The 143,602-nt window shown below is 48.3% G+C and overlaps 4 protein-coding genes and 1 pseudogene across 9 annotated transcripts in view; 2 read left to right on the forward strand and 3 right to left on the reverse strand.

The window, feature by feature from the left end:
• Positions 1–14,804: 14,804 nt before the first annotated feature.
• Positions 14,805–98,246, reverse strand: LOC116885544 (S-adenosyl-L-methionine-dependent tRNA 4-demethylwyosine synthase TYW1). The gene is made up of 16 exons (XM_032886838.1): positions 98,106–98,246; positions 96,899–97,029; positions 93,111–93,233; positions 88,849–88,950; positions 87,472–87,666; positions 85,477–85,758; positions 80,173–80,295; positions 77,655–77,772; positions 73,629–73,681; positions 67,614–67,732; positions 65,883–65,992; positions 57,990–58,167; positions 54,532–54,667; positions 29,562–29,672; positions 21,094–21,261; positions 14,805–15,356 (listed from the first exon to the last, which is right to left on the reverse strand). The coding sequence occupies exons 1-16, from the start codon at positions 98,107–98,109 to the stop codon at positions 15,135–15,137; spliced, it is 2,175 nt and encodes a 724-aa protein (XP_032742729.1). The 5' UTR covers positions 98,110–98,246; the 3' UTR covers positions 14,805–15,134.
• Positions 76,218–76,419, forward strand: LOC116885830 (annotated as a pseudogene).
• A 1,773-nt stretch (positions 98,247–100,019) lies between the features above and the next one.
• Positions 100,020–108,090, forward strand: Sbds (SBDS ribosome maturation factor). Its single transcript, XM_032886837.1, has 5 exons — positions 100,020–100,289; positions 101,198–101,327; positions 104,067–104,267; positions 106,179–106,343; positions 107,879–108,090. Exons 1-5 carry the CDS (start codon positions 100,162–100,164, stop codon positions 108,005–108,007), a joined length of 753 nt encoding a protein of 250 aa, XP_032742728.1. The 5' UTR covers positions 100,020–100,161; the 3' UTR covers positions 108,008–108,090.
• Positions 108,091–111,913: 3,823 nt separating this feature from the next.
• Tmem248 (transmembrane protein 248) lies at positions 111,914–135,752 on the reverse strand. Of its 3 annotated transcripts, XM_032886653.1 has the most exons (10): positions 135,545–135,752; positions 133,539–133,603; positions 133,115–133,284; positions 132,806–132,900; positions 122,725–122,902; positions 120,468–120,753; positions 115,479–115,629; positions 114,716–114,899; positions 112,923–113,066; positions 111,914–112,112 (listed from the first exon to the last, which is right to left on the reverse strand). In XM_032886653.1, exons 5-10 carry the CDS (start codon positions 122,881–122,883, stop codon positions 112,092–112,094), a joined length of 945 nt encoding a protein of 314 aa, XP_032742544.1. In that variant the 5' UTR covers positions 122,884–122,902; positions 132,806–132,900; positions 133,115–133,284; positions 133,539–133,603; positions 135,545–135,752; the 3' UTR covers positions 111,914–112,091. The 3 variants fall into 3 exon arrangements, with proteins under 3 accessions (XP_032742544.1, XP_032742543.1, XP_032742542.1); XM_032886652.1 differs by lacking the exons at positions 133,115–133,284; positions 133,539–133,603; positions 135,545–135,752 and having other exon boundaries at positions 132,806–132,967; XM_032886651.1 differs by lacking the exons at positions 132,806–132,900; positions 133,115–133,284; positions 133,539–133,603; positions 135,545–135,752 and adding an exon at positions 130,090–130,334.
• A 3,086-nt stretch (positions 135,753–138,838) lies between these two features.
• Positions 138,839–143,602, reverse strand: part of Rabgef1 (RAB guanine nucleotide exchange factor 1) — a 43,851-nt gene continuing 39,087 nt past the window's right edge. For 2 of the 4 annotated variants that reach the window (XM_032886689.1, XM_032886690.1), the window contains exons 7-9: positions 143,544–143,602; positions 141,274–141,530; positions 139,955–140,353 (exon numbers count right to left, since the gene is read on the reverse strand). The exon at positions 143,544–143,602 is cut by the window's right edge and continues 33 nt beyond it. In XM_032886689.1, the coding sequence (XP_032742580.1) occupies positions 139,955–140,353; positions 141,274–141,530; positions 143,544–143,602 (715 nt within the window). Of the gene's footprint in view, positions 140,354–141,273; positions 141,531–143,543 lie in introns of all 4 variants that reach the window. The other 2 variants (XM_032886687.1, XM_032886688.1) reach the window with 2 other exon arrangements.

Raw genomic sequence — 143,602 nt, forward strand, 5'->3', positions numbered from 1 at the left:
CCTCACTTCCCACCCCACCAGACCTCCCCACTCCCTGGGGCCTCCAGTCTCTTAAGGGTTAGGTGCATCTTCTCTGACTGAATCCTCTGCTGTATATGTGTTGGGGAGCCTCATATCAGTTGATATATGCTTCCTAGTTGGTGGCCCGTGCATGTATTTTTTTAAGTGAATCTTACATCCCCTTTGATGTCCTGGGTGCCTTTTCATTTACATCCAATGAGACAGACATGATGGGGTTCAGAGTCTTCAGAAAATCTCAGGACAGAAACCTGGAATCCTCGTTCCAGGAAGATGGCTCAGTGGGGGAAGGCCCTGGACAACTTGAACTTGATCCTCAAGACCCACAGGGTGGAAGGAGAGAACTGGTTCCCATGGGTACATCGTGCCATTACTCATATACACACAAAATACGAAACAAATGAACAGGTTTTAAATAATGTGATGCACAGAGTGTGATCTCTTAGATAACTGAACACGGATCAATTCATTTGCTTCTTACTTCTGTGGTGTCCGGGGTGGAACCCAGGACCTTGTATATGCCAGGCAAGGGCTCTCGGAACTGAGCCTCAGCCCCAGACAATGCATCTGTCAGACAGTTTCAGACTCTCCAGCTCTACTATGCACATATACGTATATTAGACACATATATAAGCCCATGAATCAGATAGATTATCAGGACTCTACTGACAATTATTCATTTTTTAATTTAAAATCAAAGTACGGTGGCAGTCCAAATCTCTCCCCCAAGGCTTCAGGGAACGCTGTGGAAGAGGGAAAGGAAAGATTTTTAAGAGGCAGAGAGGATGGAGGACACCGAGGACCCAAAGCCTTCCAAACACAACAAAACCAACGCACACAGGAAGTCACAGAGGCCGTAGTGGCATGCACAGGGCCGGCACAGGTCTGCTCCAGATGGAGTCCCGGTGCAGAGAGGAGAAGGGCATACAATCCCCCATCCCTAACCAGACGCTGTCTTCACATGATAACCACCCAAAAAGATAAATCAGTGTTCTCCCATGGAGCCTCGCGGGGATGCAGTCACTCCTCCCGGCACACCCCGCGCCCAGTAGTAGACGGCCAACGCAGACCCGGCGTCTTTGGAGAGTCTTCGTCTCATAATCCTTTATCTGGGCTCTCTCTCTCTCTCTCTCTCTCTCTCTCTCTCTCTCTCTCTCTCTCTCTCTCTCTCTCTCTCTCTCTCTTCTTCTTCTTCTTCTTCTTCTTCTTCTTTTCTTCTTCTTCTTTGGCTCTTTTCCATTGTCCTAGTCAGTTTGTTTTTGCTTTATCTCATTTTATTTTATTTATGATATCCCCTCCCTCATTTCCTCCCAGTCCCCCACATACCCCCAATCTCCTCCCTTCCTACCAGCTCCTCCATTTCCCTGCAGAAAAGGGCAGGCCTCCTAGGGATATCAACCAAACAGGGCAGATATACCAGGTTGCAGTAAGATTAGGCACCGCGAGGGGCAGTGGCGGGGCACACCTTTAATCACATCACCCCACAGGCAGAGGCAGATGGATCTCTGAGTTCGAGGCCAGCCTGGTCTACAGAGCAAATCCCAGGACAACAGGGGCTACACAGAGAAACCCTGTCTCAAAAAAAAAAACAAAACAAAACAAAACAAAACAAAACAAAACAAAACAAAACAAAACTTCCCCTTATATTGAGGCTGGATGAAGCAACCCAGTAGGAAGACAAGAGTTCCCAAACAGACAGCAGCAGCAAAAAAAACAACGGGGTTGGGGGATTTAGCTCAGTGGTAGAGCGCTTGCCTAGCCGAAGGCCCTGGGTTGGGTCCCCAGCTCAAAAAAAAAAAAAAAAAAAACAAAAAAACACACAAACAAACAAAAAAAAACAGCACTCCTTCCGTTAGGAGTCCCACAAAACCAGCCTGTTCATTTGAGAGAATAAAAGAGAGGGTGTGGATCTGGATGGAAGGGATGGGGAGAGAATCTGGGAGGCGTTAGGAGAGAACTGTATGAAAAATCTAATTTAAATAGAAGGGAAAAATGAAAGGGCTGGCAGTGAGATGGCTCAACAGGTAAAGGGACTTGCCACAAACCCCTGCCGGCCTGAGTTCCATCCCGGGAACTCGACATAAGAAGCCGTAAAAACCCAGACACAGCAGTGGGCTTCTGTAAACCGGCCCTGGATGGTGAATGGGGGGTGGAGATGGGAGAGACCCAATGGGTCGTCTGTGATTGGACAGTAGAAAAGGAGGGCGGGCTGAGAGTTTTTGAGAGGCGGGGGAGATAGGAGAGAAGGAGAAGGAAGGAAGATGAAGGAAGAAAAGGACGACCCAGATTCGTGTGGCTTTAAATAGCCACAGATAGCTCCGGATATCATATAAGGGATGGATTATTACAGGACAATTTGTCCAATCTAAGTGGGCCGCTTATATCACTATCAATTGTCTCTGAGTTCTTTGTTCGGACGTTTTGTGGGGTGAGAATTTACTGATATAAATCTGACTGATAAATTACTAGCCTCTAGAGTTTTTATTTTACTGGGTTACAGGGATTTGTGACAGCTAACCATGATCCGCAGCGTGGGGCTAGCCATAGAGGCGGCGAGACCACCGCCGGGGCCAGACAGTAGGGGGCGCTAGTGTGGGATGGTGCTTCTTTTTTATTATTTAACGCAACAGGTCCATTAGCTTGGAGTAGCTGCATGGCAGAAGCGAGCGAGATTCTCCTCATCATGGAAGGAGAGAACTGGCTCCCAAGGGATGTCCTCTGTCCTCCACACATGCACCGCTACATAAGCACCCATTCACTCACGCACACAAACGGCGATAATAAAAGTTTTTAAAATATTAGAAATGTTAAAATCAAATACCCCTATTCCACCAGCTTTCTAGCTATGCGCTTAGACTGTCCACATTATACGATTTCATACTTATTCTTGAGAAAGGGTTTCACGCAGCTCAGGATGGCCTCGAATTCCCTATGTAGCCAAGGATAGCCTGGAGCTCCTGATCCCCCTGCCTCTGCTTCCCAAGCATTGAAACTAAAGGCGTGGGCCACCACCGCCCAGCCACATGCTTGACGTCTCTGATATTAGCTATTGACCAATCAGTGAATCAAATGACAATTTAGCTCTCACACTCTTTCCCTCTTTCTCCTACGTCATCATTTTTTGGCTGAAGCAGCCTTTATTTGGTACCCATGTCAGTATAAATCGTGAGTGCTTGGTGTTATAGGAATGCCGCTCATTTTCTTCACCTTGGGGCCCGTAATTGTCTCTTACTCACTTGCTTGCTTCCTGTACTTAACCATAGTTGTATATAATTATATCGCCTGCTGTGAGCTCTTCTAAATATCAAATAGAAGCAAGAGACTGGGAGTCAGGAATCTTTCAATTTGTCCAATTTTAACAAATTTACTCTTCTCACTGTAGGACCGTGACCTCCAACTGCATCAAAAGTCCCCAGGTCCGGATTCTACTTAGACCAATATTTCCAAAGGTAGCATTGTTCGCATTCTGTTGGGGTGGCCAGTCCTGGCGACTGGAGGGCTGGAGGCAGCCCCACAGGGTTAAGGTCATGGAAAAAGTGAAGAGAGGATGATGCTTACCCCCACATGGAAATGGTCCCCAAAAGACACCGGCAGAAAGACGAAGCAGGAGACTCTGCAAATGAGAGGTAAGTGAGGGTCTTCGGTGTTCTGGGGGACATTGAAAGTCAGTCTTCGGGGGACTGGAGAGATGGCTCAATGGACAGGAGTGCAGTCATGATCACTGGAGTTTGGAGCTCAGCGTCCATATAGAGCTAGTGAGATGGCCCAGGGTGCAAAACACAAGCAAGGTAAACCCAACCTGAGTTGGGAACACGTGTAAAGGCGGGAGGAGAGCCCACACACACTCATGTATGCACACCATGTAAAGTCAGTTTCTGTGCCAAAGATGTCGTTCACCAGCAGGCACGAGGCCCTGGGTTCCGTCTTAGCACCACATCCACCCGGACTTAGGGATGCACTATGATCTTCGCGCTTGGGAGAGGTGGGAAGGAGGATTAAAGGCTCAAGATCACCCTTGACTCCAGAGGGAGTTCAAGGTCAACTTGGATCTCTTGAGACCTTATCTCAAAAGCCAAAAACAGAGCCGGGAAGATGGCTCAGTGGCGAAAGCACCTGCCTTATGCAAATCTAATGAACTGAATTCAGATCCCCAGAACCCAGTAGCCAGGCACCTATAACCCCAATGCCCTGTGGAGACGTGGGAGGCAGAGACAGGAGACTCTGCAGAAGCTCATAGGAGAGCCATCCTGGTGCACATAGTGGTGAACAGCAGGAGAACCTGCTTCAAGGTGGAACACACACACACACACACACACTTGCACACACACGTGCGCACACACTCACACATGTGCATACAAATAAAATTATATACATATGTATATATATGTATATATGTGTGTGTGTATATATACATATATATAATTTTGTTATTGTTGTTTGGGGGAACAATGTTTCTCTGTAAAGCCTTGACTGTCCTGGATCTTGTGCTGTAAACCAGGCTGGCCTTGAACTCAGGGAGAGCCATCTGCCTCTGCCTCTGCCTCTGCCTCTGCCTCTGCCTCTGCCTCTGCCTCTGCCTCTGCCTCTGCCTCTGCCTCTGCCTCTGCCTCTGCCTCTGCCTCTGCCTCTGCCTCTGCCTCCCAAGTGCTAGAATTAAAGGTGTGCACTGTCACCCAACAAGACGTAGTAGTTTTTAATAGCTGACTGGAGAATTGGGACTGTAGAGGGGGAAGCTACTTGGGGGAGTGGGTTACTGGGTGTGTGACTTTGACCAGCATATCTTGCTGCCAGTCCACTTCCTGGCTGCTTAGAGGCATCTTTGATGCACCTGTTACCCTGCTAATGAAGGCTGAAGTCTACCATGGCCCTGATAACCTTCTGGGCTCAGTACATAATGGAGGACTTCCTTCATTGACAAGGCTTCCCTGATCTTGCCTGGAGGGTTCAAAAGTCACATGCATACACACACACACACACACACACACACACACACACACACACACACACACACACACACACACCTGTATGTGTCACAAACTTGGTTAAGATTACAGGTTCAACTTTCTCCCATTAAGAACCCATTCAGCTATCACCTCAGATTCCTGAAATGCTTCCCCATGCTAATGAGGCATTTCAGTGCCCTCAGGCCTCAGCCAATGACCTTTGCCCATCCTGGATGTCCTTACCTCCAGTCCCCCAAATACAAGCCTAGAATCACCGGAAGTAAAGTTGGTCTGCAGCTGCAGTATGGTCATTCACCGTAAGTACTCACAGGGCTTCCAAACCCCCTTTCTTGTCTCTGCTCCCTTTGCCCTCATGGACCGACTATCGGTTGATGATCCCCAATGGTAGGGAGTCACAGCACTCTGGTCCACCATGATGCTCTACATTCCCACAAGCCCAGCCCGTCAAAGAGGTTCTATCCTGCCATAGCTCCTTCCTCTGATGACTCTACCCTACCATGCTTCCTTGCTACTAGGAGGCAAAGAGCCTTCCAAACATTCCTAGTGCCGTGAAGTTCCAGCTCACAGGGGTCTCAGCAAAACCACGGCCAAGGACTGTGTACTGACCTCTGAAAACATGCGCTAACACGAACCTGTCCTCCAGTAAGTCCCCTCTCCGTGGATTTGGTCTCAGGAATAAAATGCTAGGTCTCATGGGTACATTAAAGGGCAGTCTTAGAGGCATCTAAAGTCATGGCTCAGTAGTTAAAAGTGTTTGTGTAAATAGTATGTGTGCATTTGCATGTGGGTGCATGCATGCATGTGCACATGCATGTTTTGTGTGTGTGTTAGATAAAGCCTAACAAATGACATCCAAGGTAAATGACACTCAAGGTTGTCTTCTAGACTTCCAGGAGCACTCATATACATGAGAACATGTCCCTGTAGAAACACACACACACACACACACACACACACACACACACACACAGGAATAAGGAGACATGATTCACTAAACCCACATGTCAAAAGAAAAATATCAAAAACACTGAAATATTTTGAATTGACTGGAAGAAAGTGGTGATAGAGTCTTCTGACTCACTCAGAAATGCTTCTCACTGCAAAATTAGTACGTCTTAAAAAAAAATAATAAATTGGTCCTGATCAAACTCAGAAAACCATTTAGAGCCTCTCAAAACCAAGATATACCAAGGCATTTTTGGTAAGAGCCATTAGTAATCGACATGGCAAGTTATCTCTGACTTAAATTTTTTTATAGAGGAATGGTTTTTTTTTTTAATAAATGAATCTGTTACCAAGTGCTCAGATATCAGGGCTCTGATAACTGACTGAACGGGAAGAAAAGGAAGCTAATTAAGACAGCTAGGGATCTGTTACTTTGTGAGCCTGCCAAAGACGTGATCCCTACATTCATCCTTCTGCTCACAGCGTTTCATGCGTCTGCACGAGGCCCAGCCTAAGACTGACTCCAAGAGAAGCTGATGAATATGCTATCCCTGACTCAAGGACTTCGCTCTGGGAATGAAGAGAGAGACATTACAGATCCTCATGTCCTCCATTATGGTTTGAAAGTGGAATATCCCCCACAGGATCAGAGTTTAGCCATTTGTTCACCAGCAGGTGGTGCTGTTTCAAGAGGCAGGGAATCCTTCAAGAAGTGAGCCCAACTGGGGGAAGGGAGATCACTGGGCTGGGAGAGAAGGCATCTCGGAAAGTTATATGAAGTCCCTGGTTCCCAACTCTCTCTCCTTCCTGGTCCATCGTGACGTGAACAGTTCCTACCACGTGCTTCTACCACTGTAAGTCGAGTTGCTTTGACATGACTTCCCTGCCATTGATGGACTGATATCCTTGGAACCATGAGCCTTCGTTTGTTTCTGTGTTTCATTCACAATAGTACAAAAATATTAATGTGGCCCCTAAGTGTAATCTTTAACATGGCACTATTGGAAAGTGGTAGAAACTTAAAGAGATGGGACCTAGAGCAGTGATCAACCTGTGGGTCATGACCCCTTTCAGGGGTGCAAATAATCCTTTCACAGGGGTCACCTAAGACCATAAGAAAACATATTTACATCATGATTCATAACAGTAGCAAGATTACAGTAATGACATAGCAATAAAAAATAATTTTATGATTGAGGTCACCACAACACAATGAACACATCACTAGGAAGGTTGAGAACCACTGAACTAAAGAAAAGTCATTGGAGATTGTAGTCTTACAGGGGGTAATGGCACCCCATTTCCTCCTCTTTCTTTCTTTGCTGCCTGGCTCAACACTGAGGTCTGGTTTTGCTATATGCTGCCCTTCTGCCATAATGTTCTGCTTCATCATGGCCCTACACACATAGGGCTACAGTTAAATGATCGTGGACTGAGACCTCCAAAACTGTGAGTCCAAATGAACCTTTCCTCTTTATAAACTATTTGTATCTGGGTATTTGTTATAGTAACAGGACGCTGACTCATGCAGCAGGCAAATATTTTAAAGCAACAGACTGCAACACCATGTTATGTCTACTGCACAAGGCTCTGGGTTCTGACCCCAGGACCCCAAAATACAAAGTCAAATGAGTTTCCTTTAGTTAAGAGAGACATTTCCAGTTACTATGGAAGCCATCTAAGTATGTGAGACATGATGTCAGGGCTCATGGAGAATCTGAAATTTTTTTTTCGTGGAGGGTGGTGATGGAACCGGTGACCATGGAGAAGCAGACATTTGCCTCGGTCCCCAGCTGTTGGTTACTAGGATATCCACACCCTCCTCACCACACCAGAGCTCACAGTCTGGCTGTTGGGATGCCATTAGATTGAGAAAGTGGTTCTTCAATGAGATACAGTGTTTAAGAGCTGTAAACACATCCTTTATTTTACGTCTAGATGTGTTTGAATGATGTGGTAATAGGAAAGATATATCCTGATTTTCCTGTCAAATTAAATAAACACATTAGCTCAGGTAAACAGAGCCCACAGAAATGAGCACACTGCGATGTGGAGTTGCTTTAAAGAAGGTTCAACTCTTCTCTTCATTTCCCTCCCCAGGCCTGCAGACAACCTTGGCACCCCAACTACCAAGGCACTATCAGTAATAGAAGCCATTACATCAGCATTTCCTGTCCCCTGGGAACAACGGACTGAGTCTTTTGGAGGGGACATGGAGCAGAGTGGGACAGGATGTGGTGGCCAAAGGAATGGTCAGTTTGTGACTCTGAGTCATAAATTGTCATAATGAGAAGGCAGACAGAGCGTGAGGTTGTAGCTGCTGTTCTACCTCCCCTAAAAGGTTTGGAAATTAAAATAATAGGCTTTTTAAAAAAGAGCCACGAAGGACTCCGTCTAATGGCCTATACTCTGCATTAGCCACAGACAGACCCAGACAGGCCAGTGACAAGAACAGAATGTCACCTGCATCCTCTCCCCCCAGGACAAAAGACTGAGAAGTGGGAAATAGGGTTCAGTTACTGGGTTAAGCTGAGAAAGGGATCCCAAGAGAGCTGGTCTGTAAGAGAACACTTGCCTAGAATCCCCCAGTGAGGGGCTGGGGGCGTGGCTCAGTGGTAGAGCACCTGCCTAGAATCCCCCAGTGAGGGGCTGGGGGCGTGGCTCAGTGGTAGAGCCCCTGCCTAGAATCCCCCAGGGAGGGGCTGGGGGCGTGGCTCAGTGGTAGAGCACCTGCCTAGAATCCCCCAGTGAGGGGCTGGGGCTGTGGCTCAGTGGTAGAGCCCCTGCCTAGAATCCCCCAGTGAGGGGCTGGGGGCGTGGCTCAGTGGTAGAGCCCCTGCCTAGAATCCCCCAGTGAGGGGCTGAGGGTGTGGCTCAGTGTAGAGTAGCTGTCTGGAATTCTCCAGCTGAGGGTTGTGAGTGTGGCTCAGTGAAAAAGCACTTAAGAAACAGTGGCTGAGGTTGTCCCCTAGTCTCCATATGCTCACACACGAGTGTCCTTGTGGTACTTCACATAGACAGACACCCTCCTTGCTGAGCTTCAGCGGCTACAGGGTGTGTCTGTCTGTCCTCATTTCCTATAACCCCAATTCCTACACTGCTCTGCTCCTCATCAGGGCCTGGTATCAATGCTCTCACACTCTGCTTGGGGGACGTCAACCTTCCTTTTTTGTGTCTTAATATTTATTTATATTATGTGTTGGGGTTGGGGATTTGGCTCAGTGGTAGAGCGCTTGCCTAGGAAGCGCAAGGTCCTGGGTTCGATCCCCAGCCCCGGAAAAAAGAAAAAAAAAATATTTATTTATATTATGTGTTTGTGTGTCTGAGTGCAGTTGCTCATGGAGTTGAGAACAGGGCCCCGGGTTCTCTAGAGCTTGAGTTGGAGGTGACTGTGAGCTAGCAGAAGTGGGCCCTTTCCAAAACAGTTGGGGCTCTTAACTGCTGAATCCCTTCCCTAGGTTCCAATGGTGACTCCCACCATGATTGATACATTTCCGTCTCCCTAGAGACTCTCTCCCCAGACCACTCTGAGGGGTCCTCTGGACCTTCACCCTGGAGAGCCTTCGATGTGCTACCACCATCTATTCTATGCCCAGGCCAGGGCATGGTGGGCCCGTACTGACCTTTGAACTCCCCCACCCCAATCTGACCAGTCTGCAGGCGTATCCATTAAGAATTACCTCATGGATAGCTCTACTGAATTTACCCACAGCTATACAACCCACGTGTGCAAACGTCACACTACACACACACACACACACACACACACACACACACACACACACACACACACACACACACACGGGCACATGGTCTTTTCCTCTTGGCCCCTCCAAGCCATTGTAAAACCTGCAGCTCCAATGATCTCATTAAAATGCAAATCAGATCAATTGTTCTTTTGCATAATTGTTCCTAGGGCCCAGGCCTGGCCTCCATCTCCCTGAATCAAACATTAGACTCTCTAGGCTGGGCTGCCCCCACCCCTCCCTTCCCTCTTCTCCTCCCCTTCTTCCCCCCCACCCCCAGTGTGCATGTGTGTGAGGCACCCACATTCACGTGTGCAGAAGCCAAACGAAGACTCTGGGTGTCCTCTATCGCTCCCTGGCGTATCCCCTGAGACCCTGTTCCTCTCTTCATTCAAACATTCCCAGCCGGGATAGCTGTCTGGGAAGGTGTTTGTTTATTTAAGCTTTATGTTTTTACGTTCATGGTGTTTTGCCTGCATGTATGTCTATGCCTTGTGCCATTTGAGGTCTAAGTGGTGTAGCCTCGCTGGAGGGAATCTGTTGCTGAGGACACACTTTGAGATGAAAAGACTTAGGCCGGTTCCAGTTCACTCTATGTGGGGCTCCAGTTGCCAGGCCTGCTTCGCCACCATGACCATAAGGCCAAAGAAGCCCTTCCCTCTCTCAGGTGCCTTGGTCACAGTGTTTTATCAGAACAATAGAATAGTAACAGACATGGCGAGGCGGGCAGCCATCAGGCTCCGGCTAGCCTCTGGTCTCGGCCTCCCACAGCATCGAGGTTGAACAACCACGCCCAACCTTTTATGTGGGTGTTGGGAATTGAACTCGGGTCCAATTAAGGCCAGCTCTCTTACCCACTGAACCATCTCCCCAGCCCCCTTTCCTGCATATTCCACATCATCCAGCTCTAGGTTACATGGTGGACCCGAGCCCTTCCCTCACACATTCTTCCCTCCTTTTCTAGAATCAGGATTCTTCGATTAGATTACAGCTCTATCACGGCACACAGGATTTCCAGGGGCTGCCCTGCCTCCTACCAGGAGGTGTCTCCGGGTACCCACTGACCCTGCCTCCGTGGGAGAACTCATCGGGCACTGTCTGGCGTTCACTATTCACCTCTGGGAGTCTGTCTCCCATAAATGCCATCATCAGGAGTGTGAGGATTGTCCTTTCATGTTACAGAGCTAACAAAGATCCCCAGTAGAGTTAGAACAAAGTCAGCGTTTGGTACAAATGTGTTGGGATGACTATGAGGCACACACACACACACACACACACACACACACACACACACACACACACAGAGTATGCTGTTCTTTCAAGAAATCAATGTCTAGGCTATGTGGGGAGTTGGAGGGTAGCCTGGGCTACTTAACAAGAAGGAAGGGAGAGCAGAGTGCTAAGGATTCAAACTCAGGTCCTCCTGCTTGGCACCGTACCAAAGGAGGCGTCTCCACCCCAAACCTGTTCTTAACAGACTACAGCTTTGCTTCAACAACAAAAGGGAGCTGGGGAGGAAGGGAGGAAGGGAAGAAGGTGAAGGGAAAGAAACTTAGTTCTCCAGCACTTTCTATAATGGACCCTTGGATATATAGTATTCTGAACTGAAGAATGTTTGGGATTTTCCTTCTCACCATTCTCTTAACATTTTTAAAACTCTCTCTCTCTCTCTCTCTCTCTCTCTCTCTCGCTCTCTCTCTCTCTCTCTCCCCCTCTTCCCCGCCCCGTGTGTGTGTGTGTGTGTGTGTGTGTGTGTGTGTGTGCACGCACACACACATGTTCCTACAGAGGTTCCCTGGAGGTGGAGTTACAGGCAGTCGTAAGTGGCCTGCGTGGGTGCTGGGAACTGAACTTGGGTTCCCTCCAAGACCATCACAGACTCTTGGTCACTGAGCCATCTCTCTAGCCCTATTTTATTATTAAGGTTACCTTTATGGGGGGGGGGAGGTGAGCAGAAGACTGAACCCAGACACTCAAAACCACTGAGCTATCTTTCCAATACAGCCTACACTTTTTTAAAGTCTCTGTGAGTGTGTAAAGGTGTCTGTGTCTCTGTGTGACTAACGGGGTTTAAGCCTGAGTGAATTCGAAGTACGGTAGCTCATACCAGAAATCGCAGCCCTCGGGGGCAGAGGCACGAAGACTGCCACAGATGAGGGGCATCCTCCGAGGTGGCTCGGTGGGGAAGAGTACTTGTTACATGGCATGGGGACGTAAGTTTGAATACCAGAAGCCAGGTAAAAAGCTGAGAGTGGACACATGTGCCTGTAACCCCCGCTGCTGGGGATGGGAGTGGAGATAAGGAGTCACTGGGGCTTGCCGGACACCAGCCCTGCTCTGGGTTCAGTAAGGGACAACATCTCAAGGGAATAATGTTGAAAGTAACAGAGCAGATCTCTTCTGGATTCTGTGCTTGTGCATGGGTGAGCACACCTGCATGCCCGTGTGTATACAACACACACACACAATCACACAGCAAATAGTATGCATTAGCGAACTGATGCTGTCTGGAAGCTAGCACATAGATCACACACACACACACACACACGCACACACACAGTTTTCACACACTGAAAATCCTCTTGTGCTCTCTCCAGCCCCTTAATAGCCAATGACCTTAACTTCCATCTCTTACCTAACATTCCCCTGATAGAAAACCTCAAAACATATCCAGGTTAGGGCATGCCTGCCTTGCCCCAAACCGAACACAGAGCACAGTGGGAAGATCTGGGAAGACACGCCCACTCTGCTGTCAGTCTAAGCTGCTGTCCCTTCCAGCGTCACCTTGAATGCACTGACCTATGGCGTCACTTTTGTCCTGTGACTATAAAAACGCACCTGTTCCATGGTGGGACAGATCGCTCGGAGCAACCTAAATGCAAGCCCCCAGCAAGGTCAATTATATCTGCCTCTGAACACGTGATCGATTTTATTTCCTTCAGTTCGTAATTTAGACTTTTGAATTCTGTATTTATCACTTTGTGCGTTTGTGCATGTGTGTGGTTGTGTGTGTGCGCGCACCCACACGTGTGGTTGTGTGACCGAGCATTGCACAGGAAGAACATGCCCAGAGGACAGCTTGCAGGAGTCAGTCGTCTTCTTCTGCCACCTAGAGGATCAGTCTCGGGTCATCAAACTTGGGGACGTCCCCTTAAATAGCTGAACCATCTTTGCCCCTAATAAAAGATTTATCTATGTGTGTCTGCCTGAGTTTATGTTCACCACATGCATGCAGAACTTCCAGGGGCCAGAAGATGGCGCCATGTCCCCAAGAGCTAGAGTGACAGGTGGTCATGAGTTACCTAATACAGGTTTTAGAAACTGAACCCAGGTCTTCTGCAAGAGCAGTAAACGCTCACTGAGCTACCTTCCCAATACACCCTGCTTTTTTAAAAAATCTTTGAGTGTGTGCAAGTGTCCATGTCTAAAGGTGTGCTTGTGACACAGAGCAAGAGTGAGGTCAGAGGCAAACTGTGGTTTCAGTCCTCACCGTCCACCTCAAGACCGGCTTTCTCGTTTGTCACGCACAAACCCAGGCCAGCTGGCCCTGGGCTCCTGAGGAGGAAGAGTCTGACAGGATTTAAAACTCAAAAGAACAGAAGTATCTTTAATCTGAGGACATAAAAGAGTAACTGTGCCCTGGGTCTTTAGGAAAGATTATTAAGTTTTAGATAAAAGAATTTTAAAATAACTTCAATTACTTGAGAAAATAAAACTAAGATGTTTCTGACTAAAAAAAAAAAAAAAAAAATCCTTGAAGCCAGGCACAGCGATGCACACTTGTAATTCCAGCCATCAGGAGTCAGAGGCAGGTGAGTCAGATGTTCAAAGCCATCCTCGGCTACAAAGTGAATTTGGGACCAGTCTGGGATACACAAGACCCTGTCTCAAGAAATGAGAGGGGGAAAAAGAACAGAACAGAAAACGTGAGCCTTAAAGGTCAGAGTGCACAGCAGTGAGGAGACAGAGAGACAGGGAGAGGAGAGGAGACAGAGGCAGGGGTGTGTGGAGTGTGTGTGTGTGTGTGTGTGTGTGTGTGTGTGTGTGTGTGGTGAGTGTGTGTGAATGTGTGTGTGTGTCTGTGTGTGTGGAGTGTGTGTGTCTGTGTGTGTGTGTGTGTGTGAATGAGTGTGTGAGTGTGTGAATGTGTGAATATATTGAGTATGTATGTGACTGTATGAGTGTGTGTGTGTCTGTGTGTGAGAGAGAGTGTGGTGTGTGTGTGTGTATGTGTGTGTGTATGTGTGTGTGTGTGTGTGTATGAGAGTGTGAGAGTGTGAGTGTGTATGTGTGTGGTGTGTGTGTGAGTGTGTGTGTGTGTGAGTGTGTGTGTGTCTCTGTGTGTGTGTGTGTCTGTGTGTGAGAGTCTGTGTGTGTGTGTGTGTGTGTGTGTGTGTGTGTGTGTAGAAACCCTGTTCCCTGCATGTTTGCTGGACCGATGATAACACACTGGACAGCAGCATCTCTTCCGGACAGGACTTGGACTCCGACCTGCCATGGTAACCTGGCTCGGACAGAAGGAAACCCAGGCCAGTTTGAGGTCTCCATCAATTCCCACAGAAGTTCTAAATGTGCAAAGCTTTAAAGGATTGATATAATATCTTAAAATATTGGAAAAATAAATAAAACATTTGGGGCTGGAGAGATGGCTCAGCAGTTAATCGCTGCTGCTCTTCCTGAGAACCGGAGTTTAGTTTCCAGCACCCATGTTGGCCAGCTCAAAACCACTGTAACTCCAGATCCAGGGGATCTGACGCCCTTCTCTGGCCTCCATGGACCAAGCACTTATGTGCACACACGCACACACACACACACACACACACACACACACACACACACACACACACACACACTTACCTTTGAAAACTGAACAATCGTTTCCCGGAGGTGTGACTTTAAACAGAGCTCACACCTTGGAAGGGGTAGGGAGGTTTAGTGCAGGGCACTCTAAGCTAAATACACTAAGTGGTCACTCTACAGAGAGCCAGTAGCTCAGAGAGCCTGCCTGGTGGTAATCCCAGCTCTCAGCAGGCTGAGGCAGGAGCATTGCCATGAGTGGATGCCAGCCTGCACTACCTAAGCAGAGCAGATCTGAGAAGAGAGGAAGGTAGGGAAATAAGCCAGGAGCTCGGGAGGAAGAGGCAGAGATGTTTATTCCCCGTGGAACACTCGGGGACAGCACTTAGGAAAATTACTAAAATAAAATCCAAAACTATTAAAACTCCAGAAGTGACTGTCGCCCTCACTGTCTGAGAAGTCGACTCATTAAAGGGCCTGAGTTCTGGTAAGAAGCATGGAGTCCCCAGCCCTGTGTATGGGTGCTGTGTGGGCAGCACGGCTGCCTGCTGGTGTCAGACTGTAAAATACGGCTGTGAAACTTTGCCCTGTGGGCAGCGATGGCAACGAGGACCTTCTGGGGCCAGGCCGCTTCTGTCTTTGGAGATGCTTAGCTCAGACAAGCTCAACAACCGGAAATGTCCTTCGTCTTGTTCTTCCTCTGGTATCTCGTGTCCTTGGGATCAAAGCCTCTTTCTCTGGCACCAAACAGGGCCCACTGTGGGGTTCTGGCCATGTAATCCTTCGAGCTGAACGTCTTTGAGCCTCCGCTCTCTTCGTACTGCAGGACGAGCTCCTGGAAGCGGCTGTAATCGATCCACGTCCACCACTCTCCGCCGATCTTAAACTGCAAAGAAAAGTTGTCAGGTCAGAAGTGCAACTGTGTAGACGGGATGAAGTTCCAGTTCCATCTGGATCACACCAGCTGCACTGGCTAGTTTTACGGCAACTTGGCACAATCTACAGTCATTTTGGAAGAGAAAAGCTCAACGGAGAAAATGCCACCACCAGACCGGCCTGTGGTACATTTACTTAATTGACGACTGATGGGGGAGGGCCCAGCTCACCGGGGGTGGTGCCATCCCTGGCCTGGTGGTCTGGATGGTGTCAGAGAGCAGGCTGAGTGCGCCATGGGGAGCAAGCCAGTAAGCAGCACCCTGCGTGGCCTCTGCATCAGCTCCTGCCTCCAGGTTCCTGCCCTGCCTTCCTTCAGGGACGGACTGACTACAAACATACGCTGAAGTAAACCCTTCCCTCCCCAAGTGACTTTTGGTTATGGGGTTTCACCACAGCAACAGAAGCCCTGAGTAAAACGCACCACATTAGTTTGGGACTGGGGAGTGGCTCATCAGTCAAGAGCTCGAGCTGCTCTCCCAGAAGGCCAGCATTCCACGCCGGGCAACCTATGTGCCTGTAACTCCAAACAGCCAAATGCCTAACTCCAGCTCCAGGATATTCCAGGCCCTCTTCCAACCAACATGGGCAACCACCTCTCAGCGTACACAAATAAAAATGTGCTTTTTAAAAGATCAAACACCCCCACCCTTCCTCACCCCTCCCCACCCCTCCAGTGAGAGGGTCAAGAACGTGGATCTGCTGCTGGAGGGCTCTCTGAACAAGGATGAAGCTTTGGGTTCTGCTCCCAACACTGCACAAACTGGACACTGTGGTGCACACTGGTAACCCCAGCACTCATGAACTAGAATCAGGACGATCAGAAGTTCAGGGTCAGCCTGGACTACATAGCAAGTCCAAGGCCTGCCTGAGCTACATGTGACCCTTGCACGAGAGAGAGAAACATGTCTTAAATTGCTAATAAACCTGGTTTTCCTATCATGTTAATCTTTCACATGTGTTCAGTGTGCTTGTGGCCCTACAAGGAATAAATACTTCCTGAACTGGGCGGAGAGGCCCAGGCCTGGAGTCTCAGACCCTAGGAGGCGAAGATCCCGGGCCTGAGGTTCTATTTAGGAATAGATACATTTGTATCATGTATGTATGGGCATGTAACTATTAATGAAAAAAAGAGGCCACGAGTTTGAAAGACTGCAGGGAGGGGTATATGGAGGGGAAAAAGGGAAGGGGTAGGTCAATTACATTATAATCTCACAAAGTAAAAGAACAAAAATCAAAGCCCTTAAAAAAAATGGGGGGGGGGCGGTCAGAGGCAACCTGGGCTACATTTCTGGAAAAGGGAAGGAGCTACTCCCTACAATTGTCAGCTGGGCTTTCCTGGAGGGAGGTGGCTGCAGATGCCCGCAGAGCATCGGGTCAAGCTGACTCCACTCCTCCCGCTGTGGTTGCTCTCTCTCTCTGGTGTGTATTCTCGAGGCTCTGCAGAATGGACGCGTCGAGAGCCTTCTATTGCTAAACTCTGCTTGAGTAAAGCCTTAATCAATGGCTTCTAATTCTGCGCTGCTAAATGACTCGAGCTAGCCTTGGCATCCTAACGTGCATACAATATCTCATTAGCAGAAAGCCTCGTTAAGAATTTCAATTCAATAATGGGGAATAATCCAATTTGTATTCTCTTAAGTAAATTGCTTCTCAAAAGTCACTGTGGAATAATGGCTGGGATGAAGAGAAAAGAGAAGCCACTGAGGAGGAGGCGGGGAACTCACTTTGTGGCGAGGGCATTGCATTCAAAGCCTCTAGCTGGCCTTCATTTGTGCAAAGCTAACGTTGACGGGTGACTTGCAAACAGACAAGGGTTTCTGTCCCAGCACTGAGGCAGGAGGAACAAGAGTTCAAGGGCAGCCTGGGCTACAGAGTGAGAGCCTGTCTCAAAATAAAAGCACAGCTGTAAACGCAGCTAAATGGCTAAGACCACCCACGGCTCATACAGAGGACACAGTTTCCGGTCTCCGCACCAATGCTGGATGGCTCACAACCACCTTTATTCTAGCCCTGGGGAATCTAACACCCTCCTCTGACCTCTGTGGGTCTCCAAAACCAGGAGGGAGGGGTGCATCTGGAGAGGTGGCCATGCTATCAGGCACTTAACATGCACACACACAAAAATTTTTTTTAAATTTTAAGTATTTGAGAAAAACAACAACAGAAGTCTAATTCTCTGAACCAACTGAAGCAAGTTTCCAGTTACAGTTAGGAAAAAGTATTAAAAATGCAAAACACAGAGTTTCCTGGAATTAGGATAACACTTGCTGAATTTAAATGGCTTGGATTTATGTCAGTTAAGAGCTTTCTAGTAGAGAGGGCCAAATGTATGTAACAGCTTAGTCTGTGGATGGGGTCCATTCTTTGGGATGCTGCCCCGGGGCTTCCTGCATCATACAGAGACCTAAACTCCCATCCTCACGCCCTTCCAAGACGCACTGTACACAAGGCTTCTCCAGGCCTGCAGCTGACTGCTCCTTCTAGCCAGGCACGATGGTGCACATGGGTAACCCCAGCATTCAAGAGTAGAGGCAGGAAGAGTTCGAGTTCAAAGTCATCCTCGGCACACAGTGAATTCCTATCTGCGGCCTGCCTAGCCTACACGAGACCCTGTCTCCGAAAACAGGAGGGAGGGGTGCGGTTGGAGAGGTGGCCTGGGAGTTTAAAGCACTCGTTCCTCTTGTAGAGGGCCCAAGTTTGGGTCCCAGCACCCATGGGGAGGAGCTCACAACCCCTTGTGACTCCAGCTTCATGGGAACTGAGGTCTCTGTTCTCTACTGACACCTGCACTCACACGCACACACCCACACATATATGCACATAATTAAGAATAAATCTTTTTTTAAAATATAAAAAGCAAGCAAAAATTAAGAAATACAGAATTCCTTGTCGTGGATAGTCTCAGAAAGACAAAAGGATCTATTTAGATTAGAACAACAGTTCTCAACCTGTGGGTCATGACCCCTTTAGGAGTCCAACAACCCTTTCACTGGGGTCACAAATAAGACATCCTGCATACCAGATATGTACATTAAAATCCATAACAGGAGCAAAACAACAGTTCTGAAGTAGCAACAAAAATAACTACGGTTGGGGGTCACCACAACATGAGGAACTGTATTAAAAGGTCACAGTGGTAAGAAGGTTGAAAACCACTGAATTAGAACCATAAACCTAATTTTCAGTCCAGCCTACATTTAAAAAAGAAATACAGTTCAGTTCACACACACACACACACACATACACACACAGAGGCATACACAGACACAGATACAGACACACACACAGATACACACAAATACACACATGCACACACACAAATGTAGACACACACAAATACACACACAGGCATACACAGACACAGATGCAGACACATACACACAGAGGCACAGATACACACACAGGCATACACAGACACAGATGCAGACACACACGCACTCACACTCACACACACACAGGCACACACAGACACAGATGCAGACACACATGCACTCACACTCACACACACACACAGGCATACACAGACACAGATGCAGACACACACGCACTCACACACACAGGCATACACAGACACAGATACAGACACACGCACTCCACTCCACACACACACACAGACACACATGCAGACACACATGCACTCACACACACACAGGCATACACAGACACAGATGCAGACACACACGCACTCACACACACAGGCATACACAGACACAGATACAGACACACACACACTCACGTTCACACACACACACACAGGCACACACAGACACAGATGCAGACACACATGCACTCACACACACTCACAAAGCACAACGACCCATATGCAGTGCATCTCATCTGTGAGTCCCATTTGTGAACCGGGGCACTGGGAGCCGTGCTACCAGATTCTAAAACTGTACCCTAGTCCAGAATGGAAGAAGCACTTGCCCAGACAGGACTACTCGAAGCTAAAGTGACCAATGACAGTTCTGACTCCCAGTCTGCAGCTCGACATGGATGCACGGTGGGCTTGGGTCACTGTGACAAGGCACCTCAGTGTGGGCTCAGGGACAGAAATGAAAGTGGAAGCCCACAGTCAGGTCCCTGCAAGTCTGGTCTCGGGGTGCGCTATCTTCCTTGCTGGCAAAGAATGGCTTCTCAGTGGCTCAGTGCGGGCTTCCTCCCTGTGCTCAGGCTGTTCAGGGTCTCCTAAAGGATGAGAATCCGATCAGGGCCCTGTTACCATGCCTTCATCCAGCCCGTCCTCAATAGACTCACGCTGCAGGGTCAGAAACCCAACACAAATTAACTTGGGATACGTTGGACACAAAATTCCATCCAGAGTACGGGTAACTCTGAAACTAACAGAGCCACCGGGTCTCAAGATCAAGCTAAATTTCTACATGCCTCAGGACAAGCTGAGCTGAAGGCAGCTCGGAAAAGCCAAACTGTTTTCTGCAAAACTCAGAAGCTAAAAGGGCAGCACTTAGCACGTCTGACACGGACTGTTCTGGAAGACAGCTGTGTCAACAGGGAAGCGAAGTCTCAGACCTCAAGACGTGAGGGGAAGTGTCCTGAGACACGGGGCCATCGGACTTCAGGGACTCCTCACACCCCACGGCGGGAAGAGGTAAATCTATGCAGAATTATGAACACACTCAGAAGGTCACGGATGCTCTTACGACACAGTGTGGTGACTAAATAGGAGAGGACTGGCCCCCGAGGCCAGATGCGCAGGCCTGAGCACCTGCCACAAGGGAAATAATCAAACCACCTTACCTTCCACACAGAGAAAACCCCATCAACCAAATGATGGACAGCACGGGTTTATCATTATATACGATCCGAAGATCAACTCACGATGGCACAGTAGCTATGGCCTCAGCTCACAAACCCAAAGCCGACACCTGGGCTAGGAGCGCATTCCCTTTACCTTAATGAATTCTGTAAAACCTTTGTTACACTTGTTCATTTGGGAGGAGAGGGTGCACATGTGTGGAGGTCACAGAATAGCTTGCAGGGGTCAGTCCTCCCCGTCCACCCTGTGGGTCCCAGAGTCAGGTGGTCCAGCCTGGTGATAAGGGCCGTCCCAAACTGAGCCATCTCTCTGGCCCCGGATGATTTTGTGGTTTTTTTTTTTTTTTTCTTTTTTCTTTTTTTCGGAGCTGGGGACCGAACCCAGGGCCTTGCGCTTGCTAGGCAAGTGCTCTACCACTGAGCTAAATCCCCAACCCCATGATTTTGTGTTTGATGTCTAGGGATTCATCTAGTGTAAGCCCAGATGGAGAGTCTCCTGTAACTCCACTCTGGGAGATAATGACGCCCTCTTCAGGCCTCCGAGGGTACTGCACTCATGTGCACATACCATTTGCACCGACATCACACAAACAAGATTAAAAATAAAAGTAATTCTTTAGGGGTTGGGGGTTTAGCTCAGTGGTAGAGCGCTTGCCTAGGAAGCGCAAGGCCCTGGGTTCGGTCCCCAGCTCCAAAAAAAAGAACCAAAAAAAAAAGTAATTCTTTAAACAGGAATCTCTAAACAAAACCTTCAGACTCAAGCAGTGCAATAGTGCTCTCTGTTTTGTTCAGGGTTTTCTTAACACTTGGATTAGGGAAGAGAGTGGACAAACGGGCATCCCCCTAGGATCAAGTAAGGGGCACAAAGAAGAAAAGAAAGGGGCAAGAAGGGGACGCAGCACACATCTCACCTTCTTGTGTCCGATCAGGAGGCAGTTGGAGTGTTCATGTTCACACGCAATTTCATAGTCAGGAAGCAGATCCACCAGCTCACGGACAAACCGGACAACTTCCTCATGCCAAGGGACGTTGGCCATGGTGAGGCTGCTGGCTGCACTCTCACCGCAGTAGGTCACGCCCTGTGGGAAGGACAGCAGTCAGGGATTGTTAGTTACAGACCTGTGTCTGGGGGGACAGCTTGTGGGGGTCACACTTCATGACTGACTTGACTGAACTGAGGTCACCTGGGGGACAAACCACTGGGCACCTCCGTGAGAATGTCTCCAGAAAGGGTTAAGTGAGGCGAGACCCACGCTGAATGTGGGCATACTATCGGGTCTTGGCCTGAACAAAAAGGGGCACCAGCATCCGTCTCTCTCTGCTTCATGACTGGATGCCGTGTGAGTAGCCGCCTCACGCTCCTGCTGCCGTGCCTTCCCCACCGTGATGTGAGCCTTTCCTCCCTGGAGTTGCTTTTGTAGACGTTTTCTCACAGCTATGAGAAGAGTAACTAACAGATCCCGCTGAAATTCTACAAGGAGATGAACTATCTTTTCCAACAGAGTATGTCTATGTGGCTCTTTCTGCTGAGCCATCTCTCTAGCCCCATTGAGTGTGAATTTATAAAGTATTGCATATTATATAGACTGAGCAGGTCATATTTAGGGATGTATTATATTCATGCGACAACAATCAATGAAAAAAAAGGTCGTGAATTTGAAAGTGGGCATGGAAGGGTACACGTGGGAGCTTGTAGGGAGGAAAGAGAAGGGGAAATGATGTATTTATATTCATAATATCAAAAATAAAAGAATTAAAAATAAGTATATAGAATAGCACACCAGAGGAGAAGTATTTGTGGATTTACACGCAAGCCTTAATTATTTTACCAACATGGAAATTCCTACTAAAAACAACCGTAGTTCAGAAAGTTGGCTTCTAATTCTTGCTCCCTACCTGTGAACCCAGACATGTCCCCCCAGTCTCCTTGGCCCTCTACTGGGTAAACTGCAGTGGGAAATGATTCTTTCTCAAATAAGGTATATCTTCAGACCTCTCCAGATCAGCCCTTTGTGCTTTGTTTCTGAGCTGTCTCGTGTATCCCAGGCTGGCCTCAAGTTCAGTCTGTATCCTGACGAGCTCGAGGTCCTCATGCTGACCCCACCTCCTGAGAGCTGGGATTACGGCCATGGCCGCCATGACCAGCTCAGCACTGGACTTCCTCCGCAGCTAGCCTCAAAAGTTTAGACACGGGCAGCAATGGAAACAAAAGGGCAAGCTCGCTGCTCGCAAGCCTCTCCCTGATACAGACACACAGACACATATGCCGCATTCAGACAAATGCCACACACACATATACACACAGAGAGACACCACACACACATACACTCACACACACACACACACACACACACACACACACACACTCACTCACACACACACACACTCACACACACACACACACACTCACACACACACACACACACTCACACTCACACACACCACACAGGTACCACAGACACACAGACACACTACACAGAGACTCTACAGACAGAGACACTGTGTGTGCACAGACACTGCACACTGTGTGAGAGGCAGAACTCCATCATGTTAAACAGAAGAGCCGGCCCTACGAACGAGCCTTAGGTGACCCGCCCCTACAGATGGCAGAGCTGGGACTTGGCCTGAGACTCGGATGAGCTCTACAAACCCTCCATGCAGATGACGGCTCGCTGCAGATGGCCGCCGCCACAGATGGCTGTTCGCAGTACTACGGACACTGCACCCAAATCCCGCCTCTGAATGTTAACCGCCCACAGCCCCACTTCCTTAGAATAAATGGGGAAATGGCCTCTGTTTGCTCAGGGAGTTGAAGAATCCATTAGGCTGAGCTTCGGTGGATTTAAACAGGCGAGCAGTACCACAGCTCAAGACACCATTAGGAAAATCAAGTTGGAAAACTGTGCTAATTACTAACCCAAACGTACAAGAGAAGAAGAGGAAAAGAAGAAGGGGCTTACACACAGGTCATCCAATTTCCATGCGCCCACGACAGCTGAGCTACGCGACTGTGTGGAAAAGCCATCTCGAAGAACTCCTTGTTAATATTTAAAAGTTCCCTGAAGCACAGAGGTCTCAGACAAGATCATATATTCATAACTATGATTGAGGGAGATATTTTAATATTTTATTATTCAGCAATAACAAATCATGAGACGCTAAAGGGGACTCACTGGGAAGATGGACCGTACACTGAAGTTCATTAAAACCTCCTGTTTGCCTTACGTAGCCCAGGCTGGCCTCCATTTTGCCATGTAGCCAAGGATGACCTTAAACACTCAACCCTCCAGCCTCTCCCTCATGCATGGACCACCAATCCTGGCTTATGCAGTGCTGGGGAAGATACCATGGCTTCATGGGGCTAGGCAAGGGCTGCACCAGCCCCTCCCTGAATGTGTACATACTGTGAACTGTTAAACAGGAGTCAGGCGTTACTTCAGCTTGGCTGGCTTTATAACCACCTCCAAGACAGAGCCTGAGGTGTCTGCGAAGGTCTTACTATAAAGAGTTAACCGAGGAGGGACCGTCCCACTGGCTGAAGACCCAAACCAGAAAGGAGAAGGGAAGACTTCAAGATGGCTCAGCAGGTCAGACTACTTTGTCACCATGCCTGATGGCCCAAGTTTGATCCCCAAGTTACACGCAGGAGGAGAAAACTGACTCCCAACACTTGTCCTTACTGTCAGAGCACAGTCCAAGGATGCAGGGACATGAGGGGAATTCTGAGTGCTCTCGAGAAAATGAAAAGAGAACAAGAGCCTTAGCTTCTTTAAAAACACAGAATTGTTCTCGAAACATGTTTTCACGCCCAAGCCAGGTGCGGACAGGAGTGAGTTTACACAGATTACTCATTACAACTGGCTACTGTTATCTGTTCATATGCATGTGTGGAGAAGCAGGCCAAGTGCTGCTTCAACTCCTAAGTATGTACAGCCTGCCCTCAGGTGACCTCTCTTAGCCCTCAGGGTATAAACTGTCTGATGCTCTGAATAAAGCTGGCTACTGTGTCCAACTTTAACCTGCCTCATCTTAGGCTCTGTTCTCCCAGCTCCCAATGCCTTTAGAATGGGAACACTGCCAGATGACTCGCACACTCACACATGTACGTACACACACAGGAACACACACACACACACACACACACACACACACACACAAACACACACACAAAGGAACACACAGGATGTAACAAAGGCTAAGTGTGGCGGCACACACCTTTAATTCAAACACTCTGAAGGCAGGGACAAGTTCTGTAGATCTAGCCTGGTCTACATAGTACCGTCTAGCCTGGACAGGGTTATACAGTAACCTTTCTAAGTAAATAAATAAATATTAAATTAAGGCTCAACTTTAAAGAAAGGAACTAAGGAGAAAGCCATTAGTATGCTAGTATTTATGCTTCCACTTACTGATCCAACTGGATGGAAACGGGTAGTCCCCACTCCCACGATCATGTCTTCCCCTTGACGACGGACTAGAGAATCTCCTCAGACCGTAGCACACACCCCGCAAAATCCCTGCCTTCCTGTAAGTGGCCGCTTCTGGAGTATCCAGAAACACCAGAGGCTCGAGTAACCGCCAACCTCCTGACGCTGACCCTTGCTCTGCAAATGGACAGAGAAGGAGCTCTGCTGTGTGTGCTCAGCCACGTTTGAGCCCTGTAAACAGTTTTAGTGCCAACAGAGGGTGGTTTTAAACAAAGTCACTTGACAACAAGCAGCTACCAGGCACTCCCTGGGCTCAGAAGAGAAGGCAAACGAACACGGGACTTCTTACAATGCGAGTTTTCAATGCGGCAGATGTTGGTAACTCGAAGTGAGTTCTTACCAACAAGCAGGCAGATAATGAGGGCTGAGAGTCTCAGGCTCACAAATGAAGGCCCCATTCAGACCTAATGAGGCTGAAACGCACGTTAATTTACAGGGAATATAAAAGAAAAAAAAATATTTCCCCAGACTGGCAATGGAAGAAAAGAGGAAATCAATATAATGAAGAGATAGGCATCTACTGATTTATTTTCTATAAAGTGCCTAATGGAAGGCAGTCTAAACATTTACTGGACCCAGGCACAGATTAGCCCATTGAATTCTCAAGCAAACCTCTTGGACAATTATTAATTTAAGGCAGATGGGTGGTGTGCACCTACAAGCCCAGCGCTTGGCAGGCTGAGGCAGGAGAGAGAGAGTCCAGACCTGCCTGGGCTGCGTAGCCAGACACCTGCCTCGGAGAATAAAAGCCACTGTCGTTCTAATTTTAGGACAGATAATTTGGTTTGAAAGGCTACACTGATACATGTTGAATATGTATCAATACGCATTTCAAAATAAGAGCAGGACGGAGCGGCAAGCGAGGCCTTGCTGCCAAGTCTGTCCCCCCAGGTTGGCTCCCGGAAGCCACCTGGCGGAGGATGAAACCAAGAGATGCAGGTCACTGGCTGACCTCTGCGTGTACCCCGTGTACCCATGGTTACGATGGGGCACCTCATATACACATAAACATAGACACACGAACATTTGGAAAAAGAAGAAAGTTTTAGGTTTCGAAAACCAAACCTGTGATTCGTGGCCTGATAAGCCTCATAAATAAAATGAAAAGACAAAGGAGGTAGGAAAATAAAGAAAAACAAATTTCTTTTTTTTTTTTCTTTTTTCTTTTTTTCGGAGCTGGGGACTGAACCCAGGGCCTTGCGCTTGCTAGGCAAGCGCTCTACCACTGAGCTAAATCCCCAACCCCGAAAAACAAATTTCTTAATCTGCTTCAGTCAGTAAAACGAGAGAAATCGCTGAAAAGATGTGAATGGGGACCAGGTTTGAAATGCATCCAAAGACATTCACAGTTCTACTGTGTGTATGGTATTCATGCATTTATTTACTGTGTGTGCATATGAGGGGGGTCAGAGGTCAACTTGCTGGCATTGACTCTCTCGGTCCAGCCAGGGGTAGTGCAGGTTGTAAGGCTTAGTGGCAAGAGCCCTTGCTTTTGTTTTGGCTGTTTTGAGACATGTAGTCCAGGCTAGCCCACAACTATGGTAGCTGAGGATGACCCTGAGCTGCTGATCTCCCAGGTGCTGGGGTTACAGCGAGCACTCTCACACCCAGCTTGCTTCTACCTCAGGATCCTGCAAAAGATTCCGCTCGCCTGCAGCTCAGATGACGGGCAGGGCCAGCCCTGGGTGTGCGGGGCTGCACGTGAGCCTGATGGACTATTAACTTTGAACCAACCGCCCGGAGGCTCACAGGAAGACTTCTTTTCGTGGAGTAAGCATGGTCAGGCTCCAGGCTTCTCGGTGCTTATCTCAGCCCTGAGTACTGCCCTGCAGTGAAAGGCTCTGTCTTCTGTCCTTCAGGCTGGGTCCCTCTTGAACCAATGGACTAAGATGAGCACAACCTCTTGTCCTCAGACCCTGAGGGCTCCATTTACAGACCTGACATATCACGCTCACTAAAGGGTTTCGTCTAATAGATAAAACACGCTTTACCTCTAGTGGGGGTGTGGGGGTATAGGGGTTATCTTGCCTAACTATTCGAAACAACCAGCAGGTGGGACCAGCTGAACAGAAGGACAGGTAAGGGGGACCAGCTGGACAGAAGGACAGGTAAGGAAAACCAAGGCTTCAGTGCATCAAGGCAACCGACACCAGGTCTGAGAACCTGACCTGGACCCTGGAGTCCACACGGTGGAAGGAGGGAACTGACTCCTGAAAGCTGTCCTCTATCCTCCCAATGCCTGCAGATTTTCACTCTTGCTAGACCGCACGTTTCCCTAAGAACTTTAAACGATCAGATCCCTCAGGGCGGCTCACTGTGTGTCTGTGTATGGACTTTAACACCATCTGCGTCTCCCATCCCCGCTATCAGTTTCCCCTTGAGTGCTTTAGTGGGGGCTGGTACAAGACTCGCCAGCGATCCTGCCGGGATAAAAGGGCGAAGTGGGAAGTTGTTTGAAAGAGACCATGAGCGGTGACACAGCTTTCTCTATTTCCGAGTCACGTGAACAGGAACCAAATACACAAAAACCCCAGCGGGGAAATTCACTGTCTAACAAGTAGCCATTTTTTTTCTTCCAAAAAAAAAAAAAAAAAGTAGTAATTACTACAACCACCAGAAAATTACCACCACCAGCACTGCGGTGCACAGGGCTATAATCCTAGCACTTGGGAAGTAGAAGCAGGAAGATCCGGGTTTCAGGTTCATCTTCGGCCACATAGTATAATGTCAACGGAAGACGTTGTTTAAAAGAAATTTATAATAACACTTGATGATGTTTTTCCAAATTGCAAAATGTTCACCATAGGAAACAGGACTTCGGAGGAAAGGGCGGGAGGGAGGGAGATTGGGAGGGAGGGAGAGAGGGAGAGGGGGAGAAAGAGGTCGAGAAGGGTGTCTGTGATCCGGCCAAGCACAATAAAAACAGACATTTTACTGCCGTATAATTTGTGGCAACATTTTTAATAGCTAAACCATAAATTAAGACAGCACTAATCTCTGTTGTTGGCGAGCTTCCCCTGAAGAAAGACATATATTTCAGACAGTTTATATCTGTACGTCATTAAAACTTCTGCCAAGAGAAACCTTTTGAACTTAAGAGCAATTTTAAAATCAAAGAGTGTCTTTAGGCTGATCAGAGAAAAAATGGAGGCCTGGAAGCTTACCTCCCGCCCCTCCCGCCCCTCCCGCCCCTCCTGCTCCCCCTGCCCCTCCTGCAGAGCCCTACAGCACCAAACGCTGCTTCCAGAGCTCTTGAGACTCGGGATACTCAGTCTCAAAACTCCACACTGAGAAGGCAAGAGCTGGTTATCAAACATGGGGATTTTCTCCTATCAGGGAGTCAGTCACCTTGTGGATGCTCTTTGACCCCCAGAGGGCCTCTCCATGCTCTACCTCACAGGCAGGGTTCCAAACTGTCACTTCCAGCCCTGGCTTGACCCCGAAGCAGTGGCCTCTTTGAACTTGGTCTTGAATATTTTAAAAGTACCCAAGATTTAATATGGCAACAAGGAACTCAAATATGTCTTCCCCTATTTGCCCTCGGTTTTCTCTATTTCAGTATGCCATTCCCACCTTCACTGTTTAACCAAAGACTTTGCAACAATATGTGTGTGTGTGTGTGTGTGTGTGTGTGTGTGTGTGTGTACATATATATCTGTATGTGTGTATGTAGTATATATGCATGTGTATATGTGTATATATATGTGTGTTTGTGTGTACACATGTATTATATATACATATATGAATGCAGTATATATTTGCATATAATATATGTTACACATGTGTATATAGTATACATACATACATACATACACATACACACATACATGTATTCATGTATTTTTTTCCTCTTTTGGAGACAATGGCTTATGTAGCCCAGACTTACCTTAAACTCATGGAGTGATCAAGGATGAGTTTGAACTTGTGCTCCTGAGTGCTAGGATTACATGCCACTGTGCATAGCCCCTGGGTACTACGTTTTTCAATCTTTTTGTTTGTGTGGTGGAGGGACAGGGAGTGGGGGTGACAGTCCTTGCTTTCCACCTTGCTTAAGAAAGGGTCTCACTGTTTGCCTCTTTGGATGCCAGGCCATCCGGCCTATGAGTCCTGTCTAAACAGTGCGTTCCAGGCTAGCCTGGACCACAGAACAAGACCCTATTCTCAAACACAAACAAAAAGTGAGTATGGGCAGGGCAGAGACAGTGTATAACGGTTGAGCTGGAACCAGACCGGCCCCAGACGGGCCCCAGACCCGTCCACTGAAGGTGGGCGGGGCTCGTCAGGCTTTACCACCCACACCTGGAGGAGGTTTGCCAGGTCTCAGAGAATCTAATTCCTCATCCCGGCACTGCTTTCTCAGTTTAGTGGAGCCACACAGTTTGTCTGTCTGCCTCCTGTCTTAGGAAAAGCTCTTCCAGATTTTTTTTTTTAAATCCCAATATTAAATATTAAGATGTCAGTCTAAACTGACCACGTTGTATGTGGCAGTGATATACTGTAAAAATAAATCAAGGAAATAGTTGATATTTCTAAACTGACCAGTCCCATGATTAAACTTATTTCTGACTCTTAAAAAAAAAAATTAAAAAAAAAAAAAAGATTTTAAAACCCTGTGTGTCTGTCTGTGTGCAGCGCCCTCAGAGCGCCCCTTGAGCTGGGTCCTTTGGGAATGCAGCAACTGCGCTCACACACTGAGCCATCTCTCCGGCCCCACAAAACAGAAGCTTTCGAAGAGCAACAGCTCGGTCTCCTTCAGCGTGGCTGTCCCTGACGCCCAGTAAGAGCCAGCTTCCCAGTGAATCTGTGACCCAAAGACCCAGAGTGTCTGAAAGCTTTCCCCAGCCCTCAGCGGCCTGGGCTGCGGCATGCCCACCGCCAGGCGCAGAGCTCACCTTGACCTCGATGAAGTCGGGGCTCCCCAAAGACACCAGCTCAGCGTAGGCCTGGAGCTCGTCCACGTTCCAACACTTCACAAGCGTCAGTCTGTAGACGGTTCGCTGTTGCTGAAACAGAGGGAAGACAAGCTGGCTTTAACCTAAGCGTAAGTCACAGTTTCACCCGAGAACGCTGACCGATACCCTTGAGCCACAGAGAACCCAGGTTAGGTGAGGCCCCTGTGGACATCTACGAACTCAAGTTACTTTAAAAAAAAAAAGGAGGGGGGCTGCTAAGGTAGCTCAACTGGTAGAGCACAAGACTCTTGAAGAGATTTTCTCTTTCATTACGTGTACATGTGTGTGTCTCTGTGCGTGTCTGCGTATAGGAGCACATTGCCTTGTGAGGCCAGAAGGCATCAGACCCCCTATAACATGGGGCTGAGCACGGAACCCAAAGCCTGCGGGAGAGCACCACTGCTCTCACTGAGAGCCCTTCATCTCCGCAGCCCCTGAAGTGACGATCTGTACACAGTAGAAACACACAGAATCTTCCGTACAAAAGTTGTTAGCACACGTCTTCCCCACGCCCTCACCCCTACCTCCAGGACCTAGAACCCTGTTAGTGACCAAACAGCTGTCTAACACACACACAAACTGAACTGGCTTCAGTGTGAGCGAGGGGCTAGTGAGAGGGCTCCGAGTAAAGGTGCTTGCTGAAAACCCTCACAACCTGAGTTCCAACTCTGGGACTTGCATGGTGACCGGTGAGAACCAATTCCTGCAAATTGTCCCCTTATGTGTGTGTGCATGCACACACAAACACATGTGTGCACACATGCACACAAGTATTCATACATGCAGAGGCCGCAAACATTCACACACACACGTTCACACCACATGCACTAAATAAACAAATAAATAAGTAAAATGCTTCTTAAAGAGAAAGCAAGCTGCCCAGAGGTACTGCCACGGGTCATCTGCCCGTGCTCCCGTGAATAACCCCTTTCCCGTGCTAGAGTAAGAAACCGTAATTAAACTCACTGTGAGATGGAGGGATGGCTCAGCAGTTCAGAGCACTGGCTGCTCTCACCCAGGACCTGACCTCAGTCCCCAGCACCCACACAGCAGCTCACAACCATCTGTGACACTAACTCTTGGAGATCTGACATGGTCTTCAGGTCTCCATGGTCACCTGCACGTGTGTGTGTGTGTGTGTGTGTGTGTGTGTGTGTGTGTGTGTGTGTGTGTGTGTAAAAACTTTCCAGGTCACAAAAAAAGGCATTAAAATAAAAGGGAGACCAGTTAGAAAGAAGAACAGGATTCTGGGAGGAGCAAGACGGAAGAGGGGAGCGAGAGTAAAATGACTGGAAGGCATTGTGGACATGTAGGAGAAAACACCAAAATGAGACCCGGTATCAGTAAACTGATAGGTTCTAATGAAGTAAGTTGATTAAATCACATTAGGCAATGGAAAATGAACTCAAATAACCGTTTCAAGCTCTTCAAGTCCAGACAAGAGTCATGTGGATTGTGAAGAATATGGCTTATCATTCTTTTCTTTCCAGATTTCTTGTCATTTATAATCACTGGCATTTCTCGTTGCCAGGAAAATCGTGCTCACGGGTCTAACCAACATCTACCAAAAGAAAACCCAAATTGGTGCAGGATTTTTCCAGAAAGCATTAAGCTGGCAGTCATTAAAGATGAACAACCCAAGACTCAGCGACCTTCCAGGGCCTGAAATAAACCAGTAAGAGTCAAGGGCGTTCTAGAAACTCTTCAAAGCCCACTACCGATGGCTTAAAATCAAAGGCTGACATTTTGCCCTTGAGGGGAGGCCAGACCTGGGTAACAAATAAATAATCGAGAGAAAAGAGGGGACTCCAAGCTCCCTACTTCTGTGTTTGGGGAAAAGAAAAGATTAATTAATAAAAACAAAACCAAAAAAACCCACAAGAGTAATTTTTTTAAAGCAGGTTTCCTGCAGCCCAGGCTAGCCAAGCACAACCTTGAACTTCTGCCTCTATTTCCTGGGCGCTGAGGTGCACACGTTCCCGAATGCTACAGCACCCTGCACATGTGAGATCTTTCATGGAGCAAGCTTAGAACTCTATAACAAAAAGCATCTGTCAGGCGCATCAAAAGCCCTTCGTTTCTATCCACTTAGTTCTTTAGAAAGACATTTTACCAGGCAAGAAAAGATAGGGCATTTCTAAATTCCCTTTAAATGGCTGTCAGGCTTCCACATCAAATTGAAGGTATACAGATAGGGCTGGGCTGGAAAGATGTTCAGCGGTTAGAGCACATTCTGCTCTTACAGAAGCTTGAATTTGGTTCCCAGCACCTGTGCTGAACAGCTCAGAATCACCTAGAATCACTCAGGGATCCATCTGTCGCCCTCTTCTGGCCTCTATGGGCACCTGCACTCTTGTGTAGACAGACAGACAGACACACACACACACAATTTAAAAGATAAAAAGGATATTCCCAGTTAGACTCAACAGAAGGCCGTCTATCTTGTTTTTAAAGTTTTCCTGAAAGTTCTGATCAAATCAAGGAAGCCAGAGCAAAAAAGACTGAAGTGCTCACAAAAGCAGTAAACTGTGAGTAATATAATTGGGTTCTTGGAATGTTGCCAACTTAAAAAAAAAAAAATCAGATGCAAAGAACGTGGCCAATTACCAGGGAAAATTCACCAGCTCTCCTAGCCTGGAGCAGCAGTGGGTTAAAATAAACCTGAGGCAGGACGGGATCCAAAGCACGCATGTTTCCTCAGTGCGTTCAATTCCTGTCTTTGATGTGTACAGGCCTAGCAAATTAGCCAGCGAGCCCAGCCCGTGAAAGACTGTGGCCAGAATGCAGCAAGCTTACTGCCTGGGCTACACAGCAAACACCGAGCAAGCCAGGCCAAACGAGAGGGCTGGGCTAACTGGGCGACACAGAGCGACCGTTTCCAAACTGGCGACGGTGGTTTCTGTCTGTCTGCCTGTTTTAGCACCTTCGTCCTTCCTTGCATCCTTGCAGAAATGAATCGTGCCGAGTACCAAGATCTGTTTAGACATCTCTATTAGAATTCCAATGACAGAGCTGAGGGGCTCAACGTGGGAGATTGCAAGGGGTGCAAGCATGAGTACGTGAGTTCAGATCCCAGAACTCAAATAAAAAGACAGGCATGGCCTCGCACATCTGGGACCCTAGGAACTGGGTGGGGGTGGAGGATGGGCAGAGATAGGATCACTGAGTCATGGCTGCCACTCCAGGTTCAACCTATCGCAAGGCAATAAGGTCGGGAGCGACAGCAGGACACGCGATGTCCTCCCCTGGCCTCCACATGGCACTTGCCCCCCTCCCACATGCTCCCAAGAATACACCCCACGTACCTACATCATACGCTTACACACCAAAACTAAGCTAAGTCAGTGCTAACAGAGGGACGGTTCTGTGCCAGCAAAGTCCATTTATAGAATGGAAGGAAGAGCATAGTCCATTTAAACATCCCTGTTAAAAACCCAATGATTCCCTAATGAAATTACATGCAAGAGACTAAACTTAAACAAAATGCTTTTCTGAGAGACCTAAGCCCAACTCTGCCCCTCTCTCTACCTCCAAGGAAAGCAGAATCCAAGAGAGATCCACGAGTCCTTTGAACAGATAACCTGATGAGGCCCCTAACAGCAGAGACGAGGGTAACATTAGTCAGTACTTGCTATGTGCCAGAGGCTGTCCCCATGCTTTGTGCCTTCCCAAGACTCTAGTATCTGTATGAACGTCAGAAGGAATCTGACCGGATATGCGTGACTATTATTGACAAACAAGAAATCCAGGCTCAGAGATGGTAAACTGCCGAGAGCCACACAGTAGCAAAGAGGTGATCTGGGATGTGGACCCCAGCAACAGGAACCCTAGCAATTGGGCTTGCATGTACACTTGACCTGTTTCTCTATATGTGTATCTATCTGTATCAGGTAACCTTGGAAAACTGAGATAAACTACACAAAGAAACTAAGACTAAGGACTTGACTTGGAGCCTAGAGTGCTTGCCTTCCCTATAATGAGGTCTTAGTGTCCATCCCCAGGACCACATAAACTAGGCGTGGTGGCACAAATCTATCACCCCAGCACTAGGGAGACTGAGGCAGGAGGATGAGGAGGTCAAGACCATCCTGAGGTACACAGCAGCAAGTGTGAGGCAAGCCTGTAATACATGAGACCCTGACTCCAGTGGGGGGACAGTGGTTTACAACTGTTCTTCCAGAGGATCTGGGTTCTGTGCCCCACACCCCAACTGGTCGGAGTACAGCTGCCAGGAACTCCAGAACCAGGGAATCCTACACCCTCTAAACTTACATGCACAGAAACACACATCATAAAACAATCTTTTTTTTAAAAAGATGTGTGAGTAAATTCATACTCCAAATTGATGTTCCACCGTAATATGAAGTCCACTTCCAACCATACAGTGTTTGTTAACTGTTGCTATGAAATAGTGATGGTCGTTTCCAACCAGAGGCGACTATGGGACCCAGGGGCTATTCTGTTCCAACTTTTAAAATTCTCTCCACGCATCGGGTGACACCTTGAGAAGCCTCTGTGGACACCGTAAGTGGGGGTGCTCCTGACATCTAGTGGACAGAGGCCAGAGCTGCTGTGCTGAGCACAGGACCATAAGAGCTCCCCCAGCCCACACCTCCTTTCCTGCTATCACAATTGATCAGTGAAAACTGCCAATGGAATGGAGGCCAAGAAGTCCTGTTAGAGATGCTCTGCCCATGACCATTAATGGAGTCTTGGCTGTACTTGACCATTTGCTTAATGTCCATGTTTAGGATCCAACTCTCCTCTTCCAGAAATATACAACACCCTTTATGAACGTAAATTTATTCATTCAAGCGTGTGGTGCATGCACATGCCACACATGCAGCAGAGGTCAGAGAACAGCTTAAGGCGACTGAATTCAGGGTGTGAGGCTTGGCAGAACAAGCCTTTGCCCACTGGGCCATCTCACTGGCTCTGACGAGTCCAGGCTGGCTTCGAACTCCCCATCTAGCCAATAATCTTGACGTTCTGATCTTCCTGCCTCTGCTCAGAGCTCTGGGATTACAGGTGTTAGACTAGCACGCCCAGCAAAGTCATCACTACCAAAAGTGACGTCTGAGCAGGAGTGGTCCTGGAGAGGCTGCGGAGAGCTGACCTTGTCCTTCCTGGGGCTTACGCTGAGTCAACCGTGAAGACACCTAGGTCTGGAACTCTCTTTGGGCAGGTTTTGAAATTATAAAGCCAGAAGGCTAGAGAGATGGCTCAGTGTTAGGGGCACCCCCTGTTATTATAGAGGACCTGGCAGATGATCACAACTTCCTGAACCAGTTCCAAGGGGTCTGGTGCGCTCTTCTGGGCTCCCATGTACATACACATACACATGTGTACACACACACACACACACACAATTAAGATAGGCTGGCTGAGGTCGTGCACGCCATTAATCCCAGCACTTCAAAGGAAGACTTTGCTGTGCGTTTGAGGCCAAAATGCTCTACACGGTGAGTTCCAGGCCAGCCAGGGCTACTGAGTGAGACCCTCTCTCAATAAGTAAATAAATAATAAAATCAATTACAAGTCCTATTATAGTTTGCTTTCTGTTGCTGTGATTAAAACGCCATGACCAGAAGCAACCTGGGGAGGAAAGGCCTACTTGGCTTACAGATTACACGTGGACGTTTGGTCTGTTGCTATGCATTGTAATGCTAACCTAAGACCTGGTTGCCCCAGAGACAAGGGAGTCTGCATGCAGACCCAAGTATGTGTGACCTTGCCCCGCGTTATTTCTGACTGGTGAATAAGGAAGCCTACAGTCTATAGCTGGGCAGAACTGAGAGAAGTGGGGCCTGGTGTTCCTGATCTTGGGGTCAGAGGAGACCACAAGCGGGAGGGAAGACGGTGGAGAGAGGAGGAAGACGCCATGGGTTAGGAGTCAAGAAAGCATGGCCCTGAGGACGGGCCAACTGGAGCTAAGAGCAGCCCAGATAAATCATAGTAATAACGTGTGGTTGTGGATAAAAAATAGATCTGAATAACATGGAGGGTAGATACTGCCCAGCAATAGCACTGATAAAGGCTTATTACAAATACAAAGGTTGAACTGAATGATCAACAGAGGGGTAGAAACCCCGGATTGGGAGTTAATATTCTCTACAGTAGTTACAGACCATCACCAAAGGAAACAGGGTAAGAACCCAAGGCAGAAACTGAGGCGAAGATCACGGAGGGATGCTGCTTCCCGGCTTGCTCAGCAGGCTTTCTTATACACCTCAGGACTAGGTGGTACCACTCACAGAGGGCTGGGCCCATCCCCAGCCATTCATTACTCAAGAAAATGCTACACAAGCTTGCCTACTGGCCAATCTAATGGGAGCATTGTCTCAATTCAGGATTCCTCTTCCCATATGACCCTAGCTTGTGTCAAGCTGGAAAAATTCTAACAAGTTTAGACTCACTGCCTTCTGATGTATTTTTGTGCTCACTTCTCCTAGCTTTGATTCCTAAGAATCTGTACATTTTGGCCAGGCAATGATGTGCCTTTAATTGCAGCACCTGGGAGGCAGAGGCAGGTAGACCTCTATGAGTTCGAGGCCAGCCTGGTCTACAGAACAAGTTCTAAAACAATTGGGATTATGTTGCACAGAAAAACCATGTCTCAAAAAAAAAAAAGAATTTGTACATTTCATCTACTTGGCACAAAGTCATTCAAAACATGTTACTTTTCTTTCTTTTCTGGGTATATGTATGATATATGAGTATTCAGCCTTGTGAGCATGTATGCAGGTATCTATACACGTGCCACAGGACAAGTGTGGAGGTCGGAGGACTATCAGGACTGTCCTACTTCTACCTTGACATGGGATTTCCTTCGTTGTTCGCTGTGCCTAACCCAGGCTAGCTGACCCACCTCCACACAGGGGCACTGATATGGCAGATGAGCTAAGCCTGGCTTTGCATGCGTGCTAAGATTAGAACTCAGAGCTGCAGGTGGGCACCTGGCCCACTGTGCCATCGCCCGTATCCCACATTTGGTTTTTCAGCATCTCAAGACGTTCAGTGTGATGGTTTGAGTGAGAATGGCTCCCAAAGGCTCACAGATTTGAAGGCTTGTTCCTAATTTGGCGGAACTGTTCTAGGAAGGATTAGGAAATGCGGCCTTGTCAGAGGAGGTGTGCCACGGGTGTCCGGGGAGAGGCTTTGTGGTTTCCAAAGCCCACATGAGGCCCAATCTCTGGTTCCCTGCCTCGAACCTGCAGAGCAGACGTGAGCTCTCGGCTACTGCTCCAGCGCCATAGCTGCCGGCCCAGCCAGAGTCAAGCTCCCTGACATGATGGTCATGGCCTCGCCCTCTGAAACCGTATGCGAGCCCCAATTACAGTCTTCCTGTCCTAAGGGCCTTGGTCATGGAGTCTCTTCACAGCAAGAGAACGGTGAGCCCAGCCACGCTCTTAGTCATCCCTAATATTCCACATCTGTCTTATCTTGCTTCACTGACTGCAGTCCTCCAGGCTTTGTGTTAAGAGCCAACTTTGTCTTCTGTTTCATTAACTCCTTTATTCCCTCCCAAGTCCTCACTCCGTGGGTAATTCGCAGTTCAGTGCTAACTTCTTAATATGAATTGATCTTTGCTCTTTCTTTATTGAACAGGAACTCGATCTCAGCAAAAACATTCATTTCTTGTCCCGGGGAAGAGAGCTCCAGACTGAGGACCCACGATGGCTTCCATGTGGCCGAAGCCCCCTTCAATCTTGAGTAGCGTCGCTTGCGCTGGAGATGGCTCAGCAGAGAAAAGCACTGGCTGCTGTCACAGAGCAACCGGGTTCGATTGCCAGCACCCACACGGCAGGTAACAACCATCTGAAACCCCAAGGGGTCTGATGTCCTTTTCTGGACCCCATGGCCACTAGGAAATAGTTTGTAGACCCACACTCAGGCAAAACACCCATACACATTAAAAATAATAAAGTAATTTTTTTAAGGGACAAAAAAGAAAAGAATACTGTCTCCATCTTCCCAAGTCTGGCAAAGTCCCAGTAGCCTTGGCCATCTTTTCCTCAAAGACGGAAGAGATAGCAACAGAGGACCCTCACCAGAAGACGCGTGAGTTAACAGAACAGGAAGCAACTTAAAGACAGATTTTTTTTTTTTTTTACTTATTTGTCTTGAGACAGCGTCTCATGTTGTCCACATGCCAGCTTGACAGAATCATGGGGATGGACCTCTGAGCATATGTTTGAGGGACGATCTTCCACATCTTACATTACCCGAGGTGGAAAAGCTGCATCCTCACTGTGAGCAGGACCACTCCCTGGCTGGGATCCTGGGCGGTTGAAGTGTAAAGGATGCTGAGATTCAGACTCTGAATGCCCCGTGACCAGCTGCTTCAGGTGCTCGTGGCCTTGACCTCCCCGTCACCCCACTGCCGCCCTGAGCCTTGACTGTGAGTCAGAGTAAGGCCTTTTCCCTAGAAGCCCAGAAGGGCCTGGGTGAAGGCCCTTACCATGTAATCATGGCGACCTGAATTCTATCTGCAGAGCCCACGTAAAAGCCAGACGTGGAGATTCACATTTGGAATCACAGCGTTCCTCCTACTGAGATGGGAGGCAGGGGCAGGAGGATCGGCTGGGAGCCCAAGGGGCATTGATGCTGGAGTAGGCTACCCAGCGGCAGAAATAAAAGAGACTTCAACAAGTGAAGGGAATCCACTACAGAAAGCTGCCCTCTTTACCACATGTACCATGGCTTGTGCACACGCACACACATGCGCGCGCACACATACACACAGAGACAGAGAATGAGAACACGTGTGGCTTTATAAAACCGAGAACATCTTTAGCAGTAACTGGAGAGAGTAACACAACACTATTGCTGTAAATGGAACGAATGAGGAGAGAACACAGAAACAGGGGGAGCCGGAGGGCGACAGCAGAGCATGATGGGATGATCACCATCAGTTTACAGATGGGCATGGAATGACGGAGTGCTTGCAGTTTTCTCAAACTTGTCAAAGGGACAGAGAGTGGGAACAGTACCACAGGCATTAAGGAGCCCAGCTGTAGGCCTCCACTCCTCCGAAGCACAGGAGGAGCACCTTAGACTTACGGGATCACTGTGGAGCTCAGCCATAGGCCTCCACTCCTCCGAAGCACAGGAGGAGCACCCCAATCACTTATGGGAGCACCGCAATGCTCTTACCAATTACAGGTCAGTTCGCTTGAGCAGCCCTAATTACACTCAGATGCATGGGATGGGGGGCATGAAAATAGTGAGGAGTTCTTGGGAAAGGGGTTCAGTGAGAATGGGAGGGGAGTAAGAGAGGAACTGGGGGATTATACACATGTGTGAAATGGAAAGGAATACATTTTCGGTTTTGCTTTTTCAAGACAGGGCTGTCCTGGAACTCACTCTGTAGACTAGGCTGTCCTGGAACTCACAAAGATCTGCCTGCCTCTGGGATTAAAGACCTGCACCACCAACACCCATCAAAATAATTTTTAATGGGGCTGGAGAAATGGCTCAGCGCTTGGGTGCTAGCTGCTCTTGCAGAGGACCTGGGTTCAATTCCCATGAGACCACTTACAACCATCTAGAACTCCAGCCCCTGGGGAAGACTCCCTCTTCTGGCCACCACAGGCAATTGCATAGCACAGAGAGACAACACATAAATAAAAATAAATCTTTTCAAAGAGATTATAGTTCGGCATGTCTCTGGAACACAGAAACAGCTTTTAAATATTAATACACAGAACAGCTCGGCAACACAAAATAGATACACACTGACTGACTGAGACGGGATGTGGCTTGGTATTGGAAAACCAGTGCCATTCACCATATTAGAGAATTTCCTCAATAGAACGACAATAAGCATGCGAACTCAACAATTATTCCTAACTTAAAAAATCATAGGGCCCTGGGAACAAAAGGAACATTCTCCAGATTAATGATATTTTCGAGAGGTCAACAGCAAAATATTATTCCTGGTGAGACAGCGAGTGTCCCTCCTGACTCCAGAAGACCATGGGACGGCAGTGGCAGGACCTCCCTAGAAACTGCATCACCAGCAAAGCTGGTCCCACATGAGAAACGAAAGAGTGCCCCGGGCCAGTGAGAAGGCTCCACAGGAACAAGTGCTTGCAACCAAGCTCACAACCTTGGTCTGACGCCGGGGACCCACATGCCTCGAGGACAGAACCAGCTCTTGCAAGCCATCTTCCTCCACACCTGTGCTGATTCACACATGCTATGGTACGCATGTGCCAGCACACACACATACACACACACAGACACACACACACACACACACACACACACACACGCTCCTCCATACATGTGCTGTTGCACATACACTACACATTTAAAAGACCTTTTAAAACATACTACATGACTTGATTTAAAGAATTAAGCATTTTAGAATTAATAAAGTGATTCTTATTATAATCGGTTAATATTAATATGGTTAATAAAATAATTTGATACTATAATTAATAAAATTATTAGTAAGTTGATAATCATTTGAGAAGACTCTGTAATATAAGGTAAGTATCCAAAAATTGAATTCCTACATATCTATAATAATTTTTGAAAATCAAAAAAATAAGTTATCATTTACCAGTGACATTCAACACTATATATTTATGAAAAAAATCGCAAAGCCCATGAATGACCTCTGCACAGGAACTGTAAAATATCACCTAAGAAACAGTCCCTGCTTGGAAGCCTGAAGAACGAAGCTCTCAGATCCAAACCTGACCTGTGCTACAGGGCGAGCTCAAGGCCAGCCTGGGCTGTATGAGACCCTGTCACACACACACACACACAATACAAATGTGGGTCAATACTCTAATGCAAGGATCAATACATTCTGGCCCAAAGGTTGAATGGTCCTTCACTTGTTCTCCTTATAGCCTTGAACTAAAAATGGATTTTATGTCTGAACAATTACGGTCTGTCTTGTAACTGAGAACAGAGACCGTGACGTCCAATTAGGCAAAGCACAACACCACCTTCCACAAAAGTCAAGGCCTTCAGCTGAACTCTACCTGGCCCCAGCCTTCACCATTACAGTCGGGGCTGTGTGGCTGGGAATTTATAAGGCTGGGTTTTCTCCTTTCCGAGAGCATCACCTCTGCACGATACCTGCACTGTGCCTCTGGTGCATGCGTGCATGCTTACTTAACTTCTAGAAGACCTTGGACGCCTTGTCTTCCCACCCCGGGTACTGGAACTACGTGGTGGCATCCACACGGGGATGTGCATTCTGCCTACACTCATCACACACGGCACTATCTCAACCCAGAACACAGTTTAGCTTTGGGGATTTTTAAAAAGTGTTTGTCTGTCTGTTTCAGACAGAATCTCATTATATAGCCTTAGCTATCCTGGAGCACATAACGCAGTCCAGGAAACCATCATGATCCAACTGGCCTCTTGAAAGTGTATTTTTGGAATGATAAGAAGTTGAAAGTTACACACAGCAGGCTGACGCACATCTACTCTGGGAAGATTTGGATGACAGAGTACACTGGCATATACACAGCACTGAAACAAAACACTGTCCACATCTGGGTGGGGGGTGTGCACATGAGTGCAGGCACCCAAGGAGGCCAGAAGACAGCACCGGATCCCCTGAGGCTGCAGCTACAGGCAGGACTGCCCAGTGTCCTGCTAGCCATCTTTCCAGTCCCAGAACTCAAGTTTTCAAGCCTTTAGGTGTTATATATAAAATATTCACAGACTTTTAAATTGTTTTAGTCCCGTTGTATGATTTAAAGTATTCCAGTACCAATGAGATGGTTCAGAGGGTAAAAGTGCTTGCTGCCAAGCCTGGGACCCTGAGTTCAAGCCCTTGGAACCCCCGTGACTGAGAGAGAGAACTGACTCTTACGAGTTGTCGTCCGCTCTCCAGAGGCACGTCTTGGCACGCCCACACTCACACACAAATGCACAGAGAGATAAAGTAATGAATGTTAAACAACTTCTTAATAAAAATAAACTGTTTGAGTGTCCCCTCCACTGTCGACGTGAGGAAGCTGATCAAGCAAGAACAACACTGCTGTCTGTCAGGTGCCAGAGCAAAGGCTGAGGCTGTACCCTCTGCTCTCTCTGGCGCCTGAGGTAGTCATAATAAAACGTTAAACCTATACAATTACATGTTGGAATTCTGCTGCTTCTAATTAGGCCACACATTCCAGGTGAGGTTATTACAGCCCAGGCCTACGGCTCTCTTAATTCCAGTGATTTACCTTGACAGTTGCAATTCAAGACAAACTAGTTGAGGTGGTGTCAAAACAAGATAAAAACGGTCTCCTAAAATATGGTGCCGGCTTACCAGTAATCAAAGGGATGCAAATTGAGGCGGTAATGAGGTACCACTTTGGATTATCAAATTGGCACAGGTTGTTTCTTTTAAATAGCAATCCTCAGCGCTTCCTAGACAGGCGCACTCATTCCCTCATGGTGGGACTTTGATTCAGCACAGACATTTTGGAAATTAACACGGCAATGTGATTAAGGATTCCAGAAAATATCAAACTGTTGATCTGGTAATTGCATTCTTAAAAATTTAGCCTATGGGAATGATAAAGCTCACAGACAAATGCTGTGGAGTGAGACTATCTATCCATCCACCCATCCATCCATCCATCCATCCACCCACCCATCCATCCATCCATCCATCCATCCATCTATCCATCCATCCATCCATCCATCCATCCATCGGAGCCCTTCTAGCATGCTGAGATGTCACAGAGTCTCAAGATGTTCAACGTCAAGCAACAGCCCACGGATGTACGATGTGGCCATTGCGCCAACACACCTACAGTGGCATTCAGGTGGTATCTGTGAACCCCAGCACGGCTGAGCCATTCCTATGGAAAGCAGGGCTCAGTGCAGACATGTGGGTTAGTTTCTTATCCTACAGCTGTGAAAAAAAAATATCCTGACAAAAGCAGCCTGAGGGAGGGAGGATTTATCTTGGCTCACAGTTCAAGGGTACAGCCCATCATGGTGGGGAAGGCAGAGCGGCAGGAGCAAGAGGCAGCCAGCCACACTGCATCCAGTCAAAGGGGAGTGAGCAGTGCTCAAGTGCTCGCTCTCCGCCACTCCCTCCCGTCTGTGCACTCCAGGCCAGGCCCGGGGCACAGTGCACCCCTCCTTTGGAGTGGGTCTTCCGACTGCAATTAACCTAATCAAAGAGAATCCCCCACAGGCTTGTCTTCCAGGTCCTGCCAAATTAACCCGCTATCTGAGCTATTGGAGCAGGATTCTAGGGAAGGAGGGTGAGCTAAGGTTGACTCTCTTTCCCACTGAAACCTTGGAAAAACCTGTTCTAGAGGAATGTTTAATGCCAGGCAGTGGTTTTCCTATTCAACTTGTAAGAGGAAGTAGTAACGGGTGGGTGTGGGCTCCCATGACTGGAGAACAGGGCCAGGAGGTGACAGAGTGGGTCCCGAGCACAGAGCACCACATAGAGGTCAGCGGACAGTGTCACCAAAATCAATCATCAGGTGCTCGTGGTGCAGCCCCGCCCAGATGCCGCATCGGCTCCATCACTTCCACTTGTGTGTCTGAAGATATAGACAGAAAAGCCAATTCCCTGGCTGTATTCCCAGAGACACAGCCCATCCATCATTCCTGCGGTAAACTCACGGACAGAAGCAGCGGGACTCGAAGAACGGAGGACACAGGGGTGAGAGCTCGACACTGGACACAGCATCGCAGGTCTCCCCAAACTACCACGACAGGCTCAGTCTGACGGGAATGCCAGGTGACCAGACAACACACGTCCCTCGGACAAACCAATGACCTCGAAAGCAGGGCTACTGTCCAGACCTACTGCTTAAGCCAGGCCCGATGTCGGAGTTCCAAATAGTGAGAAAATGACCCCCTTACTGGGACTTGATTGTTTAATCACAAGATTTTAGAGTTTAGAACTGTTTGGCTTCTTTAACTTAAGTCAAAAAATGTCCCTGTGCTTCAGACTGGATCTCAAAAATAAAAAAGACTAATTAAACACTATGTGTCCTGAGGCGCTCAACTACAAACAATGTAACATTAACAATCAGATAAAGATTTTAAGAGGGGGCTGGACTGCCAGCTCAGCAGTCAAAAGCACCCGTGCTCTGGCGGAGGACCCAACTTTAATTTCAAGCATCCACACCAGGTCGCTCACAACCACATGTAACTCCGGCTTCAAAGGATCTAGCGTCCCCTTCTGGCCTCTGCAGGCATTGCACCCACACATGCACATGTGCACACACAAGTTTAAAACTAACACTTAGTAGAAGTTGACTGTCCTTTAAGTGAGCCTATGAAGTTTATACTGAGCTGTGACTGTGGGGACAGACTGTTGAGCCTGACTTTTCAAGATGAATCAGAAGTGATAGCAAGCCAAGAGGAAAAGCAGAGAGCACTACAGCCAGGGGCCTTCATTCAGATCGCTTTCCTAAGGGGCATTCCTTACGGAACAACACAGAGGACGGACTACTAGCCAAAGGATGCTACAGGTCCATCTCCTAAGCCCCTCCACTCAAACAGATGAGGAAAACAAACCGGAGAGAGGGAGGGATACTAAATAGCATTGATTAAAGACACAATGAGATGGACAGCCTCATGACCAGGAAATGAGCTCAGTGTCTCCAGGAAACACACGGGAACAAAACAGCACTCAGCACTGAGTCAAGATGGACACACACACAATTCCAGGGTGGCAAGTGCCTACGATTTCAGTGTTCAGGTAACAACACAAGGACCCTGAGTTCAAGGCTATACATCTGGAAACCCTTCCTGAAACAAAAGATAAAATTGTCTGCATAATAACAAGAGGTTTTTATAAATTGTTAGAAATGTAGGATAGCTCAGCAGTAGAACCCAGTGAGGGGCTAGGGGATGATTTACGGTTGGCACCTGACTAGAATCCCCCAGTGCGGGGCTGGGGGCGTGGCTCAGTGGTAGAGCCCCTGCCTAGAATCCCCCAGGGAGGGGCTGGGGGCGTGGCTCAGTGGTAGAGCCCCTGCCTAGAATCCCCCAATGAGGGGCTACGGGTGTGGTCAGTGGTAGAGCCCCTGCCTAGAATCCCCCAGGGAGGGGCTGGGGGTGTGGCTCAGTGGTAGAGCACCTGCCTAGAATCCCCCAGGGAGGGGCTGGGGGTGTGACTCAGTGGTAGAGCCCCTGCCTAGAATCCCCCAGGGAGGGGCTGGGGGTGTGGCTCAGTGGTAGAACCCCTGCCTAGAATCCCCCAGTGTGGGCTAGGGTGTGGCTCAGTGGTCCAGCCCCTGCCTAGAATCCCCCAGGGAGGGGCTGGGGGTGTGGCTCAGTGGTAGAGCACTCACCTGACATGCACAAGGCCCTAAGTTCCGAACTCAGCACAAAAATTCAATCATAAATACATAAATATTCCCACATGCACACAAGTACACATATAGAACCTATCGAACTGTGTACAGCATGATCCAACTGTACCTTCTAGAACTGAAATGTAGTCCGTATATGGATGGTTAACTACCACAATAAACACCAAACACTCCTAAAGTGAGGACCAGGTGACGATTCCATAGACTAGCGTTCTTACTAGAGATTACGAGATTATGAGGTTCAGAACAAACAGGTGAACTCCTGTCGCCTCCATTTCTAACCCCAGCCAGCCCTCCCGCCCATCCTCAGAGAATGGGAAACAAAAGCAAACCCAGCCTCATCTCTGGGGGAAGGAGAGGCTCAAAGGAGGCTGCAGAGGCTGTGATTATGTGAGGGCTGTGCTCGGGTGACGTGGAGGAAACAGTGGAGTCTGCCTGGCATGCATGAAGCCCCTGCCTTCCATCCCTAGTACCACATAAACTCCAAAGGTTGCTCTTTATGTGAAACCGAACGTTTGTGATTGGTCCCAGCGACAACCCATTTCTCCCCACTGCGTGGCTGGATTTAGGAACAGAACAAATAACTGGATATAAATGGTATTTATTCCAACCCAGTACCTCAAGGACTAATGGAGTCATTCTTTTATTCCCGGGAAGGCGAATGACTTTTCCCCACACGTGGGGCCTCCTTGCAGGCCCTCAGCAGAGGTGCGAGTTATCTTTAAATCACCATAAATCAAACAGACCCCCAAACGGTCTCTAGGATCTTCATTTCCCGAAAGCGCTAATAGAATGGTTTTTCAAATGTCAATTTGAGAAAGTGCTTCCTTCCTTCTGGCTTCAACCAGCCAAAGAAATTAGCTCCTGATCATTCTTTTTAATTTCCCTTTTCCCTTAAACTCTGCTTTTAATAAATCAAACATGATGATTCTCATAAGGGAGTTCGATTCTAATCTCCGAAATGGGGCTGGCTGGCTGGGCTCAAAGTTTAAAACAGGCCTGGAGATGAGCAGTCTTGAAGGATCGCACTTGCAAAGAAATTAAAGGTTATGAAGAGAGCTCATCAGCAAAGAAAAAAAGCCACCGAGGTCAGCGGGGCAGCCTCTGGGGTAAAAGGCGCTTGCTGCCAAGCCTCACGACTTTCGAGTATATTCTACATGGTGGAAAGAGAGCCAACTCAAAAGTTGTCCTCTGACCTCTGAACAAGTGAGGACACAGATCTGTGCATGTGCACACACTCTCACACAGACACACACATACTCATACTCACACACAGACAATAAATTTATTTTAATGGCCACTGTGAGTGGTGAAGGGCCACAGTTGCCATCATCGCTGAGACCAGGAAAAGCCTGCCTCAAGGTGCAGCCCACGCCCCTTATCCCAGTGTAATTCACTTGATGCCCAGGCAGCACAGAGACCCTCACGGCGCAGACCTCCAACTGTGTAAGTGTTCCTGTGTCTACACACACATTAGGTGCTTTCTCTACCTTTAAGCACACACAGAGGCGATTGCTTTTGTACCGTGAAGGGTAGCAGTAAAACGAGAGCAAAATTCTGGTTCCCTTCTCTCACTACACGGGTAGAATGGCCCTCAAGGCCGGCGGTGCGCTGTCCTCTCCTCTTACCAGGTTGAAGACTTCCTCCTGCTCACTTCCGGGCATAGCTTGGCTAAGCTGAGTCATCCACACCTCTGCCTCCTGCCCCAATCCTGTTCTAGCTCTCGTTCTTTGCTGTGAGGAAATGCCCAGTCCAAAAGCAACATTTGGTCAGAATGGAACAGGAGAGGATTTATTTATTTCCAAGTCACACTCCATCACTGATGAACATCAGGGCATAAACTACTAGAGGAAGGAGGTCATTCGTGGTTACAAACTGAGTTCGAGGCCAGCCTGGGCTACAAAAGCCTTTAAAAAACAACAACAACAACAACAAAACAAAACAAAAAATGAACATGGTTACACGTATCTTTAATCCCAGCACCTGGGAGGTGGAGACAGGGGATCTCTATTAAGTCTGAGGACAGCCTGGTCAATAAAGCCAGTTCCAAGCCAACCAGGACTACACAGTCAGACCACATTTCAGTAAGTGAGTGAATGAATGAATAATGAATGAATGAATGAATGAATGAATGAACAGAGAGGTGTCTTATCAGTTTGCTGCTCTTACAGAGGACCCAGGTTTGATTCCCAGCACCCACTGGGGAGCTCACAACTGTCTGTAATCCCTGTCCCAAACGATCTGACACTTTCGGGTCTCTTTGGGCACTGTATGCACACAGTGCACAGACGTACAGGTAAAAACTCATACGTATAAAATAAAAATTAGTATTTTCAGGAAACAACCTTGTATATTTCCAATATTTAAGCTTATTCTTTTCCCCCTTAAATGAATTGATTCCCTTTTTCGTTTTGATTATTTCTTTGTTGTGTATTGGGGTGGGGGGGTAGAATTGGCATACAGGTGCATATGCAACTTTGTGTGTACACACATGTACATATGTGTGCTCATCTATATGGATGAAAGCAGAGGCTAGAGAGCGTCCTCGGGTGTCATTTCTCAGGTGCTTTCTACCTCGGATTGGAGGAGGAGCCTTGCGTGCATGAGGCCAGCACCCACGAATGACAGAAGAGAGAAGAGGATGCCTGGAGCCATGAGCCAATGCTGTCGGTGCTGTGCTGGGACCTACTGGGTGCTCTGGAAGAGCAGCAAGTGATTAAGTGCTTGGCTACCTCTCCAGCCCTCGCTGTGTTTTGTGAGACAGATCTCTCAATGGATGGCCTGGAGTTCTGCAAGGGAGATAAGATGGCTGGCCACTGGGACCCTGGGATCCACCCATATCCATTTCCCCAGCGCTGGGATTCTAAGAATACGCCACGTGCCTAGCTTTTTATGCCCTCAAACCTGCTCAACAAGTCCCTTAGCCACAGCCATGCCCACCCCTCTCCAGCAACGCTCCTTCCTCATCTCCCTCGTTCTTTGCTCCCCTGCCCTCACGGCTGTTGCTTACCTGTAGACAGCAAAACTGCCCTCAGCCTCCAGGCCAAGCCCCTCCTTCTGAGCAGTCAGCTTGGTGCACGCAGCAAGCCACCCAGCTAAAAGGGCACATTTTCCTGGCTCCCTCACGCAGAGTGCGGCTAAGGAACGGAGTCTGGCCAACAAGATACCAATGGAAGAATTATATAAATCACCCAGGGGCTGGAAAGACGGCTTGGCAGTTGAAAGTGGAGTTACTTTTGCAGGTAACCCAAGTCCAGCTCCCAGCACCCATGTGAGGCGGCTCACCACCCCATGTAACTCCAGTTCCTGGGGCTCTGACACCCTTTTTCCGGCCTCTGCAGACACTGCAGTTGCACACCCATACCGACGTACAGGCAGACTCATAGATAATTAAAAACAATAAATCTTTAAGAGGTGTTGGGCTCAGCAGTGCCAAGGGAGAAGAGAAGGACCTGGAGACCACACACAGGCCCCTGGCTCGCTTACACTCGAGCCTCAGCTCACACATCTTGTCTGTGTGGAATCTGGCCCTGCCGCTAATCTGAATGCCAGTGGCACAGTCCGCTTGGTTCTGGATCTGGCCAGCTATGCGGGTGGCTTATTCTCACTACTTTACAAATATCTATAACAGATTTATCCATGATTAAGATCTCTTGCTTCAGGGGATGGAGAGATGGCTCAGTGGTTAAGAGCACTGAGGTCCTGAGTTCAAATCCCAGCAACCACATGGTGGCTCACAACCATCTGTACTGGGATCTGATGCCCTCTTCTGGTGTCTGAAGATGGCAACAGTGTACTCACATACATAAAATAAATAAATATATCTTAAAAAAAAAAAAAAAAGATCTCTTGCTGCTTTCCCAGAGAACCAGAGTTTGGTTCCCAACACCCACACAGGGCAGCTCCTAACCGCCTGTCACTCTAGCTCCAGGGAACCCGACACACTCTTCTGGCCCCCTCGGACACTCGCGTCTAAGTGGTATACATTCACGCAAAGACACACGCACAAACAATTTTTTAAAATTATTTTTAGGGCTGGGGATTTAGCTCCGTGGTAGAGCGCTTGCCTAGCAAGCGCAAGGCCCTGGGTTTGGTCCCAGCTCCGAGAAAAAGAAAAAAAATTTATTTTTAAGTTGACTTTCTGAAATGCAAGGGCTTGGAACTTGGCTTGTTGGTGCTGTTTTCTGTCTTGCCGATAAGAAGCCATGCTGGATAGTTTACGACCTGCAAATGATCCTCTCTCCCCCTCTCTGTGCTGCCTGAGAACAGGGCCCTCCACTGCCTTGTCTACTGTCGCCCACGTCTAGGATTAGCCTCACCAGGTATCAAGCACCGGACAGTACTTGTCTGTGTGGTTGGGGTGTTAGTGTTTGCTCATGGATGGGTACGCAGAGCCTCAGCCAGCAGGCCAGGGCAGCGAACGGGGCCGGCTGGAGGAGTAGCTTAGTAGCAGAATGTGTGCTCGGCATGTGTGAGGCCCGAGTTCAATCTCTCCCATCAAAAAAAAAACTACAAATGTTAGAAGGCAGCAGCCCAGTTTTACCAGGAACTAATAGGACATGACTCTATCATAAGGAAAACAATTTGGGTAAAAAGCGTTACACACACACACACACACACACACACACACACACACACACACACACACACACACACTGATTACAGCAATATATGCACCCAAAACCCAAGTTTATGTGAGGGTCGGTGTGTCCAAGGCCAGCCTTCATTACGTGAGACCCTGACAATCGATTGGAAACATTAAAATGGGTCATCTATCAACGAAAGTCTTCTGGAGAATTTCTTAAAACTAAGATGGGATTCCTGTACGTGAAATAATCCTGGCACAGCTCTGTACCTGTAAAACAACACTGCCGAACCTAAAATCAAAACGGAAGGTCAGCAGCAGCTGCCTGGGCAGAGGAAGGCAGCCTCTGTGCCAGGACCAACCAGAAAGTCTCTCGTTTGGTGATGCCTAGTAACCTGGCCACACCGAATCCCACTGACTCCGGTGGCCCATCAACCATGTCTGCAATGCCATTCTTTACCGGCACACAGTTTGCAGAAAATAAATATAAATTTTGCCCTTGCAAGCATCCATTTAAAACGCTGTGCTGAAAGATGTGTATGCGAAGTCAGGTCTGGAGCTTAAACTCATGCTCCACTGGAAACCAACACCTCCAGGCAGAGCATCTGCGGGGAGCTGCCTGGATTTGGAAGGCGTTCGGAAGATATAGGGATGCTAATATTCTTTATATGGTCTGTGAGCCAAAAGTCAAAGGAGGTGCATATAGAACTCTATTACCTTTTAGATAGACAGGTCCTGGGAAACATTCCTCATTTTTAGATAGCTGCCAAGCTGCCACTGCTGTTCCAGCCCCAGCCTTCTCCGGGATGACCTCAATATACAACCAGCTTTGAAAAAAGGCAGTTTACAAACCAAAAGAGAAAAGTATTGTTTCCCCGAAAGTCACCCTCTGCTCTGTCTGTGTATTTATAGTCCACTGGCTCGTCGAGATGTAGAAATTTCTGGAATCAATTTTGCAGTGCTACACAAACAACCAGCATAAAACTTCAGCAAACTTTCGGAGACAAAGAACAATTTACGAAATGTGGCTTCCGCTGGGGACTTCAGCAGACGGGCTGCTTTGTTTGGGGACACAGTCCCAGTGAGTAGCCCGGGTGGGAGAGGTGTGAATGGGAGGAGGTGATCTCAAAGCTGGCAGGAAGTCCACACAGAGACAGAAACAGAGACAGAGACACAGACAGACAGACAGACAGACAGACAGACAGACAGAGAGAGAGGAAGAGGGGAATGCGCACACAGAAAAGGCTGAGCAAGAGAACAGTTCCAAGAACACACCCTGTGGCCTAATTCCTCCAGACAGGCCCCGCCTTCTGCTTCTCATAACCACCAACGCTGTCACCAAAAGGAGTCCCTCTGTTAGGTCAGAGTCCTCACTGACCCAGCCAGAGCTGCACTGCATTTTTACCTCACCTTCTTCTCCTGAGAGTCTCTCAATCAATCCTTCAAGCGGACACCCAGGATTACCCATCATGGGGCTGGAGATGTGGCTCCGTGGTTAAGAGCACTTGCGGAGGACCTGAGTTCAGTTCCCAGCACCCGTGTCAGGCAGCTCACAACTGCCTTTAATTCCAGTTACAGCAGATCTGATGTCCTCTCCTGGTCTCTGTGGCTAAACCCATGTGTGTGGCACACGCATGCACACAGACCCACACACACACACACACATTTTTTAAATATCACAGCCAGGCCATGGTAGTGCACACCTTAAATCCCACACTTGGGGGGCAGAAGCAGGCAGATCTCTGAGTTAGAGGCTAGCCTGGTCTACAGTACAAATTCCAGTACAGCTAGAGATTCAAGAAGAAACTCTGTCTCAAATAAATAAATAAATAAATAAATAAATAAATAAATAAAGTATACCATTTCTTTATTTGCTTCTTTATGGTTCTCTTTATTCGCCCCCAATTTCAACATTCAGCCTGTAACACTTTCATAGACAGAGAAGGGAAGGTCAACTATTAAATGTTCCTTAAAGTGTGAATTATGGGCCATGTGCAAACACTGGCTTGTTTAAATAGTAGGCGCAAGGTTGGAAAGATGCCTGAAGTCCTTAAAATGCTTCTACAAGCAGCAAGACCTGTGTGTGATCCCAGAACAAGCACACACAAGCTGGCTTGTAACCCTAGTGTCACAGAGGCAAAGCTAGGCTCACTGGCCAGACAACCTAAACTAATCAGAGTCCCAGGGCCCTGAGACACTGTCTCAAAATAAGGTGGATGGCACCTGAGGAATGACACCTAAGGTCGAGCTCTGACTTGCACACACGTGTATACCTAAATGCACATAAACACAAATATTACCTAGTATAGAGCACCCCATTCATATCACAAGCACCCCCTTAACAAGTGAGTAACCTCCAGGGTATCAGGCCAACGAGCCACGCAGTCTTCTGAGCTAATGTTTGCTTCTGGGTGTGGAGGTTTGGGGTTTTGTTTTGTTTGTTTTGTAGGGACAGGGTCTCACTGTGTTTCCCTGGCTGCCCTGAAGTTCTCAGAGAGATAGAGCTGGGATCTTGAATTCAGTGCAAAGGACCTGCCAAGCGTGTATGTGGTCTCAGCTTCGGTTCCCAAGTACCACAATGAAAACAAGAAAAGGAGTACACACAGGGCCAACTATTTCCAAGAAGACATTAAAACTTTTTTGAAAGATTTGTTTTATTATTTATTTACATGTATTCACACACACACACATGAGTATGCACATACAAATGCAGGTGCCCATAGGAACCAGAAGAGAGACTCAGATCTCCTATAACTAGTTACAGTGGTTGTAAGCCTCCTGACACACGTGCCGGGAACTGAACTCACGTCCTCTGTAAGAGCAAGTACAGGCTTTAACCACTGAACCACCTCCCCAGCCCATGACATTCAGTTCAGATGCTCTGACTTTACACAGTTCTTAGGCATTATTTCCATGCTGACACAATTACCTGTGAGCTCACACTCACTTACTTCTGAGCTCACACACACACACACACACACACACACACACATTCACTTACTTCTGAGCTCACACTGACACTCACTCACTTCTGAGCTCACATGCTCGAGGCTTGAAATGTCTGGAAATTACTTTTACACCTAACCCTCCATTATCTGCTGACATCCCAGGCAGGCAAGCTGCACGCTGCTACCAGCACACTGTATCATGAACTTTGTGGACAGGTTCCTCTCTTTAAATGCATGGCCAGCGATGACACCAAGAAGGACAGAAAGCCTCAAGACAAACCTGGCAAGGCGGAAATGCATGAAAAATGCCCCTTGCTCCTCAAGAATCTGACGAGTTTCTAAGCCTGAAAGTAAGTAACCCAGAAAGCCAGTAAAAAGGCGTCATAGGTAAAAATCACCTGACATGAGTGACCTCAGTCCCAAAACCCAATGACAATGCTGAGTGCAGTGGTAGCATCTATAACCCCAGCACTCCTACAACAAGAGGTGGAGACAGGAGGATCACTGGAAACACGGGAGTGAGCTAGCCTGGACTACCCAACAGCAGAAGCAATAAGAAAAATCCTCAACAAAGTGGAAGGAGAAAACCACTTCCCAAATGCTGTCTTCGTACCATGGTGTGTGCACATGCACATGTACCACACTCCCCCTCCCCCAATCAACAATAAAACGTACATTCTTAAAAATAGAATTTGTCCCTCTGCCTATTCTGGCCTGAGCAAAGCAGGCTCGTGAGCCAGTGACACCCAGAAATTAAGAGTTTTTTGGAACCTGGGAGGTCGCTGGTGGCTACTCTGTGGCTGTCATCATGCCACAAAATGAAGAGATTGAATTGCACTGCAAATGTTTGGACTACCCTGAGAAAAGGAAAAAGAAAGAAGGTGGGGAAAATGGGAGGCCCCTCTACCCAAAGTTCATGGCCAAGGAGAAACAGAAGTATTGAAAGTTATTCGAACAGGGAAAAGAAAAAAGAAGGCATGGAAGAGAATGGTAACAAAAGTCTGCTTTGTTGGTGATGGTTTTACAAGAAAACCACCTAAATATGAAAGGTTCATTAGGCCAATGGGTCTACGTTTTAAAAAACCCCATGTCACACACCCTGAGCTGAAAGCTGCCTTTTGTCTGTCTATACTCGGTGTGAGAAAGAATCCATCATCCCCACTGTCTACCACCCTGGGTGTGATCAAAGGGACAGTCATTGAAGTGAACATGAGGGAACCGGGCCCTGTGACACAGAGGCAAGGTGATTTGGGGAAAGTGTGCCCAAGTTACCAACAATCCTAAAAACAACGGGTACATAAATGCAGTCTTGCTGGTTTGACAGTGACGTCATACAAGTCATTCCATTCCCTACAGAAGACTTCTCACTGTGAGGAAAACACCATTGCTGTGATCCTTCTGAACTACCAAGCAGCTTCACCCCATGCGCAAGAAGGATCTATTAAATTGTAAAGGAAGATAAAACACTGCTCAATTTTAAAAAAAAAAAAAATAGAATTTGTGGCAAGGCAGTGATGGCACAGGCCTTTAATCCCAGCACCCAGGAGACAGAGGTAGGCAGAGCTACGAGTTAAAGGCCAGCCTGGTCTACAGAGTGAGTTCCAGGACAGCCAGGGCTACACAGGGAAACCCTGTCTCAAAACAAGAGAGAGCCTGAAGATGTGGAACAGGGGAGGGCTCGGCAGTTAACAGCACCTGCTGCTTGTGCACGAGACGCAGAAGTATGGTTTCCAGCATCCACACGGGGAGGGAAACAACTGCCTGTTAGTGCCCGCTCCGTGCCCACCTCTGGGCTCCGGAGAGGTGGCTCAGGGATCTGGAGCACCAGGTGCTCTTGCAGAGGACCCAGGCTCAGTTTCTACTGCCCACATAGCCATAGCCTTCTGACCCCGAGGTAGCGGGCATGTACACAGTACGCACGCAGGCAAAACACTCACACACGGAAATCTTTTTTTTTAAAAAGTAATAAATGATATAATCTTCCTGTCTTTAAAGAAAAATGAAGTAAGGAAAGCTCTGTTCATTTCTTATTTAGTTATTTTTTAGGAAAAGGCCACAATTCTTACCTTTGCAGATAAGGCTTGCAAACTGTCTAGGAATCGCTGCCAGAAATCCTTGAAGAGCGGGCGGTCGATCTTCTTCAGGCTGTCTTTGGTGCTGGCGTCCACACTTACGTACAGCTGAGTAACTGGTGTGAGGTTCCTTGGGAATGGGGGAAAAAAATGGAAAAATGGTGCCTACATTAGAAACTCCACCGTATGAAATGGATAGCCTGGAAGAGACGACACAACACTGTACTGGTCTAGACGTGTCCACGTTGCCCACCGTCCAAAGCAACTTTTCTGTTTCCCTTTGGGCAGAGCTGGGAATGGAAGGCGAGGTCACGTGCGGTGAGGACCAGCACTCTTGTCACTCAGCTACACCCCAGCCCACGATGACTTTATAGCACGATAAACAAGAAGTCTCTGGTTATTTTTAAATGCCTAGACATGGAGCCTAACAAACTGCAAGCATTAATTATCGGAGGCTGGCCCACCTTTGAACACTAGGCTTTAATGGAAAGTAGATGACATAAATGAAACCCAGCTTGAGACCTGCAGCCGCGGCACGGCACCGTTAGACAGGCTCTCCTCAGGAGCTCTGCCTCGCAGTCCGATGCAGGTGAACTCGGAACCGGGCAGCGAAGCGGAAATGTAAAGGTTCTTTGGAAGGCCAGTTGTGTTGGATAGTGCTTGCTGGGGCAAACACACAAAGGAGCGTTCTCCTGAAGCGGACACGAATGAAAGGGTGTCTTGCTAGAGCAAGCACACGAAAGGACGCGTGATGAAGATCCCTCCCTGTACTGGTCCACCTTACAGGCGTTGCTGTGCTCCATTTATGACTCCATACAGAGAAACGCACCAGAAAACTTTCTGGTGGCGTGCTGGTGGCTTCTTGCCACTTCCTCACACTCGGGCCAATTGGCAGAGTAATGTCAGCTGAGACAGACTCACATGGAGTCTCTCAGACTCTCATGCTGAGGCAGGACACGTGATGAGGCAAAGACCCGTGGAAGACACGTGACGTTTGGAGGGAGCATGAAGAGGACGCAATGGTCTGTGAGAGGGGCTTGCTTCTAGAGCTAGCTTTGCAACACTTCTTCTTCTTTTTTTTTTTTTTTTTTTTTTTTTTTTTCGGAGCTGGGGACCGAACCCAGGGCCTTTGGCGCCGCAGGCAAGCGCTCTACCCGCTGAGCTAAATCCCCAACCCCAACACTTCTTGATCTCACGTCTTCACTAACCTTCACTTTGTTGAAAGAGGTGCAGAAAAGAACTCCTGGTGTCCCTGCTGGTGCAGGTCCCTCCGCTGACCCCTGCAGATTCAGCTGAGGCCTGGATATTCTGACTAGATTGTGCCACCATTACTGCTATCCCGAAACTACCAAGCTGGACTGCAGTTATATTTGTAAAGTGTTTGCAAGTGGATCGAGCTACCGGTGCTGACCTAGCAACTGAACTGCTAATTTCCTGACAACGCGGAGTCACTCCAAAGAACCACTTCTAAACAGGTCCACTTTCCGCGTATCCTAATAACCTTTCCTTCCCACTACCCCACAGTGGGTGATAGACTAGAAGAGAGGTTAAAGCATTAAAGAACTGTTATTAAAATCAAGGTTGAGAAAAATTAAAAACTACAGTGTAGTGTCTGGGTCAATGGGCCACCTACATCCCCAGGTCACTGGAGGAAACTCTATAAGTCAGGAAACGGGATCCAGCCCGCAAACCTTATTCCAAGAGCACAGAGGTACATCCATGCTTCCCCTGGGTGAAGGATGACTGGCTGAAGAGGTGAGGGTGAGTGTGTGTGTGTGTGTGTGTGTGTACACATGTGTGTACATGTGTATGTTGCTCTTTTGTTTATCTGAGTCCAGCTCTCACCATGTTGCCCAGGTTGATCTAAAACTTGCTATGTAGAAATTGCCTCAAACTCACCATCCTCCTGCCTCAGTCTTCTCAGTGTGGGATTACAGGTATTTACCACCATATCCAACTTCTGGGGTTCTTAGTCAACACCACGGGGTCCTCTAAGATGACTCAGTGGGTAAAAGTACTTGCTACCAAGCCTGATGACCTAAATTTTGTCCCCACAACCCACAAGGGAGAAGAGAAGTGACATGGCAAATGCATACAAAGAAACACTCAAAATGCAATTTAATTTTTTTTAATTCTTTGTAATCCCAGCGCTTGAGAGGTGAAGGAAGGAGGATCAAGAATTCAGTGCCAGCCTGGGCTTGAAAGTGAGACCCTGGTTCCAAAACCAAAGGAAGCAAAAGCCAGCCCTGAAAGCTACTGCACCTAGCATGGCCTCAGATGCCCAGTGCTTGGTCGTAACCCTTGCTGACCACAGCAGACACTGGCCTGACCCTTGTCCTGAGTGTGTAACCAGTTAGGATGACGGACAGCAATTCCCAAAGCTTACATGCGCCATTCAAACATCGACTGCACACGGAAATCAGAAGCTCTGGTGGGTGACACTGTGTTAAGTATCTGAGACACAGGGTCAAGAAGTGTCCAGATCTCACTCTGGAAGCAGACAAAGAAGAAAGAAGGTCCCCAGAGTGACAGAGCTCACTCCAGAGGGCTGGACGGCAGCAAGGGGCCCTGAGGAAATCTTCTCAGACCTAGAGATCAGATTTCTGCCTAGACCTGGCCTCAGTAACAAGACAGGTCACAAGGCTCGCAGCCTGGCCCCTTCCTCTACCTCTGCATATAACATATCAATAAAGAAGGCCATATAGGGACAGGGGAGATGGCTCAGCAGTTAAGAGCACTTGTGCTCTTGCAGAGGACCTGGGGTGGTTCCCAGCACATATATCAAATGGTTCATGACCACCAGAAACCTCTTCCGGCCTCTGAGGATGCTTCAATGTGCATGGTACATATAGAAATAAGCAGGTACACATACTCTTAGAATCAACATCGTTTTAAGGAATGCTATGCCATAACTCCTGTGTCTGAACTCCATCACTATTTAGAATGATGGAAAAGGGGGCTGGAGAGATGGCTCAGTGGTTAAGAGCACTGACTGCTCTAACAGAGGTCCTGAATTCAAATCCCAGCAACCACAGGGTGGCTCGCAATCATCTGTAATCGGATCCAATGCCCTCTCCTGGTGAGTCTGAAGACAGCTACAGTATATATGATAAATAAATCTTTAGGAAAAAATTGTTTAGAAAAAAAAGAATGATGGGAAAAGAGAATATGTTGGACTACAACCTTAAACCCAACCCACACTGTCATAAAGTCCAAGCCTGTGTGGACACATTCTAATTTGACATTTCTGAGTGAGATCACACAGGGCGAGTAAGATCATTCAGCAGGTAAAGGCAAGCCTAGACCAATGACCTGAGGCTAGTCCCCAGGACCCAGGTGGTGGCCAGCCTCAGCTAAACAGTGACCTCTGGCCCAGAGTCAGGCCTGCCTTCCACTGTTCACTGTCCACAAGACAACAGCTGCCCTGGAGGGCGGTCACTCTGCAGCCTTACCTGATTTCCTCAGGGAACTGTGCATTGGTGACAAGGAAGGTGGAGATCCCGTGCTGGTGGAGCAGCTTCAAAAGCCTGTTGATCTCTGGGTACATTATCGGCTCACCCACGAGTGACAGCGCACAGTGCTTGACCTCCATCCCCTCTTCGAAGCGCTCCGCCTTGAGCCCTGGCACTCCTGGGAGACCAGGGAAGAATGTCAGAGTGAGACACAAGCCGGACGGAGAGCACCGCTTCCATGACCACTAACGATGCCTTGGTTTCAGGGAAAAACCCATTTTATTTTACTTTAAACAGGAGCTCACTCTGTGGCCAGTTTTAGCTGGCCTGGAATTCTCAGTAATCCTCCTGTCTCAGCCCCCCCACCGCTGAGATTACAGAGGTGAGCCACCACACCCACCTTAAAACCTAATTCTCTTCTTTTTAAAAAATGTTTTTTATTTTATGGGTATGGGTGTTGTGCCTGCATGGACCACATTCGTGCAGTGCCCAAGGAGACCAGGAGAGGTCATAGATTGACTGGAGCTGGAGTTAACAGACAGTGAGCTGCCCTGGGGGTGCTGGGAACAGATCCCAGGTCCTCTCTAAGAACAGCAAGTGCTCTTAACCACGAAGCCATCTCTTTGGCCCTGAAACTTGATTGTGGAGCTGGAGGGATGGTGTAGTGGGCAAAAGGTCTTGCTTTCACAAGCTTTAAGGACCTGAGTTCAGATCTCAGCACCCAGATATGAAGCTGGGCTTGGCCATGCAAACCTCTATAACCCTAAGCACCAATGGGAGTAGACACAGGAGGATTGGTAGGGACTGTGAGAGACCCTGTCTAAAAGAACGGGGGAGGGGCAATTACAGGGCAGGACATCCAGCATCCCGCTTTGACCTTTTTGCACATGCGCACGCATGCACACACACACACACACACACACACACACACACACACACACACACAGTGAATAGTATCTACCTCAAAGAATTTTTGTTAGGTTTAAACTCAAAAATAAATGTAAAGATTCCCATGACACTCAGGAGGCAGCAGCAGGTAGGTCTCTATGAGTTCAAAGCTAGCCTGGTCTAACTAGTAAGACCCAGTCTCAAAAAAAAATGTTCTTTTCCTATGAGAGTCTTTCACTAAGAACTAGCTATTATAATAACACCTTGATCCTAGCTTACTGAACATCACAATCAGCTAAGTATGAGATAGGGAAGTGGCTCGGTCAATAAAATGCTCCTCAGGATCCCTGTTTTTAAAAAGCCAGGGAAATTGTCCAAGCCTTTAATCCCAGTACTCTGGAAGCAGAGGCAGGTAGATTTCTGTGAGTTCGAGGCCAGCCCGGTCAACATGGTGCATCCAAGAGCAGCCAGGGCTACACAGTGAGACCCTGTCTCAAACAACAACAACAGGGTGTGGGGTGGCAGCTCCTCAGGTAGCGATGGGAAGGTAGAGACGGTCAAGTAAGTGCCTAGGACTCTGTCAGGTGGCCTACTTACTAAGTTCCAGGCCTCGGAAAAACCCTGTCTCAAAACAAAGAAACTCACTCAGGGTGGGCAGGGCCTGAGGAGAAACAACCCAGCCTGCCCGTGAGTGTCCAAGCTTGGACAGGCAGTGGGAGTGAGCAGTCAGGCGTGAGTGGGCAGGTGCTGCTGGGAGAGCCGCACACCCCGCCCCGCCCCGCCCCGCCCCACATGCTCCTGAAACCCCCTCAACCTCCTTCCAACAAACAAACACAGTTGTCGCCTGGGCTTCACACACACGCACACGCACACGCGCACACACACACACAATCAGTGAGTAATGACACTATCACGCAGCAAGAACAACTTAAAATGTACTTGGAAATATAAACATGCAAGTCAACCACAGCCGCTCCCTCCACCCCCCACCTAACGACCAGGAAGCAGTGAAAAGTCTAAGAGTGACGGATGACATCTTTTGTGTGCCTGACACACGGCATGTGCATTTCCCATCAGTAGTCCTGAGTTTTTCCTTGCGTTATCGAAATCTAAGATTTAACTCAAAGTCCAAGTTTTAAATAAAACTTGATCCTTAAACTCAGTCTGTGTTGCCAAGACAACCTAGCACTCTGCCTAACAGTCCTGGTTAGCTTTAAATTCCCCATGAGCGGCAGAAGAGAGGGGTGGGTTTACCCTGAACTGCAAAATCAGCCTCCAACTCTGAATGTGGGACGAGAGTACAATGGCTAGACCTGGGGGGTAGGGACAGAGCACAAGGCTCAACTGCTAACTCTACCGCGGGGTCAGGCTGGCATCCTAGGGCAGGGCTCCTGCCTTCTCCTCCCCTAGGGTTTAACATGATGAGCAGAGAAGGCGAACATGAACAAGGACTAAATTAGGGACGGGAGATGCGGCTCAGTTGGCCGTGCTTGCCTAGCAGACCTGGGGTCCGTTCCTGTAACCTTAGCACCCAGGAGGAGGAGGGAGAAGAAACACAAGTTTAAGGTTATCCTCAGCTACAGGCTGAGTGGGGGGCCGCTTGGACCACATAAGACTTTGATGCGATCCCCTCCCCCTCCCCCTGTGCCCACGCACAGATAAATAAGCAAAAATGAAGGCTTGCTGGTGACAGAGCAAGATGGTGACTGTGGAGGGGCTGGGGATGCAGCTAGTGTGAGGCGGGCTCCAGCTGAGGCCTTCTGGAAGGAGTCGCCAGCAGGGCTTTCTGCTGATTGGATATGTGCATGGGAGAATACGGTGTTCCAGGGAGACGTTCTGAGTGTGCGGCCTGAACAACAGAGACAAAACAAGCAATGAACCCAACAAAATAACCAACGGACACCCCTGGGAGAGGACTGCAGAAGGAAAAGTACATCGGGTATTCAAAGTCAGACAAGAAGCTGAACCGTCTGTCAGACAGCTAAATGGATAGGCAACGCTCAAACGTGGCTCTAAAGAGACAGCTTCAGGAATCGGCACGGACACAGACAGACAGACAGACACACACACACACACACACACACAGAGTACAGATACATACAAACAAGCACAAACACAACACAAGCATACACACCACACATGCACGAGCATATGTCCACGCATACAATCCAATTCACATCTTAACCCTTTCCAATTTTCCTGGTTTCATCGTTGCTAAGCAACTTCTGGGCCACTTCCCTCATCCTGGGCATCTTCCTCCCTCTGAATCATCACAAGAACAGTCATCAGACACACTAAGGAGCGAACTTTATCTCACCAAGACACCAAGGAAAGCGGAGCTTGGGGGATTAGCCTAACATTTAGTAAACCAAATGGCGCGTGCACACGATGAATGATGCTCTAGTCCGCAAACACCGTCCTTATTTCTTTTTTGTGGCTTGAGGCAAGGTCTCTTTGTGAAATCCAAGATGGCTTCAAACTATGTAGCCCAGGATGTCCTAGAACCTACTAGTCTCCTGCCTCAGCCTCCTGAGTACCAGGACTGTGGGTGAGCTTCAACGTGCCTGGCTCAAGTAGTCCACACCGGAAGTGGGGGCTTGTCAAATATGGAACATTCCTTTCTTGACTCTCATAATGATACAGGCCCACAGCTGAGAGTGACAGCCGTGACACAGGTTTGATGGCGACGTCACAGGATCAGGGGTGTGCTTGTGTTTGTATTGGTGCAGGGCATGCCCAGTGGAGAGACCAGAGGACAACCTCCTTATTCCTCGGGCACCATCCATCTTGTTGAAACTGGGTCTCTCGTCAGCCTGTAGTTCACCAAGGAAGCAAAGCTGGCTGGCAGGGAGCCCTGGGGATCCATCTGCCTGTCTTCTCATGATGTGTGTGCCACCATGCCCAGGTCCTCAAGCTTGTCCAACATTGGGTTTTCGTTTCGCCGTCCCCTACCCTTGCTCTGAACCTTGAATCTGAACAGGGCCTGGAGAGATGGCTCCGAGGTTAGGAACACTTGCTGCTCTTGCAAAGGTGCCGGGTTTGGCCTGAGCGCCCACCTGACATCTCAAGACCCTGGGACTCCAGTTCCAGGTGATCTGACACTCTTTACTGGCCTTGGTGGGCACCAGGCACATACATGGTGCACGTACATACATGCAGGCCAAACACCCACCCACATAAAGGGAAGAAAGAGCACACAAGCCACAGGTGTTTCCACACCTCCACGCCACTCTCTGACACAGCCTTCGGCAAGCCGTTTGTGTGTCTGCTCTGAGTATGAACAGAAAGGCTAGCAGCAAATGTCTATTTCATTTGCGTCTTTGAGACCCACGCACGGCATTCTTAACAATGCAGTCACCCCTTGGTTCCCCAGGGCTGATGCTCTGAGACTGTGTGTGCCGGCCAGGGAGGGGGTGGGAGTGGAGGGGGGCAGAGTACAGGCAAAGACTGCATTGAATTTCTGCCCTACTTCCGATCACCAATACACAGTTAACTGTGCTTGTGTATAAAGGAGACATCGGGAGAAGAAAACCATCTTAATGATGGGGGGGGGGGAGCTGATTGCCCGCTGAACTGAGAGTGCAGAGGAAGACATTTGGAAGAGAAATCAGCGAGCATCTTCGACACCGGCTCTAGGCTAGGCAGTATGCTACTGTTAGAACACCAGAGACAATGGGGAAAAGACCCATGGTCCATCCTGTCCTCCAAAGCAGAGTGCTGAGATGAGGGGGCCACCCCTGCTCTAGAGAACAAAGGACATTCCTTTTGCTTTGGGTTGGTTGGGAGGTTTGGGGTTTTTTTTGTTTATTTGTTTTGTTAGAGATGGGACCACTTGTAACCCAGGCTTGCCTTGAACTCCTGATCCTACTGCCTTCCCCTTCCCAAGGGCCGGGATTACAAGTGTGCACCACCACGCCTGGTTTATGTGGTCTAGGGATAGACGCCAAGGCCTCACACACAGGCCAGGCAGGTGCTCTCTGCCTGAACCACAGTCACTGAAGTGACTGCGCCTCTAAAGACAAGCCAGGCTGGAGGCCCAGTGCAGCAGCTAAGCGGAAAAGGGCTTCAGGAATGGACATCTGTATACTTTGCAATTTATGAAGGAGAAGGAGGAGATGGGGAGGGGAAGGAAAAAGAGGAAGAGGAAGAATTAGAACTGTTTCTAAGCATTTCTGGTTACCACATAGAAATGCCAACGGATTCTGTATATGCCTAAATGGCACTAATAGATGCTCTCCCTCTCTTTCTCTCTCTGTCCCTGTCCCCTCCCACCCACCTCTATTTTCAGTTTTATGAAACAGGGTCTCGAACTCACCACCCTCTGCCACAGTCTCCTGCTGGGATGACGACAATGCAGAGAGACACCCGACCAATAAATCTATCCTGATACCTCTCCATCAACTTCACTTGTCATCGACCTTAGGAAAGAGCTGCATCTGAAACACTGGAGAGGGGGTGGGGCACCTGCAGCCCTGCTTCTAGAGCCACCTCAGTGGGCTCCAACCTACAGGCCAATTTACCAATGTGCACAGTACTGTCGCTATATGAAACCAGCATGTCTCGAGTTCATCCCTTCTGTCTACAGCAGGCTCTCAACTGCGCACCCAAGTTCAGCAGTGCAGACTCCTGGAATCTGTGAGAGGCACACATTCGCCAGTCATGGTGGCCCACCCCTGTCACCCCAGGCCTCAGGAGGCTGAAGCAGGAGGGACAGTTCAAGGACAGCCCGAGCTACACAGCAAGACCCTCATCCCAAAACCAGAAAGAAGAGAAAGGAAAAGAACGAGAAGAGAGAGAGCTGCACATTCACAGGTCTCAGCTCGCTAGACTTCCTCTCGGGGAAGAAGCAGCAATTGCTGTTTGAGCAGCTGCAGATGGTTCTGACGGTAAAGTCTGGAGCCAGAGCTCCCAGTGAAGCCAAATCTATGTATTCGGCGGAACTGAACTGGAAAACTAGGAACTGAAGGACAGAGTTTCTGCTGCATTACTGCGGGCCACGTGAAGGCATTTTATTATGAGCACCGCACTTTTCATGGGAGCATTTATCCATTAACCCTTTCCCTGCCAACTCTCCCTAACACACATATATATATAAAACCATTTTGGTTTTTTAAGCAAGGACTCCCTATGTAGACCAGCCTGGCCTTTAAATTCAGAGATCCACCTGCCTCTACCTCCTGGGTGCTGGGATTAAAGGCCTGAGCCCCCACAGTACCTTACTTTTATCTTTCACTATGAGTATGGTGAGTGTCTGGGAGAGAAGAGGTATGTGACATGAGTGCAGTTAGTGCCTGCAGAGAGTGCCAGGTCCCCAGAGCTGTGGTGACAGGGTTGAAAGCCACCTGAAGTGGGTGCTGGGAACAGAACTTTCGTAGCACATTCTATAAACTGCTGAGCCCATCTCTCTACAGACCGAAGCATCGGGTCCCTTCACAAAGCCACCTCATGCCCTCCAAGAAGCAACAAACAGCAAAGGCATTTAGGAACAATGGCAAGACGTCTCCAGGAGAGACTTCGACTCAGTGCACCTCCCAGCAGGTGCTAAGCTTCGGCTGGAGTTTTAATTCTTCCATATAATGGAAATATAAAAGCTAAAAGGCCCATAGTTCTGCTTCCACACAGGGATTCGCAGCAGTGCAGGAGGCACGGAGGTCCCTGAACTCACTGGAGACACCAGGAATGTTAAACACACCATTGACTCTTCAAAGGGAGAGCTGTTTAGCCTGTTTTCCACCCAGAAGGTTGGGAACAGACGTGGTTAACAGCCCGGTGACATCTGTGTCAATCATCCTGTGGCCAGGCCACACCAGATCGTCCCTAGACCCATCTCGTGAGCTTGCCAACCGTGAGCCTGGTTCCTCAGCTAGCTACGGGCTCCATGTTTACGGAAGAAGTCACCTGCACTTCACCAAGTTTCCGTACGGTCACTCCTGCAGCTTGGTTGTGCACACAGATTGAGCCAATTGTCACCAGGAAACATTTTTTCCCAACTTGTACTGTGTTTAAATATGCCTAAAATACACTACTCAGGGTCTGACTCGCTAAGCTTGAACCAACACTGCTACTGCGTCACTCTGATCCAAACAAACTGTCCCATCTCTCACGGATCCGCTCTGCCAGCTGTCTTTGGAAAGTCAGTGATGTCAAGTGATGTTTTGCTGGGGCACACAGGTGAAAGGATGCCTTGCTAAAGCAGACACGTGAAAGGCTGTTTTCCTGAAGCAGACACATGAAAGGACCCTTGATGAAGGAGTATAATTATGACCCCACAGACAGCGGGAGACGAGCACCGAGCCTTGGTCTGGTTTGCTCCGCGCCTTGCTAACACACATATGGTTCATCATACATAGTGTTGTTGAGCTCAACTTATGTTAACGCTGCCACTGAGAGAGGCTCGCCCAGGAACTGCAGCAGCTTGCAGCCTCACCTGAGGACAGTTGGTGAGCCTGCTGGTTTCTTCAGGACTGAACCAGAGCTGCCTGGGGTCTGCCTGCCCAGGGGACTGGTCTGCAGCAGCTGAATCATATTTGGTGTTTGCTACCGGACTGAACCACTGCCAAAGAAGATTGAGCTCAATCCCCAAAGAACTATTGCTGAACAGGTCCACTTCCCCCACATCCTAATAGCTTTTCTCTTCCACTACCTCTGCTGGGTGGTGGGCTAGAGGAGAGTTAAACCCTTATTAAAAGGTAGGGGGAAATTATACCTATCAAGGCCATTCTTCCTTCTCTGTGATTCAGGCTGTGTTGACGGGTGTTAGCATTTCTTTTCAGAGAGAGCGTGGCTCAGCTAGTGGAATGCCTGCCTGGCATGTAGGCATGCATGAAGCCCTGGCCTCCATCCCCACCACGGCCTAAGGTCACGTGGAGTGATATACGCCTGGAATGCTGGTACTCTAGAGACCACAAGTCCAAGGCCATCCTCCACTACAAGACAAGTTCAAGGCCAGCCTGATCTGATAAGACCCTGTCTCATAACAAGGGAAATCAAGAAGCAGGCAAATACCTTTGAACTGTTTAATCATGTTCCGATGGTTCTCAATGGCTTCCTTCAAGATCAATTCAGGCTGGTCCATCTTCCACCGCCACTCCGTGCCCACAGGATTTGTATGGTGCCTGTAAACACAGTACAGAGCGCTAAGGCCTTCCGTTATGACATCCCAGCGTCTACGGTGACTGGCCCGTCCAACAAGCACAAGGTGAGAGCTGCTGTCCGGACCACGCTCCCCTGTTCAGAGGATTCTCCCTGTGGGAGTCATGGCACACGGCAGAGATGGGCAGAGAGGTCCGTCAGCAGTCTGCTGGGCTCTTGGCTCAGAGTCAACTCCAGGTATAGGTTGACCAAACAAATGAACCAATTTAAAAAAAAAAAAAAAGACCATATTACCTATCTGTGGGTATGCGTGCACCTATGTTCAGGTACGCAAGGGGCCCAGAAGAAGCATTGGCTTCCCTGGTCCTCTGAAAAGGAATAAAAGCTTCTAACTGCCGAGCCACCTCTCCAGCTCCTTCTTCCTGCTTTCGGCCATGTTAACTGAATACAGACACAAATTTACAGCGACCTGTGGCCAGCGCATTTCCACTGTGAGCTGACGATTCCCAAACCACACGAGAAGAGCAGAAGCGCTCAGCCTACAAGCACTCAGCTTCTCAAGGACAGTGGGTGTGGCTTCTCTTCCTATACTCCAGTCTTTTGAGACAGACTCCCATGTAGCCCAGGCTGCCCTCAAATTCCCCATGTAGTCCAGGATAGCCTTTAACTTCTAATCCTCCAGTCCCCATTATCCCCAGTGCTGGAGTTACGGTGCGGACCACTGTATGAGGTTTATGCAGTGTTGGGAATGGAACCCAGGGTTTCACGCATTAGATGCAAGCACTCTACCAACTAAGCCACATCCACAGCCCTTCTTACTCTTTGGCTATTGGAATAGTGTCCCTTGGAGTATGTAACACATATGGGCCTCATTGCTTCCAGCTCTGACTTTTTTTTTCCCCTGTGTTTATCTATATGTGGTTATACAAATATATGTGCCGATGACCCCAGAGGCCAGAAGAGGGCATCAGATCCCTGTGGAGCTGGAGTTTTGGGCAATCGTGAACTGCCTGATGTTGGGAATTGGGAGCTAAACTCAGTCCCAAGATCAGTGAGTGCTCTTAACCACTGAGCTATTCGACAGATCCCAGTTAAATTTTTAAACACTAATTGTAGTGATTTGAATAGGTTTGGCCCCCATAGACTCATGAGTTTGAATGCTTGGCCCACAGGGTGCGACACTAGTAGGAGATGTGGCCTTGTTGAAGGAAATGTGTCACTGTGGGAGTGGGCTTTAAGGACTCCTAGTGTTCAAGCTCCACCCAGGAGGGGAGAGAGCCTCCTCCTACAGAGAAGCCTGTGGAGGACAGTCCCCTCCTAAATGCCTCAAGTAGGACTCTCAGCTCCTCCTGCACCATGCCTGCCTGGATGCTGCCATGCTCCTGCCTTGATGATAATGGATTGAACCTCTGAACCTGTAAGCCAGCCCCAATTACATGTTGTCCTTTATAAGCGTTGCCTTGGTCATGGTGTCTGGTCACAGCAATGAAACCTAATGCACTAACTCAGTTAACACACTCATTTTAGGGCTATGTAGGCTGACACTCTTAAAACTCTGCTGGAGCTTGGTCCACACAGCACGTGAGTCCGACACTCCCCGGGCAGTGCTCGGCACTGGTCACCACACCACGTGTCTCCACTTACCGCCAGCAGAAGACACATTTGTTCGCACATGCCAAGCTTGGGGTGGCCTCCATGCAGCGATGGCTCTCGATGCCGTAGAATGTGTGCTTGTAGCAACCTCCTCGCCCCCGCAGCATGGACTGTGACAAGCAGGAAACAGAAGAACAGAAACTCAACGGCTAGGCCCTGTTGGCTTCAAGCTTTACTTTTCTTGTTTCTCATCACTGTGCATGAGATGTGTGAGTGCAGGCTCAGGCAGGCGTATGAAGGTCTCGGGACAACTTTCTGGAATTGACTCTTTCTGCCACCCTTACGTGGGTCCCAGAGACTGAACTCGGGTCTCTAGGCTTACAGGGCAAGCCCTTCGCCCTCTGAGCTCTCTCCTCGGCCCAAAGGCATCGTTTTTAAGACAGCATCGTAGGGAGGAGGATGACAGTGGGTAAAAGCACTGGCTGACCTGAGTATGACCCTTGGGACCCACAAGATAGAACGGACACCTCCAAACTGTCCTCAGACCTCCACACACTGATAACTAAGTTCCGTCTGTACTCTTCCCAGCGTGTGTCCCCGCAGTCAGCAGTATGTGACCAGGCTGCTTCAGTCCACTCTCCCCCATGTGCGTCCTGATACTTCAATGTCGGAGACGCTGACTGGGTACCTCATTAGTCCACGAATCCCCGAGGCCCCACTTTTTTGAGCTCTGTCTGTTTTCTGTGTAATCTACTTTGATTTCTGTAGTTCAGACTGGGTAAATCCTATTGACTGGCCCTGGGTGCAAACTGTGCCATCGATCTGCTGGGGTCAGAGTACAGAGGCTGCCACCCCTGCCCGACGGCTGAGCCCTCGGGAAGTCGTTTTATCTGTGAGTCTGCGTCTCTGCTGTATTGGGCTTCTCGGTTGTGTTCTGAGCCCTGCTCTTTACTGGCGATTTTATTCCCTCATTTGTGCGAAGCTCACAGATGACTGATTGCTGTAGCTACTCAAAGCATTCACCCAGTTCAATCCTGTTGACAGCAGCAGATTATTGTCTGCTCTCCGCGTTATGACTTTCTCAAGTCCTTGCTGTGACAGATAAATTTTCTACAGTGGCCTAGGCATTCTGTCAGTGAGGAGAGTCTAGACCAGTAGTTCTCAACCCGTGGTCGTGACCCAACAGGGGCCACCTATGAACTATCCTGCATTTCAGATATTTACATTAAGATTCATAACAGCAGCAAAATTACAGTTATGAAGTAGCAACAAAAAACCAAATGTTATGGTTGGGGGTCATTACAACTTGAGGAGCTGTATTAAAGGGTTGCAGCACTAGGAAGGTTGAGAACCACTGATCTACACCCCACCCCCACACCCCTCTCAGCAAGCATTTTTTTTGCTGAGCTGGAGAACAGGTCCTGCGCTTGGCTTTCCACAGTAATTGGTCTTCCCTAACCATTACAGAGTACTTTACCTTGAATGGCCCCTGGCCTCTGCCGGTTCACTGGAAGACAAGAGCGTCAAGCCAGTAGACTTCTCAGCCTGGGCTGCTTCGATAGCAAGGCTTCCTCTGACCTGTGTCCTCTACAGAAAGGAAACTTCTGGCCTCACAGGGACAAGGGGGCTGCCCTGACTGCAAGAGCCACCTAGTTACCATGGTACTGCTATGGTACAATTGGGAAAGAAAATGTCAGGCCAGCAAGGAAGGAGAGCATTTCTCAGGCCAGGTTCTTGTAGGGAAATGATCTCTTCTCACTGAAATTGGTTGTCTGGTATCTCCTGACTGGGAGGCAGTTCCAGGCCCTTCTAGACGGAAGAGCACATGGCCTATTTGTTGTTAGTAGGGATGCCAGTGCCCTTTGCCAGGAGAACTGGGCCTGCCTAACTCAGTTGCTGGGGCTCCCCTTCAAAGGAAAGACTTGAGGCTAAGGAGGCAATGCCTTTCTGTGAGGCTGAGGCCGCTGGCGCTGGTCTCTGTCGCCATCTCCTTTCAGGTAGTGGACATGAAACGTCTCGCTTCTCTGATGCTCCCCATGCCCGACGGCTGCCCTCCTCTCACCACCTCCTTTCCTAGCACACCTCAGAGCCATGCTTCCTGGCTACAGAACCCCAAACTGCCCAGAAGAAGATGCCCGAGTCCTACTGGCATGCTTTGGGATGCCGGCCAGCTCCTAATCTTGCAGCCTAATAACCCTTGACCTGGAACTTCAGAAGATGGCAGGTCATCAACCTCACCTCCATCCCTCTACGTGCAGAGCGCAGCTTTGGCTCAGGCTCTCAACGGTCCTGGCTCCGTCGTCTGTCACTGCGACTGATTTCCCACCACACGGATAACCCACATTCTCCAAATGAGCAGCGGTCCACGACCCAGTCCCCAGACGTGGCAACCGGTACCACCCATTCAGAACCTGCCGCCTGTGTGGGCCTCAAACTCTGACTTAGGGGTGACACTGAATTGCAGGCTGAGGTCACTCACCCGGTCACACAACTGTTCAGAGGGGAATCGGGCTGCGCCACTCATCCTAAGTCAGCCTCACTCAGGTCTACGTCGCACCTCTGTTTAGACAGGGTCACACTCCATGTAGCCAAGTTCAAGTGGGTCTTGCACACTTCTAAGGAGTACTGGGGTTTCGAGTGTGCACGACCACACCAGTCTGCCCAGCGCTGGAGATGGAGGAACCCAAAGCTTCCCGAGTTCAAGCCAAGTACTCTACAGCCACACCCACAGCCCCATGGACATAGGTGCTGCTTCCCTGCTGGACTAAGTGACAAAATGTTTTACTGGAAAGCCATCGTCATTGTCTGGATACCAGAGGACAACTTGTGAGACCTGGTTCTCTCCTTCCACCATGTGGGTCATGGTTATGGGTCACAAATGGTTGGACTCGGTGGCATCTGAGCCTTACGCACCGAGCCATCTTGCCAGTCCTTGGGAATATTTGTTAATAAACAGATATGAGAATAAAAAAAGAGACAGGTGGCGGCTGCCAGTTGTTGCCCTGGCCAGGGAAAAGGCAAAGCTGCCTAATTGCTGACTGGAGAGAGGCAGCAGAGCGAGGAGACCGAGACGCCACTGGTGACAGGACACAGAGAGTATGAGACTGGCACAAACTCAAGCTGCTGAGCAAGACGCCATCACCTTCAGAGTCACAGGGACGCTTCAGGCAAGACAACAGTTCATGTGCAGTGGGACAGCAAGGTGGCAGGTGCGGTGGTGTGATTCTGTAATCCCGGGACTCAAAGGGACCAGAAGTTCAAGGCCAGCCTGGGCTACACAGTTAGACTGTATGTCCAAAATAGTCAAGAAAGATAAATACAATAACTGTAGGATTCTTCTTATTAATACATTCTGTTTTAAAAGCTGCTGCTGACCTCACACACATTGTTACTAACTCCCATGAGTACAGTAACTGAATGAATAAAGATCTACCTGTAGTAAACATGTGCTTGAGTTGCTTCAGGGTTGCCCAACACGCACTCTGTCACCACAGGTCTGCCATGCAGACAGACCCAGCCCCTTCTATTATTCCTGTTTTCAATGCATGGCCTGGTCCAGTGGGAGTGGCTTAGAGGAGACCATCTCCAAGTCTGATTATAAATTAGAAACAGGGCTGGAGAGATGGCTCAGCGCTTAGGAGCACACGGTGCTCCTGCAGAAGTCCAAGGTCCAGTTCTCGGCACCCTCATCAGACAGCTCACAATCACCTAGAACTCCACCTCAAGGACTCGACGCCCTCTTCTGGCCACTGAGGGCACTACACTCACATACACACAAACACATATTTGCATTAAAATTAAAATAAATTAGAAACAAAACAGAGACCTTAAGGAGTTGTGGCATTTCAATACGTAAGGCCTGCTTTCTGTGTCACCCCATGTCAACCCCCACCAAGTGACATCTCAGGGCTGGCTCCACACCCATTCTGCGTTCTGAATGAGGTCTGAGTCTGTGGAGTGATGTGCGGCCCCCTTTCTCACTTCCTTCACTGGAATGTAAGCCTGGGCTTCTTAGCCCTCCTTAGGTAAGGACTGCTTCCCTCTTAGGCTTATCATAAGTAAATAAGCTCACTGTTTCCCATGCAGAGCAACTTCTAGTCTTTCTCAAATTTAAATGTATCCACTTAAAGTGGAAGGGCTGGGGTGTGGCTCAGTGGTGAAATGCTTGCCCAGCACAGGTGAGGCTCCGGCTTGATGCTCGGCACCACACGGGAGCAGGAGGAGTAAGAAGACTAGAAAGAGGGAGAGAAGAAAGAGGAGGAGGAGGAAGAGGAGAAGGAAGAAGAAGAGGAGGAGAAGGAAGAAGAGGAGGAAGAAGGGAGGAGGAGGGAGGAGGAGGGAAGGAAGAGGGAGGAAGAGGAGGAGGAAGAGGGATGAAGAGGAAGAAGAGGGGAGGAGAAGGAAAAGGAGGAAGGAGGGGAGGAGAGGAGGAGGAGGAAGAGGAGGGGAAGAGAAGGAAGAGAAGAGATGAGGAAAAGGAGGGAGAAGAGCAGGAAGAGGAAAAGGAGGAACGAGGAAGAGGAGAAGGAAGAGGAAATGAGAAGAGATGAGGAAAAGGAGGAAGGAGGGAGAGGAGGAGGAAGAGGAAAGGAGAAGAGAGGAGGGAAAGGAGGAAGGAGGGAGAGGAGGAGGGGAGAGGAGGAGGAGGGAGAGGAGGCGGAGGAAGAGGAGGAGGAAGAGGAAGAAGAAGGAGGAGGAAGAGGAGAGGAAGAAGAGGGAGAAGGAGGAGGAGGGAGGGAAGGAAAAGGAGGAGGGGAAAGGAGGAGGAGAGGAGGAGGAGGAGGAGAAGAGGAGGAGGAGGAGGAGGAGGAGGAGGAGGAGGAGGAGGAGGAAGAGGAGGAAGAGGAGGAGGAAGAGATGAGGAGGAAGAGAGGAGGAGAAGGAAGAGGAGGAGAGGAGTCGGCCGCAGAGAGAGTGCGCAGCAGATCTAGACACAGCAGCTGGCCCCTGACCCAGGCATCGATCACTGGAGCGTCACAGCATTTTGCATGGGAATACGTATTTAACATAAAGTGCTTCCTCTTTCATTTCATTACAGACTGGATGAAACACTAATTTTCAAAATTATGCCTGTGATTTACTATCTGAGAATTGAATTTAGGGATGGTAAAAAAGACGCTGCTCATTACTGGCTGTGCGCAGAAGGCGCTGAACCGGACGTCACTGAAAGTCGCTGGACTGGAAAAGAGAACCGTGGGGAATGGGACACATGGAAACCATTAAGTAACGTGCAGGGCTGAGCATGCTGTCACCAAAAGTAGACGGAGCAACAGAAAGTATCAGAGCAAAGGTCTCAGATGTCTGTACCTTAGGAAGAAGAAAGAGGAACATTAGGATTGAACAGTTTGTTCAGGATGGACCTCAGAGGTAAAGTGTTCACCCAGCAGGAACGAGTCCCTGGATTCAAGCCCCAGGACCACACAAGCTGGGCATGGCACTGCAGGAGCAATCCCAGCATTCGGGGAGCAGAGGAAGGCGAATCAGGAGTTCAAGGTCACCCTCAACTACATAACAAGTTCAAGGCCAGCCCTGTGTCCATTAATCAACATCTCAACGAAAAGACAAAGTATGACATACAATGCCACCGGCCACCATGAAGAATCAAATGCGGATTCATGGTGCCCAACAGCTGGGCCACAGAAACATCAGACAGTGACAGAAAGCAGGCACAAGGAGCCAGGTCACGTGGAGACAAAAGGCAGATCAGTGGCTCGTGAGAGCTGGGGGGAGACTCAAGAATGCTGATGCTGGCCTTTCTTCCAGAGAGAGAGCCTCAAGGTGGACTGGATGACGGCTATCGACACACTAAACTGAACCATGTCCTGCACGTAAAGTATACCACAACGCTCTGAGGACCATAAGGGGCCATGGAAGTGAATGCCGTCCAGCTTCAAGACCTTAGTTTGGTCCCCAGAGAGAGCCCCAAGGGTGAAGGAGAGAACCAAGTCCTGTGGGCTGTGCTCTGACCTCCATGTGTGCGCTCGCTCGTGTATACACAAAATAAGTCGAAAAGGAAAAATAAGATGCAGAAAATAGAAATAATATTTGGATAAAACCAATAAATACCTTGGTCCACCTGCAAAGCTTCACACCGGAGTGGCTGCCAATCAACTGGTACCCTACATGGAGAAGCAGACAACAGAGAAATGAACCCAAAGTCTCACAGCAGAAGGTGACGACGACACTGAGTGAAACCGCTTTTCTCTACTGAGTGACAGAACTCAACGACCCTGTTGCCAAAAAGCCTGAAGGTTTAACTTGCTGAGGAAGCTTTCGTGTTTTGGTTTGTGGCTATGGTTTGGTTTGTGACTAGGTTTCACCAAGTAGCCCCAGTCTTCCTTCCTCAGCCTCCAAGGGTGCTGAGGCTGCAGGTTGCGAGCCAGGAACCTGATGACCATGAGAAACTGACTAACGTCCATTCATAGTGAGACACAGCTTGAACCTCAGCCCCCAGCAGGTGGAGGTAGGAACATCGGGTGGTCAGGGTCATTCTGAAGTTCAAGGCCAGGCTGGGTTTTGTGCCTTTAATCCCAGCACTCAGGAGGCAGATCTTGAGACTGGCCTAGTTTACATACTGAGTTTCAGGCCAGCCAGGACTACATAGTAAGAGCCTAGCTCATAAATAAATAAATAAATAAATAAATAAATAAATAGTATATGTATTTAATGACAGAGACTCAATAAACTAATCCATTATCATGTGGGCAAGTTTTTGGCTTCCAGGAGCTCAGTGGTTTCAAGGTTATTAATCTCTGTAGTAAATCCCAAGGTCTGAGCAGTGCCCCAAACAAGCCTGGTCTCCTTCCTCTTACTCTGTCGAAACATCCAGCCCAAAAGCAACTTACGGGAACACAGGGTTTATTTGTCTCGTACTTTCAGATCATAGTCCGTCAAAGAGGAAAATTGGGGGAAAAAGGTAAGCTGAAAATATGGGGACACTGTTTGCAGTCTCACTTGCAGGCTACTGCCCGCTTAACTTTTTACATAGTCTAGGATCGTAGCTCAAGGAATGATGCCGCCCACTGTGGGCTCCTCCCTCCTACATCAATTAACAATCAAGACAATTCCCTGTAGACATGCCAACAGGCCAACCTGTCCTAGGCAGTTTTTCAATTGAGATTTCCTTCTCAGGTGACAGCTGTATCAAGCTGACAATTAAGGCTGACTAAGACCTTGCCCAGAAACACACTGCATGCAACAACTAGAGTACATGTGGCAGTTTGAATGAGAAACGTCCCCCAAGGGCTCACGTAAATGATTTTGTGTATCATATATATTATAGAGTCCACAGTGAAAGAGAAATGTCATTTGTCTTTCAGAGCCTGGCTTCCTATAATCATCTCCAGTATCAACTTTCCTACGGATGTAATTTTGTTCTTCTTTATGGTCCAACAAAATGTGTCTGAACATTTTCTTCATCCATTCATCTGCTGATACTGAGTCTGACTCCGTCCCCATCTTGGCTAGTTGGCAGTTGTAGCCGTTTGGCTACAGAGCTACAGTAAATTCGGCTGTGCAGTTATCTCTGTGGTACTCTGACTCAAAGAGCTCTTCAGGTTAGGCCAGCAAGAGGCTCAGGAGGTAAAGGCGTTTGCTGCCAAGCCTGAGTTTATTCCGTGAAACCCATGTGGTGGACGGAGTGAACTAAAGTGCAGACATGACAGGCGATGGGGACTTCTGAGGTTGGGCTTATGCATTTTACATTATGACATGGCCTCAAGCCTGTAGGGGAATGGAGCCCAGGGAAAGGCAAGTGCTGGTCTGAATGGCAATGACCCCCATAGGCTCATGTGTTCAAATGCTTGGTCCCAGTTAGTGGAACTGTTTGGGAAGGACTTGGAGGTCCGGCCTTGTTGGAGGCAGTGTGTCACTGGGGGTAGGGCTTGGAGGTTTCCAAAGTTCACGCCTTTCCCAGTTAGCGCTCTCTGCCTCCTACTCGTGGATAGGATGTGAGCTCTCAGCTCCTGTGCCACGCCCACCTGCTGCAGCCACGCTTCCTCCCATGACAGTCACGGATTCCACTCTGAAACTGGAAGCCCAATAAACCCTTTCTTTTATAAGTTGTCTTGATCATGCTGTCTCTTCACAGCTACAGAAAAGTAACTAAGACTTCGGACATAAAGAGATTGTCAAATCTAAGCCAGGTGGAAGCAATGCGTGCATATAACCCCAGCACTTGGGAGGCAGACGCAGATGGATCTCTGAGTTCCTGGATGGCCTGAGCTACACAGAGAAACCCTGTCTTGAAAAAAAAAAAAGATTGACAGATCTGGTGGGCTGGAGAGATGGCTCAGTGGTTAGGGGCACCGGCTGTTCTTTCAGAGGTGCAGAGTTCAATTCCCAGCACCCACTGGGAGGTCACTATGTCTGTAACTATACCTCCTAGTGGTGTAAAAATGTACACCAGAGAAAAACCATATGCATAAATAAATCTTCAAAAACTTTCCCAAATCTGAAGATGCGATGATAGAAGCTAAAGTGAAAAGTGAGACAAGAAACAAAGGACTGAACTAATAGAAACATCAGTGAACTTTGGCCGAATGCAAGCAGCCATGAAGACATGGAGCACAGTCCCCGAGGAACAAGGAGAGGACATAATAAAGACCTGAAGAAACGCCCTTCCTTATTCACAGCCTCGAAAGCCAAGAGAGGCCTATGGAGCGGCAGGAGGCGGTTGTACTGGGAGGACCCCGCATCTCAACTTCTGCGACAACCACCACGGTCGACATGCTGTTGAGGTCTCCACGCCTGATCACGAGGTCTGGTCCCTGATCGATACACTTCATGAACGTCTGCTGCCTGGGTTTCACAGCGTAGCCTACTCCGTGAAGTCGAGGGACAGGAAGATGGTGGGTGATGTGACTGGGGCCCAGACCTTCACCTCCACTGCCAAGTGCCTGAACATCGGCCCCCTGATCTCACCATCCTGACGGCCATGGTCATCATTGTTTACGCCACTAGAAAACCACCATCTTGCAGCATCTCGCAGTAGATAACGGATTCTGGGGCCTTCTAGGCTTGCTGTGTGTTCCACTGTCTCAGCTGCCCCAAACCCGAGTCTTAGTCCTGACCGTTTACCCGACACATACGCGAATGTTACACTCACATGGCCGTTCATAGTGGATTCAATAAAGCGCATGAGCTGTGACCTTCAAAAAATAAAGAACTGAAGAAATAATAAAACTCAAGCAACGGGTTGGAGAGATGACTCGTATGGGTTAAGAACACTGGCTACTCTTCCCGTGGACCTATGTTCAACACGCAGCACCCATACTGTGGATCCCAACCATCCAGTCCCAGGGATCGGAAGCCTTCTGGACTCTGGAGGTGGTGCCCAAACAAACAAGCAGGAAAACCAAGACCCTGGGTTTGAACTCAGCACCATGAACACTAGGCATGACGGGACATGTCTGTAATCTCAGCACTTGGAAGGTGGAGGCAGGAGGATCAGAAGTTCAAGGTCACCCTCAACTTGACGGTGAGTTTGAAACCGTCCTGGAATACACAAGACCCAAAGGAAAGCCTGAGAAAGAGAGCCGAGGAGAGTCGTGGGGCGAGTAGGAGTGTCCTCCGGCTCTGCCCACCCCAGGTCCACTGGACGGACTAACACCTAGGTATGTCCAGACAGCGTCAGAAATGGAGGACTCTGAGGAAATAAATGCTCCTCTGATGGGGTCAAGAAGTGAGTAGTTTATATAAGGCAGTGCCACTGTGAAAGGTGGGCTGGCTGGAGGAAGTGCGTCATGGAACAGTGGCTAAGGGTGTGGCTGCTTCCTGTCTCCAACTATCTACTGCCTACGGTGAGGTCTCTCCCAGGCAGTTCTGCTGCTGCGTGGCTCTATCTCCCTACAGACCCAGAAACGCAGGCCACATGGCTGAGCACCTGAAACTGAGTTAGATAAATGCTTCCTCCAGTGCTGTTTATCTCGGGCCCCAGTGCCCTAAGTTCTGACTCACACATGCTATGACCCGACTGCCACACTAACCAACATGAGACTTGTCCCCTGTGACAAGCCGGTCCCATGGTTCCCATCCTGGGCGTCAAGCCGAGCACACGGGAGAGCAGGGATCCCCAGTCCAGCAGGTGGTCACCTTGTTTAGTTAGGGCCTCCCGCAGAGCAGGCGTAATCATAGCTCTCGCTTCGCTGTCTTCATTCTTCTCTGAGTTCCTGTGCACGACCGCTTTCTCCTCCGGTTGAACCTTTTCTCTCTGTGTTCAATTGAGAAAATAAAATCCAGAATGAGTACCAACCAAGACTCCACAGCAACAGTGAGGAGGTTCATGCGACCAAGGAAGACGCAGCATCGCACAGGGTGATCTCGCTGACAGAGAGATAACGATCAAAAGACACGCTACCAGGGTCAACAGGTAAGTAGGCGAAACAAAACATAGCAACCATAAAAACCCAGCCTAAGCAAGTAGTTCATCTGTTGAAAAAGTTCGTAATTTTTACGAGACTTTACTTACTTAACGAGAGCGTACGTGTGTGGCAGTCAGAAGACAGCACCTCTGTCTTCTGCGACCGAACTCAGGCATTCAGGCTGGGCGGCAAGCACCTTTACCCCCTGAACCATCCTGCCCACCCCAAGACCAAACATTTTTAACAATCAAACACAGACAAACTGCCTAACTTTGGAAAATTACTGACTTTCTCTGAATTTCAACTTCTTAACCTGAAAGGGGGGGCAGAGAGCAAGTATTAAATAAACTATCGTCCGGGGGGGAGGGGGTGCATGCCATCAACCCCAACACTCAGGAGGCAGAGGTAGGTGGATCTCTGTGAATTCGAGGCCAGCCTGGTCTACAGAGCTAGTTCTAGGCCACACAGAGAAATCTTGTCTTGAAAAACAAAAATATATATATAAAATAAATAAACAAACAAGCAAACTACAGTTCCTAGCAGGAGGTGCACCCTCCACTGGCACACTTGAGAAAGGAGGCAAAGAAAAGCCGAAGAGAAGGGGGAAAGAGGGAGAGAGGGAGGAGGGAAGGAGATGGGGATCAAGGGCAGCAAGCCCACAAACGGTGAATGAACACAGTTCAGGCTGACTCTCCCACCTTCTCACTCTAGAAACATCAACCACGCTCCATCTTCAAAGTCAGCGCTCCAAATGCCTAAGTGTGATCACAGTGCAAAGCCAGTGCGAGACGCCCTCTGCCAGTGCAGCCTCCAAATGGAATTAAAAAAAATTTAAGAAGAAAAAAGCCCTCAATCATGTGTTCTCATCGGTGGCCATACACCAAGTTTAAGGCCAGCCTGGGCTCATCTGACCCTCTCTCAAAGAAACAGTAACAACGAAAAAACAAAAAGACAAAAAGAGGGATGGGATTCGGGCTGTAACTCAAAGGCACCGCAGAGCCCAGCATACACAATGGCTCCTGGGTTCACACATAGCAACACAATAAATTCAATACATGTATGCAAACATATACAGATGAAACGAAGACAGAAAAAACACTGGTGGCACTGAAGGTGAAAAATACACACAGCCCCTTCCCTTTGATGGCTTTATGGGAAACTTTAAAATTCTATGAGCTGGCAGCTTCCAGGTCCAACATCACTCATTTCCAGAACTAACAAACAGCAAAGACCATATCGGTACTGTGTTCTCTAGCGACCTCTACTGGCCACCAGACGAAAAGCAAAGAAATGTGTCCTTACAAATGCATCCTCCTAGGCAAAGCTTTAAGGAAGGCTTAACCAGGTGTAAATTCCAGAATTCTATCTAAATCTGTTACTTCATTTTCCATTTTAAGACTGTTTCTATAAAAAAAAAATTACATTTTCAGCCAAAAGCCAAAAATTACTTTCACTGTATTACAGTCTGACTGATTTGGAAAAAAGACCATTTTTGTTTTTTGGTTTGTTTCTTTGTTTCAGACAGGGTTTTTCTGTGTAGCCCTGGCTATGCTGGAACTAGCTCTATAGACCAGGCTGGCCTGGAACTCACAGAGATCCTCCTGCCTCTGCCTCCCCAGTGCTGGGATTCAAGTCGTGTACGGCACCACCACTGGGCTTCCACTTGAAATCTTAATGGTAACGAATCCTCCTCAGCCTCGAATGCCCGCGGTAAACCAGTTGTCCTCTCCTCAGCCTCTGCATAAGATCTACCTGCCCTCCCAGGAGCCTTTAATTTAGGAAAGGCCAGAGAGAGGGCTCAGCAGAGAGGTACGCTTGCCACGAGACTGATAACTTGAGTCCAATCGTGGGGACCCGCAGGGCGGAAGGAGAGAGGCACCCATTCATAGATGCTGTCCTCTAGCTGTGCCCGTGTGCTCCTACACACATACAACACACGAAGTACATACACTCGTGAAATAAGTGTAATTTTTTTTTTCCGGAGCTGAGGACCAAACCCAGGGCCTTGCACTTGCTAGGCAAGCGCTCTACCACTGAGCTAAATCCCCAACTCCAATGTAATTTTTAATGTTCAAAGTTCATGTAAATACAGCAAAACAAAAAGGACAAACAACAAAAACAGAAACCCTTCCAGGAGGAAGCCAGAGAAATTAAACCGCCTTCCCTCCAAGCCAGAAGCGTGCTACGCCAGAATCCAGGAGCTGAACGGACCACAGGCTCCAACTGCAGCATCCCCAAAGGAACAGTACCTTTTCCCTCTTCACGGGGCTCATGATGTTGCCCAGGTCCTCGACATCAACCACAGAATTCAGGCTCTGATAACCCTGGGTCCCGTGCTCGTCCTCGCTGCTGCTCTCACAGGGCTCTTCCTCCTGCAAGGCGAGAACTTCAGAACCAGCACAAAGCCAGCACAAAGCCGGCACAACCCTTCTCACTCCGGTTTGGGTGATTTTGTGTTGCTGGGTACGGATTCCCTCTCACAATCTCGGGCAGGTGCTTCTCCACGGCCACACTTCAAAGTACCCACACAGGGTTTTTGTGTGATTTTTCTCTGTGCTTCTTTTAATCATTATTCTGAGTTACAGGCATGAGCGCACGTGCGTGTGGAGTCAATGCTTTCTTTCATCTATGCAGGTTCCAGGGATGGAACTCAGGTCGTCAAGCCTGGTGGCAGGTGCCTTGATAGTCTGAGGCATCTTACTAGCCCCGCCTTTATAGAACTAATTTTTAAAAATATACACCATCTTAGACCTCTGGCATCAAAGCGATCCCTGTGAAAAGGCATCACAGCAGGCGTCTGGAGAGATGGCTCAGTGGTTAAGGGCATCGACTGCTTTTCCAGAGTTCAGTTCCCAGCACCCACATGGTGGCTCACAACTGCCTCTGATGTCAGTTCTAGGGGATCTGGGGCCCTCTTCTGGCCTCCATGGGTGGCTGCTGCATCCACGTGCTGTACAGACCGACTTGCAGAGCACATAAACAAACCTCAGAGGGACAAAAACTAATCCCTCAGCAAACCTGCCTGGCAAAATCAGACGGGACCATGATCAGGGATGAAGACGCCAGGCAGGAAGTCGGGGCCGGGCTGTGGGGTAGCTCAGTGGGACAGCTCTTCCCAGCAGGCTTGGGGCCACTGTGCCGCTGCAGTGAGTAATGGTGCCTGCCACAAAGACGGACAGCTTGGGTCCTACCTCCTGGATCCACTTGGTGAGCGGAGGGAACGACTTTACAGGGGGTCATCTGCCTCCACTCGTGCTCTCAGTATGTGCACAAACAAACACACGCACACACACACACACACACACACACACCCCACACACACACACACACACACACACACGCACACACACACACACACACACACATGCACACGCACACACACACACACACACAATTTTTTTATATTTTGGGCAGAAGCTTGTTTGCTTCTAGATGACAAAATAGTAACGTGTCACAAAAAACGTCACCTAACAATGGGCCACATGTGTGGCGGTGGCCCCATGAGCCCATACTGCCTGTGACATCCGTTTCTTTCGGCCTATGAGCTGATACCCGCCCCGCACTGGAACCGCCTGGACATGTCACTGCTCAGAACGTGTCTTGAGGTTAAGTGCTATGTGCCTGAGACTCATTTCTGCAGGCGAGGACAGCGAAGTGATTTCAATTCAGTGCTGGATAAAAGGTCAGCATTTCTGGAAAAATTAAGAATCCCAGCCTCAGCTACACAGCTCTGCCAGGCTTGACCCAGACGCTGCTGCTCAACCGGGAGGGATGAGCACGGCTGGGACCCCAAGCCCTCAGAGGAGAAGGCTGGAGAGGTAGACAGACTGACAGACTGACAGAGTGCTTCCACAGCACGCAAAGAGCCTGGGTTCCTTCCGTCCCAGCACTGGATAAGCACAGCCTGGTGATGCACACAGCCTGGTGATGCTCACAGCCTGGTGATGCACACCTATATTCCCAGCGCGCTGAAGGTGGAAGAAAGTTCAAGGTCACCCTCAATCAAGTGGCCATCGATCAATGCCACGTGAGCTGCATGAGACTGTCTCAAAATTAATCAATTTAACTGAAATTGTAAAATTGGCAGCAGGTGGCATTTAGCGGGCGAGACACTCAGCTGACCGTCTCGGGCTCCTCTGTAACTCGGGCTCCTCATCTCTGACAGAGACAAACTCACTGCCTCTCAAAGGAACTCATTTCATCTTCACATAAAATCTAATCAAAACTGCCATTAACTTGACTCTGTGACCTTCAGAAAATTTAAAGCCTGTCTTCAATAAAAGATGAATGCAGAGGATTCAAGGGATGGCTCAGCTACCACGAGCACCGGCAGCTCTTGAAGAGAGCCTAGGCTCAGTTCCTAGCGTGCACGTGGTAGCTCGCAATGCTCTGGAACTCCAGTTATATGAACCCCACATCCTCTCCTGGCCCCCACAGGCAGGGTATGCATGTACTGCACAAATAAATACACTTGCAGGCGAAAGACCCATGCACATATATTTAGAAAAAAATAAATGAACGTTTAAAAAAACAAAAGAAGTGAAATGTAACTCACGGAAGGCACTGGGGTTGGAAAACTAATGTAAAACATTCCCTTCCTCCCCAGAAAGGTTCCAGTCCAATTAGAGCAGCGCAGGGGCACAGACATTACCGAGTTCTCACGCTGTGGCTAAAAGGTTTAGGGATAAGTAGCCACAGTAGGCTGCCTCTGTCATCAACAACTGACCACACATTAAGGGAACGTAAAGTGTAAGAGAGCATGGGAAGTCGCCTGAGTTGGTGGGAGGTAGAACACGCACAACAAGAAGCCACTGAGAAATCACCAGCAAATTGGGAAATAACGTGTGGGGTTGGGAGAGAGATGTGGGGAGATCGCATCCTGGAGGGAAAATGGCAAAGGCTTCTAAAGTGCCTGCCTGAAAGGGGCTGGGGCAACTGTTCAGTGGTTAAAGCGCTTGCTGGGCAAACATGAGGACCAGGGTTCCGATCCCTAGTTCGAATCCGTTTAATGCTGGATGAGTATGGCTGCCTGCCTGTACTCCGGCCTGACTGAAATGCAGAGCAAGCTGGCAGGAAGACGAGCCATCTCTCTCTCTCTCTCTGAGCACTGGGTTTGACTGAGATACCCTGCCTCCATGAACAGGGTACAAGAGCAATCAAACACGGTTCCAGACATCACCCTCTAGCATCCATATGTGTACAAATACACAAACACACACATATGCCCACAAGCATGCACAAACATGCATACACACACATGCACACCACATACACATATATGAAGATGGGGGGGTGAGAAGGAATACAAACTTTAAAATACAGTCTAAAAGGAGGGCAGTGTAGCCCTTGTCTACCTGGAATACACAGGCTGACAGAATAGACAGACTGCAGGCAGGAGTAGCTGCGGAAAGCCTGCTACAGAACTAGGGAAGAAAGTCACTGACCATTCACAGGTAAGAGGCAAGCAGATGCCTGGTGACCAAACCTACCTGTCGTTTGACACCTCTGCTCAGCACCAAGGACCCCAGTGTGGCGGTAGCTGGTAATGAAGGTAAAGAAGAGAGGGAAAAGCAGGAAGATAGAGGTGGGAAATGGGGGGAGGAGCAGAGGCCAAGGTCTGAGATGGAGAGGGGGGAGAGGAGAACAGTCTGAGAAAGAGGAGGAGGAGGAGGAGGAGGGAGGGAGGAGAGGAGGAGGAGGAGGAGGAGGAAGAGAAGAAGAGGAGGAGGAGGAAGAGGGAAGAGGAGGAGACGACTATGACTGACTATGACTATGATGCACACCTCTCCTCCCAGCTCTCAGGAATGATCCTCTCAGCATGAAATCCTGTCTTTAAAGAAACATTGCTCTTTCCAGGTATGGTGGCAAGTCTCTGTAACCTCAGCAGTCAGGAGAGAGGTCACAAGTCAGGCCAGCATGAACTACACACACCCAGTTCCAAGGCAAGTGGGAGCACTGGGCAAGGCCGTCTTAAAACGACAAAAAAAAAAAAAAAGAACCTAGTGGCACAAGCCTGTGACCCCCGTAATTCAAGAAGCTAAAGCAGGGAAACTCCACGATCGTCCTGGGCTAAAGGGTGTGTTCAAGGGTAGCCTGGGCAACTTGGGGAGACCCCTTTGCCAAATAAAAAGGAAAAGGAAAAAAGAAATCAAGATGGGTACCCATGTGATCCCAGCATGCTAGGCAGGAAGATCTGGAACTTATGGTCATCCTCAGTTGTATGTCAAGGTCAAGGCCAGCTGCATGAAACCCTAAAACAAACCTGAAAAAATGGCGGACTGGAGATATGACGGCAAGACCTGTGAGACTATTCAATCCCACAGGAAGAAAACAAAGGACTCTGGCTTTGTGTGGCTGCACACTCATGAGGCTGCACCTGGGAGGCCAAGACAAGAGGCAGTGCCTGAGGGCCGCCTCACAGGCAGGAGACTGTAGCCAAAGAGCAGAAAGGAGCCCTACGCCACCCTTAGGGAGGGAAAGCACTGTCAATCAATCCCTGGAGCTGGGAGGGCCGGAAGCAGCCAGCTAGGAGATGGACTGCCCGTTTACACAGACATTTAAGCCTCGTCTACTGACTGGAGCAAAAGGTGAGGAACAGACACGGTGGGCCAACACTCAAAGCTGCTCCCACAGGAAGAGGCCAGGCTGCAGAGCCCGGCTGTGACCACAGCAGCTACTGTGCAGCCTGGAGACAATTCTAAGGAAGTGGATGCCTGAGGAGTCATCCAACAAGAGTGAGCAACGGTCGCTGGGGTCAGGATACAACGCTCAGACTGAGACATACGTCACTCCTCTCAGCTTCCATTTCTTGACCAGAGATGGTAAAATCAGCCTGGCTCAGCAATGCAGTAGTGAAAGGGACAAGAACGAGTGTCATGGCCCTGAGCTTCAAGGCCCAGTGCTTGGATACTGAGGCTAGCGTCAGCTAAGTAGTGAGCCCCTGGCCAGCCTGGGCTACATAAACCAGACCCTGTCAGACAAAAGGGAAAGGGGAACACAGAAAGGGAGAAGTGGGAAAAGAGGAAGAAAAGGGAAGAGGAAAGAAGGAAAAAGGTAAGGAAGGGGAAGGTGGGGTGAGAAGAATGAAGAGAAGGAAGAGGAGAGGAAAATCGGGTAGGAGAAGGGAGGAGGGAAAGGGGAAGAGGGGAAGGAAGAGGAGCAGCACGTCTAACACATGGCTGGCACCCCGTGTAAGTCACAAGCTGTGCTCATCTCTGAAATAGCTGCACCTGAGTTTCATTCAGATCGTCTAACCAGGGCAGAGGTAAGGCCAGGTATCCCCTCCACACAGCCGCACAGGGGAGAGCCACACAGGACAGCCACACAGGACAGCCACACAGGACAGCCACACAGGATAGCCACACAAAGGAGAGCCACATAGAGGACAGCCAAGAGGACAGCCACGACTCTCTCCTTTTCACCTCTCTTCACGCCTTCTCTCTCTCTCTCTCTCTCTCTCTCTCTCTCTCTCTCTCACACACACACACACACACACACACACACACACACACACACACACACACACACAGAGAGAAAGGAGCGTAAGCACACACCTCAGCATCCCCAGGATGCAATTCGCCTTGTGGGTGAGACCGCACGTCTCCTGGGCCATGCTGCGCCGACTCACACTTCCCTCTCTTGCAGTCCCCGCCACAGCCCTTTTTCTCCCCTCTCTGTAGGGCCTGCAGCCGGGAGATGAACTTGGTCTTCCAGGCTGTGAAGTCGGCCTCGATGCTGCCATGTTTGCTCTGAACTGCATTGCAGTCGCCCTCCCCTCGGGTCAGCACCCTCTGGGCACCAAGCATCCAGAGCCATTTGTCGATGTTCGTGCTGACCTTCAGGAAGGAAGGGGAAAAGACACACACTGAAAAAAACCATACCCCACAAACTTACAAACTAAAAACCCAATCTGTCCTCTAAAGCAGACCTCCAGGCTGCACTGCAGAAGCCCAGTGATTCGGGCCCATAGTTCAGGAGTTTCTGCTGAGGAACACAGCACGGGTCCATATAACACTCTTCAAGCTCCAAGCTGTCAGCCTAGCTACTCAGGAGTTTGAGGTAGGAGGATCTCAGGTCCAAGGCTTCCCAGGACTATACAGCAAGTTCAAGGCCAACCTGCACAACTTATGAGACTCTGTTCCAAAATCAAAAGGCTAGAAATATCCCTTAGTGACAGAGCCCTTGCCAAGTACACAGGAGGCCTGGGTTCAGTCCTCAGCACTGTATAAACCAGGTATGGTGGCACACACGTCTGCATCCTCAGAAGTCTGAGACGAATGCAAGAGGATCAGAAGTTCAAGATTATTGTGGCTGAAAATGGAGCTGAGGGACAAAGAACCTGCCTAGAATCCCCCAGTGAGGGGCTGGGGGCGTGGCTCAGTGGTAGAGCCCCTGCCTAGAATCCCCCAGGGAGGGGCTGGGGGCGTGGCTCAGTGGTAGAGCCCCTGCCTAGAATCCCCCAGGGAGGGGCTGGGGGCGTGGCTTAGTGGTAGAGCCCCTGCCTAGAATCCCCCAGTGAGGGGCTGGGGGCGTGGCTCAGTGGTAGAGCCCCTGCCTAGAATCCCCCTAGGGAGGGGCTGGGGCGTGGCTAGAGCCCTGCCCAGAATCCCCCAGTGAGGGGGCTGGGGGGTGACTCAGTGGTAGAGCCCCTGCCCAGAATCCCCCAGTGAGGCTGGGGGCGTGGCTCAGTGCAGAGCCCCTGCCCAGAATCCCCCAGTGAGGGGGCTGGGGGCGTGGCTCAGTGGTGGAGCCCCCTAGAATCCCCAGTGAAGGGCTGGGGCCCCAGTGGTAGAGCACCTGCCTAGAATCCCCCAGTGAGGGGCTGGGGGCGTGGCTCAGTGGTAGAGCCCCTGCCTAGAATCCCCCAGGGAGGGGCTGGGGGCGTGGCTCAGTGGTAGAGCCCCTGCCTAGAATCCCCCAGTGAGGGGCTAGGGGCGTGGCTCAGTGGTAGAGCCCCTGCCTAGAATCCCCCAGTGAGGGGCTGGGGGCGTGGCTCAGGGGTAGAGCCCCTGCCTAGCCCCTGCCTAGAATGCCTAGAATCCCCAGTGAGGGGCTGGGGCTGTGGCTCAGTGGTAGAGCACCTGCCTAGAATCCACCAGTGAGGGGCTGGGGGCGTGGCTCAGGAGCAGGGTACTTGTTTAGCATGCTCAAGGACCTAGGATCCATCATCAGCACCATAAAAAAACAACATTAATGTAATAATTTATTATTATTGGGGCTAGAAGGATGACTGGGCAGCTAAGAGAACTGATAGTTCTCCCAAAGGACCCACATTCAATTCCCAGCACCTAAATGGCAGCTCACATGTCTAAAATTCTGGTTCCATGATATCTGACACCTTTTTCTGACCTCTGCAGAGACCAGGCATACAAGTGGTGCACAGATAACCATGCAGGCAAAACACACACACACACACAAAATAAAAATTAAAAAATAACAAAAGTAAAGTTCATACGTTAGTTCTCACATATAATGTGTTCTCGTGAGATCTTGTCTGTCTGTCTTTTGGTTAAGGAAGGACCTAGTCCTGTAAGTCACCGCACACCCACCTTGTTGAAGTGGCTCCGGTAGGCAGAGTCTCCCAGGCCAAACACTGCATATCGAAGTCCTTTCAGGTACGTTTTGCCAAAGCGGAAATCATTGGCCGCTTCCTCTAACCACTTGCAGAACCACTCTGCGCTCTCTGTAGGGCGGCCGTCCGTGTACGTAGCAACCAGAAAGGCACAGACGTTTTTACTAGTGATCTGAATAAAGCGGTATTTATGTCAGAAGGATATTCGATTATGAGACTATTCAAGACAAGAATGGAGAGATGATTCCTGGTTAAGAACACCTGCTGCTCTTACAGAAAACCCAGGTTCTTTCCCCAGAACCCACACGGTAGATCAGAACCAGCTATAACTCCAGTTCCAGGGGATTCAACAAAGCCCTCTTCTGGCCTCCATGGGCACCAGGCACGCACACAGTGCATTTACAGACAAGCAGGCAAACACTGATAGTCAAAGTCTTAGTTAGGGTTCTACTGCTGTGAACAGACACCATGACCAAGGCAACTCCAAATGTTATAAAGGACAGCATTTAACTGGGGCTGCCTTAGAGGTTCAGAGAGTCAGTCCATTATCATCAAGGTAGGGACAGGGCAACACCCAGGCAGGCATGGTGCAGGAGGAGCTGAGAGTTCTATGTCTTCATCTGAAGGCTGCTAGCAGAATACTGGCTTCCAGGAAACTAGGAGGAGGGCCTTAAAGCTCACGCCCACAGTGACACACCCACTCCAACAAGGCCACACCTCCTAATAGTGCCACTCCCTGGGCCAAGAATATTTGAACCATTACAGTCAAAAATAAATAAATAAATAAATAAATAAATAAATAAATAAATAAATAAAAGACATAGCAAATCTTTAAGAATAATAACGTGTAGGGTTTCCATTGTCTAAGTGAAGTTCATTTTTCGAATGCAGGCATTGGAGCGGAGCATAGTGATCAACCAGGAATCCTAGAACTCTTTCTCAGGAAGCAGAGGCAACAGAACTGCTGTGAGTCTGACGTCAAGCCAGGGCTAGAGGGCAGGATCCTGACTCAAAAAAACAAATAGATAAAAGTTCCTGAGTCACAGTAGAAAAGCTTCAAGTCGGAATGGTCCAGCATGAAATTTTAAAATACTCTGGAGATTCTATTCACCCCATAGGCCAGGTGGTCAATGAAATCCGAATCTTAAAATCTTTATCGCACATCCAAGGAAGCCAGAAGAGAACATCACATTCCCCGGAGCTGGAATTACGGGCAGCTGTGAGCCACCCAGTGTGGGTGCTAGGAAGGGACCCTGGTCCTCTGCAAGAGTCACAGGAGCTCTTAACTAGTGTTTCATCTCTACGGCCCCAAATGTGGGGGCTTTCACTGAAAAAGAAAAAGGCATTTACCAACCTCTCCTATCAGATGGTCATCTGGATCATACTCCTTCAGATTAATAACGGCCACAGGCAGGTCCAGAGAGGTGACAGCTTTGGCAAGAACCACTGCGAATCCCTAGAAAGAGGGAAAGAGACAATGAACCCTTCAGTGTACCGAATCAGGGAGCACGGCACCCCTCGTGGTGGGCGCTTCTTCAGCAACGTTGCCTTGAGGGATCATCATTGTGAACGGGGGCCTCTTAGTCTCCTCTGCTTCCAGAGTTCTCAAGCCCAGTTCAGAGGTGAGGCACTGAGTCGTGTTCCCACTCTATGAAGGGGTGTCCCGGCTAAATCCACTGTGTTTGGTGCTTTGCCCCAGTAGGAACAGAAAAATTGTGAGGAGAATGGAAATAGAGAAACCGGAGTGGGAGGGGCAAGCTTGATGACCTAAGGTTGATTCCTGAGGCTTACCTGGTAGAAAAATAAAACCAATCCCCACGAGTTGTTCTCGGGCGTGTACACACATACAATAAATATAATAAAAGATTATTTTTTATTTTATTTATTTTTTTACTTTCTTAACTTTATTTTAGACTGGGGAAATAGTTCGGTGGATAAAGTGCTTCCACCATAAGCATGAGGACCTGACTTCTGAACCCTAAGAACTACGTAAAGCCAGACCCAGCAGCACACACTGGGAATTCCGTGCTCCTATAACAAGATAGGACATGGAGACAGGAGAACCCCAGAAGCTAGTAGGCTAACCAGCCTGGGGTCCACAGCCTTAAACGACAGGGACCCAGTCTCACACAGAGTAGAAAAGGAGGACAAACACCCAGGTTTGTCTCCTGATGTCGACTTGTACACTCTGGCATGTGTAGACCCACTCTCCACACCCAAAAGAACAAACAACATAAAAAAAAAAAGTTGAAATTTTAAAAAGAAAAGAAGCTAAAGCCAGGCAAGATGGTTTTACATTTATAATCCCAGAATCCAGGAGTCAGAGACAGGAGGCTCCCTGGGTCTCACGGACCAGCCAGCCTAGTCTATTTGGAGAATCCCATGCCAGGAAAAGACCCCATCTCAAACACAAGGCGGACAGTATCTGCAGAACCCCCCAGGTTTGTGGGTAGGTGGGAGTTCTGCAAACATCAGGGCTGGCTGAGTGACAACCTGAGCAGGACAAGAAGGAAACTCAGTTGAACGGGACTCAGTAGCTGTGCCGGTTCAAACTTCTAGAGTCTGACGCTGGGCAGTTTATTTCAGGCATATCTAAGCACAACATAATTTTGGAAAAAAACTTTCCTGATGATAATTAACTCATTCTGTATGCACAACAAAGCTTAAGACCTGATTACACTGAAACTCTTCTCAAAGCACACGCGACCTCTTCCTGACAACCAGAACAGTCGGGGGAGTCCAGTGTGGCCTGGCCCTACAGAGAGCACAGAGCACACCAGGCTGTTAACTACAGCCATTCCCAGCCTTCTAGGTGGAACATAGGTTAAACATCGCCTCCTTGGAATAGACAACGGTGTGTTTAACTCTCCTGCTTTCCAGTGCTGACCTGTGAGCACAGCGACCCTGTGCCCACTACAAGGTACATGGCGGCCACACGCACATGTGCTAGTGTACACACATGAGCTAGTGTATGCACATGCACACTAACACAGCTGGGTGGCAGGGAATGAGAAGCCAGTTGGCAGACAGGAGGTGGCCCTGGAGTTGAGGCCGTGTCTGACAGAGCCCAGGGAGGCTCTGGGCTGGAGTCAGCTACAGCAAAGAGAGAAGGCAGGAGACAGAAAACCAAGTTATTAGACCCCATGGAGGGAGACACACAGATGTCAGATGCCCTCTCCCATGTAACATTCTGGTCAGCTCTCCCAAAGCACATGACTGAATGCTTCAGGAAAGCTCAAATTTCCAGGCAGGTTGACACTCGAGAAAAACACCCCCCTCTTTGCTGCTTGGCAGTCCCAGAACTTGGCCCTCTATCACCCCTATTAACTATGACCACTTCACTGACTGGGCACTCACTTCTGGGCAAGACTACACAGACAGACAAAGCCCTGGTCCTGAAGATGCTTCTGGAAGAGTCAGTAGAGCTTGGCGATGAGTACCGTGGAAGACGAGAGGAGAGGAGAGGTACAGCTGGGGCAGGGAGAGCAGGAGAGGTTTACGCATAGAACACAAGGGGGGTGTGTGGAAAATGTAAGTAGTGGGTTGGGGATTTAGCTCAGTGGCGGCCTGCCTAGCAAGCGCAAAGCCCTGGTTCGCCCTCAGCTCCCAGGGGGGCAGAAAAAAAGACAAAATAAAAAAAAAAAAAAAAAAAGAAAATGTAAGTAGTCGACCCTTGTTACTCAGCCCAAAATCCCTAAAACTCTTGAATTCACTGTCTTGCCTGTGACATGACTCACCAGAGAGCCCTTAGATGACTCCAGGACAAAGGCCGGCAGCCAGGCCATGTGACTAGAATTTAATCACTAATGACCAATGATTAAAAGGACTATTATGTGATTAATATGCAAGATGAAGCCTAAGAGTTCCCAGCAAAGGTCGTTCTCGGGTGTACAGAGAGGTCAGCCTAGAATAAAGGAAAGCTTGTCTGAGACAAAATCCGTAAGGCTCTGAATGGGGCCAGTGACACGGCTCAGTGGTGAGTCACAGCACTTGCCACCAAGCATGAGTTTGATCCCCAGGACCCGCACAGTAAAAAGGGACACTCTGGCAGGCTGTCCTCTGAGCTCCATGTTGAGTGCAGTGGTGTGCGTGCACATACACACATACGTGATAACTTCAATAACTCACAGCAGTGCAGGTGGTCACAGCTGTAATACAGCGTGCACAGAGCCACACTGCTGGCCTGAGGCGCATTACTACTGTGACTCTCTGAGGAGCCTGTGCCCACGCTGCTACACCCTTGCTCTCTTTCTAAGCAACCGCTTTCCCTTAACCCTCATGCTTAAAAATCTACATGAAAGTGTTTCTGACTAAACTCCAATTCTGTCCCCACTGACAAAGTAATAATGACGGGCTGGAGAGATGGCTCAGCAGTTAGGATCAGCCTACTCTTCCAGAGGACCTAGGTTCGAATCCCAGCATCCACGGAGGTTCACATCCATGTCAAGCTCCAGTCCCAGGGGACCCGACCCCTTCTTCTGGCCTCCAAGGGCACCAGGCATGCAACAGACATGTAGGCAAAACATCTACCACATAAAATAAAGTCCTATAAAATGTTAAAGTAACAATTACAAGGCCAGCAACACGGCTCAGTGGGTAAAGTCACTAACTGCCAAGCCTGATGCCCCAAACTTAAGCCCCACCCCCCAATCTACCCCATACACACACCCTGTCTTCCCTGCTCTCTAGCCATATGGCAGAAGGAATGACTGACTTCTGCTATTTGTCCTATAGCATCCACACGTGTGTGTACACACAGGCTCAAACACACACTAAGGAAAGTTTTTTTAAATGAAATAATGACAATGAGAAGTATTATTCCAAACAGACCACCTGAGACCGGCTCAAACCAGACAACTATTCCGTATAACGTCCACAGGAGGGCAGTAGAACCCTCTCTAGCGGCACAAAAATAATGTTTCTATAAAGATGGCAGGCTTACTCAGTCTCCTCTTAGAAAGCACTCAACAGTTGTGACCCTCATTCCAGAGAAGCTAGAAACACATGCGTCCAGGAAGAGCAGCCCTGGGAGTCTGGACCACACATCTCCAGTCCAGGTCCTACTTCAACATCTGCCTTCCCTGCCTCTAACGCAATGACTGCACGGACGAGGCGTGTGAACTTGCCAGAGAGAGAGCCCATCCCTGACACCGTCACCATCACTCACTTCACACTGGTGCCTGGCACATCCAACAACGGCTGACAGCCACAGACGCCCCAAGTCGGCTATAAACGCACCCCAGAAGAAAAATATAATCAAGCTTGCTTCATTACTGGAGTGTTCGACGACAACTCTTTCTACCTCCATTGTGAGATTCTCACGTGTGAAATACAGTGTCATGTCACAATGTTGACTGTGCCTGAAGTCCACGCCCTATCCCCACAGCAGAATCTCCATCCTCCAGACGCAGACCAGGGCTTCAGGGTCCTTCGAGACCAGAACCCACAGACACTGGGCCCAACAGAAAGATGCCATCCACCAATTCCAGAAAGGAACAAAGAGAGAAGGGAGAAGGGAGTAGAAGGCTGACAAAGCTAACTGCTCACAGAGGGTTTCTGGAATTTTCTTTGAACGCTGGGAAAACAAGAGAGAGAGGTGTGCCGCAGAGTGCTCACCTTGGCGGTGCCCGTCTGTGATCCGTAGAAAATCTTCACTCCGGACACGTGTGTCTGCTTCTCCTGAGGGGAGAGGGAGCTATCAGGAGCTCCTGGGACACTCTTCTCCTGGGAACGAGTGACCTTGAAGATGAACGAAGGAAGAGAATCCATCAAGACTCAACCTCAGGCAGGGGCAGGGGGATCCCTGAGTTCAAAGCCAGCCTTGTCTACAGAGATCCAGGACAGCAAAAATAAAATCAACTTCTCCCTCACTTTGAGAGGTCCAACAATTAACACAGACTTTGACCTTGGGTGTCATTCTCTTCATCTTTCTGGGTGGACATCTCGACTTATCCTTAGTCGAGCTGGGTCCTCAAAAGGCAAGACCCACTTCTTCCAGGCTGCATGATGCCCACTCCCTGCAGAGGAAAGCTGGAGCCTCCCCTTGGCATTTACAGAGGACTGGTTCCAGGACAGACGGACAGACACAGCTGCAGGACCTCTCTCTTTAAGGAGAAGTACACAATGTCTACCCTTCCTTAGAGCACTCTCACAACAAACCATTCCCGATTCCAACCAGCCCAGCCCAACCTGGGGAATCTGAAAGCAGCCACATCCTACCCCACAATGGAGGATGGCTTCCCTACAGCTGCAGAGACGAAGCTGCCGCTCAGGTAACCTCCCACCTTCTATAGACTGCAGCTCCTTCCAAGACCGCAAGTCCACACGGGATTAGAACACAATTTCATACACCTGGCCGAGAGGAACAAGATTGGGGGAGCAACCTGACTCTCAGCTGAGTCACCGGACACCCTTCCTCCTGTGAGGGAGTCAACAGTCACCAAGACTGATGTCTTTCGGTCAGAGCAGCTCTGACAGAGACAGCTGTTCTGCTCAGAGAATGACACAAGTGTGTATCCACACGCACAGACCACCACCACCACCACTGATGTTCAAGTAACTTTGTTTTGTTTTATTTTGTTTTGTTTTGTTTTGTTTTGTTTGGGGGGAGGGGCAGGCAGGAGGGTATTGTTGTTTTAAGACACTGTCTACCTATATATCCCAGGCTGGCCTCAAACTAATCATTCTCCTGTCTCGGCCTGCGAGGTCCTGGAATTATAAGCCTTCTTCTCCGAATCTAGCTTCAATCCTTCATATAAAATGGCACAGAATTGGGGTTGGGGATTTAGCTCAGTGGTAGAGCGCTTGCCTAGCAAGCGCAAGGCCCTGGGTTCGGTCCCCAGCTCCGAAAAAAATAGGAAAAAAAAAATGGCACAGAATTGACTTAGAGCCGACAGAGATCCTCCCAGAGGCTTTAAATCATCTGTTAATACTTACGCTTGACCCAGTGAAAATGTTATATATAGTTTTTACACTGTTTAGAGAAGGGTATTGTCAGCTCTATCCTCCAAACTAAAATATCCCTTCTAGCAATTAAGCTCAAGAGAGGCATGAAACCCACGAGAAACTTAGAAGATTCGAGAAGCTCCCACCACGGTTATATAGGCAGCAAACCATTGCTAGAAGAGACTTTCCGGTGGAGCTGCCTGGTGGGTGTGTAGGGGCCCTTGGTCTTTAGCATAAGCCACGCCCAGCAGGGCTTTCAAGTAATGCAGCTTCCCAAGAGGCAGGCATGCTGCTGACCACAAACCAGAAAACTGACTGGCTCACGAAGGGGAATTGGATAAAAACATGTCTTCACGGGGTTGGGGATTTAGCTCAGTGGTAGAACGCTTGCCTAGGAAGCGCAAGGCCCTGGGTTCGGTCCCCAGCTCCGAAAAAAAAAAAAAAAAAACCAAACATGTCTTCAGTTTGGCATAGCCCTCTCCTGGGGTGAACAGAAACAGTATTTGAGAAAACGTCACGTGACAGGTGAGAATAGTAAGTCAGGACAGGTAAAGGGGTTTGGTGCCATGCGCGTGTACGTGTTCATGTTCAAGTGCCTGTGCCTGTGCCTGCGAGCGTGGGACCGTGCGTGCATGGGAGTGAGCGAGCGAGCGAGCGTGGGTGCGTGCGAGTCTAGTAATCATCAAGGACTGAGGAGCGTGCTGGATTCCCTGGAGCTAGAGTTACAGGCATTTGCAAGTCACCTGACATGTGCCGTGGGTGCAGAGCTGGGGTCCTCTACAGGAGCATTACGCAAGCTCTTAACGGCAGAGCCATCTCTCCGTGTCCACAGCAGCTTTTATGTGGATTATGGGAACTGGCCCCGGGTTTTCAGACTGTCAGGTCTGCACAGCAAGTGCTGTAACCCACTGAGCATCTCCCCAGTCCAGAGTCAAATACCTTCTACCCTTTTTCAACTTAATCCTAAAAGCACCAGGATATGGCGGCAAACTGCGTTCTTGTGTTCTACCTAATTCCTGGAGGGTGAAACGGCTTTCTCTTTCTCATTTATCCATCTATCTCTTTAATTATTTTTATCTCATTCTTTCTGTTCTGGTTTGGTTTTTGTTTTTCTCTTTTATTGAGACAAGGTCTCTCTACCTAGCCCTGGCTGTCCTGGAACTCACTCTGTAGACCAGGCTGACCTCAAACTCAGAGATCTGCTTGTATCTGCCTCCCGGGTGCTGGGATTAAAGACACCTGGGTATTTTTCTCTTTGTAAGTTAAAACTCCATTATAAAAAAATCTTCCTGATTCTAACTTAGACCACTATGGCATAGTCTTTAAAATGTTAAGGGAAAAAAATTAAGGCATTAAAAAAAATTTAGACAAACAAAAAGGTGATTTATTACCGTATGGACATTAGGCTCAGAGATGCCCGTAGGTAATCTCAACGCTCAGGAGGCTAAAGCAGGAGGACCGCTCAAAGTTCAAGGCTAATGGCAACACAGTGTGCAGCCAGGGATACATATGCTAGGTGAGTAGGCAGGCACAGGCTCCTGTAGCCAAGCCGGCTGACTAGAGCTCAATTCGGAACCTACATTACGGAAGAAAGGAACCAACTCCTGAAAGGTTTCACCCCTCCCCCAGGAAGACGGACAGATATTATGGAAGGAACCAACTCCTGAAAGGTGTTGCCCTTCTCCTGCACAGACGGACAGACAGACGCACACACGTGTGCGCGCACACACACCCCAAATAAATAAATGAACAACAAAAAATAAAAAATAAGAACTCGGGCTAGGGAGATGGCTCAGCAGTTAAGAGCACTGACTACTCTTCCAGAGGTCCTGAGTTCAAATCCCAGCAACCACATGGTGGTTTATAAGCATCTGTAACTCCGATTCCAAGAGACCCAATGCCCCCTTTTGACCTCCAAGGGCACAGACCTACATACATGTGGGCCAAAGACTCACACATATAAAATCTTAGGAAAAAAGAAAGATGGAAGGGGAGAAGGACCAGGCATCACGGATCCATCAACTGCACACACACACACACACACACACACACACACACACACACACACACACTCACACACAAAGGACCTGAGTTCAAACTCCAGCGCCCACATAAAAAGCTGGGTGTGGTGACACAAACCTTTAATCCCAGTGCTGGGGAGGCAAAAAAAAGGGGAGGAGTTCTGGTTCATTGGCCAGCCACCATGGCCCAATAAGCAAACTCCAGGTTAAATGGAAGACCATGGATCACAAAATTAGATGAGGCGGCAGAGGCAAGACTTGGCTGTCAAGAGCACACACACACCGCCGTTCCAGGACCAATACCACTTACGACCACCTGTAACCCCTACCCTCTTCTGGCCTCCACAGACACTGTACACATACCACACATGGGCCCCTAAGTAGAAATAAAATCTTTTAAGGGGAGAGGTAGAGAGAGAAAAAAACGACCCCAATTACCTGCTTCTTGATGATGATCTGGACACAGAACCAAAGCGTAACTCCCAGGGCACAGCCCATATATATGTAGAACCTGTTCATCCATAGGGACAGCAAAGGTGACGAGAAGTCCCACACATCCAGAGGAGGACCTGAGTTTAAAACCACACACAAAGACCCCCGTTGATGCTTTAAGAATTATAAGCAAACTTCACATTCAATGATCCAAGAAGCGTAGACCGCTGGGTGAGTTTTTTGGTTGAAACAAAGTCTCCTTTTGGAGCCCAGGCCACTCTCAAACTTAAAACAATCCTCTTGCCTCTGTGTACAAATAGTGCCATGACTGACTTCTTGTTGTCGCTGTCGTTGTTACTGGTTGTTTTATGACAGAGAGCCTCTCTATACAGCTATATGGCTGTCCTGGAACGCACTAGGAAAGACCAGGCTGGACACCTGCCTCTGCTTCCCAAGTGTTGTGAGTACAAGCATGTGCCACCATTTTAAAAAAAAATTTATTTGTATTACTTTCAGTTATGTGTAGGCATGCGTGTATGTGCACAGTGACACAATTTAAAAGGATTTATTTGTATTACTTTCAATTACTTGGCGGCATGATGAACCCAGAGGTGAACCCCAGTCCTCTGGAAAAGTAGCAAGCGTCCTTAATCACTGAGCAATTTCTCCAGCCCACGCTTGATTTGTTTTCAATCAGAGCCTTAAACACAGAAGCTGAAAGAAATTTTTTCAAAGGACTAGAAATCTGAAATTTATTTTCCCAGGAGCAACGGCCTCCTTGTACATTCGGTAGGCTAAGGTAGGAGGAACACTGTTAATTTTTAAGGCTAACTTAGGCTACATCCGAGTTCCAGGCCAGCTTAGCCTACATAGCAATTTCCTAAGCCGCCTGGGTAGTGAGTTCCATGTGAGCTCTCGCTATACACTAAAGGCCGAGCCAGTTACTACACAAGTTGAGTTCCCCACCCGGGCTACATGGTGAGTCCCAAATTTTCCTGAACTACACAATGCGTTCTAAGTTAACATGGGATACAAAACACGGCCCTTTCAAAAGAAAAATAAACAGAAGTAAAATAAAACGAAGGAAGGAAAAATAAGATACAATAAAAACAAAAAGTAAAACATCAGCTGCAGCCCTATAACCTATGGCCCTACGTGGGGAGGGAAGCTGTTTCCTCCTGTCCGCCCGAGACCCTGGCCAGCCCGGCCTCACCCATCCTCCACGGAGCCCGAGCCCCACAAATCGCCAGCAAACACAGAGAGCGCGGGACTGAGATCAGGAAGGTCGGGTTTACAGTGCTAGGGAAGCCATGCCGCCCGCAGGCCTGCCCGCATTGGCTACAGGGGACAGAGGCGGGCCTTGGAGAAGAAGAAGAAGAGGGAGCTAGCGGAAGCTCCAACCTCCTCTCTGATAGGCTCAAATAGAAAAGAGGCGGGACCAGAGAGAAGCCATCGATCGTAACCCTGGGAAAGATGTTAGAGCACTTCCTGTACTTCTCCGATTGGTTCAGAGCGTAAAGGGGTGGGTCTGTGGGAAGCTCCATCCAGAGCGGGAGATGCAAAAGCCAGCGTGCTTCTGGCTCCACTGGGATTGGCTCAGAAGGGGAAAGGGCGGCACAGAGGGCAGTACTTTCAAGAAATCAATGACAGCCTGGCATGGTGCAGGCCATTTATCCTAGCACTCCAGAGTCACAGGCAGGCGGATCTCTGGGAGCTCCTAGTTAGTCCACGTAATAAGCTCCAGGACATACGTATGCCAGGGCTATAGAGAGACCTTGTCTCAATCAATCAATCAATCAATCAATCAATGGAAGAAACTAATTCAGCTTGGTGACACAGGTCTGTAATTTCATCGCTCTTGAGACTGAAACAGAAGGATCACGAGATACAGGATAGCTACTATTTAGAGTCTCACTGTGTAGCTCCGAATGACCTTAACTTGCCTATGTAGAACAAAATGGCTTCGAATTTACAATGCAATTAGCCTGCCTCTGACTCCCAGGTGCATAAGGTGCATAGGCCAAGAGAAATTGTATTTACTTCTTTAAAGAAATGTATAGATAGAGTTTTCAGACACACCACAAGAGGGTATCGGATTCCATTGCAGATGGTTGTGAGCCACCATGTGGTTGCTGGGAATTGAACTCAGGACCACTAGAACAGTCAGTGCTCTTAACCACTGAGCCATCTCTCCAGCCCCTCCAAGAGAATTTTTAAATAAGAAAGAGAGAAAAGGGAATCTAAAAAGCAAGCAAACAAACAAAACAACAGACTAAGGGCAGCCAGGTGTAGTAGCACATACTTCTAATACCAATATGGGAGACTGAGGCAAAATGCAGAGGATTGGATTGCCCATGAATTAGAGATTGGCCTAGGCTATATTGTGTTCAAATAAACAAAACAAACCAAAACCTACAATGACTATAGTATGCAGTCTATATGTACAGTGGGCGGGCTTCTTTCCATTTTAACTGGAACAAATCGACTGTAACGAGAATTGTTTATGTTAGGAATAAAATGTGAAGTGCATATTAGACCAGTGTCTGATAACGGTATACTGAAATACTTAAGTATTTAAGAATAAAACCATATGATGATTTGTTTTGAAGGCGATGATGAAAAAGGTTCTCAAGCAATCGAGGCTGGCCTCAGACTCCCTGTGCTGGCGAAGATGGCCTTGAACTCTTTGTATCCTGTCGATACCTGCCAAATTCTGGCGTTACAGGCGATGGCCATCCCGCGGGGTAATTTGTTGTAAAATAATACAGTTAAAAGAGGGAGGATAGAATAAGAATGAAAACAGGTGGATAATTATTGAAGCAAGATGGAAGTTCGTTACACTTTTTTACCTCCTTTTTCCCCTCTAAAATTCTCCCTAAAAAAAGTTAAAAATGAGTGCAGCGTTTGAACTCTGCAGAACTATTCAACCAGAATACCAAGTTCCCACCGGGACACTAAACATTAGTCACCATCCTATAGCCATGACTGGCGCAAGTAAATGACGTCACCACCGAACGGAACGCCTTCCTTTGAGGGCGGAGATGGAGGGCGCAAAAGTCACACTGCGCAGGCGTAGTTGCTTTCTTCTACCGGGTTTGTGCCCACCTGACGCATGCGCAGTAGGGCAATCGGGTACGCAGTAGCTGCTGCCCCGGAGTAGGGACCGGAAGAGCTGCGCACTCTTTGGGCGTTAAGGGTTCGCGCGCCGCAGGGTCGTTTCAGCTGAGCACTTGGAGTCCCCGCGAGCTCGAGATCTGTGAGCAGCCACCATGTCGATCTTCACCCCCACCAACCAGATCCGACTGACCAATGTGGCCGTGGTGCGGATGAAGCGGGGAGGGAAGCGCTTCGAAATCGCCTGCTATAAAAACAAGGTCGTCGGCTGGCGGAGTGGAGTGTGAGTGATGCTGTGTCCAGAGTTCAGCGGACCGGCCACCTCGAGGCCTGGTCTTCTTAACCCTGGCTCTTGAGAGCAACGGGTACCCTTCAGGACTGGTTTGCCTGATTCGGATTGGGTTTTGGTTTGAGATTTTGTTGGTGTCATAAAAACTGCCAGCTATAAACTTCATCAGAGCTGGGTGGGACTGGTGGCCTATGTCTGTAATCCCAGTGCTCAGGATACTGAGGCAGGAGGATTGCTGTGAGTTCCAGGTGTGTTTGACCCTGTCCTAAAAAAAACAAAGCTGCAACCACGAGGACCCCAAAATCGCGGTGGCCTCTTGGATTAATGATTAAGACGCTATCACAAAGAAAAGAAACATTGCCATTTTTCCAAGGATAGTAGTCCGGAAGCTAATCCTACACCTACGAATACTGAATTTCGTACAGCAAACGTCTCACACACAGCTCAGAATCCCCAGTTTCCCAAAGTGCGTATAATGTCTTCGCTACTGCCATCTAGGGACAGACATTCCAGGACGCAAGCACCACACCCTGAGTTTTCTTACATAAAACAATGACGTGGTTTTTCCCTCCATAGTGCAGTGGGAGAATACAGATACTGTCCTGAGTTTTCGATTGGCCCTGCGCAGGTAGTCACCAGAGAGAGAGAGAGGGTAATTGGGTGGGTGATTTCTCCTTTTTCCTTTAGGTTTTAGGCTTTAGGTTTTGGGGGTGAGGGTGGGGGATTGAGGCTTGTCTTAAATTTTCCTGCCTCTACTTCCTAAATGATGGATTACAGATGTGCGCCTCACACCCAGCATGTAGCACTTCCCTTTTATCTGGTTGACATCTTGTGTTTAAATGTGAGTGGATTTTCAGCTGTCCAGTGGATTCACATAGGACTTTCTCTCCTGCCCTTTCAAGGGAAAAAGACCTTGATGAAGTTCTGCAGACCCATTCAGTGTTTGTCAATGTTTCCAAAGGTCAGGTTGCCAAGAAGGAAGACCTCATCAGTGCATTTGGGACTGACGACCAGACTGAAATCTGCAAGCAGGTAGGTCCTGCCAGCTGCAGCATAATCCATTCTCATGATCATAGCCAACATCAGGACCACTGTTTTTCTTGGGGAGGTTTTGTTGTTTTAGTTGTTTTTTTTTTTTTTTCAAGTTAATATTGTTGGGAGATTTGGGGAGGTTTGTATGGTATTTGTTGCCTTTTTTTTAACCTTTGAGACGAGTCTCACTATGTTGCCCAGGCGGACATCAAACTCAGCGGATAGCCATGCTGGCGGGGAACTTCAGATTCCCCAGCATCGTGCCACCTCACCCACATCCATTACTTCTAAATACAGTCACAAAGAAAAGAAACTTTGTGTCTTAACTACTGCCATCTAGGGACAGATATTCTAGGATGGAAGCCTTCAGCACCACTCCCCACCACACCCTGAGTTTTCCTCACATAAAACAATGTCATGATATTTTCCCCGCTCCAAGATTAAATGGGAGAATACAGATATGGTGGAAGGGGAGACAACACACAGTATCTCACTGTGTAGCTCTGGCTGGCCTCGAACTCAGTGATACACCTGCCTCTGCCTCCTGAGTTCTGTAATTAACGGTGCATTCCACCATGCCCAACTTTATTTTTTAGTGTGCACACACGAGTACAAATTGATAAAAGGTGTGTAAGAGACTAGAAAATGACCACAGAACTAAAATTGGATGCCCCTGGACCCGGAGTTAGAAGTGTTTGTTAGCTCTGTCGTCTGGGTGCTGGGACTTGAACTCCAGTCCTCAGGAAGAGCAGCAAGTTCCCTTTGCCGCTGTTCCTTCTCTCCAGCCCCCACCCCAGGGTCACATTGACACAAACCTTGGATTTGTTTATGCTGCTTTAATTGCAAGAAATACCAGTCACACTGTTAATAAGAGTCCACTCTCTATGCACACCCATCTTTATTGAAACGAACTAGAAAGGGGCAAGCAGTTTAAACACCTGTATTAGAACACATAGGTGGCCAAGGTGGCGAGGAGACTGCAGTGAATTAGAGCCACGTGGTGGGAAGGACGTCTTCGTAGGCAAAGGAGATGCAGGAACTTCTCCAGTCCTCCCGATTCAGGATGCTGAGGGTCGTTTCCACATTACTAAACCTCTCAGAATGTAAATGATTGACAGGAGAGACGTTGCTGTTTCCGGACAGGCATCATCAGAAGCAGGAGCAGTGCTGTGTGCCTTAGCGTCTGCTCCACAATCGTCATAGTGAGAGTTGGTTGTTCTGTCTGAGGGTTCTCCTTGACCTTCAGGGACTTTTCTGTAACGCCGCTGACGGTTCCCAGACCATTTCTGCCAGTTTTAGGTTAAGGCTGCAGGGACATTAAATATTCTGCCAACTTGGGGCATTGAAATTCGCTATTTCCTTTCTAAGCCCTGACACTGGGCCATCCTTAGGAGCTGCATAACTGCCCACTTCTCCATCTTTTGTTTTTCAAGACAGAGTTTCTCTTCATGGCCCTGTTTTCCTGGAACTCACTCTATAGATCAGGCTGGCCTCAAACTCAATCCGCCTATCTCTGCCTCTCAAGTACTGGGCTTAAAGGCATGTACTGCCACCAACTGGCTCTGGTTCTCCATTTCATCAGAGCCGTCCTGGAATATGATAAACTCCTAAATCTGCTTATGTTTGTTCTTTTGCCTTAGAGACAATAGGTGCCACCATGTCCAGCTTCTGGATTTTTTTTAATCAAACTTTAGAAATTAACTTTTCTATTAAGTCACTTCATTTACCTGACTGCTTCCCACCCCCAACCCCAAACTTTTTTTTTTTTTAAAGCAAGATCTCACTATGTAGCTCTGGCTAGCCTAGAATTTGTTATGTAGACCGGGCTGACCTCACCCTCAGATCTTCTAGGCTCTGCCCTCAAGTGCTGGGATTAAAATTGTATGTCACCCCGTCTACCTATATGGTTTTAGGGGGGCTCTGTGGTGGTGGTTCTGAGGATTGAATGCAGGACCTTTAGCATGCAAGGTATATAATACCACCAAAATTCCTATTGTTGCCACCCGTCTTAGTCAGGGTTTCTATTCCTGCACAAACACCATGATCAAGGAGCAAGTTGGGGAGGAAAGGGTTCATTCAGCTCACACTTACACATTGCTGTTCATCACCAAAGGAAGTCAGGACTGGAACTCAAGCAGGTTAGGAGGCAGGAGCTGATGCAGAGGCCATGGAGGAATGTTACTTACTGGCTTGCTTAGCTTGCTCTCTCATAGAACCAAGACTACCAGCCCAGGGATGGCACCACCCACAAGGGGCCCTCCCCCCTTGATTACCAATTGAGAAAATGCCTTGCAGCTGGGTCTCATGGAGGCATTTCCTCAAGGGAGGCTCCTTTCTCTGAGATAACTCCAGCTTGTGTCAAGGTGACACACAAAACCAGCCAGTACACCACCCTTTAATATAGTCCCTCATGTTGTGGCCCCCAGCCATAAAATTATTTTATTGCTACTTTAAAACTGTAATTGTGCTACTGTTAAGAATCATAATGGAAATATCTGATATATAGGATATCTGATCTGCAACCCAAAGGGGTCGTGACTGCTCTAAATGGACTTTCTCCCTGTCCCTCAGTAAGTGGGATCAGGGAGCTCCTTATAATCCGGTGCTGGATTTAGGCAGCACGTGGTTCTGCGTCAGCAGCTACAGGAGATGGCACTTCCTTTCCTCCCTGCTAATTCTGTGCAGTGGAGAAAGAAAACTGGAACTGATGGGGGCTTTCTGTATGTTCTGCCATTTTAGATTCTGACTAAAGGAGAAGTTCAGGTGTCAGATAAAGAACGGCACACACAGCTGGAGCAGATGTTTAGGGATATTGCCACCATTGTGGCAGACAAGTGTGTGAACCCGGAAACAAAGAGACCCTACACCGTCATCCTCATCGAGAGAGCCATGAAGGACATCCACTACTCCGTCAAACCCAACAAGAGCACCAAGCAGCAGGTGAGGGGTCATCATTGTCCTCAGAATGTAGGACCATGGAAGGATCTGATGCTCCTTGGCTCCCCATCTCCGGTGCTGGGATCAGAAGCATGCACTTCTAGTCAGCCTTGCTGTGCTAGTTATGGGAAGCAGGGATCTGATTATTCTGGGCAAGCACTTCCAGCTGAGCCCCACCCTTAGCAGCTGCCCCCTATGATGGAACAGAAATACACACAGAACTCTTACTTCCCGTCTAGCTCAACCCTTTAAAAACACACTTAGACTTTGAATCACACGAACGCTTTCCCTGTTTCTGTTTATTAACAAATTTCATACAGCTCGGCCGGCCAATCTGCTACGTGCCTGGATTTCAAATGCTTGAGAGGCTGAGACCATCTCAGAAAATAAAAATCACCGTTTCTTTAGAATAGTCAGCTCCATAGCACTTTCACGGAGCTTACAGCCTTTTCGAGTTAGGAATACTGGTTGGTATCTTCATGATGAGGGAGGTGGAAGCAAAATGTCATCCTTCCCTACATAACGAGTTTGAGGCAAGCTAGGACTGCATGAGAAACTCTAAAAGAAAGGCCAGGGGAAGTGGCTGAGTCCATAAGAGCATTTGCTGCACACGAATGCAGACCTAAATTTGGAGATCCAGAACTCGGATGAGACGCTGAACTGGGTCCCCTGCTTCTGCACCTGTCCCAGTGCTGTGGGGGACAGAGGCAGGAGCTTTCTGGGCATTGCTGTCTACCTGAGAAACTCCAGATTCAGTAGAGACCCTGTCTGGAGAGGACAATAGAGAGTACGGAAGAGGGCAGGCATCCTTACAGGCTGTGTCATGTACCGACACACACACATGTACACTCTTACATTTTCATATAGCATGTAACGTGTTCACCAGACCACGAAGTACAGTTGATCCATATAACCTAACACACTGCCTGAGCTGTCAGCGCTCCGGCAGTTTCCTGACTTAGCCCTGATCATGTACATCCAGAAAACAGAAAAGGCCTGGCAGAAAAATGGAAGGAGCCAGAGAAGAACGCTGATACACAGGAACTCTGGGCGACATCAGAATTTCCATTCTCACAACCCACACTTCCCTGTACAGGGAAAAATCACAGGGGAGGTCATCCAGGGACTAATGACTTCACATGCTTCACTCGTGAGAGGGCAGCCACCTGTACACCATTCCCTCTCCATAAATCCTCAGAGTCCCCAAGCCCAGCCCCATGTTTCCTCCACATGCAGCTCAGGTGAAATTTCCTGTGGGTCAATGCCGGAGATACCAGCAGGAAGGCCTGTCAGAACTTACATCTAAACTCAAAGCTCTCCAGACCATTAGGCATCCTAACACTGAGTGGCTGGCTATCAGACTTTCAAGGAAGCCATTGAGTCTGTCTTATCTACCCCATGACAGCTTATCAGGCAGGGGTGGACACAAAGTGGGAAGTTCATTGCTGGACGGCTGGTGGGACAGCTGTAGTCCATTTCCCCAAGGAACATTTGCCTGGTCTCACCACTGTTCTAGAATTAATGTGAACTGAGCTATGGGCTCAGGTCCCCACGGTTCATGGCTTAAAAGTCTCTGAGGCCAACTGAAAGACATTTTGTCTGTTCTAGAGAAGTTCGCTTATGTTTGCAAATGTGTACACTTCCCACCCCACACATTTTCTTGCTTTTAGAGCGCTGAGGGCAGCCCAGGTCCTCATGCATGCTGGGCAATGCTTCACCACTGAACTGCACTCCCAGCAAAGAGTGTTTTTTCCACTTCACAAAAGGAGACACTTCGATTTTCCTAGGTATTTTAGGGTTGCGTGTATCTTGGCCGTGCAGCCTCGCGCATACTGCAGCTTTGTGGAGATTGCTTGGTTTGTGTGTCCGTGCAGCACAAACGCTAAACCACAGGCCCTCCTTGTGTCTTGAAAGGCGCTGGAGGTGATAAAGCAGCTGAAGGAGAAGATGAAGATCGAGCGGGCCCACATGCGCTTGCGCTTCCTCCTGCCGGTGAACGAGGGGAAGAAGCTGAAGGAAAAGCTGAAGCCCCTGATGAAGGTCGTGGAGAGTGAGGACTACAGCCAGCAGCTGGAGATCGTAAGGCGATGGGGGTGGAGCGAGCAGCGCGGCCCGGGGTGTGACCTTGACCCGTTATTCTTGGCTTCTACCAGAGTAGCCGAGTTCCTGATCGTAATGCAGTGCTTGTTACTTTTGCAGAGCTGTGACCCAAACTCTTGAGAGAGCAGGTTAAAGGAAGTGAGGTTCATTTTGGCTCAGTCCGAGAGGGCTCAGGTCCACGACTGCTTGGCCTCATGCTCTTGGGCAGGACAGGAAGGAGAGGAGATGGGGGACAGGAGAGCAGCTGTGGCTTACAGTCAGGCCCTGAGATCCTCTCCCTCCTTGTAGACCTCAGCTACTAAGGTTCCCAGATGAGGCTAAATAGCACCACCAGCCAGAGATAAGACTTCGAACATGTGGGTCTGTGGGGACATTTCATATTTAAACCATAGAGTAATGTTTACAAGGTGCAGGCCAGGCTAACGTGCCCGGGTGTGAATAGGATAGTGTAGTTAAGCATTCACATGATTTTCTTGGGGGGGGGGGTGTTGGCCCCTTCTGGGTTTTTGTTTTCTCTATACAAGTTGCTCTGTCCTTGATATTTGGATTTTTTTTTTAAGATTTATTTATTTATTATATATGAGTACACTGTAGCTATGTTCAGACACACCAGAAGAGGGCACCAGATCTCATTACAGACGGTTGTGAGACACCATGTGGTTGCTGGGATTTGAACTCAGGACCTCTGGAAGAGCAGCCAGTGCTGAGCCATCTCTCCAGCCTCTGAACCCAAGGTCTTAATGCTAAGCAATGCTTGCTCTCACTGAGCTGTAGCACTGGCCAGGCCCATCTTCAAGGGTGTCTTAGGGCCTTAGTGTTGTGCACAGCAGACACCATGACCAAGGTAACTCTTAAAAGGACAACATTTAACTGGGGCTGGCTTTCAGGTTCAGAGGTTCAGTCCATTATCATCAAGGTGGGAACATGGCAGCATCCAGTCAGATATGGTGCAGGAGGAGCTGAGAGTTCTACATCTTCATCTGAAGGCTGCTAGCAGAATACTGGCTTCCAGGCAGCTAGGAGGAGGGTCTTTTTTTGTTTAAAAAGAAGAATATTTTATTGTATGTGAGTACGCTGTAGCTATTTTCAGACCCACCAGAAGAGGGCATTGGTTCCCATTTCAGATGGTTGTGAGCCACCGTGTGGTTGCTGGGATTTGAACTCAGGACCTCTGGAAGAGCAGTCAGTGCTCTTAACCACTGAGCCATCTCTCCAGCCCCTAGGAGGAGGGTCTTAAAGCCCACACCCACAGTGACACACCCACTCCAACAGGGCCACACCTTCTAATAGTGCCACTCCCTGGGCTGAGCATGTAGAAACCATAACAAGGGGTGAGTCCCAAAGTCCAACAGTAGGTACTTAGCATCAAGCTAAACTCCAGACCCAGCTGCTGCCCTGGCCTCCATGTGAGCAGCACCTAGAACTCAGCCCTAGATGTGCCCTGAGCGTTAAAACTGGGTTTATTCTGTGCCCTTACCCACCTTCCCTTGGAAACCAGCTGTCAATCATTGCAGGTATGCCTCATCGACCCAGGCTGCTTCAGAGAAATTGACGAGCTGATAAAAAAGGAAACGAAAGGCAAGGGGTCTCTGGAAGTGCTCAGTCTGAAAGATGTGGAGGAGGGAGATGAGAAGTTTGAATGACACCGAGCAGGTCCTCAGCGCAGCACAACAGCGGGCGTCCGTCTGTCAGCTAGCAGCAGCAGCAGCAGCAGCAGCAGCAGCAGCAGCAGCAGCAGCAGCAGCAGAGCGTTTCTGTGACCTGCAAAGCCCTCTGGAGCAATGTGCCACTTTCCATCTTGTGTTAAACATTGGCCTGGGTGCCTGGTATTTTTGTTGTCAATTGGGGTTTCCAGCCAAAATGAAAAAAATAACCCAAAATACAGAGTCCAGAACAGCTGTTCACTGATGTGTATGCCTTTCTAGTTCCAAAGGGAAGACCAGAGGCAGCGCTGGATAAGAAGGTAGATTTAGTACGTGACAGATGACTGGAGAGGGGTCTGGATAACAAAGGGGGACGCCTGCTGGGAAGGAAGATGTGTTCTGCATAATGAAGTCCAGGTCTGGGGTGTGAGCTTGGAGAGAACTTTCTGGCTCCCTACAAATAGATGTGTAATGAATGACTGGGGAGAAATTGAATTTTTAGTTTTGAACAAACATGGTATCACAACTGACTTAGATTATTCTTGGGAAAATATATAAAGTCATTTAATACTAATCTTAAAAGTTTATAATATATGTTAGGATAGTTAAAAATTATATGTAATCAATAAAACTTATTTTTACTAAGCTCTGGCCTGCATTTCTAGACAGCTTCCTCTTACTCTGGTTTTGTATTCGGTACTTTCCTCACTGGGATGAAATGCCTGAAAACGACTTAAGGAAGGCAAGGTTTACCTCAGCTCACAGTGAGGGGTCACAGGTCTTCACAACAGAGGAGACGATGGCAGAATGGCCAGGCAGCTGGTCATGCTCCATCTGCGGTCAGGGAGCAGAGATGAATGCAGATACTCAGTGGGGACCCCAGGACATCCCACAGACAGGAGACCTAGAGATCTGTTCCCACAGTGATTCTGGATTCTGTCAGGATGGAGGTCTACCAGCCATCACAAACTGGGGCCAGCGTGGGGAGTTAGTCACGGGTCTGCTTTGGTTTGTGATTTGACAGTCTTAGTCAAAGGCCTTTAATCCCAGCACTTGAGGTACAGGCCATCGATCAACTAACAGCACAAGAAATTTGTTTTTCAGAGGCAAAAAGCCCAGCTTTCACAAATGGGCAGGGTTCCAACAGAAAGGAGTAGGTGAAGGACAGACAGACAAGACTCTTAACACCCAGAGAGCGGAGCGAGCTGCTGTTCTTCCCCACTACCCAGCCCCAAAAACTATGTGTGCGTGCTCAGAGGCTAGAAGAGGGCATCCCTGGAGCTGGAGTTAAGAGTTCTGAGCCCGATGTGGGTGCTAGAAATTGAACTTAGGTCCTGTGGAAAGCAAGCTCTTAAGCACTGAGCTGTCTCCAGCCATAGCCTGCTTTACTGGTGGCTGAGGACACACTAAGGATTTATAGGTAATTGGCCGGGGTATCTTTAACCTCTGCTCGTTTGTTGGGTGTGTATCCTGTGCACTGAGGATAGAATCCAGAACCCTACTGCTTCGCTGTGCCCTCAGCGGCTCACTGGATGTACTCGCCAGCCCTGGCCCTTAAGGTGTTCTGGTAGCATTCGGGTCAGGTTCATGGTCTCATACAAGGTCTTAGACTCTTTGTACAAAGACCCATGGATTTGTTGAGGTCACCTTACTAGGAAACACTGGCCACCCTTCTTCCTCAGGGCAGGGGATACTGGAAGTACTTCTGGCCTACACCTTAAAGGATACCTATCAGGCTGGAGAAAGACGACAAACCAAGTAAATCCAGATGTTTTATTCTGTAAAGCACATGTGCACATACTTCAAACACAGAAAATCAATGAGGGAGGGATGCCATCACAGATCAGCTAGTGACCATCATGCAGCAAGGGACGGGAGATGGATCTGCTACCCTCGGGTCCCACAGTGCCTGCAGGAGGGTCAAAATACAGGAGGCTGGGTTCCTATGCACTGCCAAGAACAGACAGAAACGCCAGGTTCCAAACGAAGAGAACATACACACAGAATCAAAACTGATTCAAGTCCTACCATACGGTGAAAGACAAAAGGAAAGATCAATGTGATCTGAAACAACCATTTCCCAGGAAGTCACTGACTTCTGACACACCCACGCCTGAGGACAAGCCAGTGTTGCTGGGGTCAGAGGTCTCTAGTGGCCCACTCTGACATGCCATTTTTGAGGTTTACCAGCAAGGAGCAGCTGAGGACCAGGCTCAGTTGTATCTGCAGTCCCCTAAACTCAGCCCACAACCTCCTTCCCCAGCCATCCTCCATCTGTCTACCTGCTATGGCGAATACTTGGGTTTTAAAGTATGTATCTGGCCTCAGGATGGGGGCATTTTGGGGACTTCCTCTCCCCAGGTCTTACGGTGTTCCTCCTTCCCACCCTCTACAAATCCCAGCTACTGCCTGTCATTAACACAAGGAGGACTAAGAGGAACACAGCCGACAGACCAATGACGGTGACTTCTTCTCATGTCTTCCTCTACTGGGTCTTACTACTCAGTAGCAGCTTAATCTGAAGCTTGATGGTCCTGATGACACATTCACACCAGCTAAGCCACGTGGGTTTTCTCCATCCTGCCTGACAAGGCTCTCAAAGCCTAAGGGAAGACTAAATGAAATTCACACATTAGCCATCTTATAAGTAACTCACCTCTGCTGTAAAAAACACTAGGGCCTCACCTAACTACAGTGATTATTTTCACAAGCTTCAATTTAGAACAAAAATCCAAAGTATTGTTTTCCATCTAAGAATGCCTGGGATAAAATTCTCTAGGCCAGTAAGGTTCAGGATACAGCAAGTTAACTGCAACTGAGACAGACCTACAGTTACGGGACAGAAGTGCTGACATACCTAAGTAGTTTTTCTTCCTGTGAGAGACAGGCTATCAATATGTGGCCCAGGCCAGCCTCGCACTCGAGATTCTCCTCCCTCGGCCTCCAGAGGGCTGCTCTTAACATGCATTCATCCTCACACCCAGCAAGTCTGGAACACTGCCTGGAAGAACACTGCATGGGCATTGTTAAGGCAAGGCATTGATAGAAAACCACTGCAAATACAAGTAACTCGCAGAAGGGACTGTGAGTGATTTTCCTAAAGGGAATGTGAGAGGGCACTGGGGCCAGATGGTCACAACTGTCCTAAAGAAAACGCTTCTGGTTTTGACTGGCCAGCCATCAGCGCCTCATGCCTTCTTCCTTCAGATCTCCCCTGCACCGGCTCCACATTATATACCTATAATGTTCATTCTCCTTCTGGAGATAGATGTGTGATGTACAAAAATGAATGCGAAACGAATTTTAGAAAGAAAAAAAGAGCAAGCCCTGTTTGTGAGCATTACAGCAGCCCGCCACCTCTTCTGCCTTGTGAAGTTAGGCAGCCTGCGCAGCCCTGTACTGCCACTTCTCAAGCCAGGAACTTCTCTACCAGGAGCACAGAGGAGCAAAGCACTCCAGTTCCTAGGGGCCGGTGTGGAGACGGAACTCTGCTCTTCACTACAGAAATGCCTTGGGGGCGTGACCTTTGACCTAGATAGACAAGCATGTCTGTCCTAACTAGGGGAATATAAAATGTAGCTTGTTTTTTCTTTTAAAAACAGTTTCCTTGCAAGCAAACTGAGAAGGAATTACTGCTGTCGCTATATGGTCACTGAGACATGTGAGAGCCGCAGGAGGGAATGGTGGCTTCTGAAACAGTGTCCTGACAAAGGTGCACACAGCGTCTGAGACAAGAACCGCAGCAAACCTCGGCCGCTGGCGCTGGAACACGACATGCTCAGCTCTGGTATGATCCCCACATCCCCCTGGCACTTCATGGAAGAACCCCATGTCCGTGCCCTCCTGCCCCTCAGTGAGGGTGACGGGTTCCGGCTGCATCCAGGGCAAAGCACGTGCACCACAGGACCAGTTTCCAGATCAACGTTTATAAATATGTACAGATCAGTTACAGGCACTTGAAATGTCTTTGGCTGGAATAACCCAACATTGCAAGATCGTGTATTCACAGAGTGGCCAGGCCCTGGCCGATTCAGCAGGCAATGATCATGGTTCTTGGTCTCTCAGAAAATGGGGAGCTGTGGGATTAGGCATCAGCCAAAGCCACCTGAAAGAGAGCAAGTAGACAACTGAGTCAACTAGGGCGCTACTGGCACTCAGTCCAATGCCACAAGGTCATCCAGACTATGAACATCTATTATCTTTTGGCAAGGGAATTAGGAAACTACCTCACCTCGGAGAAGAATGAACAAAATCCTAAGTCTATAAGAAGTTGCCAACCTACAGAACCACTTATGCTATGCTTGGACAGCTAACCATCCATCCATCCATCCATCCATCCATCCATCCATCCATCCATCCATCCACCCATCTTGGAGACAGGATCTCACTGAAGCAGTGAGCACATGAATTCTTTTCATAGCTCCTGCTGGCTTGATACTTTATATAGACTAGGCTGTCTTTGAACTAATTGATTTCTTTGCCTCTGCCTCCTGAGAACTGGAATTAACGGTGTGTGCCACCATTCCTGACCTTGGATTTGTTTTTTGAGACAAGAATTCAGGTAGCCAGGGCTGACAAACTCATTATGGAGCTGAGGATGACTTTAAACTCCTGATCCTCCTGCCTCGACTTCCCAAGTACTGGCATACAGGCATGTATCATGTCTGGTTTACAAAGTGGTGCAGACTAAGCCCACGGACTCATGCTTGCAAGACAAGCACTGTACTAACCAAGCCACATCCCTAGCCACTAGTTAACTGGCCCTGCTATGCAGTCTGATGCAGACCCCTATGCTGAAGGAAGGACTGGGGTAAAGAGGCACCCGGGGACATGACCTGTCAGGGACTATTTCAGAACACCCATCATGAAGTCGAGACCTGTAGGCAGGAGCCAGCCAAACCCACCCCCTCCTCACCTTCTCAGGGCAAAATTCAGGATTGCTCTGCCGCAGTTTGCTGGGTCTGCCTTTGATAACTGCATAGCAGAACATCGTTATCACCATCACGAAAAGGAAGTAACTGGTGTGCATGAGATGCAGGTTTATTAAGGAGCGGTCGTCCTGAAGAACAAGGAAGGCAGACACGCACTCGTCACTGACACTCCGACAGCAGCTCCATGGCCGCAGCAAGTTCACTCCTTTGTGGGGCTCCACATTGAACCCACGGCCTCACACACACTGGCCTATCTCTGAGCCCCACCTCCAGCCCCTCGATAGTAACTCTGTAGTTTGAACAGGCAGTCTCTCCACGGGTCTCCAAGAGCACCGAACCAGCTGTCAGTATGTGAAGACCCAGAGCTTCATGCAAGGAGCTGCTCGCCTCCTGCCACAGGGTCCTGCTCTGCTCTGCTCTGCTCTGCCAGGTCCTCTTGATCCCACACACCACTCCTCCACTGGACAGCTGGCACATCCACCGAGACAGCATCCCTTCTCCTTCGGCTTTCTCTACGTCCCTGGCAGGAAGGGGTACAGGCTAGCCTCCCTCCTGAGATCTCATATGGAACCACAGTAGAGGGGTGTTGGGAGAGACCGTGGCTACCTCCCATTACTGTCTCTCCATCCATGGCTCACTGCCCGTTTTACAGTCTCCCTCTTGAGTACAGCTTGACCTAGAACTCACTATGTAGCACAGGCTGGCCTGGAACTCACCCTGCTTCTGCTCCCAGGAGCCAGGGTCTGAGGGATACATAAACCAGGCCAGACCAGTCTTAATACTCCACGAGTATGTGCCGCGTGTGTGCAGGTGCCCGTGGAAGCCAGCAGGGCATCAGGTCCTCAGGGCTGGGGACTACCTGATGCAGGTGAGCTCTGGTCCCCTGCAGAGCGAGTGCTCCCAACTGCTGAGCCATCTCTCTAGCCCCAGACCACTGAGTGCACGAAGGCTCTACAACCGCCTGACAAGCCAGTCAGGGCGCTGCTGCAGGAGACAGGTGAAGGCTGTGGCTGGGCAGGGAAGGCTCTGGAATCCAACTTGTCCATCATACAGCCTTCCCTTCTGCCTATGCTAGCAGCTCCCTGGCTGCCAACATCCGTAACTGAACAGAAACTGAAAAGGGGACAGTCCAGGGAAAAATAAAAAAGAAACCATGCAGCACACTCAGGAAGGAAGCAAGGGCAAAAGTCATCAGCGTGGCGACTGTGCCTGCTGACTGCAGCAGGGGCCGCCCCACTTCCTTTCTTCTGAGGTTAAATGCTATGTAGGCCCCACTATCCAGACAAACACACATTCTGGACCAGGCATGGTGGCACAAGTTTATAATCCCAGCACTCAAGAGGCTGAAGCAAGAGAATCACAATTCCCAGGCCGGGCTGAGCTACTTAGTGAGACACTGTCTAAAAGAAGAGAAACAGACTTGCCTCTTCCTATGAACTTCTATACCCTTTTGTACCCTGAACTGTTAGCTATGCCAACATGGCACTATGCAGATACTCTGCATATAAGACCTCACAGGAACCTCACAGTGACCCCTATGGGTTACAACCACAACAGATCTCTGCATAAAACACAGAACTAAGGACCAAGGCTGCTCCGAGCCACAAAGGTACAAGGTATCCACAGCTCTACCATCTAGTCTCCCAAACCAACTGCGGTCCTTGAACGGTCAAGGCTGGGCTAACCCAGTATGTAAACATTCACACACTCTCAGTTCTGGGATGCATGTGTACAAACACACACAGTCAGACACACAAAGAGGACTTGTCTCACTTACATCTGGGACGATGACGGTGAGCTTGGGATTTAAAGCGTGGTAGACTTTCCCAATGGCGCCCTTGTAACACCAGAAGGGATTGTAGTCTTGGGCATACTTCGTGTTGGCATCTCTGGCAGTTGTGAAGATCTTGTACCAGAGTGTGGCGTTGCTGTATGTGTCGGGGACACAGTGAGGTGGCTGACTGCAGGGGAGAGGAAGAGACCAGCTCAGGGACCTGAAACATTTATTTGGGCTCCCTCCACATAGCACCCGGCAACACTGAACAGAGCAACATGAGGAAAGGAGAGATAAGCCATTTGGAACAATTACCATGCTCCTCTGGGACAGACGCCATTGAAGCACTAGCTTGGGGGTGAGGCCTCTTTCTGGTTTTGTTTTGTTGAGACAGGGTTTCATATGTAACCCAGGCTAGCCCTGACCTCCTGACCCTCCCACCTCCACCCTTCCAGGTGCTGGGACTACAGGTGTGCCTCAACATGCCCAGTTTATCCTGTGTTGAAAATGAGACCCAGGGCTTCATAAATGCTAAGCCAACACTCCCAACTGAGCTACAGCCCCAAACCAGCACATCTGTTTAGGGACAAGTTAGAACTTCTGATTAAATTACATAATCCCTCAAGCCAGCAAGATGGCTCAGAAGGTAAAGGTGCTTGCCACCAAGCCTAGCCACCTGAGTTCAGTCCCTGGAACCCACACAGTAGGAGAGAACTGACTCCTGCCAGTAGTCATCTTGGCCTCTACACATGTGTAGGACACTTACACGGTGACAGGGAAGACTCCAGGGGCAGCTGTGAGGGTCATGCATGCTGTGAACACCACCTGCTCACAGTGGCCATGGAGAGCACAGTCATCGGCATTCCAGGCAGCAGGCAGGGTGAAGGTGATGTTGATCTCCTCATGGGCTTCCCTGCCTGTGGAAGAATTAGCAGTTTATTGGTGGACACAGGCAGAAATTCATAGACTGTTTGCTGGTGTTCAAATAAGTATGAAGCCAAACTTAGCAGGCACCGACTGGCCTATGGGATTTCTGAAAGCCACAGTCCTGATCTGTGAGGATCACCAAACTGCCCAGCCACAAAGAAGTTCACAAAAGGGTCCTACTTCAGCTGGGGCTAGGGAGCCATGCCTGAGCCCAGACAGGAACAGAGTTGGGCAACCTGAGTGGAGTAATTTTCTGTACCAACGATACTTCACTCAGAATCGAGCAATATCCCATGAATATGCCTCTCTGCACACACACACAGGGAGAAGCAGAGGGTCTACCAGACCTAGGGAAGGTCTTGGGACTACAAAGTGAAGCCTGCACTAAATCAAGATGTTCTAAGGTCACAGGAGAACTCACAGGAGTGATTTGTACCCTTACTATCATGGCACCAACTGTCCACTCTTAATAGTCAGAGGCAACAGGCAGGACCCCACCAGCATCTTGTGGACTTGACTACACAAAGGCTTTTGGGAACCTAAGCTTATGCCTCCAAGGTCCAGCCAGCCCTTAGAACGAGCAAGGCTTTGCAGATTTCCCAGCTTCCACTCTCATGTTCCCTACACCAGTGAACTACTGTGCCCAGGCTTAGCACATAGAAGCAGGCATGGTCATAATCCATGCTATGCACTTTTTGTGTTATGTGATGTGGTGGTTTGAATGAGAATGGTCCCCATAGGCTCAAATGTTTGAATGCTCGTCCCAAGTTGGTGCAACTGTCTGGGAAGGATGACGATGTGTGGCCTTGTTGGAGGAGGTGTCTCCTGGAGGCAGGCATGCAGGCCTCTAATCCCAGCACTTGGGAAGCAGAGGCAGATGGATCTTAGAGTTCTAAGCTTGAGGCCAGTCTGGTCTACAGAACACGATCCAGGATAGCCAAGGCTACACAGAGAAGCACTATCTGGGGAGGAAAGCCTCTGCCACTTCCAGTGAGCTCGCCGCCTCTTGCTGTGGGTTAAGATGTGAGCGCTCGGCTGCTGCTCCAGCCACCTGCAGCCATGCTTTTGCCCAACCATCAGCCATCATAAACTTGAGCCTCTAGAACATGTAGCCCAATTAAATTTTGAATTGCTTTGTTCACGGTGCTTTAACACAGCAACAGAAAAGTAACTGATACAGTTAACAAGCGCCTAATTAGCATTTTAAGCACCCTGTAAGTGTTAATTCACGATGAACTTTCGGGGTAACCCACCCCCACACATGCTGTGTGTATGGACTGGCTATGAAGGTATATCCCTGTATTGTTAATTACTGGACCAGCGGCATCACCTGCCCCAAAAGGCAAGCTGCCAGGGGGGAGAAGAATCTCACACCATGCTAATAGCTATTTTGTATCAGAAAGAAGGGTTGCATTTGAACAATAAAATACTGGCAGCTGAAACAGGGGCAGAAGAACAGAGAAGATGAGAAGGGGAGGGGAGGGAGGGGGAGGGGAGGAGAGGAGAAGAAAAGAGAAGAGAGGCAGAGAGAAGGAGGCAGAACAGAAACACAGCAGAGAGGGGAAAGACATGGTGGCAGGGAAGTCTGGTTGAGTTAGATGGGCTAGCTGAGGAACTGCCCCAGCAAACAGGCCAGCAGGCTTACACTACCCAGGTGTCTGTCTCTGTGTCTTTGTTATTACATCATAAGCAGGGAGCCCTGAAAGCCCTGCAGTACTGAGCTGTCTTAATAAGCTTTCCACTACTGTGATAAAACACTATGACCAAAGTCCTGAGGAGGAAAGGGTCGGTTTGTTTAGATCTCTCAGCTCATCTCCACTGCTTAGGGAAGTCACGGTAGGACCTTAACCAGGGCAGAAACCTGGAGGCAGGAGCTGATGCAGACAGAGGTCATGGAGAGGTGCTGCTTACTTGCTGGCTCTCCATGGCTTGCTCATTTATAATACCCAGGCTCACCAGTCCAGGAGTAACACCACCCACAATATGCTGGTCTCCTCCCACGGCATCACATGCACTGCACACGCACAGGCCAATCTAGTGGGAGTATATTCTCAGTTATGTTTTCCTTTGCCAGATGACTCTAGTTTGTACTAAGCTGACATAAAACTAGGCAGTATATGGACTTTGGTTGGTGTTTGGTTTATCCTTGTTAGAACTGGGACCTAAGCCCAGGGCATTACACACATTAGGTAAGCCCTTAACCAGTAAGTTACACCCCCAGCCTGATTCCTGTTATTTTTTGCCTCTTCTATAATCCCCAAATTTCAAGGCTGAAGGCACCAGGTCTGAGGCTTTTTCTAGTTCTTCCTAGAAGCTAGCACACTGTTAAATAAACTGTGGACATTTAAAACTGTACAGACCTGGGGCTGGAGAGATGGCTCAGTGGTTAAGAGGACCCTAGAATCAATTCACAGCAGCTCACAACTGTCTGTATAACATTAGTCCCAAGGGGATCCTGTGCTCTCTGGCCTCCACGGCACCAGGCATATACATGGTACATACATGGTACATTAGCCATACATACAAACAGGCAAGATACAGCACATATAACATAACATACTTAATTTTAAATTAAAAAAAAAAAAAAGGTCAGGCCTGAGAGTCCAGCATCACACAACAGTAAATATAGCCAGCATGACAGCTAATCAGGTCAAGGGAAAATAAGGCTGTTGGTGAAGTCTGGGACAAGGGATGGAGGTGCTATCTTACGCATCTAAGCAGACCTGGCCTCCAGGCCTCCAGCATCCCTCAGTCCCTACCTGGCATTCCCTGCCCCTCCCTATATAATCCAAATATTCTGTTCTCCTCTTCTCTCTCTGGGAGTATGCCTCACCCCACCCCGCCCCGCCATGGTGATACCTCAGGCCACAGTCCTTGAGGCCAGTGAACTCGCCTAGAGAGCAACTTCCCAATCAACTTGCCTTTAATATAATCTAATCATGCTTGAATTGGCTCATTTCACTGGTAGAGAAATAACCTATCAGATGACCTAAAATTAATCCTAGGAACCTACATATGTTTACAAACACATCTATGCATAGGTATAGCACTTGTGCACTCCCACAGAAGCGCCAGCACAACATACCTATTCATAGATGTGTTTCTAAACACATTATGCCTTGAACAACATGGGGATGGAGTGCTGACTCCCACACAAAGAACCGAGTGTAATCCCTGACTCCCCAAACTTAACAACCAATTTAGTTTGATGTTGACCAGAAGCCTAACTTTCACAGTCAGCACATATTTACCCCTGTGTCATAAACAGAGAGGAATACACAGCAGCACAATCACTATTCTCTGTGTGTGAAACTGACATTAGACAGATGAACTGCTCATAGTGACTTAGCTTATGTTTTAAGTGGACGCTGGCTATATGACCCCACTGCCATCAAAACGAGCACAGTAAGACAGTGTGGAATGTTATGCTTCAAAGATGTCCTTTGTTCTTATAGTAACATGTGCTGGCCTCAGACTCAATACTGATAACCCTGAACTTCCGGTCCTCCTGTTTCTACCTCATGCACCACTGTGAACTTTCTTTTTTATTTCTCTGGTTTTTGTTTTGTTTTTTGTTTGAGACAAAGTCTTTTTTTTTTTTTTTTTTTTTTAAGGATTTTTATTATTATTATTAACTTGAGTATTTTTATATAATGTTATTCCTTTCCGGTTCCGGGCAAACATCCTCCCCCTCCCCCTATGGGTGTTCCCCTCCCAACCTCCCCATTGCTGCCCTCTCCCCAACAGTCTAGTTCACTAGGGGTTCAGTCTTAGCAGGACCCAGGGCTTCCCTTCCACTGGTGCCTCTAATTGCACCCTCACGAGGTCAGAGTCCAGGGTCAGTCCATGTATAGTCTTTGGGCAGTGGCTTAGTCCCTGGAAGCCTGTTGGTTGGCATTGCTGTACATATGGGGGTCTTGGCTCCTTCAAGCTCTTCCAGTTCTTTGAGACAAGGTCTTAATGTGTAGCCCTAGCTACCCTACAACTTGCTATGTAGACCACCAGATGGCCTCAAACTCGCAGATCCCCTGCCTGTCTCGAGTGGCGGGATTAAAGGCATGTGCCAGCAGCTTGTTTGTTTGTTTCTTGAGGCAGGGCCTGAAACTCACCATCCTTCTGCTTTGCTCCCTGACATGCTGGGGTGGCTAATCACTATGTACACTGCCGAGCCTGGCCCCACGGCCTTTGGGACCTAATACAGCATCCTTACATTTGCCTTCACTTCTCAAACAGAGCTGGAGAGAAGCTCAGCAGGTAAGAGCTGAGGTCCTGCAGGGGACCTGGGTTCAGTTCGTAGGACTCACACAGCAGCTCAGTCATCTGTACCTACAGACCCAGAGGATCTAACACCCTCTTCTGATGTTGGCAGGCACCAGGAACATACAGTGCACACACATTCATGCAAAGCATTCATATACGAATTACAAGTTTTTAATAATAAAAACGTTCAAGTATAAATGGACCCGAGCAAGTAAAGCCTATGTTGGGCAAAGGGCAATTATACTGAAGCCAGAGAGACCCAGCATTTGCAGCTTCTCTCCTCCCACTTCGCCTCTCCCAGTGCTACAAAGGAACCCAGGGCCGCACACACACAGCCCGGAGCTCTAACCATGAGCTGTATGTCTGGCCCATCACCCTGACTGACACGCTTTTAGGAAGAGACTGTGCATGTGATACCTGAAGACCCGGCTGAGTGAGACGCACAGCAACCAGTCCTTCTTGACTTCATGACGTCCAATTCTCAAGAGAGACAGCGAGACACAACAGAACATGGAACCTATCTCGGCTGCTGCCTCAGAACTCTGAAAGGAAAGTAGCTGACACACACCTGACAATCCAATCTGATGGCCAAGGATGGTGGAGTACAGGTGTGTGACATTTCGAGAGTACCCTCCAAAGGGCTTGAGAGGGTCCAAGGTCAAGGTAATGGCCACTGAAATATTGATGGGGCCTGACTCCTCCAGGGACTGGGGCGGCTGGGTGGACGATCTGGTTTGCCCGATGGTCATGGTGCTCTCAGGTGTGGTGGTATCGTTGGAGAGATGCTTCAGTGTCTCATTTTCTGATACACACAAGTCCAAATCATTAAACCGGAGCAGGAAAGTATTCCAATCCTTCAGCAAAATAAAACAGAGACGTATGAAGTCCCAGCATCTCCAAGGCAGAAACAGCCATGACCCTGGACTGCCACACAGCACAAGAGGAAAAGAGTGACTAGAGGTTGACCATCAAGTCACAACACAGCATCCTGAGAAGAACAGGCTGATATAACTGTGTTAGCCCTGGTGATCTGCACACTCTGCAGTGGTTGAGAATGCAGCATTTTGTAATTAAGAGGAAAATCAACTAGTCTCAAAATCAAACTCAAAAAGGGATCATGAGGGGCTGGAGAGAAGCCTGCTGGGGTGACTGCCACTCCAGAGAGTCCCAGCACCCATCATGGCAGTTACTAACTGTAACTCCAGCTCCTAGAGACCTGACACCCGCTTCCTGGCACTTCCCACACATTAGTGCAGACATAAATGGGAGCAAAACATCCATACACATAAAGTAAATAAATGCAAAACACACACACTGAGGGCTGTCTCCAGGCCTCAGTGGTTAAGAATACTTGCCACTCTTACAGGGAACCAAGTTCCATTCCCAGCACCCACGTGGTGGCTCACAACCATCTGCTATTCCAGTGCCAGAGTATCCGATGCCCCTCTTGTGCGCCTTGGCACATGGCGCACATATTACATGCAGGCAAACACTCATGCATAGACACTAAAAATTAAAAAAAAAAAAAGAAAAGAAAAGAGAAAAAGCAATCAGCCAGTCAGAGGTGGTGCACACACAGGTGGATCTCTGAGTTCGAGGCCAGCCTGGTCTACAGAGTGAGTTCCAGCACACCCAGGCCTACACAGAGAAACTCTACTTTGAAGAAAAAGAGGGCAGAGGATCTTAAACAAAAGTAGAGACACATTAAAATCACTAATTCTCATTTACTTTATAACTTTGTTTTAAGATGTATGTATTTACATTAATATATGGGTATTTGTACGTATGTATGGCTGTTCACCACACGCATGCCTGAAAGCTTGCAACTGTCTGTAACCCCAATTACAGAGAATGCAACATCTTCTTCTGGCCTCTGAGGACACTGCATGCATGAATAGCAGACACACATGCAGGCAAAACATGCATATGTATCTAAAATAAACAAATACATAAATAATATGCTTGATGGTGCAAACATTTAATCTCAGCACTTAGGAAGCAGAAGTCAGACTGATCTGTAGAATATCAGGACAGCCAGAGCTGCACAGTGAGACTATGTAAACAATCAAATAATAAGCCAATGAGAAATATAATAAAGAAAAAGAATTGTACCAGAAGTAAAAGTGTCCTCTACTTCTCTTTAGGATCTAGGACTCGGATTTTTAGGTTAGCATACAAGGCGGTGGGTTCCTCATAGCATCTTCAGGATGCACACCTCATTATCCACCGCTCTCACTCACTGTTCCCCTTCTCCATGCCCATTGAACACTCTCTCTTCAGACCCTTCTGAAACACGGTCCAGGACAGCTTTGACCTCACCCTCCTTCTGCCTCAGTCTCCCCAGTGCTGGGATCACAGGAGTGCACCACCATATCCAGCGTTTGTTTTATAAATACACTCTCCCAAATGCATGTTTCTCTACTGAAAGTCTACTTAAAACTGAGAGTATTACTTAAAATAACTAGGTATTCCCTAAAGTCACAAGAAAAAAGACAGGAAGTTCTACATAAGTATGTCTTTTGCTGACGTATCTACTATCTGCATGCCCTTGAATGGCAGAGCCAAGAGGATGTGGAGTTCAAGGCCAGCTTGGGCTTCCGGAGACCTTGTCTCAGAAAGAACTGTCCAGGTCTGGTTAGACATGACACATCATCCCAGCATTCAGGAGGCTGGGGCAGGAGAGCACATCAGGGTCCAGGCCACCCAATACACAGGAAGTTTCAGACTAGCCTGCAGCATAGACTGAGACCTTGAAAATAAAAAGAGCTGTCCTCCACGTCTCTACAGGGCCATCCAGCACAAGTAGACATTAGCAGTATACTGACCTCAGCCATTTCTGGGGACTTAATCTCCTTGATCTTGAAGAAGTAGCCCAGGGTGAGGAAGGCGATGGCCATGGCGCTGACACTGATCATAAAAACCACCAACGGTGGCCGGCTGCTGATGTACAGCTTCAGGTTCTCCAAGGGGTTAATGCTGAACATGCTTCTCACCAGCGGCAACCTGCAACGAATTCAGCACGGGACTGAGTGCAGGCCTTGTCTGCACTGAGCTGGAGCCCACTTCAGTCTCATGTCAAAGTCCTGCAGAGCAAAGGCTGAATCTGAGGACATGTCCATGCAGAGGGTTCACTTGGAAGACTGGAGAGGCAAGCATGGTGGTGCACACCCGTGACTCCAGGAAGTAGAAGACCAGGAGTCAAAGTTCTTCCTCAGCAACACGCAAAGCCGGCCCAAACTATAAAAGACAGCCTTTCTAAGAAAGTAAAAAGTTCTTTTAGAAAAGGAAAACAAAGAGGAGGGGACGGTGGAGCTGTGGGCTCACTTGGAAAGTGCGTGCCCAGCATACACGAGGCCCTGGTTCCCATAGCGGCACTGTGTAAACAGGCAGGCAGGGACGCACACATCTGTAAGGTAGCACTTGACGGACAGACAGACAGACAGACAGGCAGGCAGGCAGGCAGGCAGGCAGGCACAGAAGGACCTCGCACACGGTGCATTATTATCATTGTTAGCTCATGCGCACATGAGACTTTATCTGCTGCTCTGCCTGCAGAGGCTAATCAAGTGCTGCACCACTGAGCTGCATGAGCGGCCTCCCCTGCCTGTGAGCTGCCTGTGGCCTCTCTTGGGTGTCTATGCAGATAACCACAGTTGAGAACAGAGCACCAGCACTGCCTCTTTTGAATCCCTTTCCTCTTCAATGAGACAGCAGTAGCTGTCATAAAACTCTCGCCTCACTTCTGAGTTTCACTAAAATGCTTTGCAAAGCCTCACTGTAAAACCTGGACTCAGGGGTTGGGGATTTAGCTCAGTGGTAGAGGTCCTGGGTTCGGTCCCCAGCTCCAAAAAATAGAAAAGAAAAAACAAACAAAAAAAAACCAAAAAAAAACCAAAAAAACCTGGACTCAGCACAGGCCTCTGATGGGAGGCTGTGCTGCTAGTTTTCTGTCAACTTGACTCTCCTAGAAGAGGGAGACGCTAATGAACAAAAGGTCCCGATTAGACTGGCCAGTGAGCAGACCTGTGGTGCATTTTCTTGGTTAATGATCAATGTGCGAGTGGGCAGTGCCACCACTGGATGCTAGGAGAAAGCAGGCTGAGCAAACCGTGAGCAGCGAGCCAGTAAGCAGCACCCTCCACAGCCTCTGCATCAGCTCCTGCCTCCACGTTCCTGCCCTGTGTGAGTTCCTTCGATGATCTGCAGTGGATGCCAAATGAACCTTTTCTACCCCACCCTGCCTTGTTAATGGTGTCTATCACAATGTCAGAGCCCTGACTACAGCGGAAGACTTCTCTTGAGTGTGAAGAAGTACTCAACTCTTCTTAGAAGTTTACAAATGATTTTCACTATACTGTTATTTCTTTTTTTTAATGGGGAAAAAGGTTATGACAGGGTTTCCTGTATCTCAAGCTGGCCTTGGACCCTGAGCTTGCCACCTCTGTTTCCCAAGTGTTGGGACTATAGGCATATGCTACCATGCCTGCTTGTTTTTCTCTTGGTTCTGAGGATTTAACCTAAGACCTCTTGTTTGATAAATAGCTATTGAATTCAACCAAATACTATACTTCAATGAATAATTCATCTGCAATGTCTAAACAATCAATTTTTGTCTTTTACTCTGTTAACATAAATAATCTGATTAATCTTTTTCCTGCTGATTGCATTGGGTGCTTTTGGTATGACTGAGAATTGAAGAGTTTTGTTCTGGTGTTAGGGGGAGAACACATGATAGATCACAGAACTATACCCCAGCTCCTGACCAAGGCCTTTAAAGCTACTGGGATAATATATTTGCTCCTTTACACCCTGTTTTTCTATGTATTCAGAAATGAGATAAGACTAACTTGGCATTTTGCATAGCTATCTTTTTTTCCTTCTTTTTTAAAATTCTTGAAACAAGATCTTCCTGTGTAGCATAGACGGTCTGAAACTTCCTATGTATATGAAGCTGGCTCCGGAATCACAAAATCCACCAGCCTCTGCCTCCCAAGTACTTGGATTAAAGGGCTGTGCTACCAGGAATAAAATGCACTTCTACTTCTTAGAAATTTGACTGACTTTGGCCAGAAAATCATGAGTCTACCAAGTATTTGTTTTCTATTTTGAGGAGGCTATCTTAGCTACTTTAATGATTTTTAAATGCCTGTATGTCTTTCTTTTTACTTCTGGTGAGTTAAATTTGATAAAACAGGTATTATAAGAAATTATCCATTTTATACTGGCTTTTAAACATCATGGTGTAGAATTACTTTAAGATTTATTTTATTTGTGTATCTTTGTATGTTTGTGTGAGTACGCACATGTGTGTAGGTAACTGGAGGCCAGGAAAGAGCAATGATCCCCTAAAGGTGGAGTTCTCGGTGGTGGTCAGCCTGCTCACATGGCAGTGGACCTAGGGCAGGTCCTCTGCAGAGTACAAGCCTCTGAGCCTCTGAGGCTCCTCTCCAGCCTTTATTAGTGGTTTTATTGTTGTTTAATAACTCAGCTGGACTAGAACTGTAGCCAAGGAGGACTGTGAGCTTCTGATCCTCCCGCCTCTACCTCCACAAGCTGGCATTTCAGGAATGCACCACCACACCCATTAGTGCTGGGAGCTGAACCCAGGGCAGCTCAAAGCCTGCACCTCTGAAACTTTCCACTTGTCTGGTATTCCCAACTGTAAATCTCTCAAGAGTAGGGAAATAATCTTACCTGTCTGACTCAAACTATCTTTACAGCAAACAGATTAGAACCAGGTAAGGATGGGGAAAGGTACTAAGTTATAGTTAAGTGGGAGCAAGAAGTTTTAGTGTTCTGTTCTACAGTAAACCATTCCTAAATAATGCGTAGTCCAGGCCTTGAACTGATTCTCCTGCCTCCCTCCACCTTTCAAGAGCTGGGATTACATACTACTAAAATACAAGGGAGCAACTCCATGCCTGGCATAAAAGCATTTTTGAACAAAACTATCAAGACTCCAAATAGTTCACAAAACTCAAAGCCACTCATTTTCAAATAGGAAATTAGAGGCTGTCTGTCTTTTATGTCTTTATCAGCAAAGAGGTCCAAGGTTTCTGAACCAGGCATGGCATACACTTTAATCCCAGCAATCAGGAGTTGGGCAAAGGTAGGCCAGCCAATCTCTGTGAGTTTGAGGCCAGTCTGGTCTATAAAGTTTCTGGCCAGTCAGTGCTACATAGTAAGACTTTCCTTTAAGTTAAAAAAAAAAAAGTTTCTGTATTCTTTCAAGAATTAAGCCTTACTTTTAAATAAAAATACAAGCTGGATGGTAGGGGTACATACTTCCCAACACTGGGGAGGCAGAGGCAGGCAGATCTCTCTGAGTTCGAGCTCAGCCTGGTCCAGGATAGCCAGGGCTATACAGAGAAACTCTGTCATTCATTCATATATATATATGTATATATACATATATGTGTGTGTGTAATATATATATGAATACACACACACACACACACACACACACACACACACACACACACGCACACGAGTACACTGTAGCCATCTTCAGACACATCACAAGAGGGTGCCAGATCTCATTACAGATGGTTGTGAGCCACCATTGGTTGCTGGGAATTGAACTCAGGACCTTTGGAAGAGCAGCCAGTACTTTTAACCTCTGAGCCATCTCTCAGCACCCACCAACACCCCAAGAGGAACCCTGTCTTGAAAAACAAACAAAAACAAATAAGCAAGCAAGCTCTGCATTTCATGGGGGGTGGGGGGCGCTCTGGCTGGCCTCTTTCCCTAAGTCCATTCCAATCAGGGAGTGAGAAATGAAGGCTGGGAATAGCTTCTAAAAAGTCCAAGGACTGGGGTTGGGGATTTAGCTCAGTGGTAGAGGCCCTGGGTTCGGTCCCCAGCTTCGAAAAAAAGAAAAAGGAAAAAAAAAAAAAGTCCAAGGACTGAGGCGAGGGACACCAGAGAGAGCCAAGCGCTGACTCCACAAGCACAGAAGGAAGACAAATACAGGTCACCAGTGTGCTACTAGAGTACTTCACTCACTCAGAACCAAGCCAACCTGCAGACAACGCGGGCGGGCAAGAAGCAGCCAACTGTGCAGAAGGCAGCTCCAACAGCCCTCAGGTTCTAGGACACAAGCTACTTGGAAGGATGTGGGACAGCTTTGTGACACTCGACAGAATTAACCGTAGACACCAGTGCTTCTACAACACTATTTCTAACCTCCTAACCACGGCTTAAAAACAAAGGCTTACCTACTGAGCTGCTTGACTTAGGAACATTTAAAACACTTAACTATGAAATAAAGAAGGGTTGTTGAGATTACCCAGGGGTAAAGGTGTTTGACATGCAACCCTAGTGGCCTGGATATGGAACCACATAAAGAAGGGAGAGAGCTGACTTCCTATGTGTCCTTTGACCTCCATGTGCATGCCATGGTGTGCACACACACATGTACAAACTAAATACTATATCCAAACATTCAGAGAAAAGAAATTGAAAGATGTCAATAACAATCAAAAACTTTCAGGGCTGGGGAGATGGCTCAGTGGTTAAGAGCACTGACTGCTCTTCCAGAGGTCACATGGTGGCTCACAACCATCTGTAAGGGGATCTGATGCCCTCTTCTGGTGTGTCTGAAGATAGCAACAAGACACTGTACTCAAATACATAAAATAAATAAATTCAGGGACTGGAGAGATGGCTCAGTGGTTAAGAGCACTGACTGCTCTTACAGAGGTCCTGAGTTCAATTCCCAGCAACCACATGGTGGCTCACAACCATCTGTGATGGATCTGATGCCCTCTTCTGGTGTGTGTGAAGACAGCTACAGTGTACTCACATACATAAAATAAATAAATTAAAAAAAATAAATAAATTTAAAAAAGAAACAAACAAAAACTCTCTTTCACAAAAATAACTGTGGATTGTGGCAAAACCAGATTACAACAAGCTAAGGAGAAAATAACTACTTAATATATGCCATGCACTAGGCACCATAACCACTACTTAACATACACTGAGTGGGTATTTTAATCTCTCCAACACTGTTAGGAGGGTATCAGTATCCGTGTCCCTATCCTACAGACGTGAGAAACTGAGTCAAAACAGCTTAGGTAACATACAATGATACAAGCAGACTTGTAAGTGGCAGAGATGGACTCTCATTTAACTCAGTCCAGGGCCAGTCAGAGGGCTTCCCACCAATCCATTCCACATGCCTTGGACACACCGATTATATCATCAGAGACACTGACTTCAAAAAACATATTCGTTGTCTGAGAATAAAGTTTTGTGGGGATGGAAAGAAGGCTCAGCTCTTCCAGGGCACCTGGATTAGGGTCCCAACCCCACAATGGCAGCTCGAAAGGATCTGGGACTACAGGCAGGTGCCACTGGGTCTGGCCCATAACTGGAATTCTGACAAAAACCATCCTGTAGGTCCACCACCCCTGCAGCGTGCTCTCTTTCCCCGCTGCACACCCCAACGGGACCAGTTTTCTCTACTGCTCGTGTACAGAGGAGGAGGAGAGCACTAGACGAGGAAAGACAGGTCAAAAGGAAGCATGGAGGTGTAAAACAGTACACTCCTGAGAACGTTCAAAGAAAAGCAACGACAGAATCCTGGGAAGATACAAGTCCCAGAACTGCGACATGGCTTCAGTTTATTTCCATGATGTTAAACCCACACCCCTGGGTTCTCTCATCCGGAGAACTAAAGCTTGTGTGTCTTTTTTTTTTTTCCCGGAGCTGGGGATTGAAACCAGGCCTTGCACTTGCTAGGCAAGCGCTCTACCACTGAGCCAAATCCCCAACCCCCAGCTTGCGTGTCTTACAGTGTGTGGAAATCACTGATTTGTTGTGTTATAAACTATGAGGACAGGTGAGAAATCACCCTCCACCCAGTCTCAATATTGACCAGCCTCGCCACCAGCCTACCACTACTGTTTTTGAGCAGGGCCTGCCGACACACAGCTAACACCCCAACACGAGGCTGAGGCAGGAGAGTCACAACTTCAAGCTACACAGAGAGTTGGAGGCCAGCCTGAACTACACAGTGGAAACTGTCTTTTAAGAAACTCTATTTTAGGGGATTTAGCTCAGTGGTAGAGCGCTTGCCTAGCAAGCGCAAGGCCCTGGGTTCGGTCCCCAGCCCCGAAAAAAAGAAAAGAAAAAAAAAAAAAAAAAAAAAGAAACTCTATTTTAGCCAGGCTTAACCGGCATGGTGGTGCACACCTGCCATGCCATGAGGAAGGCTAAGAAAATCAGGAGCTCAAGGTCAGCCTCCACTGCATAGTGAGTTTGGACTATCCTAGGTTGTTATATGAGAACCCCGTCTTCTGTATTCAGATTAAACCAAAACAATACCGTTCCAGTATTCAGATTAAAACCAATTAAACCGTGATTACCCTGTTAAACCTTGGCAGTGTGGCACACGCCTTTATCTCTGAACTACTGAGTGTGAATCAGCGGGTGTTAAAGGGAAGATTCAGTGTTGATGGTGAGGAGCCTTATCTACATAAGGAAATCCTAGCCACTCTGGGCTGAATTAAACCCTGTTTTGGATATATCTAAGATTACAACGCACAGAATTCCACTACTCTGTTTTGGGTTTGTGTAAATGAGCGGCTACCTCCTATCTTCTCTCCACCCGGAGATCAATCAACACCACCCAAAGTTAAAAATCTAAAACTGAACACACACACACAAACACACACACACATTCACATACGTGGAGGTTGGAGAGATGGCCACGGGCGTTAAGAACAACACCTGCTATTCCCGAAGACCAGAGTTAGGTTCTCAGCACCCACATCATCAGGCAGCTAACAATGGCGTGTAACTCTGGTTCCAGGAATACAACGCCCTCTTCTGGAGTCCGTGGGTATCTGCACTCACGTGCACAAACAGACACAAACACATCATTTAAGACATTTTTCGAAACAATCAGTTTTTTTCTAAAAACTGCAAAGGACCCTAGCAGTTCCACCCTCCCTTATCTAGACGACCTAATAAATATTGGCTCGGGGAGCAGGACTCCGCAGGCCTCAGGCCTCAGGAGGATGGAGCAGGACTGGACCAGCTAAATATAGAGGTGAGAGGAGCTGAGGTGGATGGAGGAACCTGCGCACTGACCCGACCAGCACGCCCGTGGGCCCCGGGTTCAGGGTCCCTAGTCCCGGCCCACGCGCCCGCGATCCCGACCCCCGACCCTGTCTCCTACTCACCGCCCCACAGACCCGCGGCTCCGCGGGCGCCCGCGGCCTGGCCCTGTTCACTCGCGGCGGCGCGCGGCGGGCCCCGGACTGCCCCGCACCATCCTCTCCGCCGCTCCAGAGACAGCGAGCGGCTCCTCGGGGGAAAGCGACAACCTGAAGACAGGCCAGAGCGCGCCAACGGGACGCCGGCTCCGCGTTGCGAACGCCGGGCTTTCCGGGTGAAAGCAGAAAACCACGTCACCACTAACGCCGCCGTGACCTCTGACCCCGCACGCAACGGCGGCGCGGCAGGGACAGAATTACTCCAGGCCGGGAGGCGGGGGGAGAGGTGGGCTGTCTTCATTTTGCTAATAGGCAAAGGTATGGGAACACGAAGCTGCCTGAAGTGTATCACTCGCATTCGCGGATTGCAGTGAACTTGCTCAGTTCCGTCCCGAAGTGCATCTGCGTGTCTTGGTGTGTACGGTGTGAGATAGTAAAGAGGGCACGATTTTCGTTTATTTTTGTTGGAGTTTTGTTTTGTTTGGACACAGGGGTCACGTGGATTGCTCCGTGCTCTCTATGGAGCCCAAAGACGTGCCGACTATGCTGCCCGGCCTGACTTCGAACAATTGTTGGAAAGGAATAATCTCAAAACTGGGTGTGATGGCGCACAACTGTAACCCCAGCACTCCGAGACCGAGTTTTTTAAAACAAAGATAAATAAGAATCTCAGGGTCATAGGAACACAGCAACAAAACGAAAGTAACCCCACAAGGCAATTCATTCTTGTAAAAAAAAAAGGTGACCCAAAACACGCTAGGCAAGCATACCAAAGCAGATGGTCTGAGCTTGCTACCCCAGCTGCATGCCTGCCGATTGCTGCCGTACTCCCCAACCACCGTGGAAGGAGACCTCAGGAACCATAAACTAAAACGAACTATGTTTTCCATAATTTACCTTAGTTATGGTGTTTCAGCATACTAACACAAACCTCCTCTCTGTAGACTGGACTCTAATTTAGAATCCACTGGATGGGAGCTCTGCCGCTTCTCTGGACAACAGGACGTTTCATTTTAAGCCTCGTCTCAGTCCCCTAGGACCTAGTTGACCTTAGAAGAGGCAAAATATTATCCCTTCTTAATCCCTCTGACCACATTAATATAGACCTTCATATCTGATTATTGAAAACCCAGGGGCTGGAGAAATAGCTCAGCGGTTAAGAGCACTGACTGCTCTTCCCAAGGTCCTGAGTTCAATTCCCAGCAACCACATGGCTCACAACCATCTGGAATGGGATCTGATGCCCTCTTCTGGTGTGTCTGAAGATAGCTATAGTGTACTTACATATAATAAATAAATAAATTTTTAAAAAGAAAAAACAAACCAAAAACCATAATGTCTTTTGATCTATCCCTGGCTGGCTTGAAACTCACTATGTAACCATGCTGGTCTCGATCAAAGATCCACAAGTGCTGGGATTAAAGGTGTGTACAACTGTTCAACTGACACCATGCTTCTTTCTTAATGCCCCAAGACATGGGAACATTTGCCAATTTGCCACCTGTTGTGAGAATTTTGATGTTTCCCCTTTTCCTAAGGTCTCAGTGACAAACCAAAGTTCAACTTCACCAAAGTTCACCCTAGAGAGCCAGTAAATTTATCTGGCTTACTTACAGAGCACAGGTGAGGGGGTCACTGTCAGAAGCGTGGGTGACCTCAAAGCAATTGCACTGTAAAGTCCTCACCCAGAATGGATGGCGGCGTCACCATAGATACGTAAGTGGAACCCTACTCCCCGCAGAGTCTCAAGGCCAAATGCCATTAGGGCAAATATGATCAGTGTACATACTGTTAAATAACAGGGCTTTGTAAGTTCCCAGGTAAATCATACAGAAAACACAAGGCAGTCACAGATCTGTTGGTCCCTAGTTAGAAGAACTGTTTGGGAAGGACTAGGAGGTGTGGCCTTGTTGAAGGAGGTGTGTCACTGGAGGTGATTTTGAGGTTTCAAAAGTCCATGCCAGGCCCACTATTGTCTCTCCCTTCTTGGTGCCTACAGATCAGGATGTAAAGCTCTTAGCTACTGCTCCAGTCCCAAGACTGTCTGCTTCCCACCATAATGATCACAAACTGACCCAATGAAACTGTACACAAACACCCAATAAAAGGCTTCCTTTTATAAGAGATTTCCTGGCCACAGTGTCTCTCACACCAGCAACAGAACAATAACTAAGATAAATATAGACCACAGAAAAACAGCTTAAAAGAGAGAGAGAAAAAAAAAAAAAAAACGGAATGGGATGACATCACCATGTTCTTTTTTGGTAGCCTGTCTATGTCACCGTCACTGGAAACAAACAAAGAAACAGTAAGGGTACCCAGGATGCAAGGATATCAGGAGACGGGGTAAATAACAAGCTTAGAATAAAAGGAGTCTTAAGAGAATATTCTGTCTCAAAGCAAAACAGGCTTAGAGAGTGTGGGGTTGAAGAAGCAGGCGTTAGGACCCAGCCAAACCAAACATGGTGGCTCATGGGGGAATCTCTAGGGATCCAGATTATGTCAGCTGCTGCGTTTTTATTAAAGGCAACTGCATACACAGGCACTATATGGTCATCCAACCATGATGGAAATCATCGACTTACGAGGAAATGGAATGCCTAACTTGATTATTATCAGGGAGAACAAGATCAGGAAGTATGGAAATAAAACACACGGGAACAGAAAAGCCCATCCAACTTACCGAAAGGGTCATCTGTGGTAAAGATCACTTCCACCTGTCCTTAGAGTGTCAAAGGTCGGGGTGCTCTTAGACATGAGTTTCCTTCACAGATGTGGCTACATAACACAGAAACAGAAAAGCCTTAAGACATAGCACGGTCAGCTTCCTTGAGCTGGAAAGGCTGCTCTGCAGGCCACTTCCTTCTGCCCTGTGCCAAGGGTCAGGGTGCTCTTCAGATGCAGAATGTGTTTCCTCCTCGGTCAAGGCTGTTGGCAAAAGCTAAGGAAGGAGTTTCTTGCATGTCATAGCCAGCCCGAGTTCCACTCCCACTTACGGAGGTTCTTTACGCTCCAAATTCAAATGCTTTGTCTGTCGCATCCTGATTCCCTCTCTGGGTGGTGTCCTGTGTCAGGTCCTTCTTATAAACAGGCAGGTTGGTATGATTTCCCCAATCAGAACTGCCAGAAAGCTGCGTGAGGTCACCATGGACACCTGTGGAGCTATGGACCCAGATCCTGCATTCACTTCAAGCTGGCTACAGGTTTCATCCTCATCCAACTTCCAGCATAACCCAAACACCATCATTAATAATAATAATAATAATAATAATAATAATAATAATAATATACTGATTATTATTATTAAATCTTTTTTTACAGTCATTATCCCCCTCCTGATGTGTGCTCCTCATCCCATTCTCCCTCCCCATCTCTAAGAGGATGTCCCCACCCCCACCCCATCGTGCATTTTTTACCTTTATCTGCAATTTCCTTGGAGATCCTGGTATCTTCCACCTTGCATGCCTTTAATCCTAGCGCTCTGGGGACAAAGGCAGTCAGAGATCTCTATGAGTTCAAAGCTAGCCTAGTCTCACTATGGAGTGAATTTCAGGGCAGCCACAGCCTCAAGAACACAAAACAAAACCAACCAACCCAAAAGCGAGCTAACTACCTTGGGTAGGAAAGAGGGCCTTAAGACAAAGAATTCATTACCCCATACCTCTCTTTACCATGGCTTAAGGTAAGCCTACCTTCCGGCGGGTGGGTCCCTTGGCCAGGTAATTGACCAGGCCCGTTTGGAATGTTAGGTCCACCCAGGCTGGAGATTATGTTCTCTAGACCAGAAGTTTTCTCTTAGCAAGTCTCACCTATTATTTTAGTTTCCTCCACTGAAGAGCTAACCTGTTATGCACGGCTGTCCTCAGAACCAAGCAACTTGCCATGTTTGAGCATTCGGCTGTGCCCTGCCCTGGCAAAATAGCACCCCAAATGGGCTTGTAGAGAGTTTAACCCCACTCTCTCTCTCCCACACACACACACTTTCTCTCTCTCTCACACACATCACACACACACACAACACACACACACACATATACACACACTCTCACACACACACACACACACACACACACACACACACACACACACACACACACACACACACACACACACTCACACACACACACACACACACACACACACACACACACACACACACACACACACACACACACACACTCACACACTCACACACACACTCACACACACACACACACACACACACACACACACTCACACACACACACTCACGCACACCACACACACATACATCTCTCTCACACACACACACACACACACACACACACACACACACACACACCAGGGAAGAAGAGAGTGCAGCCAGCAGACAGCTCTGCTGCTTCTTGACCTCAACAATGAGGGAATGAACAGAGGATCGACACAGGTACAGAAAAGCTGGAGTCAGGTGGCACACACGGATGTATGCACAGGTGCACACACGCACACACGCACGCATACACACACATGCACACACCAGGGAACACAACTGGGGCTTGACTCGGAACAAGCAGGCAAGGGAGGAAGGTAAGACTCCCACAAAAACGCTGGAGTCAGATGAGCTGTGGATGCTCGCACGGAGCGGTCCCAACCACAGCACTGCCTCAGAACCTCTGTTTATTGTGGACAGAACAGGAAGCGGAAGTCTCAGGTGTCTATAGTCAGTCTTCGCTGCAAACGTTTGGGAGAATGAAGTTGCGGTTGCTATGAGCGTTTGGCACTCACTAACTGGTCCTTCACAGGTATTCCTCTTTGCACGGACGGTCGACATTCACACCCAAGGGAAGGTCTCGCCATCCCGCTGAGCCCCGTTCTACCCGTCAGGGCTTTCCTCAGTTCCCCATAGGAGGTGTTGGATTGGGGGCTACACCTTTGTGGGGATGGGACCCCCTCATCCTGCTAAGCAGGGCTTTCCTGGTGTAGCCAGTGATCGGAGGCACGTCCACACCCTGTAACTGACCCCTCGTCTTCCTGAACTCCACTGAGCGCACTGGCAGCACTGGACTTTGGTGGGATTGTGCCTTGTCTTGTCATCGAGCCCTTAGAGGTAGACAGGGCTTACCTCTCCTCCAAGGAAGGAATTACCACAACATAACAAAAGAAACACTGAAGAACCATATCAGACATCAGAGTCCCGAATCACTTTTGGCATCCCTGGCCCCTAGGAGGTTGTGCTGTTAAGGGCATCTGGCTTTTAGTCAAGAGAAAAACTGGTTACTCTTCTTTTGGATCTTTTTTTCCCCTAAGCTGCCAAGTCAAATCTCACCCCGTTTTCTTCACCCCCACTTTCTGAAGAGGAAACCCTAATAGCTATTATAGAGTTGGGGCAGTGAACATCCTTGCTTTTTCTAGCTCTGTGGGGGCAGTGGACGTGACTGTTAGGGTACCTCTCCAGTGGGCCTACCTAGAAGACCCCCCCCAAAAAGTGCTCTAGTAATTCCTTAGTCATGTAGCAGCCAGGTGTAGAGAGGGAAGGAAGTCTTTGGTGCCTGACAAAAAAGATGGGTGTGGGGAAATAACAGCAGTGGGACGTGTCCACACAGGCTCATGTTATGTGATCACTGAAAACCACAGCATGTGATGTGTCCACACCAGCTGTGTGTGATCATGCCTTCCCCTGGCTGCTGCTGCTGGTTCCCCTTGTGGAAATGGGTTGCTAGGAGACAGCTTTGGACATTACAGGTCAGTGGTTAGCATGCCAGCAGCTGCTTCCTGGCCTGCCACCATGTAAGGAGTTCCACTCGTAAGTTCCAGTTGCCACGACAGACGGAGACGACCTGAACCAGGAAGTCAGGCCAAACCTTTCCTCCTGAGAGCTGTTAAGTTAGATCTTCTGATACAGCTTAAAACTAATACCAGTCTTCAAAAGCTGTCTTCTAAAGCTCCCAACCATTATCACAGCAACCAAAATATTAGTAATTACATATATTCTTCTTGTAGTAAGGAACCAAACATCAACCTACTTGGGAAAAAGAGAGATCATGAAACTTTATTGATACAGACGTCTTTCCCAACACTTGATTCGTCACATTCCCAGTACATAAATAAATACCACACTTTCTTTTTAAAGAAATTTTAAAAAATTTAAAAAGAGATTTAAAAAAAAAAAAAAAAAGAAAAAAAAAAAAAAAAAAAAAAAAAAAAAAAAAAAAAAAAAAAAAAAAATAAAAAAAAAAAAAAAAAAAAAAAAAAAAAAAAAAAAAAAAAAAAAGAAAGAAAAAAAAAAAAAAAAAGAAAGAAAAAAGGAAAGAAAGAAGGAAGGAAGGAAGGAAGGAAGGAAAAAGAAAGAAAAAAAGACTTCTGTCCTGTATAGTCCTGGCTGTCCTGGAATTCACTCTGTAGACCAGGCTGGCCTCAAACTCAGAGATCCATCTGCCCCTACCTCCCGAGTCCTGGGATTAATGGCTTGTACCACCATGTCCAGCAACACCACACTTTCTTGTTCAGAAAACAGAAATCTCTGGCCACTGTCCTGATGCTGCATTAAGCCTCTACCTCAGGCATGAGACCATTATCTCAAGCAGGAAACCAGGGATATATCCCCAGAAACTCAGCGAGTAAGAAACAAACAGGTCAGCTTTTGAGAGGCTGATGGGTACTGATCGTTTTCCTGTTTTTTTTTTTTTTTTTTTTTTTTTTTTGGGTTTTTTTGTTTGTTTGTTTTGGTTTTTGTTTGTTTGTTTGTTTGTTTTTTTGTTATTTTCTTTTTTTTTTTTATTTAGGTGTTATGTAGCCTGGGCTGGCCTCCAACTCCTCACATCATAGAAGCCGACTCTGAATTGTTTTTCTCTATTTATCCAGTGCTGGGATCAGACCTTGAACTCTGGTTCCTCTGCCTCTACCCTGCCAGCTTTGGTGTGATTGTTCTACTTAGCGTCATTCAACTAAAAGAACTGAACATTCCCAGGAAGATTTAGACTATGTGGACCTGGATTAGCACCTAGAACGTAGAAAAACAGAAAAAGTATGCTAGCTGCTGTAATCGCCGGGGCCCATGTTATTCAGAAAGACTGGTTATACACATGGGTGTGGAAGCCAGAGATCAACTTTGAATTAGTTCTCCTGGGCAAATGCTACTCACCTCTCACCTTTTTTTGTTTTTGTTTTTGTTTTTCAAGATAAACTGTATCTTCCACTGGCCTGGAACTCTCCAAGCAGACTAGGCTGGCGGGCCAGTGAGCCCCGAGACCCTCCTGCCACTACTTCCTCAGAGCTGTGATTACAAGGACATAATCACCGCGCCAGGATTTTAACACAGGTTCTGGGGATTAAACCCAGGGCCTCACACTTACAAAGCTTGCTATTTTACCTACTGGGCCATCTTATCTCCTCAGCCCCTTCCTTGGCACCTGACTCTCATTCACTGCCTCCTGGGTGAACTTGGGGAACAGCTGATTCAACTGCTCTATGTCTTTAGTGACCGTTGACGTGCCGAATTCTGTCTAGTTAATATCAGCATAAATAAAGCATTAAAGTTTTAAATGTCACGCTGGAGAGATGGCTCGACAGATACAGGTCTTACAGAGGACCTGACCTTGCTTCTCAGCAGCTCTATCACGTAGCTCACTACAGATCCCTGTAACTCTAGGTCGGGGGTGGGGGTGGGGGGATCTGACGCCCTCTAGTGGCCTCCATAAGTACCTGCACTCACACACATGCACACACAGAGACACATACATAATGAAAAACAAAATACTTTTTAAAAGTTGTATTTTTGTCCTACTTTTATTCCAAAAATTCTTATGCTGCATATGTGTAGTAAACATTTAAGAAAATATGTTGAGAAAGGAAGAAAGCCTTTCTCAGCTCCTTGAATGCCATGACACTGTTGAAGAATGGTGTCCTGAGGAACTCCTAATTTCACAAAGGTGCTGATAACCATGCAGAAGAGTCATCCATCTGGGGTATAACCTGGTTATAAAAATTCCACAGGGATTAGAGAAGAGTCCCGCGAGGCAGGGCCTCACAGAGGGAGACATCAAGTAATAATACACTATATAATCTTTGGTTCTAGCTTATTAACTATACCAGGTGCATAACCCACTGGCTGACAAGAGATCGGTGATTTTTAGTACAGGCTAATTCTGTCCCCCAGGAGACACCAGATAGAGACAGGTTTCTTTTGTCTTTCTCTTTTTGAGACAAGGAGTTCTATAGTCCAGGCTTTCTTCAAACTCACTATGTGTATGAGGATGATCTGAACTCCTGATAAGTACTTATCACATGATAACACATGGGGGGCGGGCTGCCGGCATCTACCGGTACAGAAAGCAGAAACCCTACTCAATACCCCACAATGTACAAGGCAGTGTTGCCATAACAACAAAACCTTAGGCCACAACGGTCAATTCGGAGGTTGGAAGTTCTGAGATGTCTATGTGACCTGCTGTCTGTTACCTGTTGATAAGGTTAAAGCAAACTATGAAGGGCGCAAGGCACCCACTTGCTTCACGCTTTGAGAAGTATCCTGTCAACTCCGATTAGCCTCATTCATTCACTCCAACTTGCATCTATGACCACATCGTTGTATCACGGAACTCAGTGATGCTTTGTCTGCATGAGCTGAATGTGGTGGTACAAACCCACCAATCCCGACGTCGGGAGGCTGAGGTAGGAGTATCACAAGTTTGAGGACAGCCTGGGTTACATAGCAACAGCCTGTCTCAAAAGACCCAGGAACAAAACAGAACCAATCAAATCAAAAAGGCAATAGCCCCCATAACATTGTGGGGGAAGTTTATTGGATGAATGAGGGAAAGGAAGCTACGAGCACAGTTCAAAGTCAACCGTACTAATTAGCAACTCCGTGTGTTCATGTGTATGTGGTACACATGTGTGTAGAGGTACACACAGGCACAGATGTAGGCATGTGGAAGCCAGAGGTCAACCTTGGCTACCATTTCTCAGGAGCTGTCCATCTTGGTTCCTTTGCTTAATCAGGGTCACGAGGACACTCCCCCAGGAACCTGCCCGTCTGTGCCTCCCAGCAGCACTGTTCCAACTGTGCATCACCATGTCTGGCTTTTCACATGGGGGGCTGGACAGGAAGCTCAGGTCCTCGCACCAGTGTGGAAAGCACTTTACTGCCTGAGCCACCTCCCCAGGGTCCCAGAACAATTCTTTATGTGGCCTAAAAGTTGGTGTCACAACTTCCTAACATGTACCAGGACCTCAGAGTTAGGGCAGTTAGTGCTAGTGTCCTGTTAAAGCTCATGTATTTTTAGATTATTTTTAGTGGGACAAACAAACCAAATAAAATGGTGCTAAAGGCAAACATTCAATATATTTCATTTTCACCTAAAAAAAAAAAATCAGCTCATGAAATGCCATGCACACCGATACCACCCCTCCCAGCCCTATTTTTTTTTTACATATTTACAATTTTACATATTTACTTATTAACATTATCTTCTATCTTTACAATTACAAAATTATTTCACACTGGGAGAGTGTGGGAACATAGAATTCATTTCAACATAGACTTTATAGCATCTGTTTTATCCTTTAAAAGACAGTGTTTGCCCAAAACCAACAACAGTGTCTACCACAGAGGAAGCCCGTGGGAGAATCAGAAAGGACATAAAAGATTGACACAGAATTCACACAAACCTACTTCACCAACTCAAATAAATAGGACATTATTATTTACTAAGCTTCCCCTGCTAGGAAAAAAAAAAGAACATAAACAATCCCTAAATCTGTACCTTAAAAATACTTTGACATTGTAAGCAGTTAATTCATACTCCAGACCCGAACAGTGGAACGCAGCAGCTCCCTGAAATCAGCCCCAATCAACCTGGCCGTGAGCGAGACATCACCCTGCATACACCTGCGGCTGCAGAGGGGGAGGGAGCTTGTCGTTCTCCACGTTCTCAGAGTCAATGGCTGCTAAGGGTTGGTTCGGGGGCTTAATCTCAAGTGGGTACTTCTCAACAATGTCTTGGACTTCCTTGGCGATCCCATCTGTCCAGTCTATTAAGTCTTTTTCCAGTTTCTTGGCTTCAGTCATGATTCTTTCCTGCCGTTCATTCAGCTGAGACAGGAGGTCCAAGTTCTTATACATTTGCTTCACACCTAAGCAGGCCTCCGGGGACCAACTCTCAGACTCTTGCTTCCTGGGGGACGTCTGGCCAGACATGTACCGGTCAAAATCCTCCTGACTTAAATTCAAAGACTGAGCGTCTAGTTTCTCAATGAAAGCCACAGCACAGCACTGCAGAGGAAAGAGAAGAGCATGGTGGTCAGGCAGAAAGGCCGCAAGAAGTCAGGAGTTCCCCATTCCTAGTGCCGGGGGATTAAACACAGGACCTCGTGCATGCTAGGCAGGTGCTCTGCCACAAGCTACACATCCTCTGCCCTGCCTCACAGATTACTGGCAGCCCAGGCTAGCCCTAAACTCACTACATAGCCAAGAATGATCTTGAACTCCTAATCTTCTGGACCCTTGTAGCTCTGCGTCTAGAGTCCTGAGAGTGCAGGCTTGGGCACCAGGACTGGCTGGTCTCTTTTTAAGACAGGGACTCACTATGTAACCCAGCACTTTTGATCTGCCCACCCCATCCTCTCAGTCACTGCTGTGCACAGGCATGTACAGTTTTCTGGACACTTGATTTTCCCTTTTTTTCAGAATCTTCCACAGCATCATAGCTCTCCTTCCCTGTTCCTCAGCAGACTGTGTTCTCTGCTCTCCCAGCTCCTCAGCTCTCCTAGCTGTTTCCCACGTAGGAGCACTCCCAGGTCTGTGCCTGAACTCTCCCTGAGCTGTCATTTATCATATGTGAAACATATGCTACACCTAGTGAACTTTCCAAACCCTGTTCATGTCTGTGGCAATGCTGAATCTCCACTGGAGTAATTCAGCAACACCATGGGTGGATTCCTCCTCACAGCAGATCATGAGGGGCTGTAGAGATGCTAATGCCAGGCAAGCAACAGGAGGCAAAGAGATGAGCAGCTCTGAGAGATAGGGCACTCGTAGAGAAGTGCAGGGAGGTAGAGCGTGTGCACAGACTGGTCACAGTCTCCTCCACTCTGAGAGACCTGCATCCTCACGAGCTCTAAGCTGCCAGGGGTCCAAGACCAGCCTCTTACCTCCCTCAGGTAAATCCCCTGCCCCCAGGAGCCACATCTCACCAGGTTGGTGAAGTAGTAGCCATCCTCGCCTGTCATGAGCCGGCTGGGGTTGCAGAAGCGAGTGATGTACTGGATGTTGGACTGCAGACGAGGAGGGTTGCCCTTCAGGACGATGTAGATAAGGGTGGGCAGGAAGTCATCGGCAGAGGCCGGCTCATTCTTGGTGATCTTGATGGCATTGAAGATGTGCTTGCTACACCTGGTGATGCAGGCCAGCTTGTCCCGAGGCACACGCTTTGAGTCCATCTCAATGATGTCTGTGAGGAAGAGGAGGCAGTTACCACACAGGAAGCAACCGGTGGTGCACACCTGGCATGGCAGCACAGGATACTTAACCAGAGATATACAATGAGGCCAAATTTACCCAGTTAGAGTAGGGGTGGCAGCGATGGGCTAAATATTCTTAATTCTTTAGGATCCAGAGGTGTCTCCATTACCCAGCACTCCAGCAGTTAACCTAAGATAGGAGGAACTTAGATCTCTGAAGCCCCATCTGTCTCAACATGGGTCAGAGGGGCTGCTGGACTTAAGATTATGTAGCGAGCAAAAGGCAGACAAGTTTGCCCAAGAAGCCATGGGAGGCACCCCTGAGCCCCATGGAAAGGAGAACATGGCTTTAAAACTGCCTCACTGCTTCTTTTTTTTTTTTTTTTTTTTTTTTTTTTTCGGACTGGGGACCGAACCCAGGGCCTTGCTTCCAGGCAGCAAGCTCTACCACTGAGCTAAATCCCCAACCCCAACCTCACTAATTCTTATTGTTCACTTGCTTTTTGTGTTCTCATTTTTTCAACTGGAGCTTATTTATAGCCCAGGCTAGCCCCAAATTCCTTACGTAGTAAGGATGAGCTTGACCTCCCAAGTGCTGAGATGGTGGGTGTGCACACCATACCCAGTTAATCCAGTACTGGATGGGACACAGGGCTCTGTCAGCTGAGCCCCATCGCCAGCCTGTCCTAACACAGCTCTATACTCAGTTGAGAAAAGTATTCACTGTGCACACCGCCTCTTGGGAGGGAATATGGCTACAGACAAGCCCTTTCTCAGACACAGAGGCAGAAAAGGGACTTGAGTGGAGAAGAATAGCAGCCGTCATTGCCAGTTCTAGCTGTGTGTGACCTCGGTTTATCTCAATAATCAAAGGATGACACTTTGGGCCAGCAAGATGGCTTGGGATGTAAAGTGCTTGCTGAGATGCCTGCCGGCCTGAGTCTGATCCCCATGAACACACTGTGGGAGGAGAGAACGGAGTCCCACAAGTTGTTCTCTGTCCTCACACCCAAGATGTAGTATGCAGGGCTGGAGAGATGGCTCAGCGGATAAGAGCACTGGCTGCTCTTCCAGAGGTCCCGAGTTCAAATCCCAGCAACCGCATGGTGGCTCACAACCATCTGTAGTGGGATCCGATGCCCTCTTCTGGTGTGTCTGAAGATAGCAACTGTGTACTCATGTAAATAAAATAAATCTTTAAAAAAAAATGTAGTATGCAGCCCCAAAAAGAAAGTCCGGGGGCAGAGGGTACTTGTTACTTTTTTTTTTTTTTTTTTTTTTTTTTTTTTTTTTTTTTTTGGGGTGGGGTACCGAACCCCGGGCCCCGGCTTCCTTGGCAGGGCTCTCCCCCCGGGCTAAATCCCCAACCCCCTTATTACTTTAAATATCAAAAGAATGGGACTGGGGTTGGGATTTACCTCAGTGGTATTACTTTAAATATCAAAAGAACTCAAAAAAAGAACCAAAAAAAAAAAAGAATGGGACTGGAGAGATGGCTCAGCAGTTAAGAGCACTGGCTGCTCTCCCAAAGGATCAAGGTTCGGTTCCCAGCACCTGCATGGCAGCTCACAGCTGTCTGTAACTCCAGTCACACAGACACAATGCAGGCAAAACACCAATGCACATAAAAAAATCCACCAATCAATATTTTTTTTTAAATATCAAAAGCAGTTCAAGTGGAAAGGAGAGAGCTCCATCACAAAACAAGAAGAGGGAAAGGAACTTCCTTCCTGCAGTGAGTAGCAACCAGGACTCAGGTAGCAGAGGCCAAGGCAGGCAGATCGTGAGTCTGGAGCCAGCCTGGTCTTCCATAGCAAGTTCTAGGCTAGCCAGGGTTACATAATGAGATCCTGTCTTAAATGAATGAGCAAAAGGAAGAAGGAAGAGGGATAGAGGGAGGAGGGGAGGGTAGGTGTTTAGGGTAGGGGTTTTTCTATGGGTTACACTGCAGCATCATGTAAGCTATGGGAACATTCAGATGGAAAGTTCTCAGCCGCACTGACCTGTGATCGCTTTCACCACCATGTCGGACACTTCCGGGATTTCCTCATTGACCGGGACA

This window comes from Rattus rattus, chromosome 16 (assembly GCF_011064425.1).
Source record: "Rattus rattus isolate New Zealand chromosome 16, Rrattus_CSIRO_v1, whole genome shotgun sequence".
NCBI classification, from domain to species: domain Eukaryota; kingdom Metazoa; phylum Chordata; class Mammalia; order Rodentia; family Muridae; genus Rattus; species Rattus rattus.

What these genes read in the sequence shown, in the direction of transcription:
- LOC116885544 (XM_032886838.1), bottom strand. An exon ending in AGATCATCATCAAGAAGCAG is followed by an intron (nt 93,234 to 96,898) that starts GTAATTGGGGTC and finishes TTCATCTTCAAG; the next exon opens with GTCACTCGTTCCCAGGAGAA. An exon ending in AAATGTGTCTTCTGCTGGCG is followed by an intron (nt 65,993 to 67,613) that starts GTAAGTGGAGAC and finishes CTGTGTTTACAG; the next exon opens with GCACCATACAAATCCTGTGG.
- Sbds (XM_032886837.1), top strand. Translation starts at nt 100,162, where the DNA reads ATGTCGATCTTCACCCCCACCAACCAGATCCGACTGACCAATGTGGCC. An exon ending in GTCGGCTGGCGGAGTGGAGT is followed by an intron (nt 100,290 to 101,197) that starts GTGAGTGATGCT and finishes TGCCCTTTCAAG; the next exon opens with GGAAAAAGACCTTGATGAAG. An exon ending in ACAAGAGCACCAAGCAGCAG is followed by an intron (nt 104,268 to 106,178) that starts GTGAGGGGTCAT and finishes GTGTCTTGAAAG; the next exon opens with GCGCTGGAGGTGATAAAGCA.
- Tmem248 (XM_032886653.1), bottom strand. Translation starts at nt 122,883, where the DNA reads ATGTTCAGCATTAACCCCTTGGAGAACCTGAAGCTGTACATCAGCAGC. An exon ending in AGTCCCCAGAAATGGCTGAG is followed by an intron (nt 120,754 to 122,724) that starts GTCAGTATACTG and finishes ATTTTGCTGAAG; the next exon opens with GATTGGAATACTTTCCTGCT. An exon ending in CCATCAGATTGGATTGTCAG is followed by an intron (nt 115,630 to 120,467) that starts GTGTGTGTCAGC and finishes ATTCTTCCACAG; the next exon opens with GCAGGGAAGCCCATGAGGAG.